The sequence below is a fragment of the Schistocerca serialis genome, chromosome 6 (genome assembly GCF_023864345.2).
Source record: "Schistocerca serialis cubense isolate TAMUIC-IGC-003099 chromosome 6, iqSchSeri2.2, whole genome shotgun sequence".
Taxonomy (NCBI): Eukaryota; Metazoa; Arthropoda; class Insecta; order Orthoptera; family Acrididae; genus Schistocerca; species Schistocerca serialis.
Genome location: NC_064643.1, coordinates 705,338,518 through 705,482,696, shown reverse-complemented (window position 1 = coordinate 705,482,696; position 144,179 = coordinate 705,338,518).

The following is a 144,179-nucleotide window of genomic DNA, read 5'->3' as shown; positions in this document are numbered from 1 at the left end:
TGCTCACCTGTTGAAAGGTGGCTACACTGTGCCACTGCGCCAGAGAGTGCGCCAAAGAGTACTATTAAGCCGCCTCCACAGTGCCTGTTTAGGGTTCGTGGAATTCAGTGCTTGTTGTGACATCGTAGAGGACAGTGCGTGTTTAGAGTTCGTGGCAGTCAGTGGTTGTCGAGAGTTCATAGCAGTCAGTGCTAGCAGAGAGCTCGTAGAGGACAGTGTGTGTTAAGAGCTCGTGGTTGTCGTGAAGTTGGAGTAAGATGTTGTAGTAAAGAGTGTTCCATGTTTTATGCAGTTATTTGATGGGAGAGATAGCAGATGTTATTGTAATGAGTGCATTTCGTCAATATATATGAAGGTAAAATTTATAATGTTCCTTTATTAGTTGTGTATCTGAAATAATGTGTCACTACAGGTTCAGTCAACAAAGCATCTGGCTCGTGTTCTTGTATTAGAGTGAATTTTGGTTTTCTTGCGTAATTATAGTTTTTCTAAATTTCTTTTGTCAAGTCAGTATAATTGGTATCAAAATTCTTGTCTTGTTGGAAAAGAACCGTGCCAGATGTGGGCGTTGAGTCACACTCCCACATACAGAACAGTTACTCTTGTGCTCATTGGTTTCGTAGATTTTTATAGTTGCTGGGGTCTTAATTAATTAACTGTGTTTACGGAAATTTTCTTACATTGTTCTTTGCAGTCAGATAGCGTAATAGTACTAGTCAGGGCCAACCGATTACGAGACTTGCGTAATCGGACATACAGCTATAAAAATCATTTTCAAATATATTTAATTAAGCCCCCATGCACGTGGCGACCGCTGCTTCGGATCGTCCCTTGGAATTTTTCTGATTGTGAAAATTGTAGACTGTAGTATTGTTGTAGTAATTTGTAGCTAGTGATTGTAGTCTGTATTGAGTGTGTAGATTTGGTAATTGGCATTCTTCTAATGGTATTTTTCAAAATTTAATTTTTTTATTGTCTTGTATACGCGTTTGACAAATTAGTGCAATTATTTCAATTGTTCGATTGATCGTGTTTGAGGGAGACATTGCATGTGAATAGTATTGTTGGAGATAAAGAGTCATTGGGTGTAATTTTCGTACAGTGACGAATCTTTCGTATATTTTTTAAATGATTACGCGATCAATGAAAAAGGCAAAAATGATGAATAGTGAGAATAACGAAATTGTTGACATGGCGAACTCGCCAACACAGGAAAACAGTATGGTGGATAATGGAGTTGAAAACAATGTAATAAGTCGGGAAAATAGTCCAGAACCATTTCAAAATTTTTCTCAATCAGAAAATTTACAGAATATGAGATTAACGATAGAAGATTCTGAAATAGTATCGAACACAGATAGCTTTACAGCTATGACGAAGGAAACTGGTTTTGCGGGAAATGTTAGGCGCGAAAAGAATTGCGAACCGGCTACAATGGAGCAGTTGATGGGTGCAATATTAAATCTGGGATCACAAATGGGAACAATGGTAACACGAATGGAAACAATGGAAACAATTAAAACAGAGATGGGAACTTTGCGATCTGAAATTAAAACTGATATAGGAACAATTAAAACTGATATGGGAACAATGGAAACACGGTTTGGATCTGAATTAAAAACAGAGATTGGAACAATTAAAACAGAGATGGGAACTTTGGAAACACGGTTAGATTCAAGAATAGGGACATGTTTCAAAAATATGAAAGATGAATTAAAGAAAGAAATCAGGGAAGAAGTACAACCGATTCTGAATTCTCACAATAATAGATTAATTGCAGTAGAAATCAGACAAAGGGAACAGGATAGAGAACAGGAAGAAAGAGATCGCGTGATAGTACAGAATTTTTCAGAGTTAAATTTACAACGTGCAAAGGATAAGGAAGAAATATTTGAGAGAATCGAAGGATCCGTACCAAATGACAGATTAAATAACCTAACACAACAATATGAACAGCTAGCTACCAAATGTGACAATACTGAAACCCGAGTCGCGACACTTACGGAAGACGTAAATAAACAGAAAGAACAATTTGGTGACTTATCGGAAAGAGTGGAGGAAATTTCAGATAAACTGACAAATCTTAGTTTACATGGGGACAGAGATTCAGATGATACAGTTCCATTACCATTTGCAGAAACTGAAGAGTATCAGAACATAAATAAGCATGTTGAAAATCAGGGAAAATTTAATGAACGTGTGAAAAGGGAATTTGAGGCATTACGGAAGCAAGTCAAACAAATTGAAGGCGAAATAGTAGGAAAGGACAGTAGAAGGAACTTAGAATCACAGATAGCAGAGGGGTATGAAGAAAGTAATTTATTTCATTTACGGGATGCAGTAAGAGAGCGCGAGGCGCGTGAATTTAACAATAATCGACATTCGGACTGGGACAGACGCGGTAGGTCTTTGTCGCCACGAGGCGAGAACTTTGATTATAAACACTTTTTGACTGTCCGGAAATTTAAGATCTTCCGCAATTCTAAGGATGACATACATCCATGTTCATGGCTGGATCAATTTACGTACGCACTTCCGCCAAATTTACCACAAAGTCACAAACCTGAAATTATGTGCAGCTATTAAAGTCCTCAGGGGATTCACTACTCTAAGTGAATATGTGCCGTAGCGAGCATAGGGCCCCGAGCTGTAGTGGTGCTATTTCTCTTTTAGTTTTCTGTACCGCTGCCTACTCTTTTACTATTCTTTGCATCTGTCAAAAACAACTCTTCGACTATCAATCTATCTAGTGAGTAATTAAACAATAACCGGATTTGACTAATGTACCCAAAAGTGACTTCGGAAATTACCGTTTGGACTTACAGTATCTTCAGCAGCATTCATTCGTAGCTTAAATGAAATTTTACCTGTTTATCTTCGTGACAATGTTACTTCTTATGTTGACGACATTATTATTGCTAAACATTCTTGGAGTGAGCACAACAAAATTTTGGATTCATTGTTACGTATCTTTGCAAGAGTTGGCATGACAGTAAACTTGGAAAAATCTGAATTTGGTCGTTCTCAGGTGAAATTTCTCGGTCACATTATTTCTACAGAAGGTATTCTTCCTGATCCAGAGAAATTAGACGCTATTCGTAATTATGCTGTTCCTAGCAGAAAACGTGACGTTCGTAGTTTCCTTGGTGTCTGTAATTTTCTGCGACGCTTTGTTAGTTTGGACGATTTGGCCACACCTCGTTTTTGCGATCTATCTGGAAACTTCTTTTTAAACGAAAATCGGTCGACAACTCCGTTTGGTTAGTTTGTATTCCTGATGAGTGGGTCAATAAATTGATTTGGTATACGCATTTCAGTTATGTACACTTTGGTCCCGAAAATGCTTTCATAAATTACGAGAAAATTGCTGCTTCAGTAATATGGAAAAACGTATTCGATCTGTTCTTGCCAAATGTAAATTATGTCAAATGGCTAAGCCTCCAACGATTTCTCACAGAGCACCGTTGTTTCCCATCATTCCAGCGAAATTAAAGGAGATGGCTGCAGTCGATTTGTTTGGTCCAGTGGTTCGTTCTACTAATGGTTTTGCGTACATTTTCGTAGCAGTGGAGTTGACGTCAAAATATGTGTGTTTTACACCTTTACGCAAAGCAACAGCTCGTTCAGTATCTAATGCTTTCATCAAACATTTTCTTAAAGAAGTTGGTCATGTTGACAAGGTTATATCAGATAATGGATCACAGTTTCGTTCTAAAATTTGGCTTCGTACTCTACGGCGTCGTAAAATCAAACCAATTTTCATTTCACTTTTTCACCCTCAATCTAATGCTTCAGAGAGATGGATGAAGGAAATCAATAAACTGTGTCGTCTTTATTGTCATCAGAATCACAGAACTTGGGATCAGTATCTTCACATTTTTCAAAATATTCTGAATGAACTCCCTAATGACTCAACTTCTTTACCGCCTCTATTGATATTAAAAAATAAAGTACCAACAAATCGCATTTCTGAAATCGTTCCTTTTCCGCCTTCACGGAAACTGCGGCATTCTGAAGTTGTCAACCTGGCTCTGCAAAATATTGCATCTGCGGCTGCTAGAAGAGAGAAATCAGCTAGACGTCCTGGTCGTTCAAAAATCTTGTCAGTTGGTCAGAAGGTATTAATTAAGTCCCACCGTTTGTCTCACAAAGGAAAAGGCTTGTGTCGCAAATTTTTTCTGCTTTATAACGGTCCATATAGAATTCGCAAAATTATTCATGATAACACTGTCGAAGTAGAAACTCTTAAATCTCGACGTTCTAAAGGAATACATCATATATCAAACGTTAAAATTTTTGTGGAATGACATACTTGTGAGAAACTAACAGCTACATGTAAACATGCGGAGAGTACAAGGATACCGCGCTGTGTTTTGGCGGCGGCACATACTCAAAGCAACAGTGAAGTCTGCGCGCCGCACAAGGCAGTCGTTGACCGCAAACAATTGCTTCCTACGTCACGCGCCTACAGCTGATCGAGCGCTCAGTGCGAATGCACTGACAGCCGTAAACAAACACACAGTCTAATTTCTCCGACTAAATTCTGTATAAAGCTATAAGGACTTGTTGAATTGTGTTATTAACATTCAGTATTTTGCAGGATACGGTTGTATAAAGTATTTAAGACCTTCAGGTAAATTCTGTGCGTGTCCGACGTTCAGACGACCTGCTATCGAGAAATTTTCAGGAAGAATGTAATTTCGAAGAAGAAACTAATAAACTAAAAAAGGTAACTGTTAATTGAGTTCATTTTTCAGGTAACAAATTTCCACTTAGGTACGTACTTTAGACGTAATTTGCTGCTCGCGATTACGTGATTCATACTTTGTGCTAATTTCATGTTCTATGGATTTACTTGTGAAGCGACGTGCTTGTATACATTTACTGATTTTGACAATTATTGATTAATGAACTGGGTTGTAACTTGTGTATATTATGCATCGCTTGGCTGCTATGCTTTTTCACTGATGTCATATTTTTCTATTATGTGCCTGCTGTGCTTATTTATTTAAATTATAGTTGTAACCTGATTTATTGTGCTGATGTGTTTAGGTATGTAAGTTATACTTTGTCATTTATCTGCTTGCGCCTTCATGTTTACTTATTAAGATGACATATGAACATTTATTTGCTTAGGCTGATATGATGCTGATGACTTGTTTATTACGTAAGATATATGTTTGCTGCTTTTTGTATGGATTACATATTTACACATTTCTGTTTTGTTGCCATAACTGCTCTTTAATTTGGTGTATAGCAATGCTGATGTACTGTGTATAAACATAGAGTTTAGGTTACACTGTGGTATTAATTATAGATTGTTCGCTTGGCAAAGCCTCGTTGTAAGAATTGTGCTGCATCCACTTGTTGACATTCTGTTCTCTACTGGATATTTACTCGCTATTGCATGTTTTGCTTACGCTCAGTGCCTTATATTTAAAAAAAAAAAAAAAAAAAAATGAACTGCTATCATTCGACGAACGACATTAGTACAAGAGAGTCATAGAAGTCACATGAGCTGAGGTTTTATGAAAGCTGTATAAATTTATGCTAATAGGAAGGAAGCTAACGACATGACATACCAATACTAGGTTTAGACCATTAACAGTTATTACACTGCATTTTTCGTGAGCAATTGAAATAGGAAGTGACACTTGACACAAAAAATACTCCACATGTTTGCTTCTGCTATGATTCTTGAAGTGGTGTACACACTGTGAAATATTATGATCATTCACACTCCGTAATCGTACTTAATTACTGAGAGTTATTCAAACTAAGTCTGTTAGAGGTCAGGTATGCATTTCTTTTATTTAATAATGGACAAGGAACCAAAATGTATCTTATAATTTATAATGAGTAGAAAATTTGGGTCAGATGGATTACACAGAGGTTGTGTGTTGGCAATGTGTCTTCGGATTGTATGGGATGCTGAATTGAAGTTGCATTAGGATTTTATCTGTACTTGTTCGAGGAGACTGACGAGAGGAAAGAGTTGTTATGGAAGTGAAATGATATTGGTGCTGAGGTTTATATTTATCGATGTATTATTATAGGTATTGAGAGTATATGAAGTTGTTTGTGGACAAGAGGTAAGGTGATATTGGTGCTGAGGTTTACATTTATCGACGTATTATTGAGGTATTATTGAGATTATGTGATGCTGATAATTATTGGAGTTTTGGTGGATAAGAGGTAAAGTAAGTGAGGAGCATATTTTTTTTGTTGGTCTTATGGAACAAGAGGATGAAGAGAGCAGACTAAAACACTAAAATAGAAGGAAGATAGTCTATACACACACTTTGTTAAATCACTAAGCAGTATATACTTTTTTTTTTTGAAGAGAGGAAGTAATTGCATATCGTGGCTCACTGACAGTTGTTCAACAACAGTACATTTTGATCTGGCTTGGCAAACATTCGTCTTGACATGATGACTATGACGTTGACTTAACTATTAGTGACTGTTATACATTGCTGCCAGTACTACTTGATACACATGATGAACATTAAATTTTGACAGAATTGCATTTACACAGTTAACACTATTCAATTACACAGTAGTACTTAATGTGGATGAGAGATGAGTGAGTGTGTTCTGTGTGTTTTCCTTTACTAATCCTACCCACCTATCTCCTAAATATTATTTTATTTGTGTGTAGTGGCTTGCACTGACACCCATAAATAGTATAGGTTTACTGGTATTTGTGTATTGTAATAGTTAATAGGACAATTATCTGATATCATTTGTGTGTTTGTTATGATTTGTATCTTACTGTAAAAGCATTTGTATGTGCATTCAAACTATTGTTCATGCCTGGACTGTCTGATTAGTGAAGATAAATATTCTGAACTGTTACCGGCACTTTTCAACATGATGTGTGACATTTGGTCGTGTTTAATTTCTGCTGATGAACTGTGTGATCAGTGCTAGTGAATTTTATCGAACTGCTTCTGCTGGAGAGGTGACTTTTTGCTGTCTGCACCTACTCAACATTGCTGGGTGCCTCTGATGGACTGCTTCTACTGAAATAATGTCACTTGTTGCTGTCTGCACCTGCTCTCAATATTGCTGGGTGCCACTGATGGACTGCTTCTACTGAAATGGTGTCACTTTTTGGTGTCTGCACCTGCACTCAACATTGCTGGGTGCAACTGATGGACTGCTTCTACTGAAATGATATCACTTGTTGGTGTCTGCACCTGCTCTCAACATTGCTGGGTGCAACTGATGAACTGCTTCTACTGAAATGATGTCACTTGCCGGTGTCTGCACCTACTCAACATTGCTGGGCGCAACTGATGGACTGCTTCTACTGAAATGATATCACTTGTTGGTGTCTGCACCTGCTCAACATTGCTGGGTACCACTGATGGACTGCTTCTACTGAAAAGATGTCCCCTGTTGCTGTGTGCACCTGATCAACATTACTGAGTGCCACTGTTAGAACTGTTTCTACTGAAATGATGTTACTTTTTGCTGTCTGCACCAACTCAACATTGCTGGGTGCCACTGATGAACTGCTTCTACTGAACTAATGTGACTTGTTGCTGTGTGTACCTCTTGAACTTTACTGGGTGCAACTGATGGACTGCTTCTACTGAAAAGATGTCACCTATTAGTATCTTTTTGTTGTATAAACTAATCATTGAAAGCATTTTATGTGAACATTTGTATAAACTGATTTTTTGTATATTGTGTAAACTATTATGTAAAGTCACGTGTATGAAAAGAATTTGTATTGCCTACTGTATTTCATATATTAGGTTAGTGAAAGGTCAGTGCAAAGCCAAAATTTTTAACTAGTTATGTGTTGTTTAGGTATTAATATTATCTTTTATTTTTGTCTGTATTTTTCTGGACGAATTTGGTGGTATTTTCACCACCAATGCTGGCAAAAATACCATCAAATTCTGGCCTGTGGAGGAGGGGCATATGAAAGGTGGCTACACTGTGCCACTGCGCCAGAGAGTGCGCCAAAGAGTACTATTAAGCCGCCTCCACAGTGCCTGTTTAGGGTTCGTGGAAGTCAGTGCTTGTTGTGACATCGTAGAGGACAGTGCGTGTTTAGAGTTCGTGGCAGTCAGTGGTTGTCGAGAGTTCATAGCAGTCAGTGCTAGCAGAGAGCTCGTAGAGGACAGTGTGTGTTAAGAGCTCGTGGTTGTCGTGAAGTTGGAGTAAGATGTTGTAGTAAAGAGTGTTCCATGTTTTATGCAGTTATTTGATGGGAGAGATAGCAGATGTTATTGTAATGAGTGCATTTCGTCAATATATATGAAGGTAAAATTTATAATGTTCCTTTATTAGTTGTGTATCTGAAATAATGTGTCACTACAGGTTCAGTCAACAAAGCATCTGGCTCGTGTTCTTGTATTAGAGTGAATTTTGGTTTTCTTGCGTAATTATAGTTTTTCTAAATTTCTTTTGTCAAGTCAGTATAATTGGTATCAAAATTCTTGTCTTGTTGGAAAAGAACCGTGCCAGATGTGGGCGTTGAGTCACACTCCCACATACAGAACAGTTACTCTTTTGCTCATTGGTTTCGTAGATTTTTATAGTTGCTGGGGTCTTAATTAATTAACTGTGTTTACGGAAATTTTCTTACATTGTTCTTTGCAGTCAGATAGCGTAATAGTACTAGTCAGGGCCAACCGATTACGAGACTTGCGTAATCGGACATACAGCTATAAAAATCATTTTCAAATATATTTAATTAAGCCCCCATGCACTGTGTGCGATCCGTACCAGGTAGGGTTGATATAAGAGATAGAAAAGATCCAACGGGGAGCAGCGCGCTTCATTACAGGATCATTTAGTAATCGCGAAAGCGTTGCGGAGATTATAGGTAAACTCCAGTGGTAGACCCTGCAGGAGAGATGCTCAGTAGCTCGGTACGGGCTTTTGTTGAAATTTCGAGAACATACCACACAGAGGCATACCGACAATCTTTCTTTCCACGAGCAATACGAGTCTGGAATAGAAGGGAGAAGCGATGGAGGTACTCAAAGTACCCTCCGCCACACACCGTCAGGTGGCTTGCGGAGTATGGATGTAGATGTACATGTAGAGCGGGCAATAATATGGCGTACTGGAATCCTGAATAAAACAAAACTGCTTTCAGAAAAAAAAACCTGTTGCATCAGTTACTGAAACGTTTCTCCCACTTTTGTTCAAATGTGACAGAAGGCGGCCAGTGCCTTCATGGAAAAATGTTTCCAGTTGACTACGGAATCATAGTTGCACACAGGTATGCACATCTTTGTCCGAAGCATATCAACAGCCGCGAATGTCTTTCTACAGGGCTAAAAAAATTGGAAATCGCATGGGAAGAGATCGGGACTGTATGGATGATATGGAAGCGCTTCCCATCTAAACGTCCACGGCGTTGTCCAAATACCGTTAGCAACGTGTGGGCAGGTTTTACACTGCAAAAGAATCATACCGTTCGCCTACATTCATGTGTGTTTGCCGCTCGAGATTAGCTGAGCAGTCTGAGGCGCTGCAGTCATTGACTGTGAGGCTGGTCCCGGCGGAGGTTCGAGGCCTCCTTCGGGCATGGGTGTGTGTGTTTGTCCTTAGGATAATTAAGTTAAGTAGTGTGTAAGCTTAGGGACTGATGACCTTAGCAGTTAGGTCCCATAAGATTTCACATACATTTGAACATTTTGAACATGGGTGTTTCGACTTTATGACGTCCTTCAATATATGCAAAGCGTCCACGTACCACTGTGCGTGAAAGTCGGATTCGTGTTCCGGCAGTGAGCAGCGGCCTGACGTCGTCGTCATTCCGTTGCCCGTCCACATGTTTCGATTAGGCTGCAGACATTTCGCTGGGAAGCCCACACACATCCTCCATGCTCTCCCACCCTCTCGACAACGACTTCCACATTTTTGAACCTCAAAGAGAGACATTCCTGGACCTCGATTTGCTTCGGAGGAAGAGGAGCACGCCTGGGTTAAATCATGATTCCGTAGCAACCGCTAACATTTTGCCATGAATGCACTAACCATCTTGTCTCACACTGCGATAAATGTATTTACACTAATGGCGTACACTTTTGAAATAACAAACAGTGTATATACTTTTTTCCCTGATGCCTCGTTTGCATTTGACTGCGCCTTATAGATAGTCATTTCTCAATCCCCCAATATGCGAATTGAATACAGCAGAGTATCAGTAACATAGGTACGATTCACGCTCCGATACGTTCTGTAGGGTGGCTTGATGAATACGAAAGTAGAAATTGCAGATAATGTTTTATATATTATATCTAGCTTACCGACAGCTGCTTCGCTCGGATAGACTGTATGGTCTGCACAGGTCTTACTTTTGTTTTTATTTAACCGAATTTTTATACGTTGTTAATAAATTTGCGACATCCTCTAAACTTTTCATGCTACTTGAAGCCGTAGAAGCATGGTCTTTGCCGAATGTACTTCTGACCAAAGGCAGTACTGGTAGCGGCAGTCGGAAGTCTCTATTAATGCTGCCTTTTGACTTCTCCATAAAAACTTTCATCCCACAACACGTATATCTCTATGGCTAAACAAGAAGTGAAATTACAATTTTCATAGTGCTAGTTTTCAAAATGCTTTCATAATTAAATAATGTTTCAAAGCTTTTCATCCAGTATCTATCACTCCCTAAGGGGGCTGACTTCCCAAGAACAGTGAAATATTTACTTTTTAATTTCTAACGAAGAAGTCAATAACAAATTTCTAGAGACGTAGCTTTAAAAATGTTGTAGTTGTTCTTTAATAATGATCTACTACAAAAATAATTTCACTCACTATTTCATCCACACAGGTTCTAAATTTGCTAAAATTCAGAACAATGCTTTTTTTTCTGACCGTGAAACCTAATACCAATTGTCGTCATTGTAGTTTTGATTACCGACATATTTTCAAAACAACTTTTACTCTCCTACTTCATCCGCTTAGGGATGAATATTCGAACAATCCGTTACTGAACGATGTCTATAGTATAAGATGAACGCTCTGCCCCAATTTCAACTTTGTATCCTTGGCGGATTTGGCTGTATCATGATAAGTCCCTGAATCAATCATCAGAACATTTCCTTCTAAGCGTTTAGAGATATCGACTGAAGCAGCCTAATATATATATTGCTGTGAAACGCTAAGGTCGCAGCTCTCCTTTTTTCACATTTTTCGTGTACTGCTCTCGAGCTTTTAAGAATACTCTCGACCGTTAAAGAATGTATTCGAATATTCGACAATACCCTCGAATGTTCCAGAATACGACATGGAGACGACAAACATCGCAGTGATCCACACTCCGGGCAAAATGGTCGTAAACGATGAATTGTTCAATACAGCAAGCCAGAGGAACAACTCATCGAGATAGCGTATCCGCTTACAAAGCGAAACTACGTAGGCAAAGAATGATTGCATGAGCAAACAGTTGTGTCAGCAAGAAACGTATGTCAACAAACAAAGCCGATGAAAAAATATGATACCAGGGGTAGAAAAAATAGTTAAATAGGTTAGTATAAAGACGAATCAAAATGAACGCGTACACTTCGCAATGGAATTCTTAAGCACGGTCGGTTTTCCGGTATTCGGTCACAAGAAAGCTTCTTAACAACATCATAGAATTGAAAATATTAACCGGAAAAGAATACATGGAATTCAGTAGTTACACCATGACTTCCACTCATTTCTTCTTACTGTCCAGTGGTGTTCGAAACCCTCAGTTACCGCTAATCGTTGCGTATAATACCACCCCCAAATAAAGAACAAGGGGAAAAATTCCAATGAAACATTAAATTTAAACCATTCGTGTTTCTCGCACAGACAACCATACGTAGCGGTTGAATACCCACAAAATTCATTCGTCTTTGTTCCCTGAAAGCGAAACACTAAAATAGTTTTGTGGGAATATACTTTAAATACCTTAGGTGCCATAAAAGTAAGATGATTAGTAGCAGATTTCTTCCACTTAAGGAATCAAACTGGAAGAGATAGACTAAGCGAAGCTGGTCGTTTTCAGCTGGAGAAGATAATCATTCACTGCGTAAGACACGTTACAAAAGCACTCTATCAGATAAGTGCCAGGACCGTGTTCAGAACCGTAAGATAACTCGCAGCTGGAAATAAATTGACTCTGATATAAGGCACAAGTTGAATCTGCGTGCATAGAACTTGAAATACAATTTACTCTGTAGCCATTTTTGCAAATGTTATTGAGCTTGAAGAGAGGTGTGTAGTGAACAATTAACAGTAGATTAAACTCAGGCATAATGTCGGCTAATTAGCAGTTCTCTCGGGTAACAGTGGATAATGTTTACAACCTATTTTGATCGAGAGTGTAAGCAGACAACCTATTGTAACTGTGAGGCACTGTACTGAAGCACAAACACGCGGACGTAACAGACATCGGCTACGATCAAGCCACATTGGTGACAGCTGAAATCAGCTTAAAAGGAACACGTAGAGGGCCAGTTTCACACTATGCTCCATGGATAAGGTTGTCTCTAGACTTCCGCCAGCCTCTAAGGTGACCGCATGACCAAGAAAACCCTTGCCTTGGACAGTACAATGGCTGCTCTTTTCCCATGGTCGCTTTCCCGTCCAGCGCAAAATTACAGCTTAGTCCAATATCAATAAATAGTGAACCATATTTGTCACTGAAGAGCCAGTAGGCTCATTTGAAGCGGTAAAGATGGAAGATTACGCGTGTAAAGACGCACCTTCGATATCCGCATTAGTTTATAAGTTATTTTAAGTTAAATGTTATACGTAATTCCTGATTGCAACAAACGATGTGTCTACAGATACATCTTGCAGAACTGTATCGAGCTGTGATGGTAGATGAACTGAAATTATTCGCAGTTTTAAATGAGAGGCCTAAAAGTGGATTACGCAAATTAAAAACAGCTTTTCTTACTAAATAAATAGAGACAGATTTAAAGTAGTGGCTTTAATGTAAACTTTAGGTATATAGGATATTATTTAATTCATAATTTGAACTTTTCGTTAATATTTAATCATAAATTAAAATTTACTCATAAATAGAAATAAACTATGGTAGATGAAAGAAAACTGATAATAGCAAATTATTTCTCGCAAAATTTCCGTTTTATTTGATGTATGACATGTGTATAAAAGGTTAAAATTAAGAACATCGGCAGTTTTCGTTTTATTTAACTGACTTCAGTCGTGCTTGACCGAGGTTTCCTGGGTGAACAGCGGCAATTTGGAGGGGAGTCTAGGCTGACAGCCTCCAACGGCTTCCGAACGTGTTACTGTGTTTTAGCAGAAATTTTTATCTGATGAGCGGTGAGGTTGCTGCTAGTTCCTACTATGGGACACACATATTTTTCGGCATCTGATGAACTTGTTACTTTTCGGGTTGCGAGCGATGCAAGCCGCATTTATAAGGTTCGTGCATAGTCATTGTGGAATTCGTAGTTTGATATACTGTGGAACTTTAACTAATCGTGGTTTATTCAACCGCCTCCAAGATCTTAAGCTCGGTCAGGCACTGAAATTATAGGATAAAGCGTTTTCTCTTTTTGCGCAGTGCAAAAACTAATATTTTAGTAACATGTGAAGCAAGTTGCCAATTTTTGCAGTACATTAGAATCTTGTGGAGATCCGACAAGTTACGTGTGCAGGTTTTTAGGCAAACAAAATTTATGTTTAGTTTATTCTATCATCTGCAAAAATTCTGAGGTTGCCATTGGTACTGACTACCAGACCATTAATACATAATAGCAGAGTAAGGGCTACAACGAACTCACTGAGCCAGCCATTGAGTTACTTATACCCATGACCCTCCACCCAAGATAGGATCAACCAGTCTTACTATCAAAAATTTATCAGAAGTGACACATATTGTTTTACACCCGACATGATAGTACATTAATTAATAAGGACGGGTTGACAATAATTTGAACAGAATTTGTCAACCTCGTTGCAGTCACCTTTCGAAATACCAAAGCTAGAGTAAGGTTCAGAAATGAATTATCAGAACCTTTTGAGATTTATATTGGCCTTCGACAAGGCGATGGAATGTCTCCATTATTGTTAAATTGCGTGCTGGAGAAAATTATGCGTGAATGGAACAAGATTTGCCCACCACCTGTTAAGACTGGAAGAAAGATTCGACTTCACTGCATTGCATTTGCAGATGATTTGGCGCTGTTAGCAAACAATACTGATGAAACAAGGGTTCAGATAGAACAACTAGAACGATTAGCGGGAAAGGTTGCAAATTTCGTTTGAGTAAACAGATATTATGCCCAGCTTCCCAGTTGAAACATCCCATAACATACTCCATAATGATCAAAAAATTAAATTGGTAAAAAAGTTTAAATATCTTGGTGAGATTATTACCTGAAATGCTAATGAAAGAGCTTCAATAGGCAGTAGAACATAAAACTACAGCGAGCGCAGAGAACCACATGGCCAACCTACAAAAAGCGATGTCTCTCAATAAATGCTAAATTTTGACATTACTCCTCCGTCGTTAAACCGGAAACAACATATGCAAGTGAAACACTATTCAAACTAAATACTCAAGCAAGAACTGACAAATTGCAGAAAGCTGACAGAAGAATACTCCGAACAATTATGGTAAAAAACATCAAGTTAATGGGTAGTGGAGACTTTTGCCTAATTCAGTAGTGTATAAAGAAAGTGAATCCATTATTGATACAATGAGGAAAAGAAGGATTGCATTTTTCGGCCTCATATCTCGCCCACCAAATACTAGAATGCTGAAGCAACTTTTTGACCACTTCTGGAACAGTAAAACCAAAAACATGTGGCTTAAAGAAGTACAAAGTGATTTGGATGAACTGAGCATCACCACACACCAAATACAACGCAGAGAAGAAAAACTGCTTCTGAAGATCAAATACATATGGCTGACATTCAAACCATCAGAAAGGAAGAACTCTGTCATATCTGCAGGAGAACGAGCAGCCAGATCACAGCGAATGAAGAAATTTTGGGAAACGAAGAACTTGCTGACTGCTAAGACCTGAACTTAATCATCGGAGACTCTGTCGTATTATGTTTGATTTTAGTACTCCAATGTGGGCGTAAAATAAGTAAATAAATAAATATATATATATTGGAATAGTTTTATAAAGTCAAGAAGCATTGTCACCATCCGATGGCCTTGATCCCTGGCTTTCTGAATGACATGTGGGCAGAGCGTATGTTGTCTGTCAATGACAGCATGAGTTTCTAATTGGACTGAAGTGTGATATATCGTTCGGTTTAGGCTGGAAGCTTATTCAATGTACAGAGAAACGCATTACAGCAGAGGAAATTGTTCTCTCTCACTGAGGGCTGGTTCTGTCTCCATGCAACTAACTTTTGTAAGATTTTGAATGAACCGTATTCAGTGCGTTATAAAATTACTACAGTATTACCTAGATGCGTGATTCGAAGGATGTTGACCTCATGTTTATACTGAAATAGCACTTTCTAAAAGTGTCTACAACTAAGTGGCACAGTGGTAATGAAAGACACCAGGCTTCATCCGATGGGCTTGAGAGTCACACTCCAACATATCGAAATATGTGAGTGCAAATAAAAGACGGGTCTAATAACAAACATCAGCAACGTTAGTCATAAATTGTAAGAAGGAATCCAAAACACAAAATGGTGAATGATTTTGTGACTGTGGGTAAAGAAATTTGAAAGTGAGTGGTAAGAAAAGCAGCAGGAAATTTGAACTAACACTATGTTGTAGTCGAAAGTATGTCAAGTCACATGTCACCCACTTCGAGTGCGTGAAAATTAGGTTGGATAACCAAAGAGGTTTTAGTCACAGACAGTTGATCAGATATGCGTGCTCGTTATCTATACCTGATAAGAGAAAGAAATTCACAAAAATTATATCCTAGTGTACTTACTGAAATTTCTACATTCCGCACTGCATCAATATATATTGTTCAAAACGAGACGAATATCTACGTGCGACTGATACTTGGCAGTTATCTGTATAACAAAAAGGCAAGAAGGGAAGGCAGCCGAAGTGGGGGGAGAACTGAACGTAAGGGATAAGTAGGTTTTTCTTGTACTCTGCTGCATTTCGAAATGGATGTTGACGTGGCCATAACCCCTACCCCCCTTCCCTCCCTCTCACCGTGATGAAAAGAATTTTCACTAACAGCAATAGCAGCACTCCAGACTACGCAGCTGGAGGAAAAAAAATTCAATTTAGATCCGCCCAGAGACCAACGAAACTCTACTGAGAAAAGGCCAAAGAGTAGGAAGCCGTAATACGGCTGACGCAATTAAAAGTTTAAATTACAAACTTCCCTATCGAGGATGCATCTGAAACCGGAGCAGGGGAATGCCCTGAATTTGGGTTTTAGTCGAGACAGAAGACACAGAGATAAAAGTGTACCGAGGCTAGGTGTGCGGGGGCAGCGTAATCAAGTTCTGGCGCCATTGGGAGATACTACAGGGCCACGGAAAACGGGAAACGGCCCTTATGAGAGGCACCTAAACAAGGCTGGCCGAAGCATTACGTTAAGCTACTTGCCTCATTTCATGCCCACTCGCACACCTAAACTCCGTCATTCCTTTTTTTTTATGTGGTTTTCATTTTATCGCTGAGTTTTTAACACTAATCATTTTGTCCATATTTTAGAAGCTGACAGGTGTGTCGTGGGACACGCTAAGCAGTGCCGTGGTGCTGCTAGCGAGCTGTAAGAAATTAATTGACAGGTGCCTGTTTGTTGGTTCTTTCATTCCCCCAACACCTAAGGTATCTATTCCAGGGACTTTAATATTTATTTTCCAACGCTCTCTCAGGTACTGACATAAAGAGCTAAAATAAATATCGATTCAGATAATATCGCTAACTCTTTGCTCTACCACTGAATGGTATGTTGTCTTCAGTGGGCTGGCGGACCATCGGCCAGTAGCGTGCTTTGGCGGTTGAAAATGCCCAATCCTTCCTGGTTCGAAGGAGGTCAGCTATGACATTTGTTGAACAGTGCGCTGAAATGTCAAAATGTGTATTGATCTGTTTTTGAGGAGGCGTTCAGTTCTGACGAGGTTATTTTTGTTTGACAGAGTGCCATGATTTCGTTATTTTGCATGATATTTATTTATTTATTGCCTAATTATAGACTTGTTACCTGATGTTTTAAAACGGGGCGTATGTCTTACAGTTTTCGTATTTCGTCTTTTTGCAGTTTTCTTTTCCTTTGTACAGCATTTGGTGATTTCTTGGTTACATCGCCAGCACCTTATACTTATTTACTGTCACATCTCGGCTACCTCCTCCTGTTCGTCTTAATAGTCACTGTTTTCGGTGTCACTGTGGGTATCGCTGTCCACCCTCTGGAGATTGTTGTTACACTGCACATAGCCATGTCTGTTATGTCGTGCCCGCATGTACTCTTCATGTGTTGTTTTTGAAATACTGTTTGTCCATACATTTAATTGTACCCACTGTTCTTCGTCTCTTATTGCTGTGTACAAATCTATGTCTGTATCTGTGTAGCCAAAGTGTAGTGTATGTCTATTGTTCGCGTATTGCTCCCAGAAAAAGACAGTCTGTTCTAGGGAACCTTCTTCCCCGCATGTGCCTGTAGGTGTCTGCCTCAGACTCACACAGTTAAGTGCGTGGGATAAGGTCCGTGTCCGGTTAAGAAATGTACCATACCGCGGCTGGGATCTATATGTTTCATTCTCAACCGCTCCCTTATGTCAGGAAGGAAGTCGTGCATTCTACGTCACTTCTCACTTACATCTCACTCACCTTGCTATCTATCCAAACGCCAGCTTTAAAGGTGACGTATCGTCTCTATCGGCACACGAGTTATTGTGTGTGTCTTGTCTAGTCTCCCCATCTTTAATCAGTACCTAGCAGCTCGGTATTTGGTATCTATGGGGCATATTCCAGCATCACACACAGTGCATCCGCAGGGGTGTTGCCGAAGGCTCCAATTAGCCTAAGTAGGAAACTTCTCTGTCGTCGTCTCACCGATGCCTTGTTGGTGACCAGGTTCAGTCTGCTGTGCCCACATGCTAGCTGCGAAGCTCAGTACTGATTCGAAGAGCGCACAGTGATATGTTCGTATGACTGGTAGAGGTAATCTGTACTGTTTTGAATTTAGCCTCATCAGTTTGTGTAGAATTTTTCTGCTTTGTCTGTTGTTTGCCTTATGTGTTCGTGGAAAGTCAATTTTTCATCTATGTTGTTTTGTTTTCAGCTATCCGGAGTTTATTGTCGTGACACCATTGTATAATTGTTTGTAGTATTCCACTGGCGTTCTCTTCTAACTGGACTCTCTTGCTTGCAGTGACTACAACTAACAGGTAACCTGCGTAGGCGAAATTCCGTCTTACCTGTCATCTCCATCCAGAAGTTGTAGGAGGGATTCGTTTGTTCTGTCCCAGAAGATGGGGCCGGAGATCGACCCTGCAGGTCGCCTTTGGTAATTCTTTCAATTACTTTCCGGCTTTCCATCTGCCATTCGACCACTCGGTCTTTGCAGTAGTCTAGGAAACTGTTGTACAGTGACTGCGGTACCTCCAAATGTCTTAACCTCTGAAACAGTGCGGGCCATCAGAGATTATCGAATGCACCGGCAATGTCAGTCATTATTCCCACTGCGTATTTCTGTGTTATAGTAATAACTATGTGTTGGGCCTCTTTGATGGCAGCATCTATTGATCTGCCAGTTCTGAAGCTGAATTGGTATTGGCTCATGCCCCTGAGAGCTCTGTGTGTTTGCTGGCGCTTACGCAGTAGCTTCTCCTGAATCCAGTAGCTTCTGAATCCTTGCTAGAGTGTTTATTCAGCATATTGGTCTGTAAGTCTTTGGATCTGAAGGATCTCTGTCCGCTGATTTCTTAATAATGACTGCTTTGGAGGTTTTCCATACTACAGTTACCCTGCCCAGCCGTATGACATCGTTCACTAGCGTTGTCATTAACGGGGTGATCTGCTCTGCTAGATTCTTTCAGTGTTTCCGAGTGGATACCATCTGGTCCAGGTGCTCTTTGTTTTTGAGCTCTGAGATTACTAGCGCAACCTCTTCTTGCGCAAAAGGACAGGTGGCAGATGCAGTGTTGTATCGGGTGTGTAGGTTGTCTCTTAGTATCGTACGATATTGTGTGTCTGTATCGATAACGTCGTCAGGGAGTAGTTTATACACCAGAAATTCCGCTACATTCCTCCATCCCCTCATCATCGTGCGGTAATCGTGCTTTAGCGTTCCAGGAACTCATTTTTTATGGTTCCCTCCGTATATTTTGTTCTGTTTGCGTTGTTACAAATAGTTCCCATTGCTGTCTCGCGTGTTCTATAGAATCTCTATTATTAAGTCTTGTGCGTGCCTATATGTTTCAAGTATTATGCTTCTGTCCCTATCTGCTGTTGCCCTTTGATATAATTTTCCTTTGAGTCTGCCATCTTGTTTGAGTCTCGTGAGTTCGTTGGTCCACGGTACTGGTGAGCGTTTTGTGTTCTTTGCTGACGGTACTGATGTGTTTTGCGCTTGTTATATCACCTGTTTTAACTTGCGAGCTCTACAATCGATACCTCCATTGATGATTTCTGGATCGTGTTGTTGGATAATTTCCGTTAATTTGTTCCTGTCTGCTTTGTGCAACAATAAGTCTCTGGTGTGTGATTTGGTCGTTACGTTCTGAGTGTGAGTGTGTATACCGGCCGGAGTGGCCGAGCGGTTAAAGGCGCTACAGTCTGGAACCGCACGGCCGCTACGGTCGCAGGTTCGAATTCTGCCTCGGGCATGGATGTGTGTGATGTCTTTAGGTTGATTAGGTTTAAGTAGTTCTAAGTCTAGGGGACTTATGACCACAGCAGTTGAGTCCCACAGTGCTCAGAGCCATTTGAACCATTTTTTTGAGTGTGTATGGCGTAATATTGTGACCACTACTAGTTATGTTATCGTGTACAGTCCAGTTTGTTACGTATGCCATTGCTGCATTATTTGCTAGCGTAATGTCGATATTACTGCTCGTATCATCGAACCCTGCATATGTTGGTATAGGTCCTTCCGTGTTCATTACATGTAATTGTGTTTCTTGTATTAAGGTCGGTGATTATGCGCCCTCTGTCATCTGTTCTGTCTGAGTACCAGAGGGTCGACCAGTAATTAGTGTCAGCACCTATCACTAATTTTTTGCATCTGGCATACATTACTAGGTCTCTGATGTAGTTTGCGTACGGCTGTATTTGGTGGCTGTATTGGGCGTACATGGATGCAATAACCGATATGACATTTCCATTAGTTATCTCTAAGGTAACTAGGTGTTAATTGCGTGACTGTGTTACATTAATAATGTTTTAAGTTCTATATAAAATTACTATTGCAGCCTTACTGTCATTGCTGCCTGTTATTGTGGTGGCACATTTTGGTAGACATACCAGTAGCCCATTTCTATTACAAGGTGCTTGTAAGCACATGATGTCTGCCTGCAAGTCTTGTGATATTTTAGGGATTTCCGCGCTGACTGTCGTACTGTTTTTTTGTATTATGTTGTAAGATATTCATTTTTTGTCTACGCATTCTGGTCGTTTTACGTGTACAGAACATTTACTGCCTGTCTGTGAGTAATCGAAATATTTCCGTCTGTGTGCTCTTACATGATATATATATAGTCCAAGTCGAATGGTTCTGACCTGCGCAGGCAGACCTGGAGCATGAGGTGGAGCTGATGTAGAAATATTTTCTGTCTTTATGATGATCCTGTCTGCCTGCTCAGTTACTGGAAAACAGAAAGAATCTCCCTTTGGATCGCACAATCTACGTAGCAGCCTCCGCGCTGTCCGCAGTATCTCTTTTTTTCTCTAGCCTACTTAAAAGTAAGTTAAATTCTAATTAGGTGTAATAAGGCGTAGCTGGCTTGGTGTTAGTCCTGGTTTCTGTTGCGGTTTCTGAGGTTGTACTAGGCTGATTGTGGCTCGGTGTTGGCCGCTGATTGGAACACATTTTAAGACATCTTTGGGATGTCACACGGTTACATTCAATTTTATCACACGCTTCTTCAACGCTTTTTGCCTTCACACGTTTTTCACTGAAGTTTGTGGTGCTTGCTGGTGTGGTGTCGGCGATGGTGGTGATTTGTGTGGCATTGACTGTATGTGTTGCGTTGTCTTTGTTGATGTTTGGAGTGGAGGTTGTTTCTAGACGCACTTTGACATAGCTGGAAATGTCGCATGTGTCTCCCTCAGATTTGTCCTCATCTAATTTGCCTACTTTGGTAAGTCGGGGGCCGGTAGTTCTGAGTTTTGTATTGGCTTGTTGCCTGATTGTTTCGGTGTGCATTGACTCGGGGTCTACGTATCTGTCTGTTCCTTGTTCCATTTCCCCGGGCTGAATAATGCCTCCCGAGACTATTTTGACTGGTTTGATGTACTGTTTACATTTACGTGTGTCGTTGGGATAAACATGTGATGATGATTCTGGTTTGTGTTCATCTTGTGTATGTGTGATGTGATGTACTTCAGTTGGGAGAAACTGTGAATGGGCATGTCGGTTTCGTTTGTACATTTTCTTGTCCACAGTGTATGTAAGCTCATCTTCCAACTCATCTATCCTCTGTGTTAATGTTATTTGGAAGTTTATCCAGTGGTGTAATTGTCTTTTAATTTGCTTTGTGTAGTGTAACGACGCAAGTTTGTATGAATGATTTTTCTTTTGACATATGACCATGTGCAGACTTCGTCACCTACGTCAGTTACAACACACTTCAAAATTATTTAAATTCTTTTTAAAATTTGTCTCTGAATGGTTCTTGAACGAAACTGTAAAACATCGTCATTTGAGTCGTATGCGCAGAATTACGTCACTCAGTGCAACAGTGCAATTGGTTTGCGTAAACTTTTTCAATTTAGATGTCGTTTGTTTCTTCTCAGAAATTATATTAATGCAAGTGATCTGCTTTAATAAATATTAGAACCACATTGAATAAACTTTCGAGATTCAAACTCGCAATGAACGTTGTCAAAAATTAATAATCTTGTCAAATAAATTACTTAACATAATTCTTCATAAATAAATTCTCGGAACACGTATTTAAACTTTAGTAGCATCCACTAGTTTATTATCTTCCTACATATAGACGTGAACCTGAGCCTTGACAAGATAGAACTGAACATTTACAACATGATTAAACTTTCTATGACGTCATTGTTGTAGAAACATTACAAATTCTTAATTTTCAATTTTTAGAAGCACGACGCAACAACTCGGTTTCAGGATCTTTTGTTGCTCTTTGGCTGTCGACCCGCGACGTATAGTGGCCAGCAATTTTCTCTCTGGTCCCGGCAGTGAAGATGCTGTCTCCGTTCGTTGCGTCGCCCTCTCCGTACGTGAAACAAAAAAAAAAAAAAAAAACACAAACTTTAGACAATTCACAACCATTACAAATATTACAAAAAATACATAAACAAAACTAACTTAAACTTATATTCACCTGCAAACTGGGCTGACACTGGTGGATGGGTGACGCTTCAGTGTCACGTCCCACTACATTTGCCACCTCATAGTGGATGGAGCCACCAATTGTCATGTTAACTATATATTCTATCGTATTAATGCAGCTATCCTGTAACGTCGTTGAGTGTGTTAGGGGCGGGATGGGTTCATTATCGTCGTAATTCTCCGGCAGAAGATTCATTTATCTTCTCCAGGATATTGCTGTTTGGTAGCTTCTCTCTAATGTTGACGGAGATTTGTATTTTTGTGTTTTGGGTGATTGGCTTTGGGTTAGTTCAAATGGTTCAAATGGCTCTGAGCACTGTGGGACTTAACATCTATGGTCATCAGTCCCCTAGAACTTAGAACTACTTAAACCTAACTAACCTAAGGACATCACACAACACCCAGTCATCACGAGGCAGAGAAAATACCTGACCCCGCCGGGAATCTAACCCGGGAACCCGGGCGTGGGAAGCGAGAACGCTACCGCACGACCACGAGCTGCGGACGATTGGCTTTGGGCGTTCGTGTTTCTTGTGTATGCTGATTTTAGCTGCCATAGTCTATACTGTCCAGGAGCCGGTCATGCAACTGTTTATAAGTCTGACAATCGCCTCCTTTTGTTTTATTGCAGACGCGCCCTCTGTATTTGCAGGGTATGCAGACGCAGACCGCGGACGTGCAGTCACTGCGCTTGTGTACTTGGTTGCCGCAATTGGCACACGTAACGTTGGCCTTTGTGCGGGTTTTAGTCGTGTGTCCTTGGTCACAACATTAAAACACTGGTTTACTACCGTATAGTCTTTCACAGAGAGTGATTCGAAGTCTATGTAGACTGTCTTCGTGTTAAGACTTTGTATAGGTGTGCGCTGATCTCCAGTCTCTGATGACTGAAAGCGGTTCCTTAGTTCCTGTTTTAAACCTTCTTTTGGCTTCTCTGTCGAAGTCTTCTTTAGTGGTGTCACCGCTCAGATTCTGCTCGTAAAGGCTTTCTAGAAAATCATCGTCGGTAAGTGTATCCGGCACGTGATATACTGTCACGAGTGGCTAACGTTTTCGCGGTCCTCCACAGACAATGGTGTGCAGTTCTTCAGTCTTTTTTATTATTTTTAGACAGTCCTCCTGTGTTTCCGTTTCTACTTTAACTGCAGTCTGGGTGATTCTGATTGAGTTGATATGTATATTCTCTTTCCTGGGATCTATGTTCTTCGTGATTGTCTGTCGAACAGCTTTGGCGTCTTGATTTGCTGTCGATTTGATATGTAAGGTTGTAGCCTGTTTTATTTTAGCCTGTTCTATTCTTCGAGCCTCTTTGGTTTTGGACCCTATTGTTAAGGAGGCAGGATATGTCAGTGTCTGTGCTTGTGTTTGCACTTGTGTGACTTTATTAATTATTTCTCTAATTTGTTGTTGCAAGTCTTTGTTCTTTGCACTGAGTTCCCTATTTGCGTCCTCTAATTTCTCAGCCTTCTCTTGTAAAGTTTGTATTTGTAAGTCTTTGACTGTATTCCATGCTCTCTGTAGTTCAAGTTTTAGTCACCTATTTTCATTGTTTAGGCAGAAGGAATTTAGCTTCAAGGCTAGTTATTTGGAAAGCTGAGGGAAACACTTTGTCTCTAATGACGGTTAACAGAGCAGATGAAACATGCTTAGCTATTTACTCTACTCCTGTTTCGCTCAGTATTTTGTCTATGGCTGCTATCTTTTGAGTGGGGGGGCATAGGCACAAGTTGTTCCTCCGTGTGTTCCTTTCCAGGTGTGACGTTGATGGTTCGAGCTAGCGTCTTACCCCATGCTTTCCTTCTTCTTCCGTTGGCTTCTGGTGTGGTGTTGTCGATGCTTCGTCAGCTGATATCCAGGGCCGAGCTTTTTTTTTTCTTTATTGTCATTTTCATAGCTGATACAGGTAGGCCAGCAGCGGCATACTACGCCGCTTTTCGGCCACAGAGATGACTAATGATACAAAAGGAGACAATCTAAAAACAGACATGGTGGATATACAAACGTAGACATAGACAATTAAAACACACGGAGCCGTTCATGGGCGCAGTGTCCAAAATAAAAACGTTCAGAAACGTGTACACGCACAGAAATGACAGACACACGGGAACGATGGAGCACGAACGATGAAACACTGGAACACGAACACGACGGCACACATAAATACCAGGCGATGATCTCCGGCGCGTGAAAGTTCACTATACATCTATGAGTCCCGGGACCTTCCCAAAAGGGGAAAAGGTGGGGGAGGAGGGAGAGGGGAGGGTGTAGATGCCAGTGCCAAAGGAGATGGGAGGAAAGAAGGTAGGGGGTAGGGGAAGCCCAGGGGAGGAGGGAGGGAGGAAGGGAGGAGTTAGAGAAGGGAGAGAGATGCCCTGGGGAAAAACACAGGGTGTGGTAGAGGAGGATTAAAGTTGGTAGGAGGTGTAGATGGAAGGGATTAGGGCGTCATTAGGGAGGGGGAGTTGGGGGAAGCCACCTTGGACGAGGATATGGAGAGTGGAGAGATGGAGAGCAGGTGCGGCAGTGGACGGGGGTTGGAGAGGATGGGAGAGACAAGTGGGTGAGGGGGATCTAGTTTGTAGGAGGTGTAGAGGAGCCATATCTGTCGAGGAAAAGGAGGAGGTGTGGGAATGGGATGAGGTCATATAGGATCCACGTGGGGGATGGGAGGCGGATGTGATAGGCGAGGTGGACTGCATGGCGCTCTAGGATTTGAAGGGATTTGTAGAAGGTAGGAGGGGTGGAGATCCAGGTGGGATGAGCATAGCAGAGGATAGGGCGGATAATGGATTTATAGGTGTGGAAAATGGTGGAGGGGTCCAGACCCCACGTGCGCCCAGAAAGGAGCTCGAGGAGATAGAGTCGGGAGAGTGCCTTGGCTTGGATAGTCCAGAGGTGGGGGTTCCAGGAGAGGTGACGGTCAAGGGTGACGCCAAGATACATGAGGGTGGGAGTGAGGGTAATAGGACGGCCATAAATGTTGATATAGAAGTCGAGGAGATGGATGGAAGGGGTGGTTTTGCTTACAGTTATCGCCTGGGTCTTGGAAGGATTGACCTTGAGCAACCACTGGTTACACCAAGCGGTGAACCCGTGAAGATGGGATTGGAGAAGGTGTTGGGAGCGTTGGAGGTTGGGGGCGAGGGCAAGGAAGGTCGTGTAATTGGCGTACAGGAGAAGGTGGACCAGGGGTGAAGGCGGCGGCATGTCCGCCATATACAGAAGGTATAGAAGAGGGGAGAGGACGGAACCTTGGGGCTCACCAGCGGAGGGGAAGAAGGTGTAGGAATCCGTGTTATGGATGGCGACTTAGGTAGGACGTTGGGTAAGAAAGGACCCGATCAGACGGACGTAGTTGATAGGAAGGGCGAAGGTTTGGAGCTTGAAGAGGAGACCGATATGCCATACAAGGTCGTAAGCGCGTTCAAGGTCGAGGGAGAGGAAGATGGCGGAGCGATGAGAGTTGAGCTGTTCGGAGAGGAGATTAGTGAGGTGAAGTGAAGGTGAAGGTCATCGGTAGAGAAGGATGGCCGAAAACCACACTGGGTAATGGGAGGGAGGTGGTGCTGGCAGAGATGCTGGTGGATGCGTCGGGTAAGAATGGATTCCAGGACCTTGCTGAAGACCGAGGTAAGTCTGATGGGACGGTAGGGCGAGACAGAAAACGGTGGTTTATCGGGTTTGAGGAACATCAGGACCCGGGAGGTTTTCCACAGGTCAGGGTAGAAGCCGGTGGACAAGACCACATTATATAGCATGGCCAGGGTGGAGAGGAAGGAGGCGGGAGCTTCACGGAGATGATGGCGATAGGTAACAAGATCTTGACCGGGAGCGGTCTTGCGTTTCGTGCGGATCATAACGATGATATCCTGAGTTGTGATGGGAGCATGGAGTTCGTCGTGTGTGATGTTGTCCAAGTACTGAAAGCCAGGAGCTAGTGGAGGGAAAGAGGTGTCAGTTCGATCGCGGACACCAGGAAAGTGGGAGTGGTCGAACTGGGGATCGTCAGGGAGGGTGAAGATATCTGAGAGGTTGGAGGCAAAGTGATTGGCCTTACTGAGGTTGTCAGGGAAGGGGTGGTCATCAGAAAGGAGAGGGTAGTAGCGGGTGGGGGATTAGATCCGGTAAGGCGCCGAGCGTAGGCAGGCGGTTGTTTATCAACAGCAGGCAGCACAGCTGGTGGCCGCTAATGCGGCGGGGCGCGGGACAGCTGATGGCCGCTGCCGACGTCTCGGATTCAGCGGCGACTAGTGAGGTGAGCAGCACGCGGCGAGGAGTGCTGGCAAACGAGAAGCGACGCGGCTGACTGGCGAAACCGACACCCCAGTGATCGGCCGACACGCGCTCGGCCATCGGGAGGCGACGGCCTCTCCGTTGACACGTTGCACACGACGAACGCCCTAGATATACTTTAATCACTATTTTTTTTTTTTTTTGATTTAGAGTACCTAATGAATACACGAGAATGGACTACGTAAGGTAACACTCCCGCTACCCCAGAATTAAATATCACTGTCCACAATCTAATTTTTACCGAGAAAAACGGCATCTGAATGCGGAGCCACATCACACTGCAACCGACTCGGCGGTCATGCTGATGCTTACCGTTAGGACATCGTCATCGACAGGTGTCGGCACTTTCTCGTTGCGCGTAAACAAACGGCTGGCGACTGTGGTGTACTGAAAGCGCGATCTGCCTTCCGTATCCACTTCGACCGGTACTTGAACAAGATATGCAAAATTTTCGGTAAGATCATACCTTACTTACATTCACGGCAGAAATATGTTCTACAGTTTGAGTTTCCGCCTATTCACATTCGGTGGAGTATGGTTCAAATGGCTCTGAGCACTATGGGACTTAACTTCTGAGGTCATCAGTCCCGTACACTTAGAACTACTTAAACCTAACCAACCTAAGGACATCACACACATCCATGCCCGAGGCAGAATTCGAACCTGCGACCGTAGCGGTCACGCGGTTCCAGACTGTAGCGCCTCGAACCGCTTGGCCACACCGCGCGGCTCGGTGGAGTAAACCCGAAGATTTTACGAGTTATTAAGTACCTGGAGACTGGATAGAGCACCATTTCAACTTCATTTCAGCCTATCGTATTTTAAATTCTTCCAAGTCAAAGAAACAAAAAGTGCAAGGTTCGCATTGTGTGGATGACACTGCATTACTTTTGCTAAGAGAGAAACTATATTTTGTAATCGGTAATGTGAGCAGGATTCTAATGACGTGATTGTAATTTGTGTCCATGCTGTTAAGAAATAACGGGTCTATGATCAACAACACGCGCTGCATAGTGATTTACCAAAAAAGGAAATAATTCCTTTTATTCATGTTTTACTTAAATATTCTTCAACTGGATTGCCACCGTCTTGTTGTCGTGGTCTTAGGCAAACTGCTGGCCGAGGTGAAAGTAATTGTGATGATTGAGTTTGCACAAAATGGACTATAGCTCAAGGTTAACTATAATATTAAGTACAATCTATATTATCAGGAAATGAATTAGATGTTGGTACTGTATCGCTGCTCGCTTGCATGTTACATGTGGTAACACATAGTCTCTGAATTATTTTAATTTCACATATGAGGGGTATTGGAGCAGTATTAAATGGTTTTTCAGATAGTGAACTATTGCATTTATTCTGAATTGATGAGTACACGACTGGGGAAGCTAACTCATTCCACAGAAGATCACACAATAAGCAAGAAGTCAACACATGTTGGTACAAGTTCTTGCTTCCGTGGAGCTTTTTACTTACATACTCCATTTTGTTTTGAGATATGCAGGTCCTCTTCATTCTGTTGTGCTAATTTACATGAAACTGTGCACCTTGCGGCTCTTATAGGAGATTTTTCTTCCGTGGGAACCCACAGCCTCTAAGTGTTCAACAAAAGAAGACATTGACCTTTGTGGCTGTATTGTGCTTTATTATAGGCGTGCTATTTGCTAATTTCAGCCGTGAACCATTATTAAGCACACGAAATAAACCATTGGGGTAGAGCGTCACATGTCTGTATAGATTGTCAGGTATACGCCACGATCGATGCAGACATATGATGCTGTTGGATGTTAATTTAATTCAGGTGCTTGATAATGACTCATGTGCGAAATTAGATAACAACACGATTTTAATGAAACATAACACAGCGTACAGTGTACAATGTGTTCTTATATTAAATCTTTTAGAAATCTTTATCAGGCTCAGGTAGCAGTACAAACGTCCAGTGTCCATTACTAGTATCATTTTGCATATCACTAGAATATTAGATCTTGGTGCTCACTACCCGTGGGAGCGGTTGAAGCTGTACACACACACACACACACACACACACACACACACACACACACACACACACACACACACAGCTTTCAGCTCTTCTTAAATTAGACTATACCAGGTGATAAGATTTGTCTATGGGGAGTGAATCATCGTATGATAAAAATTATTCTTAAAAAACTTTATAACAGAATATTAGAGTTCGATACGTCACTGCATCTTATAATGATTATTACTCTCTTCGTAAAAGTATCAGCTCGATAGACTGGGCTGCTAACTCTGTTTATTTACATGACCACCACTTTTACTATGCATAACAGACGTGCCCATTGATATATAACTATCAAATAACCTCACAGAATAACTTTTATGTGAAAGACAATCAGATTGAGAAACTTTCAGATGGATTTGTCTTCATCTGAAGCTAAAATTAATACGCAGTACCCTGTGTACAGTGGCTAACACAAACTTCAGAATACTTGTATTTCCAAGAAACCCTTAGTTATGTAGCAACAAAAGTGAATCTAACAGCGAGAATGAGTACCGTATGAAGAAACGGTTCTGGTATTACGAAGTAGATCGTTGGTCATAACGTTAGAGACAGAATCGAGACGTTGTCAGAGAGTATTTAATCGTAAGCCGGACACATGGAAATTCTAGACAACAGAAAATAACTTCCCCTGTAAGATGAATGCAAACAGTCCCAGAGTTCTCCACGTCGATTGACGATTATGAAAGTAGTGGTATCTTTCGACCTACTGCCTGTACAAGAGCAGACGTGTGTGCATCGTTAAAATTAATTATTTAGAGTATTGGGGCTGTGTCCTCGCAGCTGTGTTTACTGACAGCAAACCGAACAGCAGCTATGTCGCAGATTGTTTCAGAGTGCATTAATCACCAGGGTAATAAATGGCCAACATGTAACCAATCAACGCTGTCGAGAATTTGATCATTGCTCCATGACGAATGGACTACTCTGCTAGTAACTGAAATCAGCATTATGCGCGCTGTCATATATCTGCGAGAATTTTATTTCCTGAAACATATGGTCGTATATCATCTCCATGATTGAATGAGAGGTGACACTACAAAACACATACACACACAACGCACGAAGACGATAGTTTCATCAGAACGTCTGGCTACTTATGCTAATACCAGGGAATACCCCTGACAGAAATAGTTACACTGATCAGAGAGACGCTTAATGAGATCTCTTCAGAATGACTTCACCTACTTCTTGTATTATGTCGAACCATTATTATTTGTGTATCATTATATGGCGTCTCCCCGCAGTTTGATGGCGTCTGTCTGATGTCTTCGTTCGAAGTTAAGATATCATCCCATTGCTGTTCTGAAGTACAACCTGCTCCAAGATCGTGCATCACCTAATTATGTAGTTCACAATCTTTCATTGCTGCTACATACCCTAATTTCACTATGTCAAAACAGCAGAATAAGCTTATTGTAAGGTGCTGACAGAATGTGGTCGCCCATGATACAAGATACAAGGTCCTTGCTAACAGACAATAGATTTTCAGCAGGAGATGGTACGCAAAGGGTCAAGTGCTATTTTTAACTTTACGAGATACTGAAGGGCCATTGTAATATCAACAGGCTGTAATCATGAAATGGCCATAAATTTTGCGGAAGACTGCTGAATCGGAACCATTTAACAGCGTTCTTTATTGATTCACGTCTGGTGTTGAAGGAGACTGGCTGTAACTACTCCTTCCTATAAATCTGAATATCTCTAAATGCACCATTGGTGTAGGGGTATGGAGGAAAAATTAAAATCTTGATTGTTCCTTGTATAATCGTCCTCACCCAGTAACGAAATTTTTCGGTACAGCTTTGATGCTACGCCCTTCCCTACCCCCCGACCCCCCCTTCCGCCCACCCTCCCGCAATGGGTGCTTTTTCTCAAGGATTAAATCCCCTACTAAAAGATCCTTAACACCTGTATGTTCAATATTCTCGCAGTTATTTTGAATTAGGCTTATATATCTACCATTTTCCATGTTAGACTGAGTTTCCATTGTGACCCGTTTCATTTTCCGTTTCTCTCGAACATTTAGTGTATCTCTGTGTTTTCCTAGCTAACAGGTTAAGTGTAATGGCTGGCTACTTATTCTTCAGTTGTTCTAGTTGTCCGTACTATCGGTATAAAATTACTATGTAATTGCTGCTGTCAAACGACCTAGTACAGTGCATAACCAGTAGATCAAATGTAAATAGCAACAAATGAATAAACAAGCAGCCAGAAGAAACTGAAAAGTTTTCATAGAAACATAATGGTTGCCTCTGTCATCATATAAACATATTCTTCTTAATATAATGTGAAGAGGTAGGCCAATGATCTACTTCGCTTGATCGAGACGTCTCGACGAATATTTTTACTTCAGAAATGAAGGAAGAAAGGATGTCACAACATTGCTGTGAGTTAACCCACTAATGATGCTGATGATAAATAAACATGAGACCCTTCAAAGGCGGTACAATGACCGTTTTCATTATCATATCTTCACCTTACATTTAGTAAACCTATTTCACAGAGTTCATATCTGAGTAACTTATTTCCTGTCAAATGTGAATCGTCTTGGAAGTATCAGATTCTTTGCTTCTAATCAGTATATCGGTATTTAAATAACTGCAGGAATTTATTAAGATACATGTAAATACAAATATATTTGCCTTTTATGTACTTCTTTGTTTATTTTATGTATTTTTTTTTTGTTTATTGCCATTAATTTTCGGACTGCTGCGTAGATACCACAGACAGAACGCTCTTCTTCTATTATGACATTTTGAATTGATTATTTCTGTCCAACAAGGTATTATGTTAAGTTAATGTGTTGGTAAATTATGGCTACATCCTTGTGTGTTAGCATATTATACAGTATTTTAGAATCACGATATAAGGTAAACCTATGACTATATCTCGTAACATAAGATCTGTGGTAGTTGTTCAGCGGTCGTGGTAGCCACTGTTTAGTGTTGGGAGTAAAATGTTTCATTTGTTCAAATCATTCAGACCAAGTATCTCACTTATCTTACATTTCCCCAGAGTGAAAGTTTAGCAAGGATGAGGTTTTCTTGACTATGATTTGTTTGTGCTTTGTCTTGCCGGCTTTGATGGAATAGACTAATTTGTCGTTTAAAAGTTAATACGCAGTTTGACCTGATCTAACATAGGAGTTGGTACCTGCTTGATACGGTTAACTATTGAGGCAGTTTAACAGCATCCAGGCCTGCTTGGTGCTATTGATCGCTTCGGTTTCTGTCATCGGCATAAACCATTGTTATTTCTCAACCTGATTTGTGGAAGTGAAAGAAGCCTGTGATGTTTGAAGTACGAGTGCTAGCTACATTTTCAGCCATGTTGCATCCCCGCAAAGATCATCACTTAAGACAATTCTATTACAGTGAATGAGATTCCAGGACAAAGAAGTGTCTGGAGACGCTCCGTACAGCGGCTGGATACCAACCTTACTGTCACACGCCACACGGACAGACAAGCTGGACTGACGGTTGACAGCTGTGGAACACTTACAGCGCAGCGGTACGTCGTCTATATTCTACGCCCCATTTTGTTGCCCTTCATGGTGAGCCGTCCAGGGCTTACTTTTCAGAAAAATAATCTCCTCCTGCACACCTCAAGCGTTTCTGCCACCTCTCTTAGTGCCTGCAAACGCTACCTCGACCAGCAACGTCGCTGGATATCTCCTCGATTGAGAACGTTTGGAGCATTAAGGGTAGGGCCCTCGAACCATCTCGGAATTTTGACTATCTAACGCACCAGGTAGACAAATTTGGCACCATAACCCTGCGGAGGACTGTCATCAACTCTGTGAATCAGTGCCAATCCCAATAACTCCGTGCATAAGGACCAGAATTGGACAGATGCGTTATTGACATCCTCAGTTCGTGAATCTCTTTCTCTTGAATAAAAAATGGTTTAAATGGCTCTAAGCACTATGGCACTTAACATCTGAGGTCATCAGTCCCCTCGAACTACTTAAACGTAACTAACCTTAGGATGTCACACACATCCATGCCCGAGGCAGGATTCGAACCAGCGACCGTAGCAGCCGCGTAGTTCCGGACTGAAGAGCCTAGAACTGTTCGACCACAATGGCCGACCTCTCTTGAATAAATCATCCAATTTGTCTGATATTGTAATCCTTTGTTTGTCTGTACATTTTTTTTGTCTTAGGTTTGTCTTACAGTGCATATCTAAACCTTTCTCCCCACACTATGCGCAGTGTAGAATTTAAATTCCTATTTCGTTTTAAGTGGTAGTGCTTTCTTATGGTTTCCATCAGTGAATTGTTGGCTGCTACTATACTTCTGTGAAGGCGATTGTCGGAAACATGGAATTTATGTAAGTGTGGACTATTTTAATGGTAACCTTTTTCATTGTTTGTTGTAACCACAGTCCACAGTTCCTTGTTTTCCTAACCATTATTCAACCTCTGGGAAGCAGAGACGATTTCGATATCCTTACGTGGTTAAGACTGAGACCTGAAATCTTAATTAATTTCCCAAAGACAAGACGCAAGGTAGAGGCACTCCCTTCCGCCATTGAAACTCGCTGACTTTGTATCCAGCACAGCTATAATCGCTTACATAGAAATCTCACTCATAAATTTCGGTCGTCCTCATTAGTGTGGCGTTCAGTCCCTCGTCGCAGCGTACCAACTTGCCACTTGCCACAGACGTACCTGCGCACTCTCTCCTGGTATTGCGCCATTATGTGATTTGCCGCACTAACAAGGGGAGACCGCCAATTGTGAAATTCAGATTCAATTCATACTGCGCATAATAAAAGCTCATGGCCAGAGGTGTAATGTAGCAAAGCACCAAGATGCATTTCTCAGTCGTTGTCGAGAAAATCGACAGTTAAAAGAAACCGTTGCGGTGAAATACTCTCTACGACTAATAACGTTCTACAGCGTCGTGGCACAGCGGTAAGCGCTCGGGTTCGTAATCCGAAGGTCGCCGGATCGAATCTCGCGCCATGAAACTTTTCTTTTGTATTTGTTTTTGTAATTCAAATGTGTGTGTGTATATATACACACACACAAACACACACACACACACACACACACACACACACATATATATATATATATATAAAACCCCCGGTAATCGGTTGCAACAATTATGCATATAATAAGTTGTTGAAAGTCGTTTGTCGTGGAAAAACTGGCGACTTCGAACATCATTATGTTTTCCGCAAAGTTATATTTCACAAATGTTATTAATTGTCTTCATAATGTTAACCACGTATAGTTAACGGAAGACGTAGAAACGATATTCCGAAACGAATACGTCTAGCGTAAGTCAAACGTTCGAATTAGAATAGAAACCCCACGAACACAAATTTGCTGTGGCAGGTATGAAATATAAACTCCGTTACTCGCTCGTTACACTTGAAGGACAGGTGTTGAATGGGCCGAAACGAGCCGCCGCATAACAGCATAGTTGCCTGTTAACTTTGAAAGAAGGTAGATGCGGTTCCTAGCGCAAGTTATAACATCGTCGAAAACCAGTGCGGACGTGAGAGTTTTGGTACACCCTGCTAAACAAACGCAAAAATGGAGGCGGTACAATTGGAGAGCGATCCTCCTTCACCAACATGTATAAGCAATTCATAATTAGTTTATATATATATATATATATATATATATATATATATATATATATATATATATGAATTACAAAAAACTAATAATAAAAGAATGTTGCATGGCGCGAGATTCGATCCGGCGACCTTCGGATTACGAACCCGAGCGCTTACCGCTGCGTCACTACACTGTAGAAAACTATTAATCGTAGAGAGTATTTCACCGCAACGGTTTCTTTTAACTGTCGATTTTCTCGACAACGGCTGAGAAGTACATCTTGGTGCTTTGCCACATTACACCTCTGGCCATGAGCTTTTATTATGCGCAGTATGAATCGAATCTGAATTTCACAATTGGCGACCTCCCCTTGTAAGTCTGAGCCCTCCAGACTAAGCAACGCAGCATGTGACACTTCACACAAACTTGCAATGATGTGCCAGGACACGTGGTGCTGATCTGTTCCGTACTGGGCACGGGAGGGCTTTGGTCGATAACATGGCCACATTTCATCTCCTAAGCTCCCCGTTGGAACTAGCGTAAGACTCATAAATGTGTACCCGAGCGGATTTCGGACGTTATGTATCACACGTGTATTGGACGGCGTCACACAGCCCACAGAAGACTTCAGGTTCAGCGGGGGTCCGATCTCACGGGTGGCGCTGACACCGTTACCACGTGTTACCCTAGCGCTACGCGCAAACGTAATGCACGGCTGTTGCACAGGGAGAGAGCCAAAGCCGCCCGCGACACGGGCAAGGACACGATGTACGCGCACCGTTACCTGCAGCACTTACAGCGAGCCTCCACAGCGCCCAGCCACCCTGTCACTTTGACCGTACAGCCGCGCGGGTCAGAACTCCCAGTTCCCTGCTGTCGATCGGTCAGAATAATGTGTCCGTGTTACTGCAGCAAGAGCTGCAGCTCAATGCACCGACGCACTGCTTCGGGTAATTCACTGCGACGAGCTTCAGACCTTGCTTTCGAATAGAAAATGATAAAACGGTCGCCCCTAAAGGTGACTCACTCGGTTCAATTTTTCGTCTCCGTTTCAGTTACTGAGTAACACAGAAATCATAGAAGCCCTTCCTGAAGAGCGCAGTGCAGACCTTTTTATTCGCCAATTATGAGGGCTAGCTGTCAGTAGTCACTATGGCGCGGTTCACCCTCCATTCTTACAGAAACTCAGAGTAATATTTAGAATATTAAACGGAGGTCAAATTTCAGGATTAACGAATAAGAAAAATGTATTTACATTCGGTAATGTTCACGATTATATGACTGTACTCTATAGGTGATTTATGAATGAGTGAAATGCAAAAACTGTACTAGATTGAAGTGACAAGTCATGAACCGTCTTTTACCCTGCGTAGAGCAGCAACTTGATGTGGCATGGACTCAACATGTAGTTGGAAGTTCGCTGCCGAAATATTGAGCCATGATGCCTCTATAGCCATTAATAATTGCGAAAGTGTTACCGGTGCAGGATTATGTGCACGGACTGATAAAATGTTTGTTGGAATAAAGAATTCCCCAACGATTGTTGAAATGAAATGTCCGTTGCGTCTAGTTCCAAATACTGTACCGCATTCACAGTCTGTTAAACCCCGTCGTGCAGCCTTCATCACGTCGGAAACCATTTCACTTGAATCATCAGAATGCAAATGGTAGCTCCGCCAATGCACTGCCCTTTTACACCTTGTGTACGTGATATGACCACCATCTGTGTACGTGCATCTCATGACGTTTGTCATCTCAGTGTATTACGGGGAGTAGTAGCGTTCGTAAGGCGGTTGTTTTTGGTTTGTAGTGTTTGGGGTGGGAAATAAATAGCAGGTAACACTGTCGTGATATGTGAAGCACGGAACAGCCGGCCGAAGTGGCCGAGCGGTTAAAGGCGCTACAGTCTGGAACCGCACGACCGCTACGGTCGCAGGTTCGAATCCTGCCTCGGGCATGGATGTGTGTGATGTCCTTAGGTTAGTTAGGTTTAAGTAGTTCTAAGTTCTAGGGGACTTATGACCACAGCAGTTGAGTCCCATAGTGCTCAGAGCCATTTGAACCATTTTTTGAAGCACGGAACTATGGTAGGATCATAGCTGGTAGCAGGTTTAGATTGCTGTAAGGAGGTTGGGAGCAGGAAGCAGCAGCTTGCTTAATGCCTCTCAGTCTCCAAGATCCGGGCAATCACAGAGGGAAGGATTACTGATAGTTCACCCCCGGCAACGGAGGGTGAAGCTTTGACAATGCCAGGCACTCGTGCTGGCGAAACGCCAGTAAACATGAACGTCGGCCGAAGAACCCGAGACAGAAGCCAATAGGCAGTTTGTAATTTGTGAGCTCCTATGTTAGGGGCATTATGGGGGCCATTAGGGACATGGCTGCCAAGGAGGGGAAGAAAGCCAGTGTGCACTCTGTGTGTATACTGGATGCTGTCATTCGAGACGAGGAATTGGTCCTCCCGGATGCCGTGAACAGCACAGGGTGCAGACAGCAGCTGGTGGTGGCTCACGTCGGTACCAACGACGTGTGTCGCTTTGGATCTGAAGAGAGTCTCTCTGGTTCTAAGCGGCTACCAGAAGTGGTAAAGGCTTCCAGTCACGCTTGTGAGGTGAAAGCAGAGCTCTCCATTGGCAGCATAGCCGGAAGGACCGACTGCAGACCTGTGGTACAGAGCCGAGTGGAGGGTCTGAATCAGAGGCTCAGACGATTCTGTGACCTTGTAGGCTACAGGTTCCTCGACTTGCGCCACATGGTGGTTGGGTTTCGAGTCCCGCTGAATAGGTAAGGAGTCTATTACGCGCAGGAAGTGGCTACACGGGTAGCAGGAGCTGTGTGGCGTGGACTGGTTTTTTTTTTTAAGATTAGAGAGTCTCGGCAAAATACAAAAAGGGCTTCAGTCTCAAAGGTTGCTGGTCGAACACAGGATGAAAGAAGGTACAGGAACCATCTATATAACAGTTGTAAATTGACGTAGCTGTGTTGGTAAGGTACCAGAGCTCATAGCGCTAACCGAAAGCGTAAAACGTACACATAAACTCCGTCCACAGGCCCTGGCGGACCCAGCGGTACCGACCGGGCGTCGTGTCATCCACAACCCACAGGCGTCAGTGGATGCGGATATGGAGGGGTATGTGGTCAGCTCACCGCTCTCCCAGCCGTATGTCAATTTTGAGACCGGAGCCGCAACTTCTCAATCAAGTAGCACCTCTGTTTGCCTCACAATGACTGCACCCCGCTTGCCAACAGCGCTCGGCAGACCGGATGGTCACCCATCCAAGTGCTAGCCCAGCCCGACAGCGCTTAATTTCGGTGATCTGACGGGAACCGGTGTTACCACTGCTACAATGACGCTGGCCTGCTGATAGAAAGCACTGATACTCAAAACGTTATATCCACTGAAAGCTGGCTAAAGCTGGAGATACGTTCAGCCGAAATATTTGCGAGTTACCTGCCGGTGTTCAGAAAGGGTAGGTTAAACACATTTGGCGGTGGCGTGTGTGTGTTGCTGTTATAAGTTAGTGTGGGCAAGGGTCATTCTTGGCGATTGGAATAAACTAATAGTTGGCTCCTTTCACCGACCTCCCAACAGATTATACAATTGCTGGAAGGTTCAAAGAAAACTTGAGTTTAATTTCGAACACGTTTCCGACTCATACAATTACAGATGGTGGTGACTTAACTTTACCCTCTGTATGTTGGCTAAGGTACATTTTTAAATCCGGAGGTACGCATAAAACACGATCCGAAATTGTGCTAAACCCATTGTCTGAAAATTATTTCGAGCAGTTAGTTCATGAGACCAAGCGAATAGCAAACGGTTGTGAAAACACACTTGGCCTCTGGCCAATAAATAGTCGTGAGCTAATAGCGAGCATCAAAACAGATACAGAGATTAGTGAACACAGGGTTGTTGTAGCGAGATTGAATGCAGTAACCCCAAAATCCTTCAAAAATTAACTGAAAATATACATATTCAAAAAAGCAAAAAAAATCTCTTGAAACCTTCCTGAGAGACGATCTCCACTCCTTCCAAATTAACAATATAAGTGTAGAACAGATGTTGCCTGAATTCGGTGAAATAGTATCGACAGCAGCTGACTAACACCAAACAAATCAACAAACGACGGAGCAGCTCCCCCTTGGTACACAAAAGTGGCAGAACACTGTTGCAGGAACAACAAAGAAGCATACCAAATTTAAACAACGTAAAATCTCCAAAATTGGCGATTTCTTACCGACGCTTGAGATTTAGAGCGGACTTCAATGCGAGATGCTTATAATATTTTGGATGACGAAACTTAGTCTCGAAACCTGGTAGAAAATCCAAAGAGTTTCTGGTCGTATGTAAAGTATGCTGGTGGCAAGACACAATTGATGCCTTCTCTGCGCTATAGCAATGGAAATACCACGACCGCAGTGCTGCTAAAGCAGATTTACTAAACACAGCTTTCCGAAATTCCTTCATCAAAGAAGACGAAGTAAATGTCCATAATTCGAATCAAGAACAGCTTCCACAATGAGTAAATTAGAAGCAGATATCCTCGAAGTAGTCAAGCAACTTAAATTACTTAATGAAAGCAAATATTCTGGTCCAGATTGTATACCACTTAGGTTCCTTTCAGAGTATGCTGCTACAATAGCTCCAAACTTAACAATCGCATACAACCATTGGCTAGATGACCGTTCACGAACACTATAAGCTGTACAGGTACACCAATATTCAAAAAGGAGTAACCCGTTAAATCACAGAGTTCTATAATTAACGTAAATATACAACAGGATTTCGGAACATATATTGTTCGAATATTATGAATTAACTCGAGGAGAACGGTCTATTGACACACACTCAACACGGATTTAGAAAACAGCGTTCTTCTGAAACACAAGTAGCTCTTTACTCACACGAAGTGTTGAGTGCTATTGACTTGGGATTTCAAGTGGATTCCGTATTTCTAGATTTCCTGGACGCTTTTGACACTCTGCCACACAAGCGGCTTGTAGTGAAATTGCGTGCTTCTGGAATATTATGTCAGTTATGTGACAGGATTCGTTATTTCCTGTCAGAGCTGTCACAGTTCTTAGAAACAGACGAGAAGTCATCGAGTAAAACAGAAGTGATTTCTGGCCGAGGTAAATTTATATGCCTTCCGCTGTTCCGTATCTAGTAAACAATTTGGGAGACAATCTGAGCAGCCGTCTTAGGTTGTTTTGCAAACTATGCTGCCGATTATCGTCTGGTAAAGGAAAATCAAAAGAGATTTAAAAAAAAAATCTCGAAAAGATATGTTCATAGTGCGGAAGTTGGCAATTGACCCTAAATAATGAAAGTGTGTGGTCATCCACATGAGTGCTGAAAGGAATCCGTTAAACGTCGTTTGCACGATAAATCAGTGAAATCCTTAGGTCGTAAATTCAACTAAATACTTAGGAATTACTTTTACAAACAACTGAAATTGGAAAGAACACAGAAAATGCACTTAGAAGATGCAGCAGATCTACTGAAGAGGATGCTTACATTAAGCTGGTCAGTCCTCTTTTGTAGTACTGTTGCGCGGTCTGGGATCCTTACCAGATAGGATTAACGGAGTACATCGAGCAAGTTCAAAGAAAGGAAGCACGTTTTGTGTTATCCCGAAATAGGGGAGACTGTGTCAAGGACATGATACAGGATTTCGGATGGACATAATTAAAACAAAGGCGCTTTTCGTTGCGACGAAACCTTGTCATGAAATTTCAGTCACGAGCTTTCTCTTCCGTTTGTGAAATTATTTTGTTGACTCCGAGATTCGTACGGAGAAACAATCGTCATAATCAAATGAGGGAAGTCCGAGCTCTCGTGGAAAGATGTAGGTGTTCGTTCTTTTTCCGCGCGCTGTTCGAGATTGGAATAATAGGAAATTGTTGTGAAGGTTCGATGAAACCTTTGCCAGGAACTTAAGTGTGATTTGTAGATTTTCCATGAAGATGGAGATGTAAGGTCCTCTGGAACAGGACGTCGAGAATGAAAGAGTACAGGACGTACGAGTTGGTAAATAATAAAGTTGCGGCAGCAGTTCAAGTTGGCTGGGGCATACGACAGTGCTGATCATTATTTGTCGTCATAGCATATTAGGAGGTGTTTTCGGAATTTGAAGATTGTTGTTGTTGTTGTCTTCAGTCGTGAGACTGCTTTGATACATCTCTCCATGCTACTCTATCCTGTGCAAGCTTCTTCATCTCCCAGTACCTACTGCAGTCTACATCCTTCTGAATCTGCGTAGTGTATTCATCTCTTGGTCTCCCTCTACGATTTTTACCCTCCACGCTGCCGTCCAATACTAAATTGGTGATCCCTTGATGCCTCAGAACATGTCCTACTAATCGATCCCTTCTTCTAGTCAAGTTGTGCCACAAACTTCTCTTCTCCCCAATCCTATTCAATACTTCCTCATTAGTTATGTGATCTACCCATCTAATCCTCAGCATTCTCCAGTAGCGCCACATTTGGAAAGCTTCTATTTTCTTCTTGTCCAAACTATTTATCGTCCATGTTTCACTTTTATTCATGGCTACACTCCATACAAGTACTTCCAAGAACGACTTCCTGACCCTTAAATCTATACTCGATGTTAACAAATTTCTCTTTTTCGGAAACGATTTCCTTGCCATTGCTAGTCTACATTTTATATCCTCTCTACTTCGACCATCGTCAGTTATTTTCCTATCCAAACAGCAAAACTCCTATACTACTTTAAGTGTCTCATTTCCTAATCTAATTCCCTCAGCATCACCCGACTTAATTCGACTACATTCCATTATCCTCGTTTTGCTTTTGTTGATGTTCATCTTATATCCTCCTTTCAAGACACTGTCCATTCCGTTCAACTGCTCTTCCAAGTCCTTTGCTGTCTCTGACAGAATTACAATGTCATCGGCGAACCTCAAAGTTTTTATTTCTTCTCCATGGATTTTAATACCTACTACGAATTTTTCTTTTTTTTCCTTCACTGCTTGCTCAATATACAGATTGAATAACATTGGGGAGTGGCCACAACCCTTTCTCACTGCCTTCCCAACCACTGCTTCCGTTTCATGTCCCTCGACCCTTATAACTGCCATCTGGTTTCTGTACAAATTGGAAATAGCCTTTCGCTCCCTGTACTTTACCGCTGCCACCTTTAGAATTTGAAAGAGAGTATTGCAGTCAACATTGTCAAAAGCTTTCTCTAAGTCTACTAATGCTAGAAACGTAGGTTTGCCTTTCCTTAATCTATTTTCTAAGGTAAGTAGTAGGGTCAGTATTGCCTCATGTGTTCCGATATTTCTACGGAATCCTAACTGATCTTCCCCGAGGTCGTCTGTAAAGAATTCGCATTAGTATTTTGCAGCTGTGACTTACTAAACTGATAGTTCGGTAATTTTCACATCTGTCAACACCAGCTTTCTTTGGTATTGGAATTTTTATATTGTTCTTGAAGTGTGAGGGTATTTCGCCTGTCTCTTACATCTTGCTCACCAGATGGTAGAGTTTTGTCAGGACTGGCTCTCCCAAGGCTGTCAGTAGTTCTAATGGAATGTTGTCTACTCCCGGGGCCTTGTTTCGACTCAGGTCTTTCAGTGCTCTGTCAAACTCTTCACGCAGTATCATATCTCCCTTTTCATCTTCATCTACATCCGCTTCCATTTCCATAATATTGTCCTCAAGTACATCGCCCTTGTATAGACCCTCTACATACTCCTTCCACCTTTCTACTTTCCCTTCTTTGGTTAGAACTGGGCTTTCATCTGAGCTCTTGATATTCATACAAGTGGTTCTCTTTTGTCCAAAGGTCTCTTTAATTTTCCTGTAGGCAGTATCTATCTTACCCCTAGTGAGATAAGCCTCTACAGCTTTACATTTGTTCTCTAGCCATCCCTGCTTAGCCATTTTGCACTTCCTGTCGATCTCATTTTTGAGACGTTTGTATTCCTTTTTGTCTGCTTCATTTACCGCAATTTTATATTTTCTCCTTTCATTAGTTAAATTCAATATTTCTTCTGTTACCCAAAGATTCCTACTAGCCCTCGTCTTTTTACTTACTTGATCCTCTGCTATCTTCACTACTTCATCCCTCAGAGCTACCCATTCTTCTTCTACTGTATTTCTTCTTCCCATTCCTATCAATAGTTCCCTTATGCTCTCCCTGAAACTCTGTATAACCTTTGGTTTAGTCAGTTTATCCAGGTCTTATCTCCTTAAATTCTCACCTTTTTGTAGTTTCTTCAGTTCATATCCAATGGATTGTGGTCAGAGTCCACATCTGCCCCTGGAAATGTCTTACAATTTAAAACTTGGTTCCTAAATCTCTGTTTTACCATTGTATAATCTATCTGAAACCTGTCAGTATCTCCAGGCTTCTTCCATGTATACAACCCTCTTTCATGATTCTTAAACCAAGTGTTAGCTATGATTAAGGCTTGCTCTGTGCAAAATTCTACCAGGCAGCTTCCTCTTTCATTTCTTATTCCCAATCCATATTCACCTACTACGTTTCCTTCTCTCCCTTTTTCATACTGCCGAATTCCAGTCACCCATGACTATTAAATTTTCGTCTCCCTTCACTATCTGAATATTCTTTATTATTTCATCATACATTTGAAGAGTAATAGGAATTAAATTATCTGGTAAATGATACTTGTAGGCTGAAGATGTGGTTGAGGAATGCTTGGAGGTGAATAGGAATTTCAAACACGTATTGGGACTGATTTAAATCTGGGGCTACCGTAAATTCTACGTACCTTGTCAAGAGACTTTCTGTTGAGTTGTAAGTAACATAGGAACCCAAGTTAGTTTGCCGTCAATGGTTAGTTCCAGGTACGTTAGTGTTAATAATGAAACGGTTCAAATGGCAGACGATCTGTGATTCATAGCTGCCTAATTACAGTTATGAATGACTACCTCTCCACAATGTGCATCCAGTAAGGAACAGTCACAATATGTATCTTGTTACGTCCATAGCATTAAGTATGCTTACCGGTTAAACGTGTTATTGTAAAGAAAGAACGTAATAAATGGGGCTCATTTTGTTCTGTTTACGTCAATACGACATCGTATGCCAGAGACGTCTACTGCGCAATCTCGAATTATATTAAATGATCTGCTGGGGGAGTGTAGGAGTAAATCTTTTTGAGCTACTTTATTCATTTTAGCATACATGTGTAATACTATGGGCCCATCTGTGTAATGCATAATTTCAGAGTGTGTGCATGTTCTATAACGCTTTGTGTGCGTGTATTCGTCATTCTCGGACCATATGCGACTGTAATACTTCTCGCACTCAAAAAGTTTTTAGTGTCACTTAAATATATGTACCGATGTACGTTACATGTATAATGCACGCGAATTTACTTAAATTATTTTGCCACAACATTTCATTATTGTCTGTCAGTATAATCTCCGTGCTTCTCTGTGACAATCAGAATGTTTGGGAAGGCACATTATTTCATCTAGGGCACCAGTTCTGTTCATCTATCGATTGGCTCCAGTAACAGGGGTAGAAAAATTTTCGAGGTAAAGATAACGACGCCCACGCCCACGTTTTTTTATGAACTTTGAGAACAAGTCAAACTAAGATCGACTCACGTCCGGGTCGTAGGGAGGAGACAGCACCACTTCCTATCCGTATTCGGGTAGGTTTTGGGCTACTACATCGCCGATCTCTGACAAGCATTGTCGTAGAGAATGGGTGTCCCTGCGTCGAGCAATTAAGATGGGGTTTTGTGCATTTCTCTGCGCAGGTTTTGCATGAAGTTACGATAATATACTGCTGTGAGCCTTTCCCAAATGGAACTCCATCTGTCATTATGATTCCTTGGCGATCACAAGGAACTTCATCATTTTATTGAGAGCGTCGAAATTTTTTCTATGTAGAGAAGTTCTGTACTCATTTAACTGTTGTAAGTAGGCTGTGTAGGTTTTTATATTGGTAACGCCACGTAGCGCTCTGTACGAAAATCACTGGCTGTGCTGCGTGCAGTCTGTGGCTGGTTTGCATTGTTGTTGGCTATTGTAGTGTCGGACAGGTGGCTGTTAACAGCGCGTAGCGTTGCGCAGTTGGAGGTGAGCCGCCAGCAGTGGTGGATGTGGGGAAGTGAGATGGCAGATTTTTGAGAGCGATGATCTGAGCGCGTGTCCATAAGAAACAGTACATTTGTAAGAATGGATGTCATGAACTGCTATATATATTATGTCTGTAGAACACTAGTAAGGTAAATACATTGTTTGTTATCTATCAAAATCTTTCATTTGCTAACTATGACTATCAGTAGTTAGTGCCTTCAGTAGTTTGAATCTTTTATTTGGCTAGCAGTTTTGGCGCTCGCTGTACTGCAGTAGTTTGAGTAACGAAGATTTTTGTCAGGTAAGTGATTTGTGAAACGTATAGGTTAATTTAGCCAGGGCCATTCTCTTGTAGGGATTATTGAAAGTCAGATTGCGTTGCGCTAAAAAATATTGTGTGTCAGTTTAAGCACAGTCATGTATAATTTTTCTAAGGGGACGTTTCACTGTATTTGAACCCCAGTTCAAAGTCTCAAGTCAACGTTTCATCAATAGTGACAATTCGACACAAGAACCCTTGACCTCCACAGCTGTAGCGTTATTTGAGCAAGGTTGCAAATGTACAGACGTGACTCCTTCTCTTCAGCAGTTAAACAGTGTGGGACTTACCTCGGACAAATCTTTCTGTTCTTCAAATAATTTGTCAAGATACTAAATACTGATGTTGGGAAATTGGCGTGCCTCCAGAGGGTTATTCACATGTCGAGCTTCTTCAAAAGCATCTGCCACAAGTTTCATGTTTCATTCATCTGTTGACGTTTTCGGCCTTCCGGGTCTTGGATTATTGTCTGTGCTCATACGAGCACCCCGAAAGCGATTAACCCAACGTGAAGTTGTCCTACGATCAACCACAATCTTCACCTAACGCACTGTGGATTTTTGTCAGACCCTTGCCCTGTGAAGGTTCGATCCTGACATTCGCCCTCTCGCCTTCAACGGTCAAAGTATGAGAGACCCCTGCACGGTCCATTTCTACCTATCGCCAATTTTAAATTAGAGTACAAATCCAGAAAATTAAGACACGCGCTTCTTCCTCAAGCTTCCAGTTACATCTGAAGTGCTGTTTGATACTTTTCCGGCCTAATAACTGCTTCACTGGTTTACGGGAGCCACTCAGAAGCAGCACAATGTTTCAAGGGGACAGCTGCCCGTCATCTTCAGGTGCTTACTGACGTGTTGCTGGGATGCTAGACAAGCGCAGGCGCCAAGGGGTGGGCCTGTTACGTCATAGAAGAGGAATCATACAGCAGGGTGACATCCAATGCTCTCTGCCGGATAAACGGACCACGGTCTTCCCAAGCGCGACGCACGAAAAGCGCCGCCGCAAATCGCGGCCCAGCACGCGCGAGTGGGCCCAGTGTTGGGCGCCCAATGTAAGTGTCAAGACTCCGATTTCCTGTCTGTGTTGACTCAGATTCGTTCATCTGCGGCAGACGATGCCCTAGTAACGCCAGTGCTGGTTCCCATGTCTTGCTGAACTGAAATCCTGAGCCCCCATTAATCAGGTCGTTACTTACAGGTATTTTGACTGCTCCTGTTATGATGGATTGACATTGTGTGGAAGTGGATGAAAGGATCTTTGTCTCTCCTTAGCTCATGTTATGTCCCGTGTCAAGGTACTGTTCAGCAAGAGCAGATTTTTCTGGCCGAACCAGTCTGGTGTGACGTCTATGTTCAGCGCATCTATCCTTAGTGCATCACGTGTGGCCAGTATATGATTTCCCACACTGGCGTGGCACTGTGTATTTCCCTGGCCTCCTTAGATCTACGTTGTCTTTAACTAAACCCAGCATCGCTTGCACTCGCGCTGGAGGACGGGAGATTTGATGTTTTTTGAACAACCTGTCAGTCTTAAAGGACACGTCACCACATATGGTACAAAAACCATCCTCGTGGAGTCCCCCGTTTCTTCTGGCTGTTGTTGAGCTTTACTGGGTACAGGTCGAAATGCTTTACGAATCTGGTTATCAGATTACCCGTTTTGTACAGAGCGAAGATGGCTAAGCTCTGCTGATAAGCTCCCTGCATCTGAGATAACTCTAGCCCTATGAACGGCATTCATTAATACGCCACTGCGCTGAGATGGGTCATGGTAGCTCGTAGATATAGGTCACCGTGAGTTGATTTACGAAACACACTGTGACCCAAGAACCCGTCTTCTTTCTGCGAAGCGAGATACCTAAGAACGTGAAGTCTCCAATTTTTTTCACTTTCATCGTGAAGCAAATGCTCGAATTCTTATGTCGTTGTAGCCCTATTCCTTGGGGCCTGCGCTTTTCTAGCGAGCAAGAGTATATTTTTGCGAGCCACTGCAGCAACACGTCACTAAGCACCTGAAGATGACGAGCAGTTGCATCGTTCAAATATTTTGCAACTTTCACATGACACCCATGAACCAATGAAGCAGTTATTACCTGGGAAATGTTTCAATGAGCGCGGGTACTCTGACAAGCAGATTCGTAACACATTTCGACCAGCACATACTAAAGCTTAAGAACAGCCAGATAAAACAGAAAACTCCACGAGGATGGTTGTTGTGACTTGACGAGACAGCCAAGCCACTATGAGGTAGCCGAAAGGCACGCGTTTAAGCTCACGCAGGCTGGCGTGAGGTCTGGAACAGTTAAAGGAGTTGAGCCTAGTAAAAAAAGTGCGTAGCTTCTGGAATACTTAACTTTAATTCATAATTGGTGAACATCGGTCTGACGGTACATGCATCACAAGATAAATAGCAAAATGGCGCATTGCTAGGTCGTAGCAAATGACGTAGCTGAAGGCTATGCTAACTATCGTCTCCGCAAATGAGAGCGCAATTTGTCAGTGAACCATCGCTAGCAAAGTCGGCTGTACAACTGGAGCGAGTGCTAGGAAGTCTCTCTAGACCTGCCGTGTGGCGGCGCTCGGTCTGCAATCACTGATAGTGGCGACACGAGGGTCCGACGTATACTACCGGACCGCGGCCGATTTAAAGGCTACCACCTAGCAAGTGTGGTGTCTGGCGGTGACACCACAATGGTTTTTTCGCCATATGTTGGTGGCAAACCCTTTGAGATTGGCTGGCTGTTGAAGAAACATTTAGTAAAAGTGTCTTCTGTCCTTCAGCGCGAGTTCAAAAAATGTTGGGTTCTGTTGAGACAACCTAGGTCTAAGGAGATCAGGGATATGTAAAACCCATTGCCAGTGTGAGAAATCATACATTGGCCAAACGCGTTGCACTGTTAAGGATGGCTGCGCTGAACATACAGGTCACATCGGATTGGGTCAGCCAGAAAAGTCTACTGATGCTGAACACTGTCTCGACACGGGACATAACATAAACGGCGATCCTTTCGTCTGCCTCTACGTACTGGGACTCCATCATTAACGAAGCAGTCGAAATTCGTATGAGTACCCACCTGATTAATAGGGTCACGGTGTGAGGGTACTGGTTTGTAGTATCTGTAAGTGGTTGTTCTTTGGAGGGCGACAATGCCCAGTCCCGCACAGAGTCGCAAGTAGAAGCTGTTGTTGAGAGGCTGTGGAAGGAGTAGGCTGCGTGAGCCAAAGGCGGTTGCGTATCGAAGGATTTATCTCTCTAGTAGTGGCACACAGTTTGAATAATAGTGTGTTTATGTTTGTGTAGTGTGAGTAAGGAAATAAACCATCCGTTAGTACCACACCATTGCATTTAACAATTTACGAAGTCTCGATATACACGGTCAACTAAATCAAGGAGAATGTAACATAATAATCACTAATTAACCCTTATAATCTCCAAGGAGACGGGAGCTTATAACGGGATTTCAGCTCTTCAAGGCTTGGGAACGAGAATTGGCGTCACAAAGGCATCGTTGTCCGCAGGCGAATCCGAGTCAACGCAGGCGGACAATCGGAGTGCGCACACTTAAATTGAGCGTGTAAAGAAACTGGTTCTCTACTTGTGAAAATAGCCCCTTTCAAATAATAAAACATGGCCTATACAAGTAATCTGACTACCCCTGTTAGTCATGGACGAAAAAAAAATTTGACACAGTCTTTGTCAGAACGTGCAGAATCTTATGTGGGGCCAATAAGACGTCAATTTTAATCTAAATATGGTATGCCAACGTTTACGTAATAAAAAAATAAATTAGGTAATTCAGTACAATTATTATATAGATACGATAAATCACTTTAACGGGGGACAAATGAACAATTAAAGTCAATATAATTCCAGTAAACCTGCAAAAGTATAAAAAAAAATTATTGTAGGGTCCTACATAGACATCGCGCATCTACTATATGTTTTTAAGCTGACAGCCAATGAGAAAATAGGTGCAAAATACTATTGGTCATTTTTCAAGCAGTAATGGCTGACAAAATCAGCTGGTAATATACGTAATTTTATGGTAGCTAATTTTACTGCACAAAAAATAAAGTATGTACTCCCTCAAAAATAAGTTACACACAAACATTAAAATAAAATTATGATGAACAGCAAAATGTCTGGGAAGAATTCTGAAAGAAAATTATTAACTGAACTTTAATTTGGCAGGTTTTCAACACTGTCAACGAGACGAAATAATGGAATGAATATTTTTTGGAACTAAAAAAAAAAATTGAACCTTGATATTGTGACAGTATTTTAAAATAGATAATTTAACTGCAATTGTCTTTAATTTTGAAATGAGGGAGAGCGTAATAATTTTCTTTTAATGTCTTAGCTGTTGCTGCAGGCAGTGCGATGACGTCAGCGGTGGTCCGTGCGGACGATGTGTGAAGTTAATCCTGGTTCGTGGCGTGAAGATGATGGTGGATCCGCCTGTTTCATTAATATTCCAGTTACAGCGGTGGTCCACGCCTCCATTGTAGTCGAATCAGCTGGCAGCACTGGCGCGATAATAATAGTCCCAGTTTGTGAGTTGTCGTTACGCGCGCGACGTTTTATTGTTAAAAGTTTATTAATCACGCGGTACGGGTAGGTCGGAATTATGCAATGTCTTCAATATTTACGACATATCTAGCCGGTTAATGCCAATATTTCACACAGTTGTTTCACCGTGCTGCCACAGGAAAACAGTCATATGTGTTTATCACTATAACAGTCCATTAAACATCAGTTCAATTTACGTCATCGTCTTTAAGACAGTTTCTTGATCAAATCACAGCACTATTCTTTTACTTAACATTTTGCTTTGTTCCACTTTCACGCATTCTAACAGTTAGTGTCTCCACACGACAATGGTGTCTGGTTCGCGGCTAATTGTCACAAGTTCATACACTATGTACTCCGCCCCCGGTGGCTGAGTGGTCAGCGCGACAGACTGTCAATCCTAAGCGCCCAGGTTCGATTCCCGACTGGGTCGGAGATTTTCTTCGCTCAGGGACTGGGTGTTGTGTTGTCCTAATCATCATCATCATTTCATCCCCATCGACGCTCAAGTCGCCGAAGTGGTGTCAGATCGAAAGACTTGCACCAGGCGAGCGGTCTACCCGACGGGAGGCCCTCGTCAGACATTGTTATAATAAGTATGTAAAATCATCACCGCAAACACTCGATACACTTTTCAGGTTTTACTGTTCACTTAATAATGCACCCTCTCCTATTAACACAGCGGACGCACTGTCATTAATTGTTCTTCCGCGTATCACCGTCTTCCACGCCGAACTTCGCAACGTTTCTCCACCCGCGAACCGGCCACAAAACACAACAACTCGCACACTCTCTATCGATAATCGTTCGCTCCCTCTCTGACACAGTACTTCTCCTAGCCTAACCAAAGATTTACAAAGCATATAAAACCGGAACAATCATATTCGCACAATATAAAATAAAATAAACAGTAGCAAAATGAATGAAGAAACAATGTAACGTATTAACATATAAAGAATAGTTGAAATAAATGATACACGTACTATGACAAGGTAATGCCAAAAGAAAAAAAAATATTATCGACTTTCAGGGAAAGCAACGTCTTTACAAGCGCCAACACACTTCCCGCGTGGACGCTGGGTCAGGATTAGCAGCTGCGCTTTTGCCAACGTCACGTGTGAATAGACGGTGGCCCGTTTCTCTGGCAGGAGCACTGGATGTCGCCGTGCTCTATGATTCGCCTTCGGTGAGGCCATAGCCCCACATCTACATCTACATGTACATGGATACTCACAAAACCTTTATAAGTATACATTCTTAACCCACTTCCTTACGTGATTAGTGGGTCCTAAGGCTTTATACAAAACATTGATTGCAGCTACTTACAATTTTATTATGTGAGCTGCAGCCAGAACTAAATTAACAATGGGCAGCTTATTTATTTTTAATATTCTCTTTAGGAAGCCTACCTATAACTAGTCTCTACTGCCTGCAACGTCACGAGTGTGTCAGCAGTATACAAACATACTTATGGACCCTTGCTCATCGAGCTAATCCTGATGAGCGTGCCCCTGACACTGGGCAGGCCAAGGATATTAATCGGTGCAGGTTCCTGACTAAATTTCCTAATTCTAAGTCGTACTGACTAATTCTGTTTTATGTCATACCCGGTGCTTGTCCTATATCGGTGGAGCTGTACCCCACTCCCCCTTGTCCTGTACGTGACGGCTTCTAGACTGTGAAGGAAGTCGGTCTGTCCACACACAGGCGGTATGGAAATAGGGCACTGGACTCAGTTGGCATTAGATATGTCTCAGATTGTTAATTAATCAATGTCCCTCAGGTATTCTATCAACACTTTTCGTGATACCTCGTTAGCCAAGTTATTCAGTGTTTGAAAAGTGTCTTCTCGTCTAAGTAAGTGGTAGGTGTCATAGTCGGGTAGTTGATCTCGTAATGTAGAGGCTACATCATTGAAAAGGTGGCACTTGTAAACCACATGGTCGGGAGTACCCTCTGATGCGCCACATTCCCAAACCGACATAGATGAGCAGTCAGAAAAGTGATGTACATGGATAATACCCAAATCACACCTAAGTGCCTGGCAAAGGGTTCATCGCACCGTATTCACAATAATTCTTTATTATTTCAGTCTTAAAAAGCGCGCGGAAGAAACTGACACCTATATCTTCCCATGCGAGCTCTGATTTCCCCATATTTTATTGTGATGATAGTTTCTTCTCATGTAGGTCGTCGTCAACAAAAAACACACATCAAAAAAGTTTTCCATCACCTCGGTTCCTAGAGTCCGGAACCTATACAGAAAATTGAATTAGAGATCAACATAAACATCATTTCTGCCCTTTTTATTGCTCATGAAAACCACACATTGCATGTTGAACCATCAGACAGCGAGACCTTCAGAGGTGGTGGTCCAGATTGCTGTACACACCGGTACCTCTAATACCCAGTCGCACGTCCTCTTGCATTGATGCATGCCTGTATTCGTCGTGACATACTATCCACAAGTTCATCAAGGCACTGTTGGTCCAGATTGTCCCCCTCCTCAACGGTAATTCGGCGTAGATCTGTCCGGGCGGTTAGTGCGTCACGTCGTCCATAAACAGTCCTTTTCAATTGATTCCAGGCGTGTTCGATATGGTTCACGCTGGCCACTCTAATCGAGCTATGTCGTTTCCATGAAAAAATTGATTCATAAGATGTGCATGATGGGGGAGGGAGTTGTCGTCCGTGAAGACGAATGCCTCGACAATACGCTGCGGATATGGTTACAATGTGAATCGTACAGCCGTTACGGCGCCTTCCATGACCACCAGCGACGCACGTCGGTCCTACATAATGCCACCCCAAAACAGCAGGGAGCCTCCTCTTGCTGTCCAGCGACCTGACCGGGTTGCCTCCAAATATGTCTCCGATTATTCTGTGGTTGAAGGCATATGCGAAACACATCGGTGAAGAGAACGTGATGTCAGTCCTGAGCAGTCCATTCGACATGTTGGTGGCCGCATCTGTACCGCGCTGCATGGTGTCGTAGTTACAAAGATGGACACTGCCGCCGAAGTCGAGAGTGAAGTTGCGCATCATGCAGCCTATTGAGCACAGTTTGAGTCGTAACACGACGTCCTGTGACTGCACGAAAGCGTTATCAAACATGTTGGCGTTGCTGTCAGGGTTCCTCCGAGACATAATCCGTATGTAGCGGTCATCCACTGCAGTAGTAGCTCTTGGGCGGCCTGAGCGAGGCATGTCATCGATAGTCCCTGTCTCTCTGTATCTTCTCCATGTCTGAACAACATCGCTTGGGTCCACTCCGAGACGACTGGACACTTCCCTTGTTGAAAGCCCTTCCTGGCACGAAGTATCAATGGGGACGCGATCGAACCGCGATATTGACGGTCTAGGAATGGTTGAACTACAGACAACACGAGCCGTGTACCTACTTAATGGTGGAATGACAGGAACTGATCGGCTGTCGAACCCCCTCAGTCTAATAGGCGCTACTCATGCATCGTTGTTTACATCTTTAGGCGGGTTTAGTGACATTTGTGAACAGTCAAGGGGACTGTATCTGTGATACAATATTCACAGTCAACGTCTATCTCCAAGAGTTCTCGCAACGGGGGTGATGCAAAACTTTTTTTGATATGTGTATTTTCACATTCGGAGGAGAAAGTTCTTCTTCTTCATCAGTAGCGCTACAGCCCTTGTGGGCCTTGGCTTCTTCAACGATCTTCCTCCACACTTCACGGTTATTTGTTGCACTTTTACATCTCCGAACTTCCATACTGGTGAGATCCACTATTACCTCGTGAATCCATCTTCTACAATGTCTCCCTTTCTCCTACCTGAATGGATCACATCTATCATTATTTTCCTTGGAATTCTGTCCTTCGAAATTCTCTCCATGTGACGTAACCATCGTATTCGCAGGGATTTCAAAAATTGTGCTATGCCCCTACCTTGTATTAACTCTTGCAATTCGGCATTGTTGCGTATTCTTCAGCCTTCTTCCTCTCTTATTGGACCATAGATTTTGCGTAATATTTTCCACTCAGAAGTTTTTGTTGGATTTTTATCACGCTCTGTCAATGTCCTCACCTCTGATCCGTATGTGATAACTGGGCGGACTGGGGTGTTATATATTAGCAGTTATGTTTTTCTTGTAATAAGGCTATTTGTGAAAAGTTGCATACTTGAGAAGTAAACTCTGTTTCCTGCTAGCATTCTTTCCCTTACAGCCTTTCCATTACTGTTGTCATTTGTCATTAGGGCTCCAAATAGTAAAAAGAGGACACTCCTTTGAAGCATTTCCCATTGATGGTTAAGTCTTTAGGGGTTCTTCTGGCCTCAGATTGTGACTTTATCATATATTTTGTTTTGGCCTCACGTACCGTGAGGCCAGTTTTTAAGGACTCTATTTCCATTGTCAGGTATGTTTCTTGGAGTGTATTGATATTTCTTTCTACTATAGCAATGTCATCACCGTATGCAGATATCTGGCTAGTTTCTATAAATGTGGTGCCTCTTTTGTTGATTTAATTTACTGCACAGTGCAGGAATATTTTGAATAGCACAGTGGAGAGACCATCACCTTCCTTCACGCCAAAGTTTTCACGTGTTCTTTTAAAGACGTTTACTTTTGCTCTTGTCTCTGTCATTGTCATTATAATTAGCCTTATTAGTCTTATCTTCCAGTACTCTGTATAGTTCTTGCGATTTATGGTGTCAAATGCTTTGTAACACTAAAGATGCGGATAAAATACTTTTTGCACCGTCCAAAATATTCGCCGTTTAATATCCATTGATATTATTTTTGATTCTGAAGCTGTATTACAGAAACTATATTTAATAAGTAATCGATGTACTAATTTATTTATTTTTGACTGTATATAATTCATTGCTGCTATAATGAAAATATTGTACAGGTTAATTGCTGGGTAATAGCCAATGGAACTTCATTGAAATGCATCGATAGCAACTATGAAATAGTAGTAGCTGTGGCGTTGTTTATCTTTGGGTGTGGAGAGTCTGTGTCGCGTTGCGAGAAGAAAGGAAGCAGAGCAGCTTGAGTCATGAAAGAGGGCGGAAGTGTTTGTTGGGCGCTCCCTCCGACGCTATGTGCACCTATGCTCATGCTAGTGGAGACGCGCCTGATTTACTGATTTACTAACCTGTGAGTATTGAGAGCACGATAGGAGTGGGCAGGCGGAGGAAGCTGCAATTGCAACTGTTGCCTGCCCCATAATTATCCGTGGCTCTGGAGACGCCTCGGGGCTCTTCTCATCGAACAGCAGCAGTAGCAACAACGGTAGCTCAGCATTATCATCGGCTACATTCTTCGTCATCCTCTCAGCTACAACATCGTAAGACTGCTAACCGACATACATAGTAATGTAGAGGCCTTACCCAGTTGATTTCTTTCACAAAGTTTGAATAACCTGAATAATACGTAGCAATAGTTACAATTTGTAGGGCACCTGTGTTGTCATTGTCCTAAGACTTTTGTTTCCAAGCAGAGTCCCTTTTCCTTCCCATGCAATCACCGAGCGTCGTAAGAATATGAAAACTGATTAAATATTTACAGCCAGTTTCAGTCAAAATTTTCTGACACAGTAACTGCTCATTCTTGTATTGCATAACAGTGGCTACTTAAAGTAAAGTTTCACTGGCAAAACTAATAAATAAAGATACAGCACAAATTAAGAGAGCGCAATTTAATTAGTTGTGTATTTAGCTTAGCGAGTGACTTCTGATGGCTTGGTATGTTTTTTATTGTTGTTATTTTAAAATTATAACCAATTACTCATTTGCCTAAAGTAAATTCATTCTTTCAATAATCAAAACTAAATCGCTTGCTTTTTTCTAAATTTTGCATTACGTTTCGCTGAGGCTAGTGAAAGTTACCCATTTTACATAACAAAATTTAAGTTAAGCCAGTCATTCATTTAACCAGTAATTTCATTTAACTTTAGTTTCAAAATTTAGTATTTCTGAATAAGTAACTTCAAACTCAGTGCTTCCTCATTCATTCATTTTCTCTTGTAATGTTGTACTGTGGTAACGTGTAACCACATTCTTTTGCCACGGCAGTGATTATTTGCTTAAATTTCTTTGCCATTACCTTTACTCAAGATTCTGAAGGTTCATTTCCCTACTTGGCTGGCGACCGTTTAATTATTCCATCTTTTTGGCTAAGGAGTGTTTTCTTTGTGTTATCAGCGATTTGTGTAATAAATATTACGTGGTACCCTTTTTGCCCCTTGTGCGGTTCATGAGCGATTGCACTGCAACCTACCCATTTCTGAATTATCATCGGTATTTAACAAAAATTTAGAAGAGATTCTTCCATCAGAGGAGTCTGTTGTACACTTTCCTCCAACTAACCGGTGATAATTTCTTTCCGTAACGGTAGCCTTACTCACCGTATAATTTCATTAGACATATACGACCACTGTCAGTTATATCGCAATCCAGTAGGCCGATTAGGAAGGGGGATTTTATAGCTTGTTTGAAGTCGATGAATAGGAAATGCAGATCTATATCATAGTCATAGAACTTTTCGTCATTTGTCTTATCAGAATCCTCTGTCTGGTCGAAGGCCACTCTGATAGTCCCAAAATGTTCAAATATGTGTGAATTCCTAAGGGACCAAACTGCTAATGTCGTCGGTCCCTAGATTTACACGCTACTTAAACTAACTTATGATAAGAACAACATACACACACACACACACACACACGCATGCCCGAGGGAGGACTCGAACCTTCAGCGGGAGAGGCTGCGCAGTCCGTGACATGGCGCCTCAAACCGCTCGGCCACTTCGCGCGGCTCTGATGTTCCCCTAGTATGTCTTCTGTGCACTTCCGTATCCTTACGTTTAAAATACTTGTGAATATCTTACACGCTGTGCTTAGGAGTGTTATAACTGTATACTTTTCACATGCTTTTCTGTCCCTTTTTTTTTATAAATGGGGATTACTATTCCAGTTATCGGGGGGAGATACTATATGATGAAAATTTAGTGAGAATATTCCGCCGCCACTGAAAACGCCTTTGTTTTAATGATGCCCAGGCCAAATGCTGCATCATGTCACTGAAGCTCTCTCCCATACTTTGCTGTAATACAAAACGTGTTGCTCTTCTTTGAACTTCCTCGGCGTATTCCGTTCATCCTATGTGGTAAGGATCCCACACCTCGCAGACGAGGACGGAAAAGCGTAGTGTAGGCAGTCGCTTTAGTAGATCTGTTGTTTTTTGTAAGTGCTCTGCCAATAAAACGCAGTATTTGCTTTGCCTTCCCCACAACATTTTCTGTGTGTTCTTTCCAATTTAAGTTGTTCGTTGGTATTTAGTTGAACTTACGGCCTTTACATTTGAATGATTTATCGTGTAACAGACGTTTAACGAATTCCTTTTAGCACTCATGTAGATGACCTCACAATTTTCACTGTTTGAGGTCAATTGCCAGTTTTCGCACCATACAGATGTCTTTTCTAAATCGTTTTTCAATTTGTTTTGATCTTGTGGTGACTTTGCTAGAAGATAAACGACAGCATCGTCAATTAACAACCTAAGAGGGCTGGTCAGATAGTCTCCTAAATAATTTATATAGATAGGGAACCTCCGAGTGCCTCTGAAAGTACCTTAGCGAACACCATAAATCACTTCTGTCACACTCGTTAACCTTCTGTTAGTTACTACGCTCTGTGACTTCTCTGTCAGGAGACATAACTAAGACGATATTCCATAAGCATGCAATTTGACTACAAGCCGCTTTTGTCGTACAGTGTCAAAAGTCTTCTGGAACTCGAGAAATACGGAATCAATTTGAAATCCCTTGTCAATAGCACTCAACACTTCGTGTGTGTAAACAGCTTGTAGCGTTTCACAAGAACGATGTTTTCTAGATCCGTGTTCACTGTGAGTCAACAGACCGTTCTCTTCGAGGTAATTCATAACGATCGAGCACAATATATGCTAGAGAATACTGCTGCATATCGACGTTAATGATATGGGCCTGTAATTTAGTGGATTACTCCTACTACATTTTTTGAACATTGTTATGACTGGCGCAACTTTGGGTACGGATCTTTCGTCGAGGGAGCGTTTGTGTATGATAGTGCGGAGCTATTGCATCAGTTTACTAGCAAGGAACGTAACTGGTATACGGTCAGGACCAGAAGACTTGCTTATATTAAATGATTTAAGCTGCTTCACAACGCTGAGGATATCTACTCCTAAGTTACTCATGTTATCCATTGGCGCCTGCACTTTGCTAGCGAGCCAGCGTATGCATATGTGGGCGAGCCACTGCAGCAACACATCAGTCAGCACCTGAAGATGACAAGCAGCTGTCTCGAAATACTCTGCAGGTTCCACAACATTATCCGACACGACTCCCGTGAACCAACGTAGCAGCCCATCTGATGTAATTTTCATTGTTGTTGCACCCCACACAGCATAGTAATATCAACCTGCTCTTTATTTATACCAAAAACGGAAATAGTAAATTAAGACCTTCATTTTCCTACTACGTAATATGTTTCTGTCTGAACTTCTTCGCGTATGGTTAACACGGAACCCAGAAGACCTGCCCCGGCGTCCCGGGTTCGATTCCTGGAGGGGTCAAGAATTTTCACCTGCCTCGAGATGACTGGGTGTTTGTGTTGTCCTCATAATTTCATAATCATTCATGAAAGTGACGAGTTTGGACTGAGCAAAAGTTGGGAATTTGTACGGGCGCTGATAACCGCGCAGTTGAGTGCCCCACAAACCAAACATCATCATCATCATCATCATCAGCAGAAGGCCTCCTGCAGCAATAACACAACAAAAGTCGCCCCTTCCGCATCATATCGAACAGACGCAGGAAAGGGCTTATACTGTATATGATTTTCATCGTTCTTCATCATACTGTACTAGTATGCGTTTCCAATCAATTACTGCCGGCTAAAGGCTTCTTTTAAACTAACCAGTTGCCCTATGTATGAATTAACAACAGTGATTTACGTAATTTTTCTCCCAAACTGCAGGTTTGGTGCTAGGATCTTTCTCGTCACCGCTCCTTTATTCCTCGATGGCGAGAGAGGGAGGGACTGCTAGGGAGGGGACGAGTGTACGGGCGCTCAATGGCGAGGTTATCAGAGTCCAGAGTCTTTTATTCGTACTCATACGACCTTCCGAAAACAACATACCCTTCCATCTAGCAGCTACAGTATAGCCACGACAGCGTTTTCCCAACCATCCATTCCGCACTTCATTTGTCTGAACGATCCCTCCAAATCCACCTCAATAATTTGACCTCGTAGTGTTATACTTATGCGAAAAACGTCAGGAGCTTTCCGCCCATGAAATCTTTACTTCAAAGTCCACAATCGTTCAATATAAACAGATAAAACATTAAAATACCTTGGACAAATACACTACCAAAAGAATACCCGAAACACCCACCTAGTAGCCATTCAAAACAAAGCTCGAAATGTACTAATGCTAATAACTAGCTGAAACTGTGAACTAAACCCGTCGAGTATCGTACATATCTACAAGACCCTTATACGAGGTAAGTCCAATTTTCAGTTATGCAAATGATTTGAGGATATCACCCTTTCCACGTCGCTACAAATCCTTGACGATTAAGTTCTCAGCATCGTCTTCTACGTCCACTTAACACTATCCTCACCCATCCCCCTCCCTCTTCTTCACCATATACATTACCACTTTATAAAGTTCCTACTTCTCTCCAGAGAGGAAGGTTTTCAGTTTATCCATGTCCCGTTATTATTAAAAATTGCTGTACACGAAATACTGTTTCCTCAGTTGTCGATTCTTTGCTTCTTAATAAGCCAAACACTTCGCCTTTCGCTTTGTTCCACTTCAATGGATAGAGCTATTAGTGTACCAGTTGAATATTTTTCTCAGATGTGAAACGATAGGTACACTCATTAATATCACTTCAGGTCACAGTATATGGGACAGAACTTAGAGACCTGTTTCAGTATATTAGTTTTTGATTGCTCAGTATTTACGTGATAATTGTGTATGTGTTTCTTATCTAAGAACCCAAGAAAATCAATTGAGATTCATGTACCGTCTCTACATGGGTGTAGCACGTACGTATATAAAGATGGTTCTTTCACATAACGTCCTGGTGAGATTCAATTTGCTTTTGTCATTTTAAACTAAAATCAGTTCTCTTTATTTTCATTTCAAACTACAATTCGTGCTCAAACATAACATATTTTGTCTGCTTATTAAAAATTCTGTTGAATTATCACTTATTCTTAGCACCACATTTTTAAAATTATTGTTCAGTTATAGTCTATTGCACAAAGACCGATTGGAAACATGCTTCATGATCTCATTTGCGTTCCTTTGTGGTGTCTTGATTTCTTGTCAATGACTACTATTTGCTGTCACCAATATCTTTGCAGTTAAACGAAATGTAACGAAACTCTCTGACTTGGTGCTAAGACACTAACTTGAGGAACAACGATATTAAATTTTACATTAAAAATGTTTCTGACTGATATATAAATTTAACTAAATTACAGATGTTGACTAGGATAAGAAGACTGCAGCACACTTCTCCTGTCGCGAACAGAGGGTAGTATTCTCCGACTCTGACGGTTAAGTTGGCGTTACGAAGCACGGGGAGTGATTCAGAAGAGTAACGGCCGTGTTAACAACACGTGGTGGCCGCTGCAGGAACGGCCGGGATAACGCGGGGGCAGCGCCGCGGCCCCGCGAGTTATGGCCGAGATAACCGCGGAAAGACAGCTAATTTGAAATAAAGTACTCCCTCCCTGCTGGCGATGTGCTCCTCACCCTTCGCCCGGCCAGAAACACTCCCAGGTTTCCGCATCAGCTGCTGAAATCCCCGGGCGAAGCTGCTGTGGTCGGCAAAAGCGCTGAAGAGGCTGTACGCGGTGTGGTAAGTTGTAATCCGTTTGTACTCGTTCCCTCCTCTTCTAACTTGTATGGTTTCATGCAGCTGACAGCATATCTCTTTAGTATAACAATGTCTGTGCCGTTTGTTGCAGGCTATCCTGCATACTCGTATGTCGTTCAATACAAGCTGTGATTAGATAAAGGAAAGGAGGGATGAGTGAGAGTTATATGTATGTACAAATAATATTAATACTTTATCACGTTGTTCAATTAGTTCCCATTGGAAGTAATAGTGATGATAACAATAATAATGTCATGATGATGACCACTAACATGATGAAAATGATAATGACATTGATGACTTTGAGGGGCACATCTTTATGACATAAACAAACAGCCCAACACATTTGCTCCTACTTGTCACAGTCACTTTTACCCTCTAACTTATGTTGCTGTGAATGATATTTAAAATGTTTTTGTAGCTTTGGTTTGTAACATACGAAACACGACTCGACTGAACTTAGAGAAATAAACCTAAAACACTCATCCTGTATATTGATGCTGACTGATTAGTCACCAAAACCATGGTAAAACACGCGCACTAGAGCATGCCATCATTTTGTTATTAAAGATTTATATTTACTGGATGGTGATCACAGAGTTATTATTACAATTACAGTTATGCCTACCATAGATAGAAACTGTACCTCAGCTGTTACCTGGGTACATGAATCAGCGAGTGATGTAATAGGAAAAATACCATGAAACATTAACTGTTAAGCAGAAATGTAAAAAACAGCCTCGACAGTTGTGAGTGGTGCTTGAAAAAAATTTATCATTGCTTAAATTTGTATGTTTTTGAGATTAGTGGTATAAAATCCTAATCTACAGATACACTGTCAAGCTGGATTTCATCAATGTAGCAAAACAACAGTATTTCTTGACTGTTCACATGTGTCTACAAGACTCACTTGGATGAATATTTTTCTGTTACGTTAATCGCAACGTCTCCTTGTGTAGAGGGTAATAAATAAAAAAACAGAAATAAAAAAGGTATTCGAAAGTGTTTGAGTGAACCAAAGAAACGCAGAGTGAATGCAGAGCTAAGTATGATGAGTCTTTTCGCTGTGGAAGATCTTAGTAGCACAGGAGATATTGTGAATGTAGAACTGTAGCTGTGGAAAATTAAGTGGTATATTTCACTACTGTGTTCAAAGAAACATTGTCGTATTTTACGGACTACAAGACGTTACGACCTATAAGACGCACCTTAATTTTTAAGCATTTTTTTAAAAAATAACATTTTTAGCATTTTTACTATTAGATTACAAAGTCAGAGCAAAAAGAAATTCTATAAAACCGTCCTGATCTTTAAAATCTCAGAAAATCATCATTTGAACTTCCTCCTCCTTCTTCTTCTTCTTCATCTTCCTCTTCTTCGTCGCCATCGTTGTTCTCTTCATATACAAGATGGTCTTCACTGCCACCGAGAGCGTTATTACATATGACTTACTGCTCGATAGATTCAACAATAATGCCTTCTTTCACTGTAAACCACGACTGTTTTATCCACATACACACTCGCCTGATTATAGATAGGGGCATGCTAGGCTGCATCCATCATCCATTTGTTCCATTCCTCTCTCATATACATTTGAAATGGTTTATTTATCGAGGCATCAAGAGGCTGCAATAACAGCAGGCTCTTTATTTTTCTATCTCAATTTCTCTTCCACAGAATTTTTCAAATGACTGCTCAACTGATCTAGGGCAAGAAAAGAACTCTTATTCAATAAAGCACTTTTCCTTCTCTCCCCACTTTGGTAATCGATAATTTCATTCCAGCTGCTCCATCCAACCCTCGTATCTACGTGAACAACATCTGGAGGTATTTAAGAAGGTTCTGGAATTGTTTGGCACTTGAAAATGATTATTGGATTAAGTTTAGTACCGTCAGCACAACATTGAAGGACAACGATCTAGCGCATATTTTTCATGTCCACTTCCTTTTATAGTTACAGTTTTAGCTCCTGTCATGCCAGCAGTTCTGGTGCTCGGCACATCGAATGTCAGAGAAGTTACGTCCATATTCGCTATTAGGTCCACACTGATTTGCATCAGATGTTCAGTAATAAAGTGATGGAAAGATGCCGGCCGGAGTGGCCGAGCGGTTCTAGGCGCTACAGTCTGGAACCGCGCGACCGCTACGTTCGCAGGTTCGAATCCTTCCTCGGGCATGGATGTGTGTGATGTCCTTAGGTTAGTTAGGTTTAAGTAGTTCTAAGTTCTAGGGGACTGATAACCTAAGAAGATAAGTCCCATAGTGCTCAGAGCCATTTGAACTATTTGATGGAAAGATAATATTTACTCTTCATACTATTGTGGCATTTTCTGAGGTATTTTGGTCTTGGTTCATATGCCAAGTCCATGACTCTTTATAAATCTGTAGCACCAACCAACTCCATCCTTATAGCCTGTTAAGTGGCAACGTGACGAGAGCTTGCAGTCGCGTATTTGGATCATTTTTGTATTGATTCGAGTGCCATTTTGACGGTGTCCTTGAATACATTTCAATACGTGGTCTTCTAGTTTTGACCATTTTGCTTTCAGTCCTCTACTTGCATATTTAGTCTTCCTCATTTTTTCAGTTCTTCCTTGCTAGCTGGCCATTTGCGAATGCCTTTTTCTGTCGGTGCAGGGCAGAGATGCCGCTCTGCTGTTCTGTTTCCACATTTCCTGCGTATGTTATTACTTTCAATTTGTAGCTAGCATCATGAGAATACCTTTCATTTGTTTCGCTACAAAGCAAGATACTAACAAAATATTGTACTGTTATCGATAACACAAACAATTTTTAATTCCAGTTTACTGGCACCGTAGACTGCAATGACGCATTATATGCTAGACACTGTTCTGGGTTTGTGATGGCAGCAAAGGAGGGAGAAGAGTAACTCACGTTCGCCGCATCAGTGCACTGCTGCTGAGTGTAGAATCTAATGCTGCCAGATAGAGATGATTTCCTGCGGAATTCTATATCTGGCCATTTTTAACTCTGGGGACAATTTTAAATCAAACCTGGACATTTTTACACTCATCAAAAAAGTTTAGCATCACTTCGGTCCAGAGAGTTCCGGAACCTGTACAGAAAATTGGAATACAGATCAAAATAAACATCATCTCCTTCCTTTTTTATTGCTCATGAAAACCACATAGTGCATGTTGTACCACAATACAGCGAGACCTCCAGAGGTGGTGCTCCAGATTGCTGTACACACCGGTACCTCTCATTCCCAGTAGCACGTTCTCTTGAACTGATGCATGCCTGTATTCGTCGTGACATACTATCCACATGTTCATCAAGGCACTGTTGGTCCAGATTGTCCCACTCCTCAACGGCCATTCGGCGTAGATCCCTTAGAGTGGTTGGTGGTGAAACGTCCCCTTGGAACAATTATACACGACTGTCCTTAAACAGACACACAATGTTTTTAGCGCAACGCAATCTGACTTCCAAAAATCCCTACAAAAGAATGGCCCTGACTAACATTAACCTATACCTTTCACAAATCACTTACCTCACAAAAATCTTCGTTACTGGAACTACTGCAATACAGCGAGCGCCACTACTGCCAGCTAAATAAAAGATTCAAACTACGGAAGGCACTAACTACTGATAGGCATAGTTAGCAAATAAAAGATTTTAATAGAGAACAAACAATGTATTTACCTTAATAGTGTTGAAAACTCATAATATACATAGCAGTTGATGACATCCATTCTTACAAATTTCAAAACTCCGCCATCTCTCTCCCCACATCCACCGCTGCTGGCGGCTCACCTCCAACTGCGCAACGCTACGCGCTGTTAACATCCAGCTGCCCAACACTACAATGGCGAGTATTACAACAATGCCATCCAGCCACAGACTGCACACAGCACAGCCAGTGATTTTCATACAGAGCGCTATGTAACATTGCCAATAAGAAAACATAAACAGCCTACTTACATAGCCCCCATGCTCCCCATAAAAAATTTTACAAATTGTTTTGGGCAGTGGCCAATAATGATTTGATAAAATTTTTCATAATTACAATAACAAAGATATCAAATGCACACACTTATTGATACATTGTTGGTCAAAAGCTAAAATTTTCTCACAGTCCATAAAGACCGTCCTGATCATTCATCACAGTAAAATTGCAGTGTTTTCTCAGAGTCTGTGCAGTAAAAGAAAATGCACACGGAAGTAGTGGATTTCCATGCAGTCTTGAAGTAGTGTTGTCCTTCCAACGGAGAGACAGTGCTGACTCTTGACATGCAGTCAGGTAATGGGCCACAACAGAGCAAACCCACCGCAGAGTCAGTCGAAGTTTTGAAGAATATTGGTAGGTAGGTCATCACAGAGTAGACCCACTGTAGTCCTGGTAGAGATTGATGGGCCATCAGAGGTGCAGACCCACTATAGTCCTGGTAGAGATTGTGGTATTGGTGGACCACCAGAGGTGCAGACCCACTGCAGTCCTTGTAGAAATAATGGTATTGGTGGGCCATCAAAGATGCAGACCCACTGTAGTCCTTGTAGAGACAGCCAGCAACCATCTGTTGCGACTGTGCAGGTGCACAATCACCATCAAAGAGTCTTGCGGACAATATAGGAAGTCCATAAACCACCACTCGTGCACTCAAAAAAATTTTTTTTTTGAAATGTCCTTAGAACCAGCAATGCTGTTATCCAGTCCCTTGCTGAATTTTTAACACACGTGCAAACACTAACAGTCCCAACTTCTCACATACTGTGCATATATTATGGCCAACAGAAACGTGTGCAGTGAAATGATACTTAATTTGAAGAACTGGTAACAATTACAATTTGATAACATAAAAATACAATAACGAAGGTACAAAATACATCATTAAAGAACATAACAATACAGATAACATTTGTAGTAATAGGGGCTTTACAAAAGAATAGAAATAAACATATACATCAGTGTTACGGGAATTATGACATAAGTACATACACAAAAGATCAGAATAACTTTTGAAACATCAACTTCACACATGAGCATTAAAACAAAACATAATAAACAATGTCTAAACATCTTTACAAAGAAAATAACATATTATTAGAAAAAGTCTGCAACATAACTCTTATTAGCTAAACACATAAAGACAGGAAAAACAGAAATATACAAGAGTACACAAACACATAGGGGGATAACACAATGGAAAGGACAGGGTTCGTTTTCAGTGTAACATTTGGTACGGCAGTCCAACCCAAAACTTCATTCCATATCTTTCGTCTTATTTCAATATTTCTTTTCACCAAAACATCCTATCCAAGCATGCTTTCTGTATTTATATGTTCACATATTTCTTACCTCATTATTTACTTTCCATTATCTTACATCATTTATTTCCAAGAAAATCCTACCTAAACTTGTTGTCTCTAAACCCTACTTTTTGTTCATCTCCTCTTTCAAAATACTTTTTTGGCCAAACTATTTTCTTATAGCTTCTCAATGCATTTCTTCCAATTCATCACAACTCATTCTCTTATTTAGTCTACCCCCTCTTAAGCTAACTTAAATCTACTGAGCTCAGATGCTAAACTAAGGGACGAGGCAATGCAGCAGTACAAAACAATTAACACAAACAGCAATGACAAAATATTCAAATTGGCCAAGCAAGCAGCAATACTACAACTAATATTACGCTATGAGCAGCAAACAAGAAAAATAAATCAGTAGTAAAACTGGCTTAACAGAGTAATGTAAAGTGAAATTTAGTAGCACTATGACTGGCAAACAGCAGAAGCAAAAGCAATAAATTATATCTAAACATGACAACGCTCAAGCAGAAAAATATTACAGTAAAGACAACAATGCAGATAAGGGAAATGTATAATCACATCTTAATGTCTATGTAATTAAAGTGGTGTACCATAACTTATTCTACAAAATAAATTACCAAGTACTTGAAAAGAAAATTATGAATGCAGTTCCTGTGAAGGTAAATGTCTTTTTGTGCTCCCTCATTTTTTTGAAAATAAATTATTATTTACTCGATCTGTAGACAGAAAATATTTATATTAGTACATCTATAAAATTTTATTTTAACCAATGCTGCAGTGCAGCTAGAAACTAGATATTAAACAAAATGAGTAAATAAATACATAAAGCAAGCCATATGGCATTTCTCTCAATTAGCAAGACAATAGCTGTGAAATGTTTCTCATAGTTTCATTAGGCATTTTAGTAAATATCATAAAGTAAGAGCTCCACAGTATAATCATATGTTTTCAAGTTCGACCGTGTCGTTTTTTGCGATGCTTTCTACAAAGGAATGTCAATAGCGAGGATAATGGCCTCCCTTTTTTTTCCACCTGTGCCTCTGAAAGGCATTCACTAATGACTTCTTTCCAGGCGACTGTCGCCCATCTGGGTGCCCACGACGCACTATGTGCAGGTGATCACTTAACTTTCTTACGGAAATATTTACGACAGCAGTTTCCGCTACAGTGACAGTCACATATAAAAATATTTCACAGGTCAAGAATTTGCGTTACAAGTGTGTAGAAACAAAATCCTATTGATATAACAGAGTCCAAAAAATTTTCGTCGGCATTGTAATACGTACATTCATGCATTTACATACATTTCATAACTCTTAAAGTACGATTCTTGGTTTCCAACAACCTGTTTCACAAACCAGAGTCCCTAACCACTACTCATTATTCCTTACCTTATTCATCGACACTTCTTCAATATTTCATCATAACAGATACGTAGCACACTCAAATAACTCATATAGCACCAGCTTATTGATCATAAACATACCGCAACAGCATAATACACATAGTCATCGTAATAATAACATCATAACACCTCAGTCAACTCTCAAAATCGTCGTAGCTTCCTCCAATAATTTCAAAACCTAAAAAAAATTCTCTGCTCATGTCAAAAGTGTCATCTGCCTCAAACGTACTTTAAAAATCGTGATCCCATACCAAATATATCATTCAAAGCTCTCATAATATCACAATGGGTAAGAAAAAATATGAACAGCTCACAAAGTACAGACAAAATACAATTTCATAAGTGTGAAGTTACTCAACTGTGTAATTGCATAAACATGTGTCAGTAAAAAAAGTTTATCTCTCAGTTAAATGATCAGATAGCTGTGTTATTTGTGTGTTAGAGAAATATGGTACCGATGTGTGAAGTTGTATAAGCAAATACCATATTAGCTAGGGCTCCTTGTGCTTGCCAAACACATGATACACAAAGTAAGCGCATACCCCCCTGAGGATTAATGTAATTATACCCTCAGGTGTTACAGATTACAGCAATGGAATGAAATGTATCATGGAAAACTTTCTTTGTAATTCAAAAATCTTGAAAAATAAATGGCTTAAGTACAAAATTAATCTCTCAAATGCGTCTCCTGTAGCGCTAAATGGGCGTCTTGCTGTTAGATAATTCTGTGGAGGTGTCGTAGTTATCGTCCTCTGTCAGCAAAGTTCTGCTGAAGTCAATATACTTACCTCATCATAAACGAAAGTGAAATGCTTTGCGTATGAATACCGTAGTTATTACGTACCTTATCGTGATCAAGAAAGCACTATAATGTAACGTATTGTTGTGCTATGAAGAAGGCTGTCTCATTGTAGCTATACCACCAAAGTTACTACTAAAACATGTTTTACTTTCCAGAATGATACAGAAAAACTGCGCAGAAATAAAACAGATACACCGCAAAAGCAACGTTGTAAATTGTCACTCATTAGTAGCGTCGTGATAAAATCGTGTAGCTGTCACATAAACTAACCTCTGTGTCATCTGGTATCTCTCAGAAAGCACTTCAAATTCAGAATGTATTTTCAAATAAACCAAAATGTTGCATTTAAATCTCATTAGCAGTACTGGTAAATGTTCTAAGTATGTGAGCCTTATAGTCGTTACGTAATCGTGCAACAAACAAGCAAGAATGCACACACACAATAACACTGTGTCGTCTGTTCACAATAACAATGGATTCGTAATTTCTGTTTAAATAAGTTCTCTTGGTTCTTGACTGGATATTTAACTTCAAACATTGTTGCATGTTAAGAGTTTCTTAAGTCTGACAAAGCATACTAGAAATGTGAAGTGAAAAGTTTTATGGCAAAGACAAAGTTAAAAGCAGATTATCTTTCAAGAAACGGTTTTATATGTGAAATGTGGTGTAAACCTTTACTCTTCCTAGTGCACAGAGTTTCAGCTTCAAAGCAATTATCATGTTGTATACATCGGTAAAGATTGCTAAAATTTTTCTCAAGGCTAGCGTCTTCTGTTAATTTTCTCGGAGCCAGCGGGCGCACGCGGCTGCCTGCTGTGCGAGTCATTGTCTGTCTCTTTGTTGGCGCGCGTTGTTATTGGGATTAGGAGACCTAACTTCTACAAGTTCACTCTGACGAGAAGGCCCTGCCCTGTTTGAATCCCGCCAGTTCTGATGCAATTCAGCTCTGTCGTTACGAATATATCGTCTGTCGTCATGTCGGTAGATTCCGTAGTTTCTTCCTTGTCCGTCACGTGGTGGAGAATTTCTCCCTGAATCGTAACTGTGCGCCGAACTGTTGCGTCTGAAGTTATTCTGCCTCCCTTGATAATAATTGTTTTGGTTCCCATATTGTCTGTTTCTCTGATTGTCTCTGTGATAGTCATTACCACGGAAATGCGATCTTTCTCTGTAACTATTATTACTCGGCCAGTGGTTGTCATATGGGTGGTGCCTGTTTTGGTCACGATTTGCGTTGTTAGAATAGCCTTGTCGTGTCCAGTTATTGTTTCTGTCGTCACGGAATTGTGACGGATGTGACCTGTAGTGATTGTTTTCCTGTTTTCGCAACCCGCGACTGTCTGTGACAATTTCTAATTCTTGTAACAGTCCCTGAAAAGCTTCAATGTCGTCTTTGCAACGTCTTGCTAAAATAATATGTCGTAAATGTTCAGGCAATTTGATTAAGCAAATGCGGATGAGTTCTGAGGGGCTGTATGGGTTTGAAAGATACTGATTCTTATGCAACATGTCTTCAAAATATTTGACAAGACTGGAAAATTCAGATTGTTCAAAGTGTTTCATCATCATGATGCTATGTTTTACTCGGTCTTGTGTAGCCTGAGACCAATATGCTGAGAGGAAGGCATGATAAAATTCTCCTTCACTGTGACAATCGTGAATGACCGATCGCATTCTTACAGTTGGTTCATTCTCTAAATAGCCACACATAAATTCTAATCTGTGCTCTAATGACCAGTTGGGAGGAAAACAATGAGAGAATTGATGGAGCCACGCTTGTGGATGAATGTCGTTGCCAGAATTCTTAAACGTTTTGAATTTACGTGTAGTAATGGACAGCTTATAGTCAAAATCATCATGTCGGCGAGTCGCATGTCAGTCATTGTTACGTCGTGTCGGCGGTTCAATCTCAAAATTCGGTGCACATTGCCAATTTCTTTCATAACTTCCTAAATGCCCTGTGTTATTATTTTGTGGCTGTTCCGTATTTCTATGTCCCTCATCCCGTATTGGGGCGCGAGTGTCCTCTGAAATACGTAATTCTTGTATCACCTGTGTCAGCTGATCTTGTACTTCCCGGATTTCTCTTTTGTACTGTGTATTGATTTGATTTTGATTTTGCTTGAATTTTCTAATTTGTTCGCACTCTTCTGTGTCTTTAAAGACTACCGGTTTTGTGTCATTCAGATTATCATCTACCTTCGTAGATAAATTATTTTGCTGATCCGAAAGTTCAACTACCTTCTCTGATAATGAACTAATTTCCTCCATGTGTCTTTCTGAACCAATTTTCAGAGTATCTACTGTGTCCTTTAAGTGTTACTGAGTTTTTGCAAGTTGCGTAACCAAATCGGTAGATGCAACTTAGTCAATTTTAGCTTGCAAGGTCTCATGATTTTCATGAACAATAGTTTGCAGTTCTTTTATGGCTGCTTCGTGATTCTGTAATGCATTTTCATGCAGCGAAAAAATAAGTTGAAAATGCTCACAAATTTGTGTTTTTACATCATTACAGACTTTTTGACATTTCGATTCAATGTTATGTAACTCAGTAGTTAAATCTTCACATGTTTGTTCAAGCGTGGTGTCTAACTTTTGAAGATTTTGATCCATTGTGTCTAACTTTTTAAGATTTTGTTCCACTGTGTCTAACTGTTGCTGTGTTTGTCTCTGGTGTTGTTCCATTGTGTCTAACTTTTGAAGCTTTTGTCCCATTTGTTGCATTAATTGTAATAACAATGCACTGGTGTCTGAAACATGTTCCTCAGTGCTTTTCGGCAGTGAATTTGCACCGGCAACATTCACATTTTGACAAGCAGAAAACGTGTCTTGACTTATTTGAGAAAACGGTGAGGACCCAAAATCTGAATCTACAGTATTTGCGAGATTGTGTCCTGTCATTTCGGATTCCTGAGGCGAGCTGTTGCCGACCGATCGATCGATAATGCTTCCCTGTTCACTAATTGTTTCACTGTCTACGCCATTATTTGCCGCCCGCTCCATTTCCCTATGCACAATTACCAAATTACAACTTCGAATGTCTGTTAATTCACTACACAGTGGTGCTGATAAGCTACGCTCGTCGTCACTATTATTTCTCAATTTACTTTGAAGCCTAGTGTTACGTTTTTCACACGCCATTATTGTCACAATAATTCACACGATAACACAGAAAAGCACAATTTGAAGAGCAAAAATAAGAGAACACATTAACATAGCACCGAAAATAATATGTAGTTAATTGCAAGCGCAGCTGCGAAATACTTGGTGCAAATCTACATGCATGCCACAACTCTTTTACTGTACAACAATGAAAGACTGCAACTACAAAGGAGATTCTCTCTACAATTACGCGCTAGCAATAAACAATAGCTACACTAATTACACAAACTACAAGAAAAAAAAATCAGAAGATTCCAGTGAGGTATCCTAGGCTAAGGGTCGACATATGAAACGTCCCCTTTGTACAATTATACACGACTGTCCTTAAACAGACACACAATATTTTTAGCGCAACGCAATCTGTCTTTCAAAAATCCCTACAAAAAAAAATGGCCCTGACTAACATTAACCTATACCTTTCACAAATCACTTACCTCACAAAAATCTTCGTTACTGGAACTACTGCAATACAGCGAGCGCCACTTTCCACATGTTCATCAAGGTACTGTTGGTCCAGATTGTCCCACTCCTCAACGGCCATTCGGCGTAGATCCCTTAGAGTGGTTGGTGGGTCATGTCGTCCATAAACAGCCCTTTTCAATCTGTCACAGGCATGTTTGATAGGGTTCATGTCTGGAGAACATGCTGCCCACTCTAGTCGAACGATGTCGTTATCCTGAAGGATGTCATTCACAAAATGTGCACGATGGGGGCACGAATTGTCACCCATGAAGACGAATGCCACGCCAATATGCTGCCGATATGGTTGCACTATCGGTCGGAGGATGGCATTCACGTATCTTATAGCCGTTACGGCGCCTTCCATGACACCAGCGGCGTACGTCGGCCCCACATAATGACACCCCAAAACAGCAGGGAACCTCCACCTTCCTGCACTAGTTACACACTGTTTCTAAGGCGTTCAGCCTGATCGAGTTGCCTCGAAACACGTTTTCGACCACTGTCTGGTTGAAGTCGTATGCGACACTCATCGGTGAAGAGAACGCAATGCCAATCCAGAGCGGTCCATTCGACGTGTTGTTGGGCCCACCTGAACCGCGCTGCATGGTGTCGCGGTTGCAAAGATGGACCTTGCCATGGATGTCGCAAGTGAAATGGCTCTGAGCACTATGGGACTTAACATCTGAGGTCATCAGTCCCCTAGAACTTAGAACTACTTAAACCTAACTAACCTAAGGACATCACACACATCCATGCCGGAGGCAGAATTCGAACCTGCGACCGTAGCGGTCGCGCGGTTCCAGACTGAAGCGCCTAGAACCGCTCGGCTACTCCGGCCGGCGTCGGAAGTGAAGTAGCGCATCATGCAGCCTATTGCGCACAGTTTGAGTCGTAACACGACATCCTGTGGCTACATGAAAAACATTATTCAACATGGTGGCGTTGCTGTCAGGGTTCCTCCGAGCCATAATCCGTAGGTAGCGGTCATCCACTTCAGTATTAGCCCTTGGGCGGCCTGAGCGAGGTATGTCATTGACAGTTCCTGTCTCTCTGTATCTCCTCCATGTCCGAACAAGATCGCTTTGGTTCACTCCGAGGCGCTTGGGCGCTTCCCTTGTTGAGAGCCCTGCCTGGCACAAAGTAAGAATGCGGGCGCGATCAAACCGCGGTACTCAGGGTCTAGGCATGGTTGAACTATGGACAACACGAGCCGTGTGGAATTACTGGAACTGACTGGCTGTCTTACCCCTTCCGTCTAATAGACGCTGTTCATGCGTGGTTGTTTACATCTTTGGTCGGGTTTAGTGACATCTCTGAACAGTCAAAGAGACTGTGTCTGTGGTAAAATATCCACAGTCAACGCCTGTCTTCAGGAGTTCTGGGAACCGGGGTGATGCAAAACTTTTTTTGGATGTTTGTATATTAATTTCGAGTATAAGCCGCACCTGTATTTTGGAGGCAAATTCTCTAAGAAAAAAGTGCGTCTTATAGTCTGTAAAATTCATAAGAAACTTCCTTTAAACTGACGTTAATGCAATAACTAGTGAGGAGTTGGGGTGCAGATGAACACAAGCGACGCCAGTGAAACAGCCTGGAATTCGAGGCTGCTTTATTATGGCTCCCCGCCATTGCTGAATAGAGGATGTGGCTGCGAGGTCGAGGCTCCAGCTGTCTCCTGCATTTTTTCGCACCGCAATGGTGATGGAGTGGAGCAGTGATAAGCCCCTGAGGAAAATGGGCCCTGCAATGAACTTTTGACGCATGCTTGTCGCATTGACCGCCATATTTCGACAACACTCAGCTGCGTGCAGGGTCTACAGCAAAGCAACATGTCAAAGAAAAGGTACCGAGCAAAGGTTTTAACTTTGTCGTGTGGTACGAAGAGCCTGCATACATTTCAACTGTGGTGTCACCGCCAGACAGCACACTTGCTAGGTGGTAGCCTCTAAATCGGCCGCGGTCCGTTAGTATACGTCGGGCCCGCGTCTCTAGAGAGACTTCCTAGCACTCGCCCCAGTTGTACAGCCGACTTTGCTAGCGATGGTTCACTGACTAATTGTGCTCTCATTTGCCGAGACGATAGTTTAGCATAGCCTTCACCTACGTCATTTTCTTCGACCTAGCAAGGCGCCATTATCAGTTACTATTGATATTGTGAATCATGTACCGTCAAGACCGACGTTCATCATTAATGGATTAAAGTTATGTATTTCACCAGCTACGTCCGTTTTTCTAAATTCTAATTTCCTTGTCCTGTTCCAGACCTAACGCCAGCCTGCGTGAGCTAAAACGCGTGCATTTCGGCCTCCTCTAGTAACACGGTGTTGGCTCTCCTGCCAACCACAACATAAACACGTAGTTAAGCAGTGGTAAAAACGTCTGAATTCTCACTCTCCGGCGGAGGCAGGTGCTGCCATTCGCATGACATGCAGTATCATGTACTGTGACACAGGCACCATGGCCTGTCTTGCTCGTCAATCTCTGACAGTGCGTCCACTTCTGTCAGTGGCAAGTCTGCGAGTGGTTCGTCTAGCCTAGTGGCGGCCGTGCGCTTTGTGGCACTGTTCACGCACCTTGCACCGTCCAGCAGGTGACATTTCGGTGACGTAAAGGCGGTGGTCCACAGCCCTGCACCGACGGTCGGCTATCTACTTCCCCAGGTGGGTGCTGGTCGCATGTTGTGGCATCTCCAGGTCACATGGCTTCAGAGCAGACTGCCCTAGCACAGAGTTGACCTGTCGTTCACGACCAACATTCCTGATGGCGCTAGGGTGTTACATCCCTGTGGTGATAGGGCAGCTTAACTAACTTCACTAACGGAAGTAAGCTTAATGCTAAATGTCTATGTATTTATATGGTTCCTAACTGCGCTTGCTCGGGTTTTGTTATGCCATTTGGCCATCACACTTAACATTTAGGTGGCTGCTGGTTTGGGAAGGTTCTGCCCTTTTCCACTAGGTACTGCTGTGTCAGCTATTCCCATACCTTGCCAGGCCAGCTTACCACACAATGTTACGGTCGCTCTGTGGTATTTTATACGGCGTAAGAATCTGACTGCCTGCGGCTGAAGCTATGCCAAACTACATCCTACTTTGTGGCCAAAGTTCTTCCTACTTTGTGCTTTTCCGACCTAGTGTGATTTGTGCGCTACGTGAACAATCTTGATGTGTTATAATTTCAGTTTAGTGCTTTTTTTATCCAATAAACTTCAAAGAATCAACATACCAAATCGCTAGTCTTCGAAAGTGCCAAAATGGTGTAATCAGTGCATATTCAATACAGCTTGCATACCTGTATCACTTCCATGCTATTTTAGATACAACAAGGAAGATGTTTAGCTATTTTACTGTTTTACACCAATTGCAAATTGCCTTCTGCTATCTGTAAGTTTCAGATATACAATATAAACAGAACCATGCTTACCTGCTTATCATGACTGAGTTATTGAGTTATGGTTGGCCCGCTAGATGGAGCTGCCATAGGTCAAACGGATATCAACTGCGTTCTTTTAAATAGGAACCCCCATTTATTATTACTTATTCGTGTAATACGTAAATAAATACGAATTTTTTAGTTGGACCACTTTTTTCTCTTTGTGATAGATGGCGCTGTAATAGTCACAAACGTATAAGTACGTGGTATCATTTAACATTCCGCCAGTGCCGACGGAATTTGCTTCGCGATGCATTACGCGTGTTAAAATGGACCGTTTACCAATTGCGTGAAAGGTCGATATCGTGTTGATGTATGGCTATTGTGATCTAAATCCCCAACTGGCGTGTGCTATGTATGCTGCTCGGTATCCTGGACAACATCATCCAAGTGTCCGGACCGTTCAGCGCATAGTGACGTTATTTAAGGAAACAGGATGTGTTCAGCCACATGTGAAGCGTCAACCACGACCTGCAAGAAATGATGATGCCCAAGTAGGTGTTTCAGCTGCTGTCGCGGCTAATCCCCACATCAGTAGCAAACAAATTGCGCGAGAATCGGGAACCATAAAAAAGTCGCTGTTGAGAATGCTACATCAATATCGATCGCACCCGTACCATATTTCTATGCACCAGGAATTGCATGGCGACGACTTCGAACGTCGTGTACAGTTCTGCCGCTGGACACAAGACAAATTACGGGACGATAACAGATGTTTTGCAAGCGTTCTATTCTTGGCGGGTTAATGTATGGTGCGAAATTATGGGACGAAGGATAATTGGCCCCCATTTTATCGATGGCAATCTAAATGTTGCAATGTATGCTGTTTTCCTACGTAATGTTCTACCGATGTTACTTCAAGATGTTTCACTGCATGGCGGAATGGCGATGTACTTCCAACATGATGGATGTCTGGCACATAGCTCGCGTGCGGTTTAAGCGGTATTGAATAGCATATTTCATGACAGTTGGATTGGTCGTCGAAGCACCATACCATGGCCGGCACCTTCACCGGATCTGACGTCTCCGGATTTTATTCTATGGGGAAAGTTGAAGGATATTTGCTATCGTGATCCACCGGCAACACCTGACAACAAGCATCAGCGCATTGTCAATGCATGTGCGAACATTACGGAAGGCGAACTACTCACTATTGAGAGGAATGTCGTTACACGTATTGCCAAATGCAGTGGCGTTGAGGGACATCATTTTGAGCATTTATCGCATTCATGTGGTATTTACAGGTAATCACGCTGTAACACCATGCGTTCCCAGAAATGATAAGTTCAGAAAGGTACGTGTATCACATTGGAACAACCCGAATAAAATGTTCAAACGTAACTACGTTCTGTATTTTAATTTAACAAACCTACCTGTTGCCAACTGTTCGTCTAAAATTGTGAGCCATATGTTTGTGACTATTACAGTGCCATCTATCAAAAAGCGAAAAAAGTGGCCCAACTAAAACATTCATAATTCTTTCCGTACTACACGAATATGTAATAAAAAATGGGGGTTCCCATTTAAATAAACGCAGTTGATATCCGTTTGACCTATGGCAGCGCTATCTAGCGGGCCAACCATAGCGCCATCTAGTTACCCCCTTCAAGCTAGATAAGTTTCGTTCTTTGTAGTTTTTTCGTTTGACGCTTATTTCGTGAGATATTTGTCCCGGTCACGATCAATGGACCACCCTATATATATATATATATATATATATATATATATATATATATATATATATATATATATATATATACATATTATTCCTTCAGATTTTAATCACACCAGCCCATATTGCTTTCTGAGGCGATAGTTCTGTTCCTTGGTGTCTGAAGCCTACAGTTACTGGGAAATGCCATTCAGGTAAAGAAGTTTGTTCTGGCTGCTTACATATACCTTATTTCGCTCACATTCTTGGTTTGAACTCCAGTTCAACCGGTTAGCGTCACTTTGCGAATGCGCGAACAATAGAAAGCTATCGGATTAAAAGAATAAAGGAGCAACACATTATTTCTAATAATGAAATGTGAATTTAAACTATCGCATTAGAGATAAACTCAGAAAGAGCATCTGCATAGTTCTTGTGGGCATATGAAAGCTTTAGCCTGGTTCTAAAAGAAAATAAGTATCAAATATGCGAATGAATGCGTGCTGTTAGTAAATCCACAAAGGTAAAAAACGAACAACAGAGACAGGAATAAGATTATATTTTCTACTACAGTATTACTAACAAATCTCTCACATTAGAACGACAACATACGGCAACATCTTCGTCACGTAGAGACGATGTGACGGTGTAGAAATCTGAATATGTTGCTATATGCAGGGCGAAACACAAAAATTTGGACAGCTTCGTTTCTGAGGAGGAACGGCTACATAAGACGAAAAAAATGTGGAAAGAGGAAGACAACTATCAGGTGTCATTGAAGAAATATTCTTGCGATAGCTAGAATTGTTAGGATATGAGTTCATGAAAAGGGTTTCGGGGACAACTACGACATAATTCTTGGTTAACTTGTTAAAATTACCTAATATTAGGCCTACACGTTTCGAGGGACATGATCATGATCATCGTCATCATCATTATCATCACCATCGTTATCGTCATCAGGCAATGAGATATAAACTGCATTCAGCGACGTATCGAATCACACCGACAATTAAAACTTCACGTGTGTTATCTCTTCAAGGAACAGGAATGAAGCAGAATAATACGGTTTCTATACAGTTACCACTCCTTGTGGAGTGCACTTGGAGATTTGGACTACATTCAGGGCCCCTTGCGATTATGCCAATCACTGAATTAATATATCCATTACTATTTCTATCATGAATCAGTAACGAAACGAACTGTTCCAGCTAGTTTTGAAAGTAGAATTAACCCTGTACGGGTGTGGACTTAAAACCGCCTTGTACGTAATGTTATATTTTAGATGTGATTATGAAGGAATGATTTAAATATCGACTGCAACGTAACCAATAGAGCGGATTTCATTCACAACTCCAGTCTCGTACTGGCCATCTAGTCTTTCCCAAAGCACAAGACACTTCATTAATTATGAAAACAGAGAATTCAAAATATAGAAAAATCATACTTCAGTAACATCAACTTCGGTTACCTATTGACTTTAAGTGCGATTAATAAGAGGTAAAACGATTTTTAATACACGAGATAAATACAAATGAGTGGAAAGAAAACGTATACAACAATAAATGTGCTCATTAGTTGTCAAGATTGCTTACAATACTGGCAGAATGTCTTGGCCAATCTGATATAATGCGAAGGTAATTGCAGCTTCGTGCTTATACTGAGTATTGGCAGGTATCTTATATCATCATTTAAATTTTCAAAGTAATTACGATATCGAAATATAGTCTGATAGTTATGAAAATCATTTTAAATAATTTCAAATAATTGTAGGATTTATTACAAAAATTACCGAAAACGATGAAGTGCCTGTTAGAAAAAGTATTTTAACCAAATTATGAACTTTGTTAAGGACAGAAATAACAATGGGTAAACCAGTAAATTTACATTTAGTGCAAAACAAATTAAAATTTGGTTAAAATAGAGAATAATTGGCATACAATTTTGTTGCTGTGGGAGCTTGTTTTTCGTGTCAGCTCATCATATAAATCTCTGGGTTTTGGCAGCTCTTATCTCGTTGCTTGACTCCAAAGTGTTGCGTAATTAGATGGTGCTCCTATTAATGTTTTCTTCTATTCATTAATGTCGAGAACTTGACTTCGTAGCATTTTATCATCCGACTATTCAAGAAAGTAAACAAGTACTACGGCTCGATCCCAGAGGCGCCACTCTAGGTTTCGTTTCCAGCATCATAAAGGCTTCTTTTTCTTCTTTTTTTATCTCTCTTCTTTCACTGAAGGAGATAGCAGTCTGCGATGTCCAATTGTAGTCAATCCGGAAATGCTAGTGTTGTTTTTAATTTAGTATAAGTATTTGGTTAGGACATCGTATGTAATGATTATGGAGGTGACGAATATGTTTATATGCTTATAACATGAAACAGATAGTAGCCTTAGAAAAACCTTAGTTGGGACTGTTTGCCTTTTGTCAAGGTATTTTATGTTCTGTTGCTTTTAATACTCTAACTTATATCATAATTATTCCTGTTGTTCTGGAGTCACATTACGCTGATGCGCCAAAGAAACTGGTATAAGCATTTGTATTCAAATACAGAGATATGTAAAAAGGCAGAATACGGCGCTGCTATTGGCAAAGCCTATGCAATACAACAAGTGTCTGGCGCAGTTGTCAGATCGGTTACTGCTGGTACAATGGTAGATAATCAAAATTTAAGTGAGTTTGAACGTGATGTTAAAGTTGGAGCACGAGCGATGGGCCACAGCATCTCCGAGGTAGCGATGAAGTGAGGATTTTCCCATACGACCATTTCACGAGTGTACCGTGAATATCTGGAATTCGGGAAAACATCAAATCTCCGATATCGCTGCGGCCGGAAAAAGATCATGCGGGAACGGGGCCAATGGCGACTAAAGAGAATAGTTCAACGTGACAGAAAAGCAACCCTTCCGCAAATTGCTGCAGGTTTCAATGCTGGGCAATCAACAAGTATCAACATCATCAATATGGGCTTTCGAAGCCGAAGGCCCGATCGCATACCATTGATGACTGCACGGCACAATCCTTTACGCCTCGCCTGGGCCCGTCAGCACCGACATTCGACTATTGAAAACTGGAAGCATGTTGCCTGGTCGAACGAACCTCGTTTCACATTGTATCGAGCGGACTTGTTCGGGTATGGAGACAACCTCATGAATCAATGGACCCTGCATCTCAGGAACGCACTGTTCGTTGGTAGAGGCTCTGTAATGGTGTGGTGCATGTGCCTGCATTCAGTATTGAAGTAGTGGCTGAATGAATACTATGCGTGTTAATAGTGACGCCGGTGGGTTCGCATATCGCCTTCTGTGTCTCACAAATCGTGCTAGGTTTAGTCTTCTCTGTTCTTCATTTTTTCCGCTAGTTTAATACTTCGGGTTTTAGGGAATTCCGAAGTATTTTACATTTACCTGTGGGGTGCTTTCTTACCCCCACAGACAGCCATTCATCGAAAAATATTAGCTGGAGTTTTATGTCGTTAGTCTTAAACTCCACTTCCCTAGTCAGGATTACTTCCTGTTTTTGTATTCTTTCGCCTGCTCGTAATTCTGTCTCATGCTGGAACGTGACACCAGTACGCAGTTTCAACTGCGTGTAGGGGTACTCCTTCATTCCACTATTGAGGTTTAGTAATCACAGTTGTATAGAGTGTGTTTAGTACTTGAGATGTGACTGCTGCCTGTGGTACTGCTGTGGCAAACTGATAACACGTCGTTGATTGAAAACAGAGTTTTACGTGTACTTTCCTATCGCAGATAATTAACTGCGCATTTTCAACTGGAAACTTGAAACGTGGCATTCTAAAAACCAGCCACGCCTTATCTGATGCGCGTTCCATTTCTAAGAGTGTGCTGGTATAGCGTCTGCCATGTTGAATGCTTCTGTCGCCTTAAAGGTCAACGTTAGAATTGCCGGCCGCTGTGGCCGAGCGGTTCCAGGCGCTTCATTCCGGAATCGCGCTGCTGCTACGGTCACAGGTTCGAATCCTGCCTCGAGCATGGTTGTGTGTGTTGTCCTTAGGTTAGTTAGGTTTAAGTAGTTCTAAGTCTAGGGGACAGATGACGTCGGATGTTAAGTCCCATACTGCTTAGAGCCATTTGAACCATTTTGAAAGTTAGAATTTTGTCTGGTGTACCTTGGTTGTTCCTGAATCCCTCCTGTTCTTAGGGGATTGTACTGCGTTCTTTTGCGACTTGTTTTTGTCTGTGGGTTAAGATTATTTATAAAGTGTTCTTTGTCACTGGGAACAGGCTAACAGATGAATATGATTTGGGATTGGTTTTTGATTTATCAGTTTTCAGAATCATCCTTACTTTAGCTTACTTCTACAAAAGAGTGTTTGGTTTCATTTTAAACCCTCGTTGAATCAAGGTTTTAATGTATTACAGATGCTTTGGCATGGAAATAGTTTAAGATGATGTTACTCTTTGTCGCTGGATTTCATGCATTCAGTACAGCAGAAGTGATCACACGCTCCTTACTTTCGTGTAATAGCGGATTTTCCGTAGTTATTTTTGTAGTAGGGGGTAGTAAATGTAGTTCCTGTGCAGTAGTTTTTTCGATGGCTTTATCTAATTTAGGATGTTCTTGGTGAAAGTAATTTTATTCTGTCACGTTGACGAATGCTCCTGCTTCCTCGGTGTCGTCTGTAAAGATATTTTAATCTTTTAGTAAAGTCAGCTCTTGATAAATAGGTGATCCTACGAACCTTTTGATTATTTTCTAAGATCGCTGGGACCTTATGAGTATAGTACTTTAGACTGCCTCGCCCCACCGAGCGGTTCATAGTCTAATCACACATGCGTTCCTGCAGCTGCATTTTTGCATTTCACGTCTAATAAAATCGCGAACACGTCTTTCAAACATAACCTCGTAACACTGACGCAATGTATCCGGTCTTGACTGGTGAACGACGTAGCAATGGTGTATTAACCGTTCATCAACATGCGAATGCTGTTCGCTTCACACGGGATTGTACGGATTTAAACCAAAATGCGCAATATACAAAATTTTGTTCATCGGGACGTGCTCCAATACATGTCCCCAGCGTTTGAGAAAGGTGATTTCAGTCGCGGGAACGGTAGGCCAGCCCGTTCGCCGAATATCCTCTCGTTCCAGGAGCTCCTCAACCTTCTTTGTTCGATGCACTGACGCGTTGATACCCAGGGCGCAATCCGCCGCTCAAAAGACGATCATGGGGAAGGGGTAACGTTAACTGTTGAATTTTCCGTGCTGGAAATTTTGGTGTTCAATATGGCCATGGTACATTATGCCTCCCAACACCATAACACCGTGACCACCAAACCGATCGTGCTTGACAATGTTTTCTGGGGCGTTCCGTGTTCTCACCTAGCGAGGGTACGTGCTCCAGTGTCGAATATACCTATCTTGATGGTCCGTGTATTGTGTTGTAGGCATCTACATCTACATCGAAATCTACATGGATACTCTGCAAATCATATTTTAGTACCTGGCAGAGGGTTCATCGAACCACCTTCGTAATTATTCTCTATTATTCCAATTTCGTACAGCGCGCCAAATAATGAGACATGTATGTCTTTCTGTGCGAGCTCTGATTTCCCATATATTGTTACGACGATCGTTTTCTTCCTATGTAGGTCGGCGCCAACAAAATATTTTCGCATTCGGAAGATTCCACCGCAACCCACATACGCCTTTGTTTTAATGACGTCCGCTCCAAGAACCTTGTCTCATTTCAGCGACACTCTCTCCCCCATTTCGCGATAATACAAAACGCACTGCCCTTCTTTGAACTTTGTCGATGTACGCCGTCAGTCCTGTCCGGTAAGGATCCTACACCGCACAGCAGTATTCTAAAATAGAACGGACAAGCATATTGTAGGTAGTCTCTTTAGTAGGTCTGCTACATTTTGTAAGTGTTCTGCCAATGGAAATGAAATGAACGTTTGGCGTCATTGGCCTGGAGGCCCCTTACAGGGTAGGCCCGGCCGCCTTGGTGCAGGTCTTACTACATTCGACGCCACATTGGGTGATCTGCGCGCCGGATGGGGATGAAATGATGACTAAGACAACACAACACCCAGTCCCTGAGCGGAGAAAATCCCCGACCCAGCCGGGAATCGATCCCGGGTCCCTTAGGACGGCAGTCCGTCACGCTGACCATTCAGCTATTGTTTTTATTAAACAATCATACAAATAACATAAGCACAAAAACAAAATAACGGATTACTGGAACTGTTTCAGCATAAAGTATGTCCTACAATAGACTGAAGAACACATTTCAATACACTTAGTGCCATTTTTAAGCTTATAAAACATAACAAAAATTTTAAACTGCCAATAGCATCTTCATTCCAGACAGAGGCATAGAACTAAATCGCAAACATATTAAAGAGAATTATAAAAAAATATAATTGACTGTCTTAACTAGAATTGCAGTTCCGTCAATTGATGCACAACTGTCAAAACTCTTCACAGAAAGTCATTTGGAGCATACAAACTAATAACCAAGACAATCACAGGTAACACAAATCAAGGAATACGTCATAATGAGGTCAATAAACACCGTTGAGAAGTTGGGAGCAGTCCTCGGATCAGGTGCAACCCCTTATTCGTTGTGTATTTTGTCCGCTACATCGTCGTGCATGTCATTTGTGCCTTTACCGGGGGGTCATTAACTGGAAATGGGTGCAGCAGAGGCTGGGCCTGACTACCCGCAGCAGCCCAGCCAGCCACTGCACCGACGTCCTGCTCTGGCCGGGTAGGAAACATTTTCCCGTTACCAAGAACAACACCGTGATGTGGCTGTTAGGGTAGTGTGTGACATATACCATCATCCACAATAGTGAAGATAATCTCATTAGTTTCGAGGCTTATATGAGAACGGCGCGTTGGAACATGCAACGTTACCCAAATGTCAGGACGATGTTTGGTAGCATGTTAGACAAATTTTTTTGAAAAACAAGGGTGACACCACATTCCTCCCCCGCAAATCGGCGAACGGTCGTGTTATAAGGCTTCCGCCCGCCTTAGGGAGGACCCCATGTTGACGTATGCGATGAGGTGGGGAGCCTAACAACAGTCGAGGCTGTGCCACCCGCACCCGGCCATTCGGTCCGAGGGGAGCTAGGAAACGCCTGAAAACCTAGTCCAGGGTGCACGTCAACATGCGGTGTATGCGCCCGTAAAGAGACAGGAGGGGCCGAAGGGTCGACCTCCATTGCGTCGGGGTACCCGACGCGCGATGACGTCATGTGGTCCGGAGCAGGCAAGAGTTCCATGGCGGAGGACAGCTGGTCACGGGAAGCGATCGCCGGCGCGTGACCCAGGGAGGCGCTTAGCGGCTGCAGCGAAGCGTCCACTGCGGGCGGCGCCGGCTGGAGGACAGGCGGCGGCGGCGGAGGCGGCAGTGGCGCGTCGCCATGGGGCAAAATGGAAGGCATCGTCGGTAACACCTGGGGATGAGGCGAGCCAGTAGATGGGTCCCCAGGGCGCTGACCGGACGGCACCGTCGCTGAAAGCAGACGGGGAGCGGCAGAACCCGTGCGACGACAGACGCGCAGCTGATTGAGATGCCGACGCACCTCACCAGAGGCCCCCAAAACCAAATACATCGCGCGGCCGAGGCAGCGAAGAATGCGCCCTGCGAGCCAACGCCGTGAACCGCGAAAGTTGCGATAGAATACAACGTCGCCTGGAGCAAAAGCAGAAGTCTGCTGCTGCACTGGAACCTGATGCGGCGGATGCAGCAAAGACATCAAGGTGCGATGAGGACGACCGTGGAGCAACTCAGCCGGCGAGCGACCATCTCGGGGCTGAGAGCGATACGATGACAAAAAGAGCAACAACGCGTCCTCCCGAGAATGCGACTCTTTCAACTTTAACATCTGTGACTTGAAAGTCCGGACCAATCGTTCAGCGGCACCGTTTGACTGAGGCGAAAACGGCGCGGATGTCAGATGTTGAATACCATTGGCCTGGCAGAATGACTAAAATTCTGCGGACATGAATTGTGGGCCATTGTCGGAAACAATAGTCTGTGGAAGACCTTCAATGCAAAAGATAGCAGACAACGCTTGAATGGTGGCAGAGGACGTCGTGGAAGACATCCGGACAACAAAAGGAAAATTACTGAAGGCATCTACCAGAACCAACCATCGAGCATTCCAGAACGGACCAGCAAAATCGATGTGCAAGCGTTGCCAAGGGGAAGTGGCTTTTGGCCATGCAAAGACTTTCCGCGGCGGTGCGGATTGTTGTTCGGCACACGCCATGCAAGAAGAACACATATTCGTAATCGCAGCTTCGATTCCGAACCAAGTACAGTGCTGACGAGCAAGTTGTTTCGTTCGCACTATACCCCAATGTCCTTGGTGAAGAAGCCGTAAAACAGAGGACTGTGACGAACGTGGGACCACGACTCTGGACTGATCGTTATCAGAACGCAACAACAAAACACCACGTCGAACAAAAAGTCTCTCCTTGTGAGCAAAAAATCGGCGAACCAATGGATCCTCGATCCGAGACTTTGACAAAGGCCATTGCGTAGCAACAAAACGCAAAACGGTAGCAAGGACAGGGTCAGCAGCTGTGGCTGTAGCGACACGACGAAAATCAATCGGAAACGATTCGACCACTTCATCGGTTTCCGAATCAATGAACATTCAAGCAAGTTCGGAAGAATCGAATGCTTTATCCTCAGCAACAGGCAAACGGGACAACGCATCGGCGTTTCCGTGCTTAGCAGTGGACCGATACAACATATCATAGCGGTACTGCGAGAGGAAAATAGACCAGCGAATGAATTTCTGCGCTGTACGCGGAGGTACAGGCTTGTTCGGATGAAAAAGCGATGTCAAAGGTTTGTGGTCTGTGATGATGGTAAAGTGACGACCATACAAGAAATCATGGAACTTAGTAACACCAAACACGAGAGCCAAAGCTTCTTTCTCAATCTGCGAGTAATTTCTTTGCGCAGATGAGAGCAATTTTGACGCAAAGGCAATAGGGCGATCATGCGAGCCAACTTTGTGCGCAAGCACAGCACCGATCCCGAAATCCGATGCATCTACCATCAACAAAAGGGGTTTCTGGGGATCGAATGGCGTAAGGCTAGTATTTGAAAGCAACGCCGATTTCCACTGGCGAAAGGCGCGTCCGCATTCCGTCGTCCAGACGAACGGAACACCCTTACGGCGTAAGCGATGAAGCGGAGCTGAAATGGAAGAGGCATTGCGCAGAAAGCGATGATAATAGTTAATTTTACCCAACACACTCTGTAGCTGCTTCACATTCTGTGGCGAAGGCAAATCTTGTATGGCACGGAGGTGCTCTGGACTCGGATGTATGCCCTGGGCGTTGATGACATGTCCCAGGTATGGTAAGTCACGAGCAAAAAACACACATTTGTCCTTCCGCAAGCGAAGACCATTTTGTCGCAACACCTGAAATAATGTTCGTAGGTGTGCTAAATGCTCGTCGGCTGTCTTTCCGGAGATCACAATATCGTCCAGATAGTTCGCAGCAGTAGGGACCGACGCACAAACAGTTTGTAAATATTGCTGAAACAATGCAGGGGCGGATGCACACCCGAATGGCAGTCTTTTGAATCGGTACAACCCAAGATGCGTGTTAACCACCAAAACGCGCTGGGATTCTTCGCCCACCGGTATTTGCAAGTACGCATCTGCTAGGTCCAACTTCGAAAAGTATTTATCCGGGCACAGTTTAGCAAAAAGATCTTCTGGGGGGGGGGGGGGGGGTAAGGGAAAAGTTGCAATCACGAGTTGTGGATTCACTGTTGCCTTGAAGTCCACACAAAGTCTCAGTTTTCCGGAAGGATTTGGCAAAATTACTAAGGGTGAGGCCCAGAGAGAAGCTTGCACACGTTCAATTACACCTCGTGATTCTAAATCGTGTAATGTTCTTGCGACCTCATCACGCAATGCGTGAGGAACATTGCGCGCTCTGAAAAATTTCGGTTGCGCGTTTACTTTCAGTTCCAAATGTGCTTCATAATTCTTAGCGCAACCAAGGCCCGGTGCAAAAATGTCTGCAAATTCGTCACATAGCCGAGCAACACTGGCGGAAGGCACAGTCTGATTCACTGATAGGACCTGATTTACTATAGACAAGTTAAACAACTGAAATAAATCTAAACCAAACCAGTTCACTGCAGTAGAAGAACGAAGAACGTAAAATGACACAAGTTTTGTTTGTCCCTTGTATGTTGCAAGAAGAGTGCACTGTCCTAACACAGGGATCTGCTGTCCTGAATATGTATGTAACTTAACATTCGCGGCACGCAACGGAGGTTTGCCCAGTTGTTTGTACGTGTCGTGATTGATCAATGAAACTGCAGCTCCGGTATCGAGCTGGAATGGTATGACCTTGCCATTAAAGTCCAAATCTACAAAAAGTTTATTGTCCTGCTGACGACAAGAGCGACTGTCTCGTGCAATTGGAACTGATACAGGTACAGCAGCACTTGCTAATAGACGCGATTTCCAGCAACGTCGACGCACAGTATTTGTGGGACGAACACAGTCACTGTTAGAGAAAGTGGCACTGGACGAAGTGGAATTAACTACATGAATGTCCATGGGCGAAGGTTCACGAGCCTGAGTGTCCTTGGTTCGATTCCGTCGCGAAGCAAAGGGCCTGGAATGATTAAGAGTGTCTGATCTGAGCTTTTTCTGGCAAAAACTTTGAACATGTCCTTTCTTATTACAGAAAAAGCATATAGCTTGGCGTGACGGGCAATGTTCACGCGAATGTCTAGTAGCACACCGTGGGCATGATTTCACTGCATTTGTGTGCTGGCGCGGCACATCTGGTTTAGAGCGTGGCGGCAGCTGCGTGGACGTGCGCGAGGGCAATTTACCGGGCCGCGCAGCACGGCTGGCGAGCCGGTTAATGTTACACACGGCTGGCGAAGTTTCAAAAGATTCCTGAGCAAAGTCAAGTGTGTCTTGCCTATCCAATATGTCTATGACTTGTTGAAGGGAGGGATTAACTAGTTTCAAAATCTGTTCCCGTATACGAACATCAGAAACGTTCTGTGCAATTGCATCACGGACCATTGTATCTGAATAAGGGAGTCCACATTCACACTCAAAAGCACAATCCCTTGTAAGGCCTTGCAATGTTGCAACCCACTCCCTATTAGATTGACCGGCCGTACGTTTTGTACAAAAGAAAGTATACCTTTGTGCAACAACATTGACTGTTTCTTTGAAATAGGCGTCCAATGCCGACAAAATTTCTTCGTAGGACAGAGTTGCTACGTCGCGTCGGGGAAATAATTTCACTATCACACAGTACGTTTGCACCCCTACACACACCAATAAATGAGGCTGCCACTCGTTACCTTGAATTCTGTAGGTGGCGAGATGAAATCCAAACTGGCGTGACCACTCAGTCCATGTTTCTTGCGCCGCGTCAAAACTGCGAAACGGCGGTGCAACTGGATATTGTGGCTGCGGTAGCGGTGAAGCGGTGGCTGCCCCATCGTGTTGCAGTGCACGTTGACCCTAGACGAGCTGTCCAAGGGCATCCAATAACGCCTGCGTCGGCTGATTCTGCAAGCGATAAAATTCGGACAGTACATCTGGCGATTGTGGCGAAGCCATGACACAAGTAAATGTAAGCAATTAGGAAGAACAAGACCCGTTCCGTTGACTCGTCGCCAACTGTTGTGGCGTAACAAGACAGCTATGCCACACTGAAGTAGCCGAAAGGCACGCGTAATCTCACATAGGCTAGATAGAGGTCTGAAACAGGATACGTAATGAATGGTAGCAAGAAAATTACGTAGCTGCTTTAATACTTAACTTTTAATCCTTCATGTGAATACAGCATTCCTTGAGGATACAACTGAGACTCTATCTTAAAATGGTTAATGGCGCCTTGCTAGGTCGTAGCCATTGACTTAGCTGAAGGCTATTCTAACTGTCTCTCGGCAAATGAGAGAAAGGCTTCGTCAGTGTAGTCGCTAGCAAAGTCGTCGTACGACTGGGGCGAGTGCTAGTCCGTATCTCGAGACCTGCCTTGTGGTGGCGCTCGGTCTGCGATCACACAGTGGCGACACGCGGGTCCGACATGTACTAAATGGACCGCGGCCGATTTAAGCTACCACCTAGCAAGTGTGGTGTCTGGCGGTGACACCACAATTGTTTCCTCTGATTCACTTAAATTCAGTTTAGTTCAACATCTGAAGATGGCGACCAGCTGGGAGACAGAATCGTCATGTTTCTGGTGAAGTACACAGCATATGCCAACTGGAACAGGAAAATGCTACACGTCAGTTTTCGGGACAATCGAAACTATGAACGCTTAAGAAGTATATTTGTATATATCTGTGACAGATTAAAACTGTCTAGTGAAGCGGAACGCCATGTTTACATTTTCAGATTGACAGTTTATTGTACAAAAATCGATTCCCAGCAGATGACACGGAACAGAGGTCAGTGTCGGGATTCAGGTATACAAAGTCATAGTTTGTTACTAGTCGGGAGAGCATGGGATTGTCTTTTATGGAAGAAAGGTAATCTACTGTACCGGCACTTGGTAGCGTGATACAGTTGGCAACAAAATAACAAGTTTCCGTGTAACACTGATGGTGGGCGCAGGATTCGAACCTGCGACCGTAGCGGTCACGCGGTTCCAGACTGAAGCGCCTTTAACCGCACTGCCACACCGGCCGGCTCGGCCCTAAGTCATTTTTGTAAATGGCAGTGTGTGACCACATCGAACAGTGCTGACGGAGGAGTTCTTGGAACGGAAGAATTCTCGGCTAATGGCCTAGCGTGTCCGTTACCCTAACTTATGTCACCTCGTTGACGTATGTGATGCGTTGCGGAGACGTTCTATAGCACTATCATGTGCACGAACGACCGTCCAGCAGTTTTCAACAGCGCTGATGGAGGAATGCAACGACCTACAACAATAACTCATTACTATCCTTGTAGCCCGGATCAGAACTCGTTGCTCAGCGTTCATTCCCAGCTATGGTGAATAAAAAGACTTTTAGCAACCACGTTCCGCCTTCTGTAACGTCCAGGGGACGGCCATGAATCACAGCTACTTCCGTGTATTTATTTTCATAGAATACAAATGTTATTTCTTTTCGGCTCAATGAGTATTCCTTTCAGTTACTTTCTGCACTATACTATAGCAGTTCTATCCATGTACAGACAAAGTTTCTCGTGCTGTGTTATTTGCCAATGACACATCTTGCGAAAGTTTCTCTCGCCTTTACGTTTAAGCCGGCCGAAGTGGCCGTGCGGTTAAAGGCGCTGCAGTCCGGAACCGCAAGACCGCTACGGTCGCAGGTTCGAATCCTGCTTCGGGCATGGATGTTTGTGATGTCCTTAGGTTAGTTAGGTTTAACTAGTTCTAAGTTCTAGGGGACTAATGACGTCAGCAGTTGAGTCCCATAGTGCTCAGAGCCATTTGAACCATTTGAACCTTTACGTTTAGCACACCAGTATTTTCCTACTATAGACAGGCCACGACGACTACGCAAGATCTCGTTACAAACAAGTTTGTACTTTCATTGAGTTCTATGATTTAGGCATGCATGTGCAATTGCAAAAATAGCCTGTTACTAAAAACTGTAGTTATAGATATAAAAAAAGGGTATCTCATATCGTAGATATCTTTGTAAGCCGAGTTCCCCACAGTCGTTTAATGAACAAAATAAGAGCATATGGACTATCAGACCAATTGTGTGATTGGATTGAGGAGTTCCTAGATAACAGAACGCAGCGTGTCATTCTCAATGGAGAGAAGTCTTCCGAGGTAGGAGTGATTTCAAGTGTGCCGCAGGGGAGTGTCATAGGACCGTTGCTATTCACAATATACATAAATTACCTGGTGGATGACATCGGAAGTTCTCTGAGGCTTTTTGCAGATGATGCTGTGGTGTATCGAGAGGTTGTAACAATGGACAATTGTACTGAAATGCAGGAGGATCTGCAGCGAATTGACGCATGGTGCAGGGAATAGCAATTGAATCTCAATGTAGACAAAAGTAATGTGCTGCGAATACACAGAAGGATAGATCCCTTATCATTTAGATACAAAATTGCAGGTCAGCAACTGGAAGCAGTTAATTCCATAAATAATCTGGGAGTACGCATTAGGAGTGATTTGAAATGAAATGATCATATAAAGTTGATCGTCAGTAAAGCAGATGCCAGACTTAGATTCATTGGAAGAATCCTAAGGAAATGCAGTCCGAAAACAAATGACATAGATTACAGTATGCTTGTTCGCCCACTGCTTGAATACTGCTCAGCAGTGTGGGATCCGTACCAGAGATAGAGAAGATCCAACGGAGAGCAGCGCGCTTCGTTACAGGTTCATTTAGTAATCGCGAAAGCGTTACGGAGATGATAGATAAACTCCAGTGGAAGACTCTGCAGGAGAGACGCTCAGTAGCTCGCTACGGGCTTTTGTTAAAGTTTCGAGAACATACCTTCACCGAAGAGTCAAGCAGTATATTGCTCCCTCCTACGTATATTTCGCGAAGAGACCATGAGGATAAAATCGGAGAGATTACAGCCCACACAGAAGCATACCGACAATCCTTCTTTCCACGTACAATACGAGACTGGAATAGAAGGGAGAACCGATAGAAGTACTCAGGGTACCCTCCGCCACACACCGTCAGGTGGCTTGCGGAGTATGGATGTAGATGTAGGTGTAGATGTCTGTGGTAGAGCTGTTAATAAAGCATCGATGTATCGATACATTCTGAAAAACATGTCTGTATGTATGGGCACCGGTCGCATCACCGATGTATCGATATCGAAAAGCCTATATCTAGACGCGATACTTTTACTTTATATTCTATTTTTTTCGCAATTTTCGGTACATATTTGGTAAAGATCTTTTGAATTTGTCGTAGAATATAATTTTACTCTCACTGTGTGAAGGAGTCTTATTACGTTTTGAGCTTTCATCACGTGCAGCGCTTCTCTTTGACTGTGTGCAGCAAGAATAGATGGCAGAGAGTGCCCGTCTGAATGGAATAACAAGGAATCCGATATGAAGAAACAGCACATCAGTTTTGTTAAAAAAATAATTTTTAACCCAACCAGTGTTGTTGTCTTTACATCGACATTCTTCAAAAATAGTTGCTGAAACTGATGAACAAAAATCTAAGTGACACGATAGTCTACTGTGGGTGCAGACATATGAATGAAATGCCGACGTAATCGGCGCTCGGTGCTACCTATAGAAACTGCAAAATTTGACTTCACAACGCTATTCTGATACTACGACTGATAGTACGCTGGCTTTTGCAGAAATGAAAAAACAGGGAAGTCCACATGAAGCGTTCCAGAGAAATCCAATATGTGACGAAACCAAACGACAGCCCCATCGGACATCATGTCCGTGCCGCTTACATGCATTTATCATTGTTAGCAAAGTGGTTATCGCCAAGCGAGAACGAGTATCGTTTTCCTTTCATTTCTTGCTCTCAGTGGGATAAGCAGGCAGATAGCTTGTTGATGTAGAGAAAATCTAATAGTAAATCAATACACAGATATACAGCTAAGAAACTGACATTATATTTACAATCTGCAGCAGATTCTTTTTCCGTTACGTCGATATTTTTCCGTCGATATGTCGCTATACCTATAGTATTTTCCGATATAATGTATGTCGATAGTCACATTCCTTGAAGTAATGATACATCGGATCCCCGATATTTTAAAAACATCAACAGTCCTAGTATACGGGAGAGTGGACGGCTTAGGTGTGTTACGGACTTGGAATCCGTTGCTGAGGCGTCCGTTAGTCTTGCCAGTTGCTTTAATAACGCATACAAGTACTTCGTTGGATGTATGTTGGCAAGCTAGTGGAGGTTATATATTAGTATGTGCTACGGTTGGTAAAACATGGATGGAATTTTCTCGCAGCAGCTCGGATACCCGCACAGCGTTTATCCGCGGAGGGCTTTACATAAAAAATTCATTAAAGCCAGGATCACAGTGTGTATACACAGTACTGGGATGGACGAGTTTTGGGAGGGGGGAGGGACGAGGATACGCTACGCCTGTAATTGCACTGACCAGCTACGACCAGGCCATGTAATTATAATTTTATGAGAGATGTCCGTTTGCTGGGACCATTTCCCGTACGTGTGTCCAGAGAATTAATGTACTGGGCAAATAATCAGAGCTGTTAATACAATGTGTTCTAGGAATCGTTGAAGATATCGATACCATGCTTCCACAGAAAGAATGTAAATTTAATTATACAGATAGTATCATCAACTGTAATTTATTTCCTACCACTGAACTTTAGGCTGAAGCAGAATTTTCTGTGTAATTTTGTTACATTTGTTCATTTGAAAAAAAAATAGCACTTCGATTGGGGAATATAAGACTGAAATTAGAATCCGCGCAAGCAACGTGTGTGAAAAGAATTGTCTGTTCGTGTGGTGATGCTTTAATAAGTTAATATTTGTTAGAACAGGTCCATATGTAACAAAGTAGGAAGTTTTATCTGAGAGATATAGCTCCATTTTTTCAGAAGACAGTTTCAAAAACATGCCTTACATCTAGTGCTAATATACTAGGAGTGATAATACCAGTTCATGGAAGGTGTTATCTACAAAATGTATTATCTTGCTGCGAATGAAAGGTGACTGTAATCGGCAATAAAAGTAAGTAACGCAAGAATATACAGGGTGAGTCACTAACTATTGTCTCCTAGAATAACGCTGAAAGTACGAAAGTAGCTGAAAAGTTTGTGGAACAAATGTTGCATGGGAAAACGGGGGCCATAATATGATGTTGGTTTTTTCTTGCTAGGTGGCGTCGCCGCGGAGATATGAAGGTAAACTTCTTTTTTTTTTCAATGTAATGCTGTAGTTTGGTACTTATTTTCTGATAGCAGCCATCGAGACGAATCGAATGATGTGTAACAGTAAGGTCTTTGAAGGTCAAAAGGGTGGCATGAATGTCCATTTACAGAAGGTGTTCGAAGTGATGACCACTGGTATCAATGCAGTGCTGCAATCTTCTTATCATGCATTGAGTGGTATTCCTTATCACTTCGGCACTTATCGAAGCACATGATCCGACAATTCTCTCGTATATCGTTCAAATACGGCGTATCCATCTAACGTGTCACTGACATGTAAACACTATTCGACAGTTTCGCAATACAACACTTATAGGAGCGGTAAGACTAGTATCGTCGAATCAAGTGAATGTGAATGATGTAGTCCTTCGAAGAACAAGTCGATATGCTTCTCATTTGCGGAGAATGCCGACAAAGCTCAGTGTGAGCTAGGAACTTATACGCTGAAAGATATACTGGACGTACTCATCCTACACGTTGTACATTTAAATATGTGTATGATAAATTGACAACAACTGGATCTTGAACGCATCGGAAACATATACGGCAAAGGAAAGTTACTGACGAGGAAACGGAAATTGGTACTCTTGCCACTGTGGTTCGAGATCCTTGGGTTAGTTCGCGTCAAATCGCATGGGAAACCGGCATGAGCCACAGTAGTGTTGTTAGTGTTCTACGTCGCCATTAATATCATCCTTACCACATCAGTCTCCACCTAGAATTAACTGGTACGGATTGTATGCGTCGCACTGAATTCTGCCGATGGGCTCAACTTCAGAGTCAGATGCATGACACATTTATTAATTTGATTTTGTTTACTGACGAGGCTACATTCACGAACCATGGAAATCTTAATTTACATAGCATGTATCATTGGGCAACTGAAAATCGATGTTGGCTGCGACAAGTTGCAATCCAGAAACAGTGGTCAGTGAATGTATGGTATAGGATTCTGCAGGACAGAATCATAGGCCCCTATTCCATCGAAGGAAATCTTAATCGTAGGAAGTACACCATATTCCTGCAAGAAACATTAGGTCCGTTATTGGAAGAAATACCTTTAGGTACAAGGAACAGAATGTGGTATCAACAGAATGGGTGGCCGCAACATTTTTCACTGATGGCTAGAAATGAGTTTTAGAGACATTTCCCAGATCGTTGGATTGGACGCGGAGGAGATGTGTCATGGCCGGCTCGTTCGTCAGACTTGACGCCTGTGGATTTTTTCTTGAGGAGATACATAAAAGACATTTTTTAATAAGACGTTCGAACTACACTTTAAGATATGCGAGAGAGAATTGTCAGAGTATGTGCTTAGGTAAGTGCCGAAGGGATAAGGAATACCACTCAGTCCTTGGTAAGCACGTTGCTGCACTGCATTGGTACCAATGGTCATCACTTCGAACACCTTCTGTAAGTGAACGTTAATGCCACCATTGTGACCTTCGTTGACCTTCAAAGACCTTACTGTTACCCACCATAGGGTTTGTCTTGATAGCCGCTATCAGAAAATAAGTACCTTCTGACACGTTGAACGAAGTCGTCGTTGATCCCATTCTTGTAGAATCTTTTTCCGGCCGCAGCGATGTCGAAGATTTGATGTTTTACTAAATTCCTGATATTCACGGTACATTCGTGAGATGGTGACCGGAAAATCTCCACTTCATCGCATGTGCGTCGACTATAACACCACATTCAGACTCACTTATTTCTCGAAAACCTGCCATTACAGCAGTAATTGATCAAACAACTGCGCCAGACGCTTGTTGTCTTATATAGGTGTTTCCGACCGCAGCGCCGTATTCCGCCTGTCCACATATCTCTGCGTTTGAATGCGCTTGCCTATACCAATTTCTTTGGCGCTTCAGTGTACAAAGATTTCATCGAAAACTTTATTGAATTATCTATGGAGATCTTGGAAAAACCGTAATACAACCAGAGACAAAAGTTACTAACACAACACTACCGCAATCTGTTCACTATAACCACAGTCTAACATAACAGTCGCGACACTTCGTCTCGATTTTGTTGCCTTCAGCGCCAGCAGCGCTCCAAGCGGCCGGTAGGTTGAACTGTGAGTTCGGTGCGATCGTGAAAGCGAATAGTGATTGTTTATTTTAATTTATACAATGGTTTTTACCATCGGGAGCGTTTGTAGCGCAATAAATTGCAGCAGCAATAGGAAGAACACACCACAGCTGTCTATTTTAGGTTTCCTAAGGATCCTGAGAGGTATATACCATCATGTTACTAAACTGTGTCTCAGGATTCCCTTGCAAATGTATGTGTATAAATGATGAATGTTTCGTTTTAGGAGTGGCTGAAGAGCAGCGTAGTATGCTGCTGACAGCCTGCCTGCTGTACAGGCTTTAAAATAACAATAAAGTAAAAAAAAAAAAAAAAAAAAAAAGTTTTAGGAGCATCACCTTCGTGAAGCTCCTGTCCTTTTCCTCTCCACCCTGGCCAGGCTCTACAATGTAGTCCTGTCCACCGGTTACTACCCCGACCTGTGGAAAACCTCCCGTATCCTCATGTTCCTTAAACCTGGCAAACCGCCGTCCGCCGTCTCCTCCTACCGTCCCATCTGCCTTACCTCGGTCTTCAGCAAGGTCCTGGAATCTATCCTCACCCAACGCATCCACCAGCATCTCCGCCAGCACCGCCTCCTTCCCGTTACCCAGTGTGGCTTTCGGCCGTCCTTCTCTTCCGACGACCTTCTCCTTCACCTCACTCATCTCCTTTCTGAACAGCTTAATTCCCGTCGCTCCGCAATCTTCCTCTCCCTGGACCTCGAACGTGCATATGACCGCGTATGGCATTCCGGTCTCCTCTTCAAGCTCCAAACCTTCGCCCCTCCTATTAACTACGTCCGTCTGATCGGCTCCTTTCTCTCCCGCCGTCCTTCCTATGTCACCATCCATAACACGGATTCCTACACCTTTTTCCCCTCCGCCGGTGTGCCCCAAGGCTCCGTCCTCTCCCCCCTCCTGTATCTTTTGTACACGGCGGACATGCCGCCGCCGTCACCCCCCGTCCACCTTCTCCAGTTTGCCGATGACACCGCCTTCCTTGCCCTTGCCCCCACCCTGCAACGCTCCCAACGCCTTCTCCAATCCCATCTTGACCGGTTCACCGCTTGGTGCAACCAGTGGTTGCTCAAGGTCAATCCTTGCAAAACCCAGGCGATCATTGTAGGCAAAACCACCCCTTCCTTCCGCCTCCTTGATTTCTATCTCACCGTCTATGGCCGTCCCATCGCCCTCACTCCCACCCTTAAGTACCTTGGCGTCACCCTCGACCGTCGCCTCTCCTGGACTCCCCATCTCCAGATAATCCAAGCCAAGGCATGTTCCCGCCTCCGTCTCCTCAAGCTCCTTTCGGGCCGTACGTGGGGTCTGGACCCCTCCACCATCCTCCACACCTATAAATCCCTCATCCGCCCTATCCTTTGTTATGCCCATCCAGCATGGATCTCCGCTCCCCCTACCTTTTATAAATCCCTCCAAATCCTTGAATGCCATGCTCTCCGCCTCGCCTATCGCATCCGTCTCCCCTCCTCCACGCGGATCCTGTATGATCTCATCCCCTTCCCCCGCCTCCTCCTTTTCCTTGAAAGGATACGGATCCTGTACACCCCCCGTAAACTCGACCCTCCTCACCCGCTCGTCTCCCCGCTCCTCTCCCACCCCCGCCCGCTGCCGCGCCTGCATTACCATGTCCCACCCGGTCTCCATCTCTCCACCCTCCTTACCCTCTCCCAAAGTGGCTTCCGCCAGCTCCCTCTCCCTGATGATGCCCTCCTCCCCTCCATCTACCCCTCCTACCAACTTTGATCCTCCCAACCTCCTCCTGTACTTACTCCTCTGGGCACCCTCCCTCCCTTCTCTCCCTTTTCCCTCCCTCCTCCGTTTCTCGTCCCTCGTCCTCCGGGCCTCCCCTCCCCTGTCCCTATCCTCCTGTCCCCGTCTCCTAAGCCGTGGCATCCTCTTTTCCTCCCCTCTCCCCCTCCTCACCCCTGTTCCCCTCTTGGCAGGTCCCCGGACTCGCACACGCTCAGTGGACATTCGCGCGCCGGAGATCACCGCCATCAGTGTATCGTGTGTGCCGTCATGTTTAGTGTTCAGTTTCGCTGTCACGCTCCATTGTTCACCAGTGACATCGTCTTCTTCAGTGTTTGTGCGTCGGGTCTCCAGTTCATAGTGTGGATTGTCGTCAAGTGTGAACGGCTTCTTGTGCTTTTATATTCTTGTGTCTCCTATTTTTTCCCGCCGTTTTCCTATGTGATGTCTCTTCTTTGTTTATCTCCATGTACTCTCTTCGGCTGAAGAGCGGCGTATTGTGCTGCTGCCAGCCTGCCTGGTTGTTCAGGTATCAAAATTACAATAAAGTAAAAAAAAAAAAAAAATTTAGGAGCAAATTAATGGCTAGTTAATAGCAGACGAGAAGACCTTATGAAGAATGACCTGGTGTACCTGTATAATAATATTAGGTTTTGTTCACTACATTTCGAACAAAACCAGTTCATGAACGCAGACAATAAAAACTCGTGTGGTATGCAGTACCCAAACTGTGTGACATTCCAAATAAGCCACCTCTACTGACAAAGAGGAAACTGCCACAAAGATTCGACAGTCAATCTAAAGCTGTAAAACAGTCCTATGACACAGAAGCAGCCAGTTCAAATCTCCATGCCAGATTCGTGAGAATCATCTACACAGACCTGCTTTGACGATTAAGTGGTTAGATTAAGTACAGCTGTTCGTGTCTTACAAAAGCGTGTGAAGTGTCAGAACGTGCAGATTACTAGACTTCGAGCGAAACTATTATGGGACAAGGAAAGTGCCTACAGACAGATTGTTTTAAATTATTCAAATATTTGGTTTTTCGTTAAATGTAATGTAATCAACTCATTATAATGTTTTCAGCATATTTCTCCCACTATTTGTCAGTTGCTTGTCCCACTTAGAATAATATAAAGATTAAGGTCGTACTTGTGGCAACAGGTGACAGTGACAAACACAGTAGGCCTACTGAACGATAAACGAGCTGTTCATCGCTTTTGCATGTAGAGATACATGTCCGTGCTTCTTACATGTGAATCTGTGTGTTTATATTCTTTTGATATCAACGTGGTGAGCTGCAATTCTGTCCAATGTCACAAGTGTTTCTTCACGAATGTGTTGTAGCTTGCCACTCTATTCATGGTTTTTGTCCATACTTGCGCTTATTTTAGAATCATTTTTAGAAACATATATGCTTTCTGATACTGCACAAACTCTTGGAGGCAAGAAACTAACTCGAATAATTCGGAAATTACGCAGGAAATGGATGCAAACACAAATTACGCTTACGACGCGTCTGACGTTCACCTTACCTGCCGCTTGGAGCGCTAGTGTCGCTCTATCTGTCAAACGGCAAATACTTTTACAGCAGTGAGTGTCGCGACTGTTGCGTTAGACTGTGCTATAACCCATTATAATCGCTGATAGAATTGTCAATAAGCAGTTGTAACCCACAGACATACATTACTAGACCGGGAAAGACGTAGCTTGTACTGAAGCCTGATGTTTGGCAAGGTAAGGTGGCGGCGTCAGAAGGTTTGTGTGTTGTACGAACACTGTTTTCTGAAACGACATGGCGTTGTAAGTTTTACGAGGTGCTTTAAAGAATTTCTGCAGTTGAGCAGATATTTGTGTATTGTTGAATTTAAAACAGTCAGCGTAGAATCGTGTTATGAGAAGAGCATCGATATATATATATATATATATATATATATATATATATATATATATATATATATATATATATATATATAAAAGCAGCGTACAGTTTTCGTGAAACATTCAAATGAATAAAGGCACTTGTCATCAACGATAAATAGCACGTCCTACTTGAGCATACTATTCGAAGAAACGCTGATGTTGTTAAGAACTGGTCAAACGCACATCCTTAAATTACGTCTGTTAATATTTGATTATCCTAAAATACACACAGGCAATTTAAATACTGCCGGTATTTCGGATAAGACAAACTTTAATGTAATTATTTAGACTTATAGCACAAAAGCAAAAACGCGTAAGATGTTTCCATTTATGCTTTCATTGAGACGTGTTCCATTCCTTACATCTCCCGTTTGCTGTACGAAAAATTACAGCTAAACACGACACTTGTATTGACTATTATGTAATAACTCTACAGGTAAAGTAGTTGTATCAGTTTATTCCGATTTCTTACGGGTGTTTTATCAGTAAATAAACGGCTGTTTCCTCGTCCTTTGCCCTCGCCGCCACATTGGTATCCTAAACTGCTGGCTTCAATGACAGCAGTGATTCTTTATACGGCATAGCCAGTCTAATAATGTTTGTCTGTGATTTAAGTATACAGTATCGCTGATAATCTAACACATTTGCTGTCACGACATTTCAACTTGAAATTAACTTTATTTCGACCACTGTTAATGAATTGTCAGAACATACCGGAACACGCAACTGACTAGTACGAAAATAACAACGAATGAATATAGTCATTAAACAAACAGACAGCAGCAGAATCGAGGATATTGTGTGGAAGTCGGGACTTGAAAATGCATGTGAAATCATATTACCCGTAAGTCATTCACATTTCATACAACAAATCTATCAAAATTTATAAAATGTTTTACTACAGATAACCTGCTGATGGATGTATAGCTTAAATAGGTCTATAGTTCAAATCAAAATAATAGTAATAATAATACTCACAACAGCGTAACTGGTTGTACAAAAGTTATTATGTCCTGGGCAGACATTTATTACGCAGCTGGCCCAGAAGAGTACAAAAAAATATTATTTTCCGGAAATGTTCAGCACACAACGTTATTGCTTCGAGAATGCTGCTCACACGTCATACTTCCATTCGGATAATAAGTCTCAATTACAAATTCTAACTTGAAAAATTAAAATAATTATTTTCATGTCATAATATTTTTTCCCGATCATTGGTGTTACTGAGTAAACAGTTGTAAAGATTGTTGTACTAACAGGTCTGCTGTTATTTAACGTAGAATCGATTGCCGATCAGGTATCTCTAGATGATACAGCAATGTATGGTCTGCGCTGTAATACATTTCTTCTACGCTATTTCTGCGAAACTAAACTTAATAACTCAGAAAAAAATGTTTCGAATCATAACTACACGAACGTCCAACGAATTACAATTCTGCCATTCTTCTTCTTTTCTGTTTCTTCGTTTGGGTCATCTAAGGACCACGCACCAATGTCAATGCTTCCTTCTCTGTTGTTCTTTCTTTTACCTGCAGTGCTCTTTCATCTTTTCAGTATGTATTCTTTTTCTCTTCTTGGACTATTTTGTCCCTGTCTTTTCTCCCTCTCGTCTTGGAATCCTTCCATTTTTAACACACTCCTCTTGAAAATCTCTTTTTCTGTTGCTTCTTTCTCACTTACGTTGTTTCGTTCCAAATCTTTCCTAGCTTCTTCAATCCAAGCTATTGTTGACTTTTTGTTCCAAAGATATTCAAAAATCTGTTTCGTTAACCTGTTACTGTTCGTTTTGTACAAGTGTCCAAATAATAACAGTCGCCTCTTTCGTATTGTTTCATTTATGTTTTGTATGTTGGCGATAAACTTCTTCATTGCATCTCAATTTCCGTATTCTGAATTTTTTGGTGGCCTAAGTATTTTTCGAATTATTTTTCTTTCTGGGACTTTAAGTTTGTGTAATTTGTAATTCATTAATAAGCATTTACTTGAATAAAGAAATTTCTATGATTATTACGAATCTCAAATATATTGAAACGTGTCTGAAGCGGCTGCAGATGTGTTTTTCAAAGCAGTACTAACATAATACACTTTTTCCTAGGCGAATCTCTTCACGACAATTTTTCTGCCTTGTGCTGCTATGTTACCCGGCTAACATTCCGCGAAGGAGTAAGGATTACGAGTGTATCCTGATATCGCATTATAGGTCTCGGGTTTTGGACGGACACTCTGACATCCATAAATCAACGTACGCTCCCACATCGACAGCGGACTGTCCCCTAGATCTTGGCCTGACAAGGCAGTAATAGCTTCCGCCATCTCGAAACATTTTTCATGTCTGCCACAGCCCGACCCAGCCACCCGATGGTAAACGCTACCTCTTCCCTTTCGAGAAGACGTCGCTGCCTGGGCAAAATATTGTGGGACGACAAAAGAATGACATGTCACAATGGATACTCTCATGAGGATCCGAGATATAGAAAGAATTGAGCTAATCAGCTTATGACGTTTTTTAAAGATCTTACAGAGTTTGTGAAGCAAACCACTTTGCTTAGTAAAAGCGCCAACGTAAGGTATCTGTTGTAATTGTTGTAGCCGTGCATAAATTAAAAGGTAACACGTCCAGCGTTAATTGAGGGTAGTTGTTCAACAACGAGGTATAAGTGATGTAGTGAAAATATTTTGCTAATTACCACCATGTAATTACACATCCCCTTAAGCACTCGCTGTTGCGTATTTTTCTGTCTTTCCCGAAGGTGGGCTATAGAAGTTTTAATTTGAAATGCTTCTCGGCAAGGGTAAGCTAATATTTTAACGATGTGTAATTTTCATTTCATGTTTCGCTCTAACTTCGCACTTATACTGGTCGGGCGAGTGGTTGTACGAAAAATTGCGGTTGTTGTCGACGTAGTCGTTGGGACCAGTGTTTAGAACTATCTTGCATGAAGACCTGCACATAACACACAGTTTTACGTCGCTATTCACTTTTATCGACAAGTATTTTTATGTTTGTGGAACTTATTACTGACGTGGTCCTCAATTCTGTTATATGCTGTAATCTTCTGTTTTCGGCATACCTGCAGCATCTTGACCACTCTGTAATCTCCACACACCATTACTTATTTTCACCCCTACTATTCTCCCCTTCCGCACTTGAGTGTCAAATTACCTACCCCTATGTATCTTGCAACGTTCTTCTACACTAACTGGTTCCCTATCTTGACAAATGTTATTCCCAGAAATATTTCTGTAAGTACTCGACCTAATAAGGATTAGTCCTTTGAAATTTCACTCCACCAGTGGCGAATTTAAAAATGTTGTGCCCATAGGCACACCATATTATAAGCGCCCCCCCCCCCACCCTAAAGGAAACATGTTTCAAATAATAACTATTACCTGATCACTTCACAATAACCGTTTTCCGTGTGAGCGCTAAAAACTGTTTCCGTACTCTGCTATTTGTTGTTCTGATGGATGCATCAGCTGTCTAGTCGCGTTCAATCAAAATGTAATATGGTTCCTGAACTGTACTTGGTGTACAGCAGCAGATAAAACAAACTTAAAGCTGCATTCTTCTGTCGAAAAACAACACAAACGAACACAATGTAAATGACTTTTGTTTTATGGCCTAAACTTCAGCAGAGCGCGTAGGAGACAACGGATTTTTATTAAACATACACTTTCAATATTAATAAAAGTACCTCGAGCTTCCAGCCACGTCAATTGGTTTAAAATCCACGAGCTTTCGGCTAAGTACTCCTCGGCCATTGTCAAGTGGTTAGAGGTGGAGCCCCTCCACGCCCACACCGGCATGATGGCCAACACAAAAGGTCTACTGCCATCTCTGCATAAGGGTTAGTTTTCACTAAAGTGAGGTGCCGCAGGATGTGGGTACTGCGATGTTTGCGTACGTCTGGTTAGGATTAACCATTAATACGCACTCATCTGGAGATAGATTGGTCGAAATCTGACGAAGGGTAGCGGTTTGAAGGGCAGAGGAAAAAAAGTGCCAAAGCAAGAGCCAAGGGAAAAAAACCTCTGCGAAAGTTAGGTCGGGCGGCAAGAGCAGTAGCGGTTGTCTTGCTGCCTGCGATAGGTTGTGCAAAGATAGGCTTTGTCAGTAGTGGGTATCATGCATGTCGATACCTTGACGTTGTGCGTTTGTGCTGCTCGGCGGCTGGCGTTGGGTGCTGGAACAGAGTCCTCGTTCAGCGTCCTGCAACCTGCAACAGTTAGGTTTGTTATCGGTCTTGTGTCCGATAGGTCATATACCGGAGGCACAGTGTGAGGGAGTGTTGGCAGATTGTTCGTGCGTCTGTGGGCGAGCTCGTCGGTGTCCCTGCTGTGGCCTGTTGGTCGGCTCTAATAGCAGCTGGTAGTTGCCAGTCAGTGTTGCTGATATGCAGGGGCTTACCGGCGTTTGTCGCTGTTTGCGTATGTTAGTTTACCATAGGTGGTTATGCCCTAGCTAGTCTTTGGCCGCTTGTGTTTCCACCTGTGGTTGTGATCGTAGTTTCCCAGAGTGAGGATGAAAGGATTGTTCGAGTGTCTCGAGTTCCTGTATAGTTGTGTGGCGTATTTCTTGAATACTTCCTTGAGGGTATCAAGGCGGTATTCATGGCGTAGATCCGCGGTGCGTGTGTAGCGTGGAGCATTGCTGATGATTCGTAGCACCTTGTTCTGTATGATCTGCAGGCGGCGCAGTCGTGTGGGAGCTGCATATCCCCAGACGGGAGCTGCGTACGTCATCAGAGGTCTAATCAGTGTCATGTATAAGGACCTCGACACCCTCCTGTTCAGTGTGCTTTCCCTGTTGAGCATTGGGTAGAGCTGTTTGAGCCTCGCGTGCGCTCGGTTGGCAACGTATTCGATGTGGTCCCCCCATGTAAGTTTCCGGTCCAGCCAGACATCAAGGTATCTGACTTTCTCTCGGAAACGTATTGGGCGTGTATGTAGTGTTATCGGTCTACAGTGTTGGTGTTTGCGCAGTAGTTTCGGTCTGCGTGTGAACAGAACTGCTTCGCACCTGTCGACGTTTACTTTAATACGCCATCGCTCCAGCCAAGGCTCTGCTGTTCTGAGTGCTGTCTGTATTCGTGAGTTGATGTTCGATGGTTTCCAGTCTTGCGCGAGGATGGCTGTGTCATCCGCGTAGACGGCTAACGTCGTGTTTCGTGTCGCTGGGAAGTCATTAATGTACAGGTTAAACAAGATGGGCCCTAGGATGCTTCCTTGGGGTACTCCAGCTTGGATACCGTGTTGTGTTGATTGTTTATCCTGCACGTTAGTGTTGAAACGTCTGTTCGTGAGATATGAGTGTATGAGCTTAGTTTGCGTATGAGTCCGTTGTGCCAGAGACGATCGAAAGCCTTTTCGATGTCTAGGAACACGGCCCCTGTAGCTTTGTTCATGTTGTAGCCGTGTGTTATATGTTCGACTACGCGGAGTAGTTGTTGTGTTGTCGAGTGGTGATTCCTAAAGCCGAATTGCTCCGGTCTTAGGGTGTCGCTGGCGATGCAATGCCTAGTGATACGTTTTAGTATTACCTTCTCAACAATCTTGCTGAGCGAGCACAGCAGACTGATAGGTCGGTAATTTTGTGGAAGGGAGTGGTCTTTCCTGGCTTCCAGAACATCAGGACGTTGGCCGTCTTCCAAAAGTCCGGGAAGTGTTGGTGTGTCAGGATGGCATTCGTTAAGTGTGTGAGGTATTCTACGGCTTTATACGTGAACTCCTGGAGGATGTCTTCTGGTTGCTGCTGCCGTCCTTATATAGCCGCACTGCCTTCCGTGACGTCACTGGAACGCGCTGTGGCACCATAATGTTTGCGTTGTGCGGCCGCCGCGCCCTTTTCAACCAACCGATGGCCTGGTCCCGTGCTTTGCTTAACTGAAGACCACCGTCTTCATTGAGCGTGTTGTCATAAATTTTTTTTATTTAGATCGCGTCTTTTACTATGCTGAAACACGTATATATTCAGTGTATTCATTAACAGCGATGGCGAGGCATGACAGAATCTCTGAACAGAGAGTAATTTATCGTTGCTAGTCTGCGCTTGACCGCGCGAGAGTTCAGTTGTGAGATGGACTCTGTCGGAAGTAGTGTGTGTGGAGTCGGCAGAGAAAATGGTTCAGTTGCGAGTGGCACTCAGTCGGCAGTAGTTGTAGCGAGTGGACGGTTGTACTGAGCGGGCGTCGGCATGCGTCGGCGGCGTGCTCTCCTTCCATCTCTGGTCACGATTCAGGACGAGGTATATTGTTTTAGAAAGAAGTGAAGCAGCATTGCTATGAGCTAATGACATATGTTAATTGTAATTAATTTGTTCAAGAATTACCCCAATAATAATTTTCTTATAAAGTAACTGTTTTAAACAAAAAGATTCATTTCAAATGAAGTAATACTTCCTATGCATTCCCTCCAAGAATTAAAATTAAACATGGGCCAGCATTGCACGGAGCTGTGCCGAAAAATAAGAGCAGATATTGATGGAGTTTACTGATGTAAGAATTTTGGTTTTTGTGTTCAGGTTTAATTATTGCACAGGGCCGAAGGTCAGCGCTGCTGCCCTTATAAAATTTGCCAGGTTTAATTATTTGTGTTCAGATGTTACACATAGTATATGCTTCATTATTTAATTAATTTTATTGTGGGTTTAATGAGCAATCTTCATTCCTTAATTTCGTGAGGAGTTTACGCTTGGGCCATTATTATTCTTAATTTTGCAAGCAAGTTACGCTTAGCTCCTTTTTCCTATTTAACGATATTTTGTGGGGAGTTTAGATTTTTAGCTCATTAGCATTGTCTTTTATTTTTGCGGGGAGGTTACACTTGGTGACATCCAGACCAGGATCGTATTTCTTTGAGAATCTTCTGATAAGTAGGCAGATATCTGCTCTTATTTACTAAAATATAATTAGCATTGGGCGCAACGCTTTTACTAATTTTGTGACTTTCTCTCACAGATCATCGGCAATTCGTTGCTCTTTGTGTTGTATTTGTGTTTGTTGCATTTGTACTGTCTTGGTTCCATTATTGAATAATTGTGATTTGTGTAAAAAGGCGCGAAAAACTGTTAATAGTACATCGCGAAGTATAATGAGTGAAATAACCGACCTAAATAACTTGACCGATAGTACTTGCGACATACAGTATTATGATGACAATCCTCCGTTTACTGACAATCAGTGTGTACCGACCACTAATGTTGATTTTGATCCTAGTGATGAACGAACGAATTCGATTGTGTCCTCTGTTAATTTAACGACAAATGATGACGCGGGGCGTTCTGTTGCAATGAGCGCTGCCCAGCTCAACACAACCGGTTTGCAAAATTCACGTGACGAACAGACAAATTTTTCTAATGAAAATGAACAGTATAATCAGAGTACGACAGATTTATTTAATTCCGAGGTAGTGACTAACAGTGCACATCCGATTGGGAAACATTTTCAAGAATCACAAAATTACCAAATGGTTACAGAAAGCGTGACAATAGCAGGTACGCCATTAAACAGCACAAAGAATACAGTAGCGAATTTTGACATGGATCGAATCATAGCATTAATGATACAACTTAACGAGAATAATCTTAAACAACTGAGTGAAGATAACAAACAACTTAGGGAAGATTTCAAACAGCAGAATGAAAGGCAAGACAACAATCACAAACAACTTAGTGAAAAATCTCAAACAACAGCTAAATGAAAATAACGAAAATCTCAAACAACAGCTCAATGAAAAATTAGACAACAATTCAAGACAGTTAAATGAGAAATTAGACAACAATTCCAGACAGCTTAGTGAACAGATTACAGCCGTTGCCGCGCAATGTCATGAAACTAAAGAACAGTTATGCAAGGAAATTGAGGCTTGTGCTAGGAAAAGTAGCGAAGAAATTAGATCTGTTGCGCAAGAATTAAGAGATATGCAAACAACTACAACAGAATCACTTAGAGACGAAATTAATGCAGTCGGTAAACAATGCTCTGAGAAGGCAACACAATCACGCGACGAGTTTAAAGTAATGACAGCAGTACTTTCGCGCAAAGTAATGACAGCAGTACTTTCGCGCACAATGGATGCAAAGATAGACGCGAAATTCGACCAACAGAACAGTCAGATTGACGAGCGTTTTAATCTTCACCTACAAAACAGTGATACGCGTTTCCGTAAATTTATACAGGAACAGAATAAAGTAAAACGACAAGTCATGGAAACAATCACCGCACAGAGACAGGGAGATAAACGTAAATTGTTCGCGAAAGCAAAAACATACGTAGACAACAATATTGCTACAGTGTCCGACGGAATTAATACCATCAAACAGTTGAACACAGAATTACATGATGAAATTTCCGATCTTAAATCGAAAACAGACACACACACAGCAGACTTTCAGACAGTGACGGACAGACTCGAACAATTAGAAATAACACAGGATTCTGATGTCATCAAAGCAGACGTTAAAAAATTGAGCGAAACCACACGTAAAATACAAAAACAAATTAATGCATCTGACACTAAAAACGATGATCAGGTAAAAATACTGACTGAAAAATGTGATGAATTGGCCAGTCGTATTGATATTATTGAAAGTAATAATGACAGCAAATCAGACGATACTGCACCGAATTTGTTTAACCAAACACCCGAATTCCAAAATTTACAGCAGACAATCAATGAGATCGATTCGTCTAATAACACATTGCGTAGAAAATTGTCAAGTTTACAGCAAGAAATAACAGAGATAAAAAATATTTCAGTTAATAACACGTCACAGCATACGGCGAATTCCGAACATTTCTCACTCACACAGCCAGTATAACTTAGGTAATCTTCAGAGAGTACGTGAGTTAGATTCCGAACAGTCACAGTCAAACAGATTCCCATACAAACATTTTCTGTCAGTGAGAAAATTTAAAGTATTCAAAAATGACAGAACACAGATTCACCCCCTAGATTGGATACAACAATTTAGCTTTGCGTTTCCACCGACTTGGCCCGTAACACACAAACTTGAATTTATTTGCAGTTTTTTGTAAGGCGAACCGGCAACTCGTATGAGACCGATCGCGAGACAATGCTACTCGGTAGAAGAATTTCAGAATGCTTTTCTGTCAGCGTATTGGTCGAAGACGACACAGCGTGGAATCAAGGATCAATTAATTAGTTTACCAAATTATGAGAATTCTAACTTTTCTACTGTCATGCAATTTTTTGAGTACATGGTCCAACAAAACCAGTACCTAAGTGAACCTTACAGTGAATCTGCACTTATTCAATTATGTACTTCTAAATTACCACGGTCATTAAGAGTGTCTCTTTTAACGGGCCAGCAGAAGGAAAACATTTCGGCATTCAGAGATCTGTTACAGCTTTTGGAAGTACAGCAATCGAATTATTCCTTTATTAACAAAAATTTTTCTTATAATAACCAAGGTCAACAAACGTACAGCCATTACGATCAGCCACGTAATTTCAATAGCAAAGGTAACAGACGCTTTAGGAACGACAACCACCAGAACTTTAATAGCAGACAAAATTTTGATTATCAGTATCAACAAAATTATCAGCAGGAAGAACCACATTTTAATAACAATAGACGTTTTTCTCCGCAACAGCATCAAAACCAACCGGTTAGCACACCTAACTACCAATGTAGTCTACAAGGTTAACCAAGCTTTAATGTTTCGCCGCATGCACGTATAGTCCTAGGTACAACAAATAGTAACGCACGGCAGCAAAGAAACAACTACGTACAGAAAGCACAGTATTTCAATTCCTATCTCAATGCACCATATAGGAATGACTATCACGACGGACGTAAAAACAATGAGCACAATTATCAGCGTACATGTAATAACAGTAAGTCTTACGAGCAGCAAAATGATCAGCAACAACATATTCTCATGAATGAACACGACAGTAGGTATCATCCAGAGCGTAATACGTCTGGAAGAAATAACAGAACAGTTCAAACAGTCGAAATGCCACAACATCCTCTAGAAAATAATAACACGTCAGATAGAATCTGACTAGATACTGTACAGGTCGCATCTTCCAGTAACACAAGCACTACTTTAGACACGCAGAATGTTGTTCACGAAAATGTTGTTACTTTTGACGACATCCGAGACACTCTTTTACGGGAAAGACCAGTTGTTCAAAAAACTATTTCACATCCTGTCATCGAAATTAAAATTGATTCATCGAAATTTTCAGCAGTAATCGATTCTGGATCACCTATGTCAGTTATAAATGAAGAAACTTTCAACGAGTGTAACAAAGAAAATACCTATCCTACATTACCATTAGGCAAAACGAAAGTAAAAGGAGCAGTATCGAGTAAAGGAGTAGACGTTAAATTACAGACACATTTATCATTTTGCATTGCAGGTCACACATTTCACTCAAATTTTTGGATTATTCCGTTATTGACGAGAGACATTATTTTAGGTACGAATTTTCTGGTACAACACGATGCCATTATTGACTTTCAAAATTCCTATTTAATGTTGAAGGATGAAAATGTACAATTGGCTTTAGAATTTCAGCACTCTTTATCTGCGGAAGAACAAACAATTAATCGTACTGAGGTCATTTCCGCATCACGTAACATAGACTGTGATTCCACATTGTTCACAGATACGTACGTACACAACTATAATACTCCAGACGAATCAGACTATGACGTAATACAGATGATTTCTGATAAAGTTAAACAGAACAGTGCAAATACAGACGACGAACGCACGCAACTACACAAAATTCTTTTACCACAAGCTCCAGGTTTCGACAACATTCCTGGTACTATGTCCGGTTTTATGTATGAATTTCAAGTCAAACAGCACGATACATTTAAAGCCAAGCATTATCCCATTCCATATATCCATAGAGAACAAGTTAAGAAGGAATTGCAAGATATGCTCGACCAAGGAATTATTGAACCGGCAGTTAGTCCGTACATAAACCCACTCCATATTGTTAAGAGAAAGGATGGCTCACTTCGCCTCGTGCTTGATTCACGTCACATCAATGACATAATTATTAATGAAACAGATCGGCCACAGACATTAGAGGAACTACTACAGAAATTTCACGGTTCTGCTATTTATTCTACATTAGATCTGAAATCGGGATTTTGGCAAATTCAGCTCCATCCGAACTGCAGAAAGTACACAGCATTTCTCTGTTTTGGCGACTGTTATCAATTTTGCAAATTATCATTCGGTTTAACTATTTCTTCTGCAGCTTTTATTCGCGGTTTGAATACAATACTTCCGATAGTACTTAAAGACAGAATCACGACGTACGTAGATGACATTCTTATTGCAGAAGCTAACTGGACTGAACACAATCTGATTCTAGAACAACTGTTGCAAACTTTTCATGCTCAAGGACTCACAGTTAATCTCAGTAAATCGCATTTTGGCAAAACTTCTATAAAATTTCTTGGACATGTAATTTCAGCAGAAGGCATTACGCCTGATCCGGAAAAACTTCAAGCTTTACGTGACATTACTGTTCCTACGACGAAAAAACAACTACGCAGCTTTTTGGGTTTAATTAACTTTCTTCGTAAATTTATTCATCACTCTGCTTTAGACACACCTAGATTATGCGAATTGACAGGTAAAAACACTATTTGGGCCTGTGATAAGCAAGCACATTCTGTATTTATGAACCTGAAACACGCCTTGTTGAATGCACCACTTTTATCGCACCCAGACCTTACCAGAAATTTTTCTATTGCCACCGACAGTTCTAACACCGCTTTAGGCGTACATATTTTTCAGAAAATTGAAGAAGATGGCTCTACAGCAATTAAAAACATCGCATTTGCGAGTCGCATTCTGTCACCTGCTGAAAGTAATTATTCTGTTACAGAACTGGAAACGTTATGTGTTGTTTGGGCTTTTACAGGATTTAGGCCTTTTCTTTATGGAAGACATACCACCGTATACACAGACCAAAGAGCGATACAATTTTTACTTTCAGCTAAATTTTCACACGACAGGTTAAGTAGATGAAAACTTTATTTACAGGAATTTAATTTCACAATTGTTCACATTCCCGGCACACAAAATGTTATAGCAGACGCACTATCTCGTTCTCTCAGCAACAATCAGCAAGACATCGCAACCAACTTCTGTAAAGCAAATTTCAGCGTGATGCACATTCAACAAGTTGCATTTGAAAATTTTATTTCGTCGTCATTACAGGACATAGCACAAGGGCAAAGTAAAGACAACGTGGGGAAAGAGATTAAACACCTCTGGCAAGATAGGAATAATGTTACGATTAGAAACCATTACACTGTACACAATGACATTCTGTTTCGCCGTTCTCATCCTGACAGCAACAATTGGTTATTATGCATTCCTGCCGAACTGGTTAACAAATTAATCTGGTATACTCATTTAAGTTACGCACATTACGGAGCCAGAAAATGTTTTCTTATACTGAAACAGAACTGTTATTTTGCCAACATGGAGAAACGTGTACGACGAGTTTTAGCGTCATGTAAAATCTGCCAGAAAGCTAAGTCAGACACAACTTCACATATTCCTCTATTATATCCCATTGTACCTGTTAAATTGAGACATATGGACGCTGTAGACATTTTTGGTGCGATTCCCAGAACTAATAGAGGTTTTTGCTACATCTTTGTCGCTGTTGAACTCACTTCAAAATTTGTTACCTTCACTCCGTTACGCAAGGCTACTGCTAAAACTGTTTCGAAAGCATTTGTAAAACATTTTCTATTTCATGTAGGGCATGTGATGAAAATAGTTTCCGACAATGGACCACAATTTCGATCTGCAATACGGACACGTATGCTACGAGCTAGAAACATTTCTCCGATATACACTCCTGGAAATTGAAATAAGAACACCGTGAATTCATTGTCCCAAGAAGGGGAAACTTTATTGACACATTCCTGGGGTCACAGAAATTGGTAAACTGTGTAGAATTTACTGCCATAAAAAACATATTGATTGGGACCCACACATACTCTCATTTCAGGATGTAATTAATTCCATACCAAATGAATCCACTATGCTATCTCCGTTTGTTATACTGAAAAATGTTGAACCACCTAACAAAATTAAAGAATTAGTAACATTTCCTACATCTCGTCGACTAGGACACCATGAAATAATTGACATTGCGCTGAACAACATCAAACGTGCCGCAGAGCGCCGGAGAAGACAGCAAAAACAGGTTTGTACACGCCGTGACTTTCACATTGGACAGAAGATATTAGTACGTACACACTATTTATCTAATAAAGGAAAAGGTAGGTGCAGTAAATTTGAGCTTCTATACGCAGGTCCATATCGGATTCGCAGTATTCCTCACCCCAATGTTGTACACGTCGAAACTTTGAGAACCAGAAAATCGAAAGGAAACCACCTCTGGTCAAACATCAGACCTTTTATTGAATGAAGATACTTTATGATTTAACATGCTATAATGCCATTTGCTAATTTTATGATCAGTTATGCAATTATATTCACATGACTACTTACTGATGATTATCGTATTTTTTCTTGGCAAGTACCCGGCAAGATAAGGTTACCATCAGACAGGTTACACATCAGACCGTGCATATTTTCCATCTTTTATGTATGTATGATTGTTTTCCTGTTTTGTTTATATGCACTATGAAATAGTTCAGATATAACACACACCAGTTGACTTTGACATTTTTGCCCTATGATATCTCAACATCGTGGCTATTTTACATTTTTTGGTGCTGCATTGTGATATTCTGTGTACATTTTTGCATCCGAACACTGTCTATGTTTTTTGACATATTACGTTTTCTGTCATGGTATGCTGTATGCTCAAATTATGTTTCTATAAACCAGTTTTTATTTAATGGGTACATGAATTAAATGCAAAACATTAATCTTTGTTCATCATTTTCAGAAAGAAATTACGTGTAAACGAAATAAATTAAACGGAAATGGGAATTTCACCTTCGGAATGAACGAAAGAGAATGCAATACCTCATGAAGAAGAGTAAATGGATCAGAATTAACAAGCATTAACAAGAATATACTATACACATCGTCGAACAGCAGTCTTAACTAATTTTTTCTTTCAGAATACGAAGCGATTGATGCAAGCTGTCAGACAGAACTTCTCATCTTAGCTTTAGTGATGAAATATGCTAGAAATAAGGAATAGTTGTATAATGAATAATGAAATGATTTTTTTTTTTGCAGATAGTAATGAATACTGATGAAGAATATGCTACTATGGATAATGAAGTTTTTCTTTACAGGTGATGATAATAATGGAGTTATGATAATATGGACAATGAAGTAACGGATAATGAAGTTTTTTCTTTACAGATGAGGATAATGTTGAAGTGATGTATTTATGCTATGTAGTTATTTAAGTATTTGTTGCAGTTCGTTTTGACAGGATGTGTTATATTGTATAGTAGGATGAATGAAGGTTTTGGAAGGGACAGCTATGGAACACATTTTTATACACATTTCACTGCCTGTTAATTCCAGGTCACTACTTTTCAGCATAAAATCCATTTTTTTGTATATTTTTTGCAGGAGAAATTATTTATGAAATTAATGTGCTATAAACAGTTGTTCATTAAGTCTATGTCATTTATGAATGTGATCACATATACTGTACTTGTTTCATAACTTTGCTACAGCTGACTCATGACGAATGGTGTTAAACATCTTCATTTTCAGCAAGAAGTCAAATGCAAATATTATTATCCCCCAGCAGATAGTTATCGATCTCAACGCAATGCATTGCTAGCAAATAAAAAAGAAATATAATAATACTTTGTAACAAGGAAATGAGTGCCAATGTTCTCTGTAAAACACCACATGAATAATGACTTCTGATGATCTGTAATTAGGAAATGAGTGCCTATGTTCTCTTTAAATCATTATATGAATATTATTATGTAATGACTTCTGATGATTTGTAATTAGGAAATGAGTACCAATGTTCTCTGTAAAACACCATATGAAAATTTTGACTTCTGAAGATTTATAATTCGGCAATGAGTGCCAATGTTCTCTGTAAAACACCATATTAATATTTTGACTTCTGATGATTTATAATTCGGCAGTGAGTGCCAATGTTCTCTGTGAAACACCAATCTATGAACATTATTCTGTAATATTACATACATGGTACAGAAATGTTCAATAACTGGGCAATGAATGCCGCAAACTACTAATGTAATTCTCAGTGAAGACTAGTATGTGACTTAATGTCCTTCACCTTCTGGCCTAACTACCCTGAATTACTGCAATATCCGTTTATCCTGTATATCCTCTTGATCATGGAGCACTATATTTGGTTTTTGCACTAATTCTACGTTGGTGTACCTTACAAGAACGTGGTGTTGACACGACATGCTGTCCACCACCTTGAGCGATGGAGATGTTATTATGGTCCCACTGTTTGGTGTACCTAATGTACTGCTAAAATGATAACATGGAATATTACTACGACATTTCAGCGTCTTGGCTACGCTGATAAATACTTCTGGGAAAAGAACTTCAGATTGTTTCACTTGGTGTTGTGCTACAGTAGAAAGATATGGACTTTCTGTGCAGCTACGTGCAACCTAAAGTGCTACAAGCATGATGCAATCCTTCCCTTTCCTATCCTAATTCTTGTAACATAGTGAAAATCATTTTTTGCTAATACGATTTGTATTCATGACTAATGCGTTTTTTTTCATTTGCTGATATGTTCTGAACTACAGTACATGTGCACTTATGTCATTTGTCAATGAGATTTATATTCATTATGTCTATTTGTTGCAAAGACTTTGAAGAATTTTTCAGTGCATGTACACTTATGTCATTTGTTAATATGTTTTGTGCTGAACGTCAGTAAGTGTGCACTTTTGTCATTTATCAATATCATTTGTATATACATTTTTTATGATTTGCTGATATGTTCTGTAATCATTGTGTATATATTTTTTGTCATTGTCTGATATGTTGTGTACTCGGTGCATGTGCACTATATTTACTTCATGTTCTACACCTATACTTATATTTTGTGATTCTAAAGTTAATCAGTTAAGAAAAAATTTGTTACTCATGGCAAGTCCAAATAACTCACCATCGCTGCCAAATTTTTGCCCCCCCAGTGGAGGGTTATGAAACACGTATGTAATCAGTGTATTCATTAACAGCGATGGCGAGGCATGACAGAACCTCTGACCAGAGAGTTATTTATCGTTGCTAGTCTGCGCTTGACCGCGCGAGAGTTCAGTTGTGAGTTGGACTCTGTCGGAAGTAGTGTGTGTGGAGTCGGCAGAGAAAATGGTTCAGTTGCGAGTTGCACTCAGTCGGCAGTAGTTGTAGCGAGTGGACGGTTGTACTGAGCGGGCGTCGGCATGCGTCGGCGGCGTGCTCTACTTCCATCTCTGGTCAAGATTCAGGACGAGGTATATTGTTTTAGAAGATAATGAAGCAGCATTGCGCTGAGCTAATGACATATGTTAATTGTAATTAATTTGTTCAAGAATTGCCCCAATACTAATTTTCTTATAAAGTAACTGTTTTAAACAAAAAGATTCATTTCAAGTCAAGTAATACTTCCTATGCATTCCCTCCAAGAATTAAAATTAAACATGGGCCAGCATTGCACGGAGCTGTGCCGAAAAATAAGAGCAGATATTGATGGAGTTTACTGATGTAAGAATTTTGGTTTTTGTGTTCAGGTTTAATTATTGCACAGGGCCAAAGGTCAGCGCCACTGCCCTTATGAAATTTGTCAGGTTTAATTATTTGTGTTCAGATGTTACACATAGTTTATGCTTCATTATTTAATTAATTTTATTGTGGGTTTAATGAGCAATCTTCATTCCTTAATTTCGTGAGGAGTTTACATTTGGGCCATTATTATTCTTAATTTTGCAAGCAGGTTACGCTTAGCTCCATTTTCCTATTTAACGATATTTTGTCGGGAGTTTAGATTTTTAGCCCATTAGCATTGTCTTTTATTTTTGCGGGGAGGTTACAACGCTATCCCAAAAACAGTCAGCCCGTGTGATAATAGATGTCTCGTCGAATACAATGCGATGACCGTTTTCTAAAGCGCGCTCTACTACCGCTGATTTCTCTGGGTACCGTAGACGAAAACGTATCTAGTATTCTACACAGCGCTGTTCCATGGTACGCACAGTCTGTCCGATATAGAACTGTCCACACCCAAAAGGTATTTTACATACTCCTGGAGTTCTGAAGCCTACGTCGTCTTTCACAGGCCTCAAAAGTTGTCGAATTTTTCCTGGAGCCCGGAAGACCGAATCGATTTTATGCCTCTTTAGGAGCCGGCTTATTTTTCCTGTTATTGACCCGCATAAGGGCAAGAGCGCAAACTTCATCGAGTCCTCCACGGCGTCTTTCTGCTTACGTATTTTCGGAAATATAGTTTGCGATATATGGCGGTGGTTGTAGCCACTTTCCTTGAATATTTTCCGTAAGTGGCTCAGTTCTCGCGACGGATGGTGATTGCTGTCAGCATGCAGATACCGGTCTGTGTGGGTGGTTTTCCGGTAAACGCTGTGGCGGAGACACTCATTTGCTTTGGGGCAGACGAGAACGTCATGTAACGGGAAGGCACCATCTGTCTCTATCTCCATCGTGAACTTGATGTTGTCATGGATGTTGTTGATGTGGTCCAAGAATTCTCCCAGCTTTTCACGTCCATGGTGGAAAATATTTCAACCAGACGGACGGCATTGCGATGGGAAGCCTATTAGCTCGATTTGTAGCCAATTTGTTCATGGAGTACTATGAAAACATCGCCCTGGACACGGCTCCTGAAAGGCCTAGTTACTTTTATCGTTACGTCGACGACACGTCAGGTGTGTGGTCTCATGGAAGACGTGGAAGGCAGCGCTGCAATATAAGGACGGCAGCAACAACCACTTGACAATGGCCGAGGAGTACTCGGCCGAAAGCTCGTGGATTGTAAACCACTTGACGCGGCTGGAAGCCCGAGAAACTTTTATTACTACATATCGCCGTGAAACTATGCACTCCTGTATCTTTTCCATTATGTTATTTTACACGACACCGTTGAAAATGAAAGTAAAAGTGGTATTACGGTCTAAAAATTGAAGTGAACGTGTCATACATTAGAAATTAATACGTACTTTTGCAGAGATGCGTTTAAAATTAAAATTAAACTGTCGTTTTAAGATTTAATAACTTGAATGTGTAGCAGATAAAAAAAGCACATTCGGTATTAATACGTGAATCTATAGGAAAGCGTAAAAAATGAAAATGAAATAGAGATTTCAGAGCACGAACTAATAACTAAATACAAATGAACAAACACAGAGTGGGATTTGCTATTACATAATTTTTCAGACTAGTGTGGAAAAAAACCGATTTGTTTTATAATCTAATAGTTAACATGTAAAGCATTAGGGTCTGTGTAGCTAGATGCTGCATAATAAGTGTACACAGTATCTTAAATCCATGTAACGGGTGGACAGTTTTGCACTGCAGCTATTGCTCTCACCATAGTACTTTCTAATGGTATTAGAAAAGATTTTACATATTTGTTGACAGAACTGATCTACGTAATTAATTAACACTTTTTCATCTGTGTGTACTGTCCGATAGCGTATAATTCCGCGATAACTGTACATTTCAGCAGACGCCAAGAATACGCAGCAGTTGTGATATACTACAGTATCATTATGACTTGACTGAACAGCCTGGATCATTCGGGTATTGTCTAGTATTGTCGGGTGCCTTCGGTCACGTCTGCACTTAAACGAGGTTTAGTTCCGCGTTCTGCCATCGGCAATTGTAAAATAAACAGGTAATGCGTAGTTTGTAAATCCAATGAATGTGTTCTAAGCTATAATAAGAATCACATTAAAATCTTAAATTTTTAAAACTAATGTGAGTAAATAAACAGTCTCACCAGTCAGCAAAGTTTACGTCTGGCTTTGACGTCAGTGAACTCGTTAATCATATCTTCATAGTTCAGACGGTTATCAGTCAGCAGTTCGGCTCCGATGTGAAGAATGGACAAGGCGTTCATCCTCTCCTCACACAACGTAGAACTTATGTACGATTTCAGCCTTTTAAGAGCCGGAAACGAGCGTTCTGCTGAACAATTTGTAAGTGCCATAGATAGAAGTATTCCAAGAGCAATGTCAACATACAGAAACACGGACTGTAACCTCTCTTTTAGTAAAATTTTACTCATTTCGACTGGTACATCACTAATCTCAGAAGATTTCTAATGTTCTGCGAGGTGTACACATTCACTATGGAAGGAAGGCTCTAAATCTGTGTCATATGACGCTTGGAGTTTTGCTGCACGTTGAGCAATATCGTCAGGTGAACTGTTCTTAAGGTTGCTGAAAACAGTGGAGGAGTCCAACAGAGTTCTATAGCTTTCTTTACTCCTCACCAATTAGGCGCACAAGTTGTCGAGTACTGGAGGAGATGTTTCCACTCTAAATTTTTCCCTTCCAGTCAGAAAAACTTCAGAGTCCGCTACTTCGTCATCATGAAGTTTGCGTTTTTATGACCTTTTATAGGTGCATTCATAGTCTACATCAGTCACAATCTCCTTGGATTTATTTTCATAATACTCGAACATGCCACAAATGGATGCAATAAGTCCTACAAGTGATACATAGAATTCATGCACTATTTTAATATCAATATTTACACTTTAGTATTTCATATTTACGCTATTAAATCTCTGAAGTATGTCCTTGCAAACTGTCATCATGAATATCATTTCTAGTCTGCTGAGTTGATTCAATAAAGCTGAAGCCTCATTTCGCACAAGTGATTTTACAAACATATTATTGGCAATATGTTTGAGGGCATTGATAACACCCTCCCAGTTTTCATATAAACTTAAACAGGCTTCCTCTCTTGCTGACCAACGTGTTTTTGATAAACTTTTTACCGTTTTACTTCCTGGTTTCATGAAAGAAAGAAGTTTATCCCAGAGCTGTGTAGAAGTGTGGTGTCACCGCCAGACACCACACTTGCTAGGTGGTAGCTTAAATCGGCCGCGGTCCATTTAGTACATGTCGGACCCGCGTGTCGCCACTGTGATCGCAGACCTAGCGCCACCACCAAGGCAGGTCTCGTGATACGAGAGTGGACTCGCCCCAGTTGTACGCGAACCTAGCTATCGCCCAGTTGTACGAGAACCAAGCTACCGCCCAGTTGTACGAGAACCTAGCTACCGCCCAGTTGTACGAAGCCTTTCTCTCTCATTAGCCGAGAGACAGAATAGCCATCAGCTAAGTTAATGGCAACGAACTAGCAAGGCGCCAGTTGTATCAGTGCCTATAGCTTACAAGTATTCAAGAGAGATGTATTCCAAGGCCTCAATAAAAGATAAGTACTAAGCATCTACATACTTTTCTTCTTATTCATTTATAAGTTCTCATGTTCCAGACTTCACGCCCGTCTGCTTTAGCCTTGCGTGCCCTATCGGCTACAGCGTTAGTCTAGAGTTCATTTTCAACAATAAACTTCACGGTGTCGGCCCAGCTACCGACACAACATTTATTGGCGACGAGGGAAAAGTGAACTTTTTCTGATTGCTTACATTTAATTGTGTCATGGCTTCGCCACATTCTCCAGATGTACTGTCCGAATTTTATCGCTTGCAGAATCAGCAGACGCAGGCGTTACTGGATGCCCTTGGACAGCTCGTCCAGGGTCAACGTGCGCTGCACACCGATGCGGCCGCAGCCGCTTCACCGCTACCGCAGCCACAACCTGCCGTTGCACCGCCTTTTCGGCACTACGACCCGAACCAAGAGACCTGGCAAGAGTGGTCCCGCCAGTTTGCCTTCCACCTCGCTGCCTACAGAATTCAAGGTAATGAGCGGCAGCCGTTTTTGCTTTCTTGTGTCGGTGTGTCCACATACCGTGTGATAGTGAAATTGTTTCCCCGACGCGACGTAGCAACTCTGTCCTACGAGGAAATTTTGTCTGCATTAGATGCCTATTTCAAAGAAACAGTTAATGTGGTTGCAAAACGGTATACGTTTTTTCGTACAAAACGTACGGCCGGTCAAACTAATAGGGAGTGGGTAGCAACATTGCAAGGACTTACTAGGGACTGTGCCTTTGAATGTGACTGTGGTCTTTCTTATTCAGATACAATGGTGCGTGATGCAATTGCACAGAACGTTTCTGATGTTCGCATACGGGAGCAAATTTTGAAACTAGTTAATCCCTCCCTTCAACAAGTGATAGACATATTGGATAGACAGGACACACTTGACTGTGCTCAGGAATCTTTTGAAACTTCGCCAGCTGTGTGTAACATTAACCGGCCCGCCGGGCGCGCTCGCGCAACGCGGCCCGGTCAACTGCCCTCGCGGCCGTCCGCACAGCTGACGCCGCGCGCTAAGCCAGGTGTGCCGCGCCAGCCCACAAATGCAGTGAAATCATGCCCGCGGTGTGCTACTAGACATTCGCGTGAACATTGCCCGTCACGCCAAGCTATTTGCTTTTTCTGCAATAAGAAAGGACATGTTCAAAGTGTTTGCCAGAAAAAGCTCAGATCAGACAATCACGATCATTCCAGGCCCTTTGCTTCGCGCCGGAATCGAACCAAGGACACTCAGGCTCGTGGACCTTCGCCTATGGACATTCATGTCGTTAATTCCGCTTCGTCCAGTGACACTTTCTCTAACAGTAACAGTGATCGTCCCACAAAAACTGTGCGTCGACGTCGCCGGAAATCACGTCAATTAGCAAGTGATTCTGTACCAGTGTCTGTTCCAATTGCACACAACAGTCGCTCTTGTCGTCAGCAGGACAATAAACTTTTTGTGGACTTAGCCTTTGACGGCCAAGTGATACCATTCCAGCTCGATACCGGAGCTGCAGTTTCATTGCTCAATCATGACACATACAAACAACTGGGCGCACCTCCGTTGCGTGCCGCACATGTTACGCTAACTACATATTCCGGACAGAAAATTCCTGTGTTAGGACAGTGCAGCCTTCTTGCAACATACAAGGGACAAACAAAACTTGTGTCATTTTACGTTCTTCGTTCTTCTTCTGCAGTGAACTTGTTTGGTCTAGATTTATTTAAGTTGTTTAACATGTCTATTGTAAATCAGGTCCTATCAGTGAATCAGACTGTGCCTACAGACAGTGTTTCTCGGCTGTGTGACGAATTTGCAGACGTTTTTGCACCGGGCTTAGGTTGCGCTAAAAACTATGAAGCACATTTAGAACTGAAGGTAAACGCGCAACCAAAATTTTTCAGGGCGCGCAATGTTCCCCACGCATTGCGTGATGAGGTCGCAAGAACGTTACACGATCTCGAATCACAGGGTGTAATTGAACGTGTGCAAGCTTCTCTCTGGGCCTCACCCTTAGTAATTTTGCCAAAACCTTCCGGAAAATTGAGACTTTGCGTGGACTTCAAGGCCACAGTGAATCCACAGCTAGTGACTGCTACTTTTCCTTTGCCCCGCCCGGAAGATCTTTTTGCTAAACTGTGCCCGGGAAAATATTTTTCAAAGTTGGACCTAGCCGATGCGTACTTGCAAATACCGGTGGACGACGAATCCCAGCGCGTATTGGTGGTTAACACGCATCTTGGATTGTACCGCTTCAAAAGACTGCCATTCGGGTGTGCATCCGCCCCGGCCTTGTTTCAGCAATATTTACAAACTATTTGTGCGTCGGTCCCTACTGCAGCAAACTATCTGGACGATATAGTGATCTCCGGACAGACAGAAGAAGATCATCTTGCGAACCTACGAACGTTATTTCAGGTCTTGCGGCACAATGGTCTTCGCTTGCGGAAGGACAAATGTGTGTTTTTTGCTCGTGACTTACCATACCTGGGACATGTCATTACTGCCCAAGGCATACATCCAAGTCCAGAGCACCTCCGTGCCATACACGATTTGCCTTCCCCTCAAAATCTGAAACAGCTACAGAGTGTGTTGGGTAAAATTAACTATTATCATAAATATGTGCGCAATGCCTCTTCCATTTCAGCTCCGCTTCATCGCTTACGCCGTAAAGGTGTTCCGTTCGTCTGGACGACGGACTGTGAACGCGCCTTTCGCCAGTTGAAATCGGCGTTGCTTTCTAATACTTGCCTTACGCCATTCGATCCCCAGAAACCCCTTTTGTTGATGGTAGATGCATCGGATTTCGGGATCGGTGCTGTACTTGCGCACAAAGTTGGCTCCCATGATCGCCCTATTGCCTTTGCGTCCAAATTGCTCTCGTCTGCGCAAAGAAATTATTCACAGATAGAGAAAGAAGCTTTGGCTCTCGTGTTTGGTGTTACTAAGTTCCATGATTTCTTGTATGGTCGTCACTTTACCATCATCACAGACCACAAACCTTTGACATCGCTTTTTCATCCGACCAAGCCTGTACCTCCACGTACAGCGCAGAAATTCATTCGCTGGTCTATTTTCCTCTCGCAGTACCGCTACGATATCTTGTATCGGTCCACTGCTAAGCACGGAAACGCCGATGCGTTGTCCCGTTTGCCTGTTGCTGAGGATAAAGCATTCGATTCTTCCGAACTTGCTTGCATGTTCATTGATTCGGAAACCGATGAAGTGGTCGAATCGTTTCCGATTGATTTTCGTCGTGTCGCTACAGCCACAGCTGCTGACCCTGTCCTTGCTACTGTTTTACGTTTTGTTGCTACGAAATGGCCTTTGTCAAAGTCTCGGATCGAGGATCCGTTGGTTCGCCGATTTTTTGCTCACAAGGAGAGACTTTTTGTTCGACGTGGTGTTTTGTTGTTGCGTTCTGATAATGATCAGTCCAGAGTCGTGGTCCCACGTTCGTTACAGTCCTCTGTTTTACGGCTTCTTCACCAAGGACATTGGGGTATAGTGCGAACGAAACAACTTGCTCGTCAGCACTGTACTTGGTTCGGAATCGATGCTGCGATTACGAATATGTGTTCTTCGTGCCCGGCGTGTGCCGAACAACAGTCCGCACCGCCGCGGAAAGTCTTTGCGTGGCCAACAGCCACTTCCCCTTGGCAACGCTTGCACGTTGATTTTGCTGGTCCATTCTGGAATGCTCGATGGTTGGTTCTGGTCGACGCCTTCAGTAATTTTCCTTTTGTTGTCCGGATGTCTTCCACGACGTCCTCCGCCACCATCCAAGCGTTGTCTGCTATCTTTTGCATTGAAGGTCTTCCGCAGACTATTGTTTCCGACAATGGCCCACAATTCATGTCCGCAGAATTTCAGTCATTCTGCCAGGCCAATGGTATTCAACATCTGACATCCGCGCCGTTTTCGCCTCAGTCCAACGGTGCCGCTGAACGTTTGGTCCGGACTTTCAAGTCACAGATGTTGAAATTGAAAGAGTCGCATTCTCGGGAGGACGCATTGTTGCTCTTTTTGTCTTCGTATCGCTCTCAGCCCCGAGATGGTCGCTCGCCGGCTGAGTTGCTCCACGGTCGTCCTCATCGCACCTTGATGTCTTTGCTGCATCCGCCGCATCAGGTTCCTGTGCAGCGGCAGACTCCTGCTTTTGCTCCAGGCGACGTTGTCTTTTATCGCAACTATCGCGGTTAACGGCGTTGGCTCGCAGGGCGCATTCTTCGCTGCCTCGGCCGCGCGATGTATTTGGTTTTGGGGGCCTCTGGTGAGGTGCGTCGGCATCTCAATCAGCTGCGCCTCTGTCGTCGCTCGGGTTCTGCCGCTCCCCGTCTGCTTTCAGCGACGGTGCCGTCCGGTCAGCGCCCTGGGGACCCATCTACTGGCTCGCCTCATCCCCAGGTGTTACCGACGATGCCTTCCATTTTGCCCCATGGCGACGCGCCGCCGCAGCAGCAGCAGCCGCCGCCGCCGCCGCCTGTTCTCCCGCCGGCGTCGCCCGCATTAGACGCTTCGCTGCAGCCGCCAAGCGCCTCCCAGGGTCACGCGCCGCCGATCGCTTCCCGTGACCAGCTGTCCTCCGCCATGGAACTCCCGCCCGCTCCGGACCACATGACGTCATCGCGCGTCGGCTACCCCGACGCAATGGAGGTCGACCCTTCGGTGCCTCCTGTCTCTTTACGGGCGCATACACCGCATGTTGACGTGCACCCTGGACTAGTTTTTCAGGCGTTTCCTAGCTCCCCTCGGACCGGATGGCCGGGTGCGGGTGGCACAGCCTCGCCTGTTGTTAGGCTCCCCACCTCATCGCATACGTCAACATGTGGTCCTCCCCACGGCGGGCGGAAGCCTTATCACACGACCGTTCGCCGATTTGCGGGGGAGGAATGTGGTGTCACCGCCAGACACCACACTTGCTAGGTGGTAGCTTAAATCGGCCGCGGTCCATTTAGTACATGTCGGACCCGCGTGTCGCCACTGTGATCGCAGACCTAGCGCCACCACCAAGGCAGGTCTCGTGATACGAGAGTGGACTCGCCCCAGTTGTACGCGAACCTAGCTATCGCCCAGTTGTACGAGAACCAAGCTACCGCCCAGTTGTACGAGAACCTAGCTACCGCCCAGTTGTACGAAGCCTTTCTCTCTCATTAGCCGAGAGACAGAATAGCCATCAGCTAAGTTAATGGCAACGAACTAGCAAGGCGCCAGTTGTATCAGTGCCTATAGCTTACAAGTATTCAAGAGAGATGTATTCCAAGGCCTCAATAAAAGATAAGTACTAAGCATCTACATACTTTTCTTCTTATTCATTTATAAGTTCTCATGTTCCAGACTTCACGCCCGTCTGCTTTAGCCTTGCGTGCCCTATCGGCTACAGCGTTAGTCTAGAGTTCATTTTCAACAATAAACTTCACGGTGTCGGCCCAGCTACCGACACAACAAGAAGCATAGAAAAAATTATAAAGGTTTTGCACTACGTTGAAAAGTGAACATGGTTCTTGACAACTGCTTGCAGCACTAGTGCCGACTAAATTCAAAGAATGTGCTGCACTAGGCACATACGCGATTTCGGATTTCCTTCTTTAATGCGTTCCTGCAAAACAGTGTGGTTCCTGACATATTGCTTGCGTTGTCATATGACTGGCCTCTGCAATCAGTAATATCAATGGAATTTGTAAACAGGACATTTAGTAGGGCCTCAAATACATTTTCGAACTTATGCCCTGTGTTTGTTAGAAACAGAAGGAAACGTTCACCAGGTTCACCATTCTCGTTCACATATCTTATTATGAAAGATAATTGATCAAAATGTGAAACATCCATAGTAGAATCTACTATTGTAAATATTTGGCCTGTTTGATTCCACTAATGCTAACTGTTTTGATTCTTTCAGAAAGAAGCTCTATTATTTCATCAGTGGTTGTTGCAGGAAGATAACTTTTACGTCCTTGCCATGGATTTCCATATCGTTCAATGTGCTCTGCGAGAAAAGGATCAGACTCGGCTATAAGTTCAAGAGACCTACGAGGTGCATTCAAGTTCTAAGGCCTCCGATTTTTTTTCTCCGGACTGAAAAGAGATAGAAGCATGCGCATTATTTTAAAATGAGGCCACGTTCATTGTCAATACGTCCCAGAGATGGCAGCACCGTACAGCAGATGGAATTTTACCGCCAGCGGCGAGAATGAGAACTGTTTTAAAGACTTAAAATGGCGATGTTTTCCTTACTTGAACAGCGTGCAATCATTCGTTTTCTGAATTTGCGCGGTGTGAAACCAATTGAAATTCATCGACAGTTGAAGGAGACATGTGGTGATGGAGTTATGGATGTGTCGAAAGTGCATTCGTAGGTGCGACAGTTTAATGAAGGCAGAACATCGTGCGACAACAAACCGAAACAATCTCGGGCTCGCACAAGCCGGTCTGACGACATGACCGAGAAAGTGGAGAGAATTGTTTTGGGGGATCGCCGAATGACTCTTGAACAGATCGCCTCCAGAGTTGGCATTTCTGTGGGTTCTGTGCATACAACCCTGCATGACGACCTGAAAATGCGAAAAGTGTCATCCAGGTGGGTGCCACGAATGCTGACGGACGACCACATGGCTGCCCATGCGGCATGTTGCCAAGCAATGTTGACACGCAACGACAGCATGAATGGAACTTTCTTTTCGTCGGTTGTGACAATGGAAAAGACGTGGATGCCATTTTTCAATCCAGAAACAAAGCGCCAGTCAGCTCAATGGAAGCACACAGATTCACTGCCACCAAAAAAATTTCGCATAACAGCCAGTGCTGAAAAAATGATGGTGTCCATGTTCTGGGACAGCGAGGGCGTAATCGTTACCCATTGCGTTCCAAAGGGCACACGGTAACAGGTGCTTCGGTTTTTTTGCTTCTGTTTCCCGCATCACTATAATTTTAGCTGGGACGCAAATATGTTCTGAATATTCTTGACACTGTCTTCCTAATTTAAAAAGCAAATAATTTTTGCAGCTTCTTGCAGTGAGGTGTGCTCGATCGACTCTTATCCCACTTATTCTTTTAACATTTTACCGGTTTCTGTGGGCAGAGAAGACAGACAACAAAGTTTAAGTAATCTTGTCGGCAGTGAATGTGATGTGTTGTCATTTGTGAGAACACTGCTGTTATGTCTACACGAAAATGTAACTTTTGTTCCAACATAGAATAAAAAGAAATGTTACTGGATGAAAAAAGGCTTAGTTCAGAAATTTAATTTAAAATTTGCAATGCCACGTGCTATTGGAGTGCACATAGTACAAACTTTGATATTGTGCAGGCTGCAACACAGTAAAATAGACAAGCGAAAGTTGGTTTCTTCTTCTTTTTTCGCCAAAAACGTAATTAAGAAAATAAATAAAACTTTTAAACTGCTGTGAAGTGTATTTCACACATTATTAGATACTCTGCTTATGTTCTTCTCGTATAAACATGTGTTTAAAAATGTAAAACATTCCCAGTGTCAACATGTTTTGTTAAATTGGTGTCATTAAATAAAAGCTCAGATATTGAAGACCACATTAATTCCAGTAATGGAGAGTTGACTTAATACATCCCTGTTGTTTCTACAAGAAATTTAAGTAGAGTCAGGTTTTACATACTGACGCCCACATGTGTTACAGTACTTAAGAAACGGCTGATAAATTTATCATAGTTTTCAGTGGCCCCGGTGTTTTCACGGGTAGGGTTAGGAAGAAGCCGACAACATTTTCGGACTAATAACGTTGCAAACATTGTATTGTAGGTTGCCGTCCTGACAGCTTACTTCAGAATATTTTGAACAACTATGAAAATGATACCCGACAGAAACCCAATGTTACATTTCCATTCAGTCACCAAGTAAACTATGTATTTTTCCAAGCTTGTATTGTCCAATTTCGTTCTTAGAGCTTATTTAAATTAGCAAGTTGTTTAGCAATATTGACATTTTTTGTCGTTTAAAGAGCAGTTATTTTAAAACGTAAAAGGTTAGAATGAGTACAAAGCAAAAAATGGCGCCCCCTTAAGGTGTCGTCCCTGGCCCTGTACCTAGTGGACCTACATGTAAATCTGAAACAGCACTCCACTAGTCTCTTAAATCTTGTCCTCTATTTCCACACTACGCTGTAACCATTTCTTCGCGTGGTCAGCATGTCACAATCCACAATTATAAAACGTTCTAAGTGTAAAGTTTCTGCATAGGATGCTGTTACCAACTAAGGTTACAGCTAAACTTCCACGTGACTTCGACCACATTATAGAAGATATACTAAGTAGAGTTCAATAATAATTCGTAAGTGTATTGGTCCGGACATTGTTGAAGCTGCCATCTTGCCGGCAGTATCGAGGGATTTCAGAAGACAAGGAATGCATCAACTCCACTGTCTGCGCGAGGGTTTGAAAGCTTCCCCTCCTAAGTGAGCTTACAGTGCTTTACTCGTAACTGCATCGCTCATTTGACTAGTGGTGCACCGGAGTACACCTTTTAATCATCAGTCAGGTTGTAATGTCATCCCTTCTCGACCAACCTGGCTGATATTTATTTCTAACTCTTTATTTTCACCTTCGCCACCCCCATTACGTTTGCAAATAAAATTTTATAGCTTTCTATCCCTCCCACAGTCCATTTATCATTCACTAAATGAAATAACAAACTGCTGTCTATAAATCTCGAACAAAATTTGTGTCATGATTCTGCACCAAACCTTAGTTCAAATTTGCTTAATTTCTTTTAGTTTCATTCTTGGTGTAATTGCGGTTGGTTGCTGTAGTCCCCATATAATGTGCACTCGGATATCCTACTCTTCGCAGTTATTGCAGTCTTTGGGTAGGTCCTGTGCTCGTCGCCATTTTACTTCCTGGGAAGGCACAGAGAAATGCACGCGGACAAACATCGACCTTCTCTGAGACTTCTGACTTTTCCTTTACTTCGACCTGTACCCGAGAATGATACTCCAAAATTGTCGTGCAATTACTAGCCGATAACTACATCATCCGCAGAGGAAATGCGTTGCAGAATATTGTTCATGATTAGCTGATGGAATACCCAAGCATCTTTAGCACCCGCGGTGCGTTGCATAGCATGGTAACTGCAACAATCAAATTTACCAACGACTCAATCAAATCATGTTTGAGATCATTGTAAGTATTGCTTTGTTTTAACTTTCTAGGATATTGTTCATTTCGATATCTTACTTTTGAAAACCAAACAATTAAATATCTCAGATACCGCAACCATATAGTTAGGCAACAACCATGGGGTCAGATATTAACTAAAGAAAGTGGTTCCTTTTTTTAAATTTTCTTTTTCGTTTACTCAAGTACGTTTGTAGCTGTTGCAAAGGACTAGCCTGTCTTCGTCGCAAACATTCTCCTGCAAATTCCACACTCACCTTGTGTAATAAAGCTACCTCGTTATGTAATTTGGACACATGTTTTTCTAATACTCGATTTCTCCAATCGTAAGTAAGACAGAAAATATTTCAAACGAACGTGTAGCCTATTTCAGCCTGGGTTTCATTCGAGAAAATATTTTATTCATCTGTCCCGGATTTATTTTACCAGGTAAAATTAAGGCTTCACACATTGTCTGATTGACCGATTTGTGACATTTAGAGATAAACGTCGTAATTAACAGGCCAGTGGGCTTCGAATATGAGTTACACAAAAATAAAGCTGTGATTACGACAGCAATAACAATAAAATGATGGGCAGCCTCTAACACTTACGACGCGTGTCCCCAGGTGTCTTATTGGGGAACGTAATCCAGTTACGAGAATTAACCAACAGATGTCGTCAATGTCTGGTCGACAGCGAGAGACTACCAACGGCGCCCATCCTCAAGTCAGGGGCGCCAGAAACAAGTGGATGAAGTCATACATTGTCACTGGATATTTGGCAGCACCTTCCCGCTATCGACTTTAAGAGGGTACACTATAGAGATTGAGATGACACACCAGGCCACCCAATAGAGTGGATGCCCCGGTCTTGCTCTTGCCAGAGAAAAATGATGTCTCCTGCAGTCAATGTAAATCTCGTAGAATCCATAAATGACGAGTGGAGATGTAAGGAACATAATGCTGCGTTTTATGGGGCAGTCCAAAGTCACTGGGAGAATTAATAACGGGTTCTGAAATCACTTTATGGCCAGAAACACGCTGCAGACATAGTCCAGCTTCATCTCCAACTGACTCATATCACACAAATGAAGAACAAGATGTTTGAAACAATAAAATACCAACAGACATAAGCGCTGTACAATACTGCTTTCCCAAACTTACTGCTCTGCTGATCTGGTAACAACTCGTCTGAATCTGGCCGCCTCCCAGGCTCTCGTCAAAGGTGCCCAGGTGGCAAATGGACACTGGACGATGCCAAGGATGTGCTCTGGTGCTTTTAGTACTTTAAGGAACATGGTGCTGCCACTGAAGCAGATGTCTATCGAATCCATCGTATTAGATGTTACATGGACACTGGACGATGCCAAGGATGTGCTCTGGTGCGTTTAGTACTCTAAGGTGCATGGTGCTGCCACTGAAGCAGATGTCTATCGAATCCATCGTATCAGATGTTACATGGACACTGGACGATGCCAAGGATGTGCTCTGGTGCTTTTAGTACTCTAAGGTGCATGGTGCTGCCACTGAAGCAAATGACTATCGAATCCATCGTATTAGATGTTACATGGACACTGGACGATGCCAAGGATGTGTTCTGGTGCTTTTAGTACTCTAAGGTGCATGGTGCTGCCACTGAAGGAGATGTCTATCGAATCCATCGTGTTAGATGTTACATGGACACTGGACGATGCCAAGGATGTGCTCTGGTGCGTTTAGTACTCTAAGGTGCATGGTGCTGCCACTGAAGCAGATGTCTATCGAATCCATCGTATTAGATGTTACATGGACACTGGACGATGCCAAGGATGTGCTCTGGTGCGTTTAGTACTCTAAGGAGCATGGTGCTGCCACTGAAGCAGATGTCTATCGAATCCATCGTATTAGATGTTACATGGACACTGGACGATGCCAAGGATGTGCTCTGGTGCTTTTAGTACTCTAAGGTGCATGGTGCTGCCACTGAAGCAGATGTCTATCGAATCCATCGTATTAGATGTTACATGCACACTGGACGATGCCAACAATGTGCTCTGGTGCTTTTAGTACTCTAAGGTGCATGGTGCTGCCACTGAAGCAGATGTCTATCGAATCCTTCGTATTAGATGTTACATGGACACTGGACGATGCCAAGGATGTGCTCTGGTGCGTTTAGTACTCTAAGGTGCATGGTGCTGCCACTGAAGCAGATGTCTATCGAATCCATCGTATTAGATGTTACATGGACACTGGACGATGCCAAGGATGTGCTCTGGTGCTTTTAGTACTCTAAGGTGCATGGTGCTGCCACTGAAGCAGATGTCTATCGAATCCATCGTATTAGAAGTTACATGGACACTGGACGATGCCAAGGATGTGCTCTGGTGCCTTTAGTACTCTAAGGTGCATGGTGCTGCCACTGAAGCAGATGTCTATCGAATCCATCGTATTAGATGTTACATGGACACTGGACGATGCCAAGGATGTGCTCTGGTGCGTTTAGTACTCTAAGGTGCATGGTGCTGCCACTGAAGCAGATGTCTATCGAATCCATCATATTAGATGTTACATGCACACTGGACGATGCCAACAATGTGCTCTGGTGCTTTTAGTACTCTAAGGTGCATGGTGCTGCCACTGAAGCAGATGTCTATCGAATCCTTCGTATTAGATGTTACATGGACACTGGACGATGCCAAGGATGTGCTATGGTGCGTTTAGTACTCTAAGGTGCATGGTGCTGCCACTGAAGCAGATGTCTATCGAATCCACCGTAGTAGATGTTACATGGACACTGGACGATGCCAAGGATGTGCTCTGGTGCTTTTAGTACTCTAAGGTGCATGGTGCTGCCACTGAAGCAGATGTCTATCGAATCCATCGTATTAGATGTTACATGGACACTGGACGATGCCAAGGATGTGCTCTGGTGCCTTTAGTACTCTAAGGTGCATGGTGCTGCCACTGAAGCAGATGTCTATCGAATCCATCGTATTAGATGTTACATGGACACTGGACGATGCCAACGATGTGCTCTGGTGCTTTTAGTACTCTAAGGTGCATGGTGCTGCCACTGAAGCAGATGTCTATCGAATCCATCGTATTAGATGTTACATGGACACTGGACGATGCCAAGGATGTGCTCTGGTGCTTTTAGTACTCTAAGGTGCATGGTGCTGCCACTGAAGCAGATGTCTATCGAATCCATCGTATTAGATGTTACATGGACACTGGACGATGCCAAGGATGTGCTCTGGAGCTTTTAGTACTCTAAGGTGCATGGTGCTGCCACTGAAGCAGATGTCTATCGAATTCATCGTATTAGATGTTACATGGACACTGGACGATGCCAAGGATTTGCTCTGGTGCGTTTAAAACTCTAAGGTGCATTGTGCTGCCACTGAAGCAGATGTCTATCGAATCCACCGTATTAGATGTTACATGGACACTGGATGATGCCAAGAATGTGCTCTGGTGCGTTTAGTACTCTAAGGTGCATGGTGCTGCCACTGAAGCAGATGTCTATCGAATCCATCGTATTAGATGTTACATGGACACTGGACGATGCCAAGTATGTGCTCTGGTGCTTTTAGTACTCTAAGGTGCATGGTGCTGCCACTGAAGCAGATGTCTATCGAATCCATCGTATTAGATGTTACATGGACACTGGACGATGCCAAAGATGTGCTCTGGTGCGTTTAGTACTCTAAGGTGCATGGTGCTGCCACTGAAGCAGATGCCTATCGAATCCATCGTATTAGATGTTGCGTAGACACTGGACGATGCCAAGGATGTGCTCTGGTGCTTTTAGCACTCTAAGGTGCATGGTGCTGCCACTGAAGCAGATGTCTATCGAATCCATCGTATTAGATGTTACATGGACACTGGACGATGCCAAGGATGTGCTCTGGTGCTTTTAGTACTCTATGGTGCATGGTGCTGCCACTGAAGCAGATGTCTATCGAATCCATCGTATTAGATGTTACATGGACACTGGACGATGCCAAGGATGTGCTCTGCTGCCTTTAGTACTCTAAGGTGCATGGTGCTGCCACTGAAGCAGATGTCTATCGAATCCATCGTATTAGATGTTACATGGACACTGGACGATGCCAAGGATGTGCTCTGGTGCGTTTAGTACTCTAAGGTGCTTGGTGCTGCCACTGAAGCAGATGTCTATCGAATCCATCGTATTAGATGTTACATGGACACTGGACGATGCCAAGGATGTGCTCCGGTGCTTTTAGTACTCTAAGGTGCATGGTGCTGCCACTGAAGCAGATGTCTATCGAATCCATCGTATTAGATGTTACATGGACACTGGACGATGCCAAGGATGTGCTCTGGTGCTTTTAGTACTCTAAGGTGCATGGTGCTGCCACTGAAGCAGATGTCTATCGAATCCATCGTATTAGATGTTACATGGACACTGGACGATGCCAAGTATGTGCTCTGGTGCTTTTAGTACTCTAAGGTGCAAGGTGCTGCCACTGAAGCAGATGTCTATCGAATCCATCGTATTAGATGTTACATGGACACTGGACGATGCCAAAGATGTGCTCTGGCGCGTTTAGTACTCTAAGGTGCATGGTGCTGCCACTGAAGCAGATGCCTATCGAATCCATCGTATTAGATGTTGCATAGACACTGGACGATGCCAAGGATGTGCTCTGGTGCTTTTAGTACTCTATGGTGCATGGTGCTGCCACTGAAGCAGATGTCTATCGAATCCATCGTTTTAGATGTTAGATGGACACTGGACGATGCCAAGGATATGCTCTGGTGCTTTTAGTACTCTAAGGTGCATGGTGCTGCCACTGAAGCAGATGTCTATCGAATCCATCGTATTAGATGTTACATGGACACTGGACGATGCCAAAGATGTGCTCTGGTGCGTTTAATACTCTAAGGTGCATCGTGCTGCCACTGAAGCAGATGTCTATCGAATCCATCGTATTAGATGTTACATGGACACTGGACGATGCCAAGGATGTGCTCTGGTGCGTTTAGTACTCTAAGGTGCATGGTGCTGCCACTGAAGCAGATGTCTATCGAATCCACCGTATTAGATGTTACATGGACACTGGACGATGCCAAGGATGTGCTCTGGTGCTTTTAGTACTCTAAGGTGCATGGTGCTGCCACTGAAGCAGATGTCTATCGAATCCATCGTATTAGATGTTAAATGAACACTGGACGATGCCAAGGATGTGCTCTGGTGCGTTTAGTACTCTAAGGTGCATGGTGCTGCCACTAAGCAGATGTTTATCGAATCCATCGTATTAGATGTTACATGGACACTGGACGATGCCAAGGATGTGCTCTGGTGCGTTTAGTACTCTAAGGTGCATGGTGCTGCCACTGAAGCAGATGTCTATCGAATCCATCATATTAGATGTTACATGGACACTGGACGATGCCAAGGATGTACTCTGGTGCTTTTAGTACTCTAAGGCGCATGGTGCTGCCACTGAAGCAGATGTCTATCGAATCCATCGTATTAGATGTTACATGGACACTGGGCAATGCCAAGGATGTGCTCTGGTGCTTTTAGTACTCTAAGGTGCATGGTGCTGCCACTGAAGCAGATGTCTATCGAATCCATCGTATTAGATGTTACATGGACACTGGACGATGCCAAGGATGTGCTCTGGTGCGTTTAGTACTCTAAGGTGCATGGTGCTGCCACTGAAGCAGATGTCTATCGAATCCATCGTATTAGATGTTACATGGACACTGGACGATGCCAAGTATGTGTTCTGGTGCTTTTAGTACTCTAAGGTGCATGGTGCTGCCACTGAAGCAGATGTCTATCGAATCCATCGTATTAGATGTTACATGGACACTGGACGATGCCAAAGATGTGCTCTGGTGCGTTTAGTACTCTAAGGTGCATGGTGCTGCCACTGAAGCAGATGTCTATCGAATACATCGTATTAAATGTTGCATAGACACTGGACGATGCCAAGGATGTGCTCTGGTGCTTTTAGCACTCTAAGGTGCATGGTGCTGCCACTGAAGCAGATGTCTATCGAATCCATCGTATTAGATGTTACATGGACACTGGACGATGCCAAGGATGTGCTCTGGTGCTTTTAGTACTCTATGGTGCATGGTGCTGCCACTGAAGCAGATGTCTATCGAATCCATCGTATTAGATGTTACATGGACACTGGACGATGCCAAGGATGTGCTCTGGTGCCTTTAGTACTCTAAGGTGCATGGTGCTGCCACTGAAGCAGATGTCTATCGAATCCATCGTATTAGATGTTACATGGACACTGGACAATGCCAAGGATGTGCTCTGGTGCTTTTAGTACTCTAAGGTGCATGGTGCTGCCACTGAAGCAGATGTCTATCGAATCCATCGTATTAGATGTTACATGGACACTGGACGATGCCAAGGATGTGCTCCGGTGCGTTTAATACTCTAAGGTGCATCGTGCTGCCACTGAAGCAGATGTCTATCGAATCCATCGTATTAGATGTTACATGGACACTGGACGATGCCAAGGATGTGCTCTGGTGCGTTTAGTACTCTAAGGTGCATGGTGCTGCCACTGAAGCAGATGTCTATCGAATCCATCGTATTAGATGTTACATGGACACTGGACGATGTCAAGGATGTGCTCTGGTGCTTTTAGTACTCTAAGGTGCATGGTGCTGCCACTGAAGCAGATGTCTATCGAATCCATCGTATTAGATGTTACATGGACACTGGACGATGCCAAGGATGTGCTCTGGTGCCTTTAGTACTCTAAGGTGCATGGTGCTGCCACTGAAGCAGATGTCTATCGAATCCATCGTATTAGATGTTACATGGACACTGGACGATGCCAAGGATGTGCTCTGGTGCGTTTAGTGCTCTAAGGTGCATGGTGCTGCCACTGAAGCAGATGTCTATCGAATCCATCGTATTAGATGTTACATGGACACTGGACGATGCCAAGGATGTGCTCTGGTGCGTTTAGTACTCTAAGGTGCATGGTGCTGCCACTGAAACAGATGTCTATCGAATCCATCGAATTAGATGTTACATGGACACTGTACGATGCCAAATATGTGCTTTGGTGCTTTTAGTACTCTAAGGTGCATGGTGCTGCCACTGAAGCAGATGTCTTTCGAATCCATCGTATTAGATGTTACATGGACACTGGATGATGCCAAGGATGTGCCCTGGTGCTTTTAGTACTCTAAGGTGCATGGTGCTGCCACTGAAGCAGATGTCTATCGAATCCATCGTATTAGATGTTCCATGGACACTGGACGATGCCAAAGATGTGCTCTGGTGCGTTTAGTACTCTAAGGTGCATGGTGCTGCCACTGAAGCAGATGTCTATCGAATCCATCGTATTAGATGTTGCAGAGACACCGGTCGATGCCAAGGATGTGCTCTGGTGCTTTCAGTACTCTAAGGTGCATGGTGCTGCCACTGAAGCAGATGTCTATCGAATCCATCGTATTAGATGTTGCAGAGAGACCGGTCGATGCCAAGGATGTGCTCTGGTGCTTTTAGTACTCTAAGGTGCATGGTGCTGCCACTGAAGCAGATGTCTATCGAATCCATCGTATTAGATGTTACATGGACACTGGACGATGCCAAGTATGTGCTCTGGTGCTTTTAGTACTCTAAGGTGCAAGGTGCTGCCACTGAAGCAGATGTCTATCGAATCCATCGTATTAGATGTTACATGGACACTGGACGATGCCAAAGATGTGCTCTGGCGCGTTTAGTACTCTAAGGTGCATGGTGCTGCCACTGAAGCAGATGCCTATCGAATCCATCGTATTAGATGTTGCATGCACACTGGACGATGCCAAGGATGTGCTCTGGTGCTTTTAGTACTCTATGGTGCATGGTGCTGCCACTGAAGCAGATGTCTATCGAATCCATCGTTTTAGATGTTACATGGACACTGGACGATGCCAAGGATATGCTCTGGTGCTTTTAGTACTCTAAGGTGCATGGTGCTGCCACTGAAGCAGATGTCTATCGAATCCATCGTATTAGATGTTACATGGACACTGGACGATGCCAAAGATGTGCTCTGGTGCGTTTAATACTCTAAGGTGCATCGTGCTGCCACTGAAGCAGATGTCTATCGAATCCATCGTATTAGATGTTACATGGACACTGGACGATGCCAAGGATGTGCTCTGGTGCGTTTAGTACTCTAAGGTGCATGGTGCTGCCACTGAAGCAGATGTCTATCGAATCCACCGTATTAGATGTTACATGGACACTGGACGATGCCAAGGATGTGCTCTGGTGCTTTTAGTACTCTAAGGTGCATGGTGCTGCCACTGAAGCAGATGTCTATCGAATCCATCGTATTAGATGTTAAATGAACACTGGACGATGCCAAGGATGTGCTCTGGTGCGTTTAGTGCTCTAAGGTGCATGGTGCTGCCACTGAAGCAGATGTCTATCGAATCCATCGTATTAGATGTTACATGGACACTGGACGATGCCAAGGATGTGCTCTGGTGCGTTTAGTACTCTAAGGTGCATGGTGCTGCCACTGAAATAGATGTCTATCGAATCCATCGTATTAGATGTTACATGGACACTGTACGATGCCAAATATGTGCTTTGGTGCTTTTAGTACTCTAAGGTGCATGGTGCTGCCACTGAAGCAGATGTCTTTCGAATCCATCGTATTAGATGTTACATGGACACTGGATGATGCCAAGGATGTGCCCTGGTGCTTTTAGTACTCTAAGGTGCATGGTGCTGCCACTGAAGCAGATGTCTATCGAATCCATCGTATTAGATGTTCCATGGACACTGGACGATGCCAAAGATGTGCTCTGATGCGTTTAGTACTCTAAGGTGCATGGTGCTGCCACTGAAGCAGATGTCTATCGAATCCATCGTATTAGATGTTGCAGAGACACCGGTCGATGCCAAGGATGTGCTCTGGTGCTTTTAGTACTCTAAGGTGCATGGTGCTGCCACTGAAGCAGATGTCTATCGAATCCATCGTATTAGATCTTACATGGACACTGGACGATGCCAAGGATGTGCTCTGGTGCTTTTAGTACTCTATGGTGCATGGTGCTGCCACAGAAGCAGATGTCTATCGAATCCATCGTATTAGATGTTAAATGGACACTGGACGATGCCAAGGATGTGCTCTGGTGCGTTTAGTACTCTAAGGTGCATGGTGCTGCCACGGAAGCAGATGTCTATCGAATGCATCATATTAGATGTTACATGGACACTGGACGATGCCAAGGATGTGCTCTGGTGCGTTTAGTACTCTAAGGTGCATGGTGCTGCCACTGAAGCAGATGTCTATCGAATCCATCGTATTAGATGTTACATGGACACTGGACGATGCCAAGGATGTGCTCTGGTTCTTTTAGTACTCTAAGGTGCATGGTGCTGCCACTGAAGCAGATGTCTATCGAATCCATCGTATTAGATGTTACATGGACACTGGACGATGCCAAGGATGTGCCCTGGTGCGTTTAGTACTCTAAGGTGCATGGTGCTGCCACTGAAGCAGATGTCTATCGAATCCATCGTATTAGATGTTACATGGACACTGGACGATCCCAAGGATGTGCTGTGGTGCGTTTAGTACTCTAAGGTGCATGGTGCTGCCACTGAAGCAGATGTCTATCGAATCCATCATACTAGATGTTACATGGACACTGGACGATGCCAAGGATGTGCTCTGTTGCTTTTAGTACTCTAAGGTGCATGGTGCTGAGACCGAAGCAGATGTCTATCGAATCCATCGTATTAGATGTTACATGGACTCTGGACAATGCCAAGGATGTGCTCTGGTGCTTTCAGTACTCTAAGGTGCATGGTGCTGCCACTTAAGCAGATGTCTATCGAATCCATCGTATTAGATGTTACATGGACACTGGACGATGCCAAGGATGTGCTCTGGTGCGTTTAGTACTCTAAGGTGCATGGAGCTGCCACTGAAGCAGATGTCTATCGAATCCATCGTATTAGATGTTACATGGACACTGGACGATGCCAAGTATGTGCTCTGGTGCTTTTAGTACTCTAAGGTGCAAGGTGCTGCCACTGAAGCAGATGTCTATCGAATCCATCATATTAGATGTTACATGCACACTGGACGATGCCAACAATGTGCTCTGGTGCTTTTAGTACTCTAAGGTGCATGGTGCTGCCACTGAAGCAGATGTCTATCGAATCCTTCGTATTAGATGTTACATGGACACTGGACGATGCCAAGGATGTGCTATGGTGCGTTTAGTACTCTAAGGTGCATGGTGCTGCCACTGAAGCAGATGTCTATCGAATTCATCGTATTAGATGTTACATGGACACTGGACGATGCCAAAGATGTGCTCTGGTGTGTTTAGTACTCTAAGGTGCATGGTGCTGCCACTGAAGCAGATGTCTATCGAATCCATCGTATTAGAAGTTACATAGACACTGGACGATGCCATGGATGTGCTCTGGTGCGTTTAGTACTCTAAGGTGCATGGTGCTGCCACTGAAGCAGATGTCTATCGAATCCATCGTATTAGATGTTACATGGACACTGGACGATGCCAAGGATGTGCTCTGGTGCTTTTGGTACTGTATGGTGCATGGTGCTGCCACTGAAGCAGATGTCTATCGAATCCATCGTATTAGATGTTACATGGACCCTGGACGATGCCAAGGATGTGCTCTGGTGCCTTTGGTACTCTAAGGTGCATGGTGCTGCCACAGAAGCAGATGTCTATCGAATCCATCGTATTAGATGTTACATGGACACTGGACGATGCCAAGGATGTGCTCTGGTGCTTTTAGTACTCTAAGGTGCATGGTGCTGCCACTGAAGCAGATGTCTATCGAATCCATCGTTTTAGATGTTACATGGACACTGGACGATGCCAAGGATATGCTCTGGTGCTTTTAGTACTCTAAGGTGCATGGTGCTGCCACTGAAGCAGATGTCTATCGAATCCATCGTATTAGATGTTACATGGACACTGTACGATGCCAAATTTGTGCTTTGGTGCTTTTAGTACTCTAAGGTGCATGGTGCTGCCACTGAAGCAGATGTCTTTCGAATCCATCGTATTAGATGTTACATGGACACTGGATGATGCCAAGGATGTGCCCTGGTGCTTTTAGTACTCTAAGGTGCATGGTGCTGCCACTGAAGCAGATGTCTATCGAATCCATCGTATTAGATGTTCCATGGACACTGGACGATGCCAAAGATGTGCTCTGGTGCGTTTAGTACTCTAAGGTGCATGGTGCTGCCACTGAAGCAGATGTCTATCGAATCCATCGTATTAGATGTTACATGGACACTGTACGATGCCAAGTATGTGCTTTGGTGCTTTTAGTACTCTAAGGTGCATGGTGCTGCCACTGAAGCAGATGTCTTTCGAATCCATCGTATTAGATGTTACATGGACACTGGATGATGCCAAGGATGTGCTCTGGTGCTTTTAGTACTCTAAGGTGCATGGTGCTGCCACTGAAGCAGATGTCTATCGAATCCATCGTATTAGATGTTCCATGGACACTGGACGATGCCAAAGATGTGCTCTGGTGCGTTTAGTACTCTAAGGTGCATGGTGCTGCCACTGAAGCAGATGTCTATCGAATCCATCGTATTAGATGTTGCAGAGACACCGGTCGATGCCAAGGATGTGCTCTGGTGCTTTTAGTACTCTAAGGTGCATGGTGCTGCCACTGAAGCAGATGTCTATCGAATCCATCGTATTAGATGTTACATGGACACTGGACGATGCCAAGGATGTGCTCTGGTGCTTTTAGTACTCTATGGTGCATGGTGCTGCCACAGAAGCAGATGTCTATCGAATCCATCGTATTAGATGTTAAATGGACACTGGACGATGCCAAGGATGTGCTCTGGTGCGTTTAGTACTCTAAGGTGCATGGTGCTGCCACTGAAGCAGATGTCTCTCGAATGCATCATATTAGATGTTACATGGACACTGGACGATGCCAAGGATGTGCTCTGGTGCGTTTAGTACTCTAAGGTGCATGGTGCTGCCACTGAAGCAGATGTCTATCGAATCCATCGTATTAGATGTTACATGGACACTGGACGATGCCAAGGATGTGCTCTGGTGCGTTTAGTACTCTAAGGAGCATGGTGCTGCCACTGAAGCAGATGTCTATCGAATCCATCGTATTAGATGTTACATGGACACTGGACGATGCCAAGGATGTGCTCTGGTGCTTTTAGTACTCTAAGGTGCATGGTGCTGCCACTGAAGCAGATGTCTATCGAATCCATCGTATTAGATGTTACATGCACACTGGACGATGCCAACAATGTGCTCTGGTGCTTTTAGTACTCTAAGGTGCATGGTGCTGCCACTGAAGCAGATGTCTATCGAATCCTTCGTATTAGATGTTACATGGACACTGGACGATGCCAAGGATGTGCTCTGGTGCTTTTAGTACTCTAAGGTGCATGGTGCTGCCACTGAAGCAGATGTCTATCGAATCCATCGTATTAGATGTTACATGGACACTGGACGATGCCAAGGATGTGCCCTGGTGCGTTTAGTACTCTAAGGTGCATGGTGCTGCCACTGAAGCAGATGTCTATCGAATCCATCGTATTAGATGTTACATGGACACTGGACGATCCCAAGGATGTGCTGTGGTGCGTTTAGTACTCTAAGGTGCATGGTGCTGCCACTGAAGCAGATGTCTATCGAATCCATCATACTAGATGTTACATGGACACTGGACGATGCCAAGGATGTGCTCTGTTGCTTTTAGTACTCTAAGGTGCATGGTGCTGAGACCGAAGCAGATGTCTATCGAATCCATCGTATTAGATGTTACATGGACTCTGGACAATGCCAAGGATGTGCTCTGGTGCTTTCAGTACTCTAAGGTGCATGGTGCTGCCACTTAAGCAGATGTCTATCGAATCCATCGTATTAGATGTTACATGGACACTGGACGATGCCAAGGATGTGCTCTGGTGCGTTTAGTACTCTAAGGTGCATGGAGCTGCCACTGAAGCAGATGTCTATCGAATCCATCGTATTAGATGTTACATGGACACTGGACGATGCCAAGTATGTGCTCTGGTGCTTTTAGTACTCTAAGGTGCAAGGTGCTGCCACTGAAGCAGATGTCTATCGAATCCATCATATTAGATGTTACATGCACACTGGACGATGCCAACAATGTGCTCTGGTGCTTTTAGTACTCTAAGGTGCATGGTGCTGCCACTGAAGCAGATGTCTATCGAATCCTTCGTATTAGATGTTACATGGACACTGGACGATGCCAAGGATGTGCTATGGTGCGTTTAGTACTCTAAGGTGCATGGTGCTGCCACTGAAGCAGATGTCTATCGAATTCATCGTATTAGATGTTACATGGACACTGGACGATGCCAAAGATGTGCTCTGGTGTGTTTAGTACTCTAAGGTGCATGGTGCTGCCACTGAAGCAGATGTCTATCGAATCCATCGTATTAGAAGTTACATAGACACTGGACGATGCCATGGATGTGCTCTGGTGCGTTTAGTACTCTAAGGTGCATGGTGCTGCCACTGAAGCAGATGTCTATCGAATCCATCGTATTAGATGTTACATGGACACTGGACGATGCCAAGGATGTGCTCTGGTGCTTTTGGTACTGTATGGTGCATGGTGCTGCCACTGAAGCAGATGTCTATCGAATCCATCGTATTAGATGTTACATGGACCCTGGACGATGCCAAGGATGTGCTCTGGTGCCTTTGGTACTCTAAGGTGCATGGTGCTGCCACAGAAGCAGATGTCTATCGAATCCATCGTATTAGATGTTACATGGACACTGGACGATGCCAAGGATGTGCTCTGGTGCTTTTAGTACTCTAAGGTGCATGGTGCTGCCACTGAAGCAGATGTCTATCGAATCCATCGTTTTAGATGTTACATGGACACTGGACGATGCCAAGGATATGCTCTGGTGCTTTTAGTACTCTAAGGTGCATGGTGCTGCCACTGAAGCAGATGTCTATCGAATCCATCGTATTAGATGTTACATGGACACTGTACGATGCCAAATTTGTGCTTTGGTGCTTTTAGTACTCTAAGGTGCATGGTGCTGCCACTGAAGCAGATGTCTTTCGAATCCATCGTATTAGATGTTACATGGACACTGGATGATGCCAAGGATGTGCCCTGGTGCTTTTAGTACTCTAAGGTGCATGGTGCTGCCACTGAAGCAGATGTCTATCGAATCCATCGTATTAGATGTTCCATGGACACTGGACGATGCCAAAGATGTGCTCTGGTGCGTTTAGTACTCTAAGGTGCATGGTGCTGCCACTGAAGCAGATGTCTATCGAATCCATCGTATTAGATGTTACATGGACACTGTACGATGCCAAGTATGTGCTTTGGTGCTTTTAGTACTCTAAGGTGCATGGTGCTGCCACTGAAGCAGATGTCTTTCGAATCCATCGTATTAGATGTTACATGGACACTGGATGATGCCAAGGATGTGCTCTGGTGCTTTTAGTACTCTAAGGTGCATGGTGCTGCCACTGAAGCAGATGTCTATCGAATCCATCGTATTAGATGTTCCATGGACACTGGACGATGCCAAAGATGTGCTCTGGTGCGTTTAGTACTCTAAGGTGCATGGTGCTGCCACTGAAGCAGATGTCTATCGAATCCATCGTATTAGATGTTGCAGAGACACCGGTCGATGCCAAGGATGTGCTCTGGTGCTTTTAGTACTCTAAGGTGCATGGTGCTGCCACTGAAGCAGATGTCTATCGAATCCATCGTATTAGATGTTACATGGACACTGGACGATGCCAAGGATGTGCTCTGGTGCTTTTAGTACTCTATGGTGCATGGTGCTGCCACAGAAGCAGATGTCTATCGAATCCATCGTATTAGATGTTAAATGGACACTGGACGATGCCAAGGATGTGCTCTGGTGCGTTTAGTACTCTAAGGTGCATGGTGCTGCCACTGAAGCAGATGTCTCTCGAATGCATCATATTAGATGTTACATGGACACTGGACGATGCCAAGGATGTGCTCTGGTGCGTTTAGTACTCTAAGGTGCATGGTGCTGCCACTGAAGCAGATGTCTATCGAATCCATCGTATTAGATGTTACATGGACACTGGACGATGCCAAGGATGTGCTCTGGTGCGTTTAGTACTCTAAGGAGCATGGTGCTGCCACTGAAGCAGATGTCTATCGAATCCATCGTATTAGATGTTACATGGACACTGGACGATGCCAAGGATGTGCTCTGGTGCTTTTAGTACTCTAAGGTGCATGGTGCTGCCACTGAAGCAGATGTCTATCGAATCCATCGTATTAGATGTTACATGCACACTGGACGATGCCAACAATGTGCTCTGGTGCTTTTAGTACTCTAAGGTGCATGGTGCTGCCACTGAAGCAGATGTCTATCGAATCCTTCGTATTAGATGTTACATGGACACTGGACGATGCCAAGGATGTGCTCTGGTGCTTTTAGTACTCTAAGGTGCATGGTGCTGCCACTGAAGCAGATGTCTATCGAATCCACCGTATTAGATGTTACATGGACACTGGACGATGCCAAGGATGTGCTCTGGTGCTTTTAGTACTCTAAGGTGCATGGTGCTGCCACTGAAGCAGATGTCTATCG